Genomic DNA, 144,179 nt, shown 5'->3' with positions numbered 1-144,179 from the left:
AATTTTAATTTTAAATGTTTGATATTAATTATATTCTCTTACGAATTCGAAACTAAGAAATTTGGATTCATATTTCACATATTTGATTAATTTAGTGAAAGCTCAATACTACAAAGAACTGACGGATTATTTTACATATACATATCTGTATATAAACTTATATACAGTCATTTAAAAAATAATAGGAACACTTGCTTGAAAATAGGTAAACAATAAAATTAAAAATAAAATAAAACAAGTAAGGAAGGACTAAGTTCGGGTGTAACCGAACATTTCATACTCTCGCAATTTATTTATTTAACTTAATTAATATTATATAATACACAATTTTACCCACATATTCGTCATATATATTGTATAAAGTCCATTGAAAGTTGGAAACCCTAATATTAGGTTAGAAGCACCGAGGTCCTCCTGTTCGATATATGGGGCCTTGAAAACCTATGGTCCGATTTTGGCGATTTTTAGAGTGGGGCTGCCACACTATAAACGTAGTATTTGTGCAAAATTCTGCACCGATATCTTCACTAGTGCTTACTTTATATATTGTAAAGTAAATGATTCAGATCGTCTTCAAAGTTCTGGTATATAGGAAGTAGGCGTGGTTGTGAAGCGATTTGGCCAATTTTCACAACATATTATTGGGAGGTAAGGAAACTATTAAAACCCAAATTTCATTGAAATCGGTCGAGTAGTTCCTGAGATATGGTTTTTGACCCATAAGTGGGCGACGCCACGCCCATTTTCCATTTTGTAAAAAAATCTGAGTGAAGCTTCCATCTGCCATTTCGTATGTGAAATTTAGTGTTTCTGACGTTTTTTGTTAGTGAGTTAACCCACTTTTAGTAATTTTCAAGCTAACCTTTGTATGGGAGGTGGGCGTGGTTTTTATCCGATTTCAACTATTTTCATGGTGTGGTGGGTACGTAAGAGAATCGACTACAGAAAGTTTGGTTTATATAGCTTTATTGGTTTGCGATCTATATACAAAAAACCTATTTGGGGGTGGGGTGACGCCCACTTAAAAAAAAAAATTACATCCAAATGTGCCCCTTCCTAATGCGATCCTACGTTCCAAATTTTATTTTCATAACTTTATTTATGGCTTAGTTATGACACTGTATAGGTTTTCGGTTTTCGCCATTTTGTGGGCGTGGCAGTGGTCCGATTTGCCCATTTTTGAAAGCAACCTTTTCAGGGTGCCAAGGAATGTGTGTTCCAAGTTTCATTAAGATATCTTAATTTTTACTCAAGTTATCGCTTGCACGGACGGACAGACATCCGGATTTTAAATCCACTCCTGATCATTTATATATATATAACCCCATATCTAACTCTTTTATTTCTTGGTGACACAAACAACCGTTATGTGAACAAAACTATAATACTCTGTGCAACAGGTTGCGAGAGTATAAAAATTATCAAAAATGTAACATGCAATTGTTCGCTGGGATGTCAGTGAAGTAAAGAACCGTTATCAAAGAAAAAATGTTGATCATTTTGTGAAGTAAGATCGTTTTTGAGTGTGCGAAATAATAGGGACATGTGTCATGTGTCCCTATTATTTTTCACATGACTGTATATCTATTCCTATACTATTACATATGCATATATTTGTTTTATACGATTTTGTCTCGCCAAACAAACACCCCCTACGGGCATTGAATAATTACAATTTAATCAGTGTTTGATAAAGGAGGCGGCAACACTTTGAAGCATCAATAAAAACAATCAACTCCATAGCTGCTGCGACATATGTACCTACATACAGCTATCCAGCAGTAGCTGCACACATAAGCATGCGAGCATAATGATAAAGCACGCCTTAATTGTTCCGTTACCTCGACTAATGCGATGATGAAGGAATGCTCATCAACGCATTATCACTGCCACTTGTTAACAGAACTACGCATTATTAATAGACAAACATGGCTCGCTACGCTTACGATGCTGGCAGGGTGCATATATGGAGACCAAAGAGAAGAAGAAGTGTTTAAGGTAAGGAGCAATGTGACAGCGCCAACGAAAGTGGCGCTTAAAACATTTAAGGAAAATTAAAAGCGTTTCAAAGTGACTACGTGTATGCGTGAGTCTGTGTGTATAAGCACCCGCCTTTGTTGGTTTTAAATAATTTTTTATGTGCATTGATTTTGAAATGTTTCACCAACGGCACAGGTCCACCGTTCGCTGTGGTGTCATTTGGAGTTAGTTAACAACCTGCTGCGTCTGACATGTAAGCGAGCGGCTGCAGCCGAAAAAATGTCAAATGACTAGTGGCTGGTGGCAATAGTCGCATCAGTGGATCACAACAGGCACAAGCTCAACAGCAACAGCAACATAAAATCGCTAATTGACAGTATTACTGGAGGACGTTATTGTTGTCTTTTTTGTATATTGTTGTTATTGTTCTTGCATTTACGTTTGTTACCACTTTAGGCAGTTTGTCAGCCTACCTGTCTGATTGTTTGTTTATTTGTTCGCCTCTTGTTAGACATTTAGTCTTTGGGGCTAGTCTGGAAGGCAACACCAATCCACACACACACACACTCACGTACACTCATGTACATACAAACATATCACGAGTTAATTGTAAAGTGGTGACAACACGTTGTGTTGCATTGCAATTATAAGGAACAGCGCAGGAGGCGTAACCTGTCACAGTGTGACGCTACTGCCTTTCCAATCGGTGTCTTTAGTACAAAGCTTTTCTTCTAAACTAACTAGCTACAAGTGTGGCTTTGTGGCAATGCGCATGCGTATAGCAGCCGAAATCAATAATGAAACAACAAGCTTTAAATGCATTCATAATAGATTCGTAATTAGAAATCGTTTTGGTATATTGTTGTTATTGTCACAGACGCCATTTGTAGCCGTCGTTGTTGAACCGCTGTTGAAGTTGTTGCGGCGACGGCGTTGCTGTTTTCAAAATGTAATTTAAATACCGTTAATCCTCTGTTAATGAGCTTGCCAATGTGAGGCGTGCCGTTCATTTACGCTCGCCGATTCGCTTGTCATTCAAACGAGCATAGCACGAATGTGGTCTTCATTTCTATGCTACGCTCATAATTCTTTTTCGTTACACAAATTTGTTGTTTTATACCCTGTGACTATGTTAGTTGGTGTATATTTTATAAATCAGAGACACCACTTCGTTTCGAATGGTAGTTATGTATATGTTCGCTAAACGAAGTTATTTACTCTTTTACATGATCGCTGCAACCTTGTTTTCGGTTCGTCAACTGTTAGAGAGTGGCCAATCGAACAAGCTATATCAGATGCTCAAACTCTTGTACAAATTCAGCTCGATAACAGTGTTGCGGCTTTTACATAAAAATTGTTAATTAAGAGACCAGCGCTTTCAGACAAATTTCGAATCGAAGACAGCTTTTGTAATGTAGATATTAACCTGCCGGTCTTCGAACAATTTTCACGAATGATTAACAAGTTAGGATAATGATTGCATTCTCCAAGACCTGGAAAAATTTGAGCTATCGCATAAAGTGACTGTAAAATTTCATTATCTATCCGGTTATGAAGTTTTGGTGCTCATTCGAATGTCTCTTAATGTAAGATATTCTAGTTATTAAGTGGAAGACTAAGCAACAATTCAATGTATAAATACACCGTCTTGAGTTTAGCCATTTCATTTCTAGTCCAGCTAGTTAGTTAGTGTCAACAATTGAATGTGATCTTAGCTAATAGATGTCGAAAACGCGAAAATGGGCTTCAGATGCCATCCACCCTATTTTACGACTCCAACGGCTTTCGTACCTCAAGAGATTGCTCGCTGGAAATAAATTTCATGACACCGAAGAGATAATTGAATAAACTAGGAACAATTTTGAAAAACCCTTGACAGTTAAACATACTCTGGGTATAAAAAGTTGAGTGCGACTCAAGCGCGAGATTCTTTTTTCCTTTATTTTGATTTGGTTATAGGATTTTGTGAACAACGGTAAGAACATTCGTTTAAACGATGTACAACATATCGTCGACACTAACAAATATCTGTTCTATTGTCTTACAGAAACAAAAATTACTAGCTGTTGTTGTTATTAGCAATATGATTGTTGTTCTTGCTTGTGTTTCGTTTTTTTTTTCTTATTTGTTGCTTGTAATGAGTTGTTGGCGCATGTTGTACGACATATACGAATATATTCAAATAAATAAAAGTCTGATTAAACAATATGTGTATGTATTTACTTGTTGTTATGTATTTAGATGAATTTATAGTTATAACGGTAATAAAGTATTCAATTTACCTATGTAATTTTTGTGTTTTGCGTCGCCACCAACAGCGCTCGTTCCGCCTCCTGTTCAATCTCACCGCTTAAATTTCTCATACGAATATTTTACATATGTAAACATGTATTTGGCATATACATACATACATACATATATGAGCTTAGCTATGCCACGTTCGACACACAAATTAAATTTCTAAGTTAATTAAAATTTCAAATAAATACTTTGACTAGTTCACTTGGCGCCTGCCTCGCAGCTACACTTTGGACAGTTTGACATGTGTAGAAAATATATTTCATATTTACATACACATGTAGACAGACTTAAATATGCGCATACATGCACTAAATTTGAGTTTGAAATCCTCTACACCCTTCGCTTTCCGCCATATCTAGACTTTAGCGCTAGCAATTGTATATTCAATGAATTGGGGGCTTACTTGTTTAACTGGAGCTACTGTACAAAAATATATTTGAGTTTTTCACAGCTTCCGAAATATTTGTACGTTTGTCAACACCTGCGGCCTGCAGGTGTATTGTGTTAATAAATTCTGCCTTTTGACTTTGGAGGATCTCGCTTAATTGCTTGTACTAACAGAAATTTAATTGAAAACAACTGGTATAAAGTGAATAGTGGTAAGCAAATATTAAGTTGTCCTCCCTTCCGCTTTTTTTGCTCTTTATTCATTGCTTTATAAAAAAGTGCTACAGTGATCGGATTTAGTTCAAATATGAGCCGTTTCGTTCGACAATCTGTTTCCATATAGATGGCAAATTCATAATATCCTCCTCGTAGAAGCCGCCTCCTTATTTGCGAAGAACTCGGACAGCCACTTTTCACAAGCCTCTTTTAAGCTCAACTTTACATCACCAAAGGCGTTCGCCATGGACAGGAACAGGTAGTGATTGGCGCTAAGGCCGTGCTATATGGTGGATGCGATAAAACCTCCCATCCGAGCTCCCGTTGCTTCTGACGAGTCATCAACGAAGTGTGTGCTCTGGCGTTGTCATGGTTGAACACTTCACCCTTCCGGTTGGCCAATTCTGGACGCTTCTGGTCGATCGCCTGTTTCAAGCGGTCCAGTTGTTTGCAGTAGATGGTAGAATTAAGCGTCTGGCTATATATGAGCAGCTCATAGTGGATATTCCCTTCCAATCCCACCAAACACACAGCAAAACCTTTTTGGTCGCCAAATCCGGCTTGGCCACTGTATGGGATGATTCACCGGCATCGACCACTACCGTTTTCGCTTGATATTGTCGTATGTGATCCATTTTTCGTCGCCAGTCACCAACCGCTTCAAAAATGGGTCGAGTTCGTTCCGTTTCAGCAGCATAGAGCAGGCGTTGATTCGGAAGTGTTTTTTGCGTCAAATCATGCGGCACCCAAACATCAAGCTTTTTTGTGTATCCAGCCTTCTGCAGATGGTTTAAAATGGTTTGGTGACTAACTCCCAGCTCCTGGGCGATGTCACGAGATACCACATGCCGGTCTAACTCGATGTTTTCCATGATTTGATCGGTATTCGTCGTCACAGGTCTTCCGCCGGCTGGCTTACCCATGGTGTCGTTTTCACCCGCTCTGAATCGTCGAAATCAATCCTCTGCTGTTCGAACTGATTAGTACCATCCCCCAAAACACCATTAATCTCACGGAACGTTTCTAGCGGATTTGCCTTTAACGAAGGAAAACTTTAAAATAGCGCGAATTTCGGCGTTAGTGAACTCCATATTTACACGTCTATAACTGTTGAACGCAATATCCAAACTAATCATGCATAGCGTCGTTTTGTAGGTTATGTATTAGCCGCGAAATTCAAAAGACAAAAAGGAAGATATTTCACAACCTTATATATTTTTTCGAAAATCAGTGTTTGTCTTTTTGCAGCTTTCATTTCCAATTCGAAGCATATCACGACGATAATTATCGTGATTATAATCAGCCTTCATATATATTTCTAACAATTTAATCTGACATATTTAGTACAGGTCGTTGAACAGTATTATATCGTAATTTGCGAGTAGTCGAGTATCAATCGCTATCGCGGCACCATTTTGCATCATTGTTTTTATAAAACACTCGGGATTGTACTATATGTGCATGTTGCTACTTCAACTTGTAGTTAGATTTCTAGACTACTGCCAAGATGAAAGTTTTTTATCGAACAAATATTCGACCATTCTGTTCACATAGACAAAACTGTTTTGAAATTTGGTTATGGTTATTATCTCCACAGCAATCTAACGTTGGTGGAGATGTTGTCTAAGAGCCATTGAAGAGACTGGTTTCGTTCGCTAGAACTCAAGTCTGCTACTCTAGAGAGTCGAGTCCTTTATGTTTTATAGTTAGACCTAACCTTCATATGTACCAGGCACCGAAGACTATACACCTAGTTTATGATCCCAAAGGCTGTTACGTAAAATCCATAAAATTATCATTACTATTGCTAAACAGTCATCCAGCAACATTTAAAGATGAACAAAGTGAGAAAAGTGATCATTATGTAAAATTGCTTCTTGCATAAGCCAGTGCTAATATTTGTCATGAATGATTTACTACCTATAACCACCAATTTTAACCGAACACAATTTCTCAGATACCGTCAAATCTCCCAAACGCATACAAAAATATGTAAATGAAAATGAAGTTGTTCATTTCCAGTAATGAAACCATATTCTGCAAGCATGCTGATAACGTTCGATTTAGTTTGACATTAAAAATTAAATAGTTTGCTTTATTGTGTCAATCGGCAGTGATCAACATGTAACACTAGCGGCAGGACGCAACGTGTGCGCGCCAGAGCGCGACGGCAGTAACGCTTGGATGAGGAAGCAATTAAAAAATACCCGCTAATAGCGCCATCAAAATGCATATGTACGAAAATGTATAATTATAATAAATTCAAATTCTAAGATAGACACTCGTGCACCACAACTTGCGACGGACAATGTCGAGGCACCAACGCATGCGCACACACACCAGCGTCGAATGCGGCGTGTCTGCGCAAACTAGTTCAAATGTTGCTTACAACTTGGACAGGCGGCCAAACAACTGGCTTCTAAGCGTGATTGTGGCAGACGCGGTAGATTAGAAATTTTACGAGCCTGACGCGGCCAGGTTGCCATCGGCAGACAAGCTAAGCGGCTGGTGGAAAGGGCGCGGAGCGGCACGAAGCCCGTTGAGGCTGCGTGCAACTCGCAATATTCATGTATTCTCATACATATACTTATATAGATGAGTGTAAGAGTATGTGTGCGAATGCAAATGACTTGGCGCGTCACTGCGGGTGCAACTTCGTATGCGGGTGGCGAGCACGAGGCGATCGGTTGGCGTGAGTGAGTGGCGTGCGGATGCGTGCGCGGGTAAATATTTGCTGCATGCGGTGACTCTGATGTGACTTCGCATTTTCCAATCGCCAATATTGACAAGCGTAACATCAACAATAACAACAACAACATCCAGCAAGAACAACGAAAATGGACAAAACTGGTATAACAATATATGGAGCACGCTTACGCTGTTTGTATAAATATGCATATTGTTTTTGTTGCTGTTGTTTATATTTGCTTGGCGTGGATGGCAGCGTTGCTCACTGAGACACATTTCAAATATTTCCTATGACTTCCTTCTGGAGTTGTTGTGTTTAGTTTGGAGTCAAATTGACTGGCGCTGACTTATGCCTGTTGTGCGTGCCTTGCTGAAGTTCTTAGTTCTTCTTCCTCCTCTTCTTGTTCTTGCTTGGGCAACGTGTTGTTCTGCGCATTGCCAACAATATTTCATAAATTGAGCGCATAAATCAAAATTAACGAGTGCCGGCTATGAAGCTACAAGTGAGCGTACGCCAAGCGGCCTCCTAACAACAAGCCGACGAGGCGGGGGTAATCGTAACTTCACTCGTAGTAAAATATTAAAGATATATATAATATATGTGTATACGTAAGCATAAAAAAGTAAATGCAACAACAATACAGTTAGTGTAGTGCCAAACGGCGTATTACTTTTACCGGTTATAGTAAAAGTCGGCATTTGAATGAGCAATGAAATGCTGGGCCGATTCTGCGAAAGCAGCTCCCAGCTGCGTTGGAGCGGCGCGAGGACACGTTCCAATATAAAACAATCGCATGTAACGCAGTACCCTACACAAACGTAGTAACAACCTGCCTTCTTCACTCACAATGCTTCGTAGACGGACATCTCAAGCATATCCCTGACGGTTGGCCATGCAACAGACCGAACTGATATCGATCGTACGTGATTGATAAAATGGTGTGTCAAAGTTGTTGACACTTCGCGGTCAGTTTGACTGTGTCTTCGCTGCACCAAATGTAATGAAGATCTTACTAAAATGCAAATTTATAGCTTTTATAGTTAGTAAAGTTGCTCATAAAGACAATATACTCGTATATATAATATAAGCAAGCGATCAAGTATTAGTAGTGGGTGTGGTTAGGAATTTCTGAGGCATGCATATATATAAGTAAATATAGCTTAAAAGCTTAAACTGGTAAACATTTTACAGTTTTTTGTGCACCTCAAATTTATACGTTTGTGACAGAACTGTATATAAAATACCTTATTCTTACGTGTGATGCAAAAATGCTGATAAATCCGGTAACGTAATATTACTCCATTTTGAAATAATGAAACATTTGTATATACGAATTTTTAAGTTCCTAGGGAGTTCCTTGAGAATTTATCGCAGTTATCAGCGGATTGAATTCCATTTCCCTTATGGCAAACTGCAAATACAGGGTACGACATCATTTCATAATTCATTTTAATCTTCAGGTTTTGCATATAAAGTCAAGAATATAAATCTAACATGAGTCTATCCAATTATAAAACAAAAGTTTATGAATTCTTGACAAGTGACAAAAATTTCAACACAATTTTCGAAATGACTTTTAAAAATAGCTATAGAACATATTTAGATAAAATATGTTAAAAGACCTTAGACAACTTCCAAGATGTCGAATAGACAATGGGCAGGAATAGTAGCTATACTCGACTTATTATTACTAAAAAAATATACTCGTATATATTTTGAATCTCGTCTATTATTTGGGACTAATACATCTTTATTGGAGGATGGGATCATGTGTAGAAGTTCACGTAAGTGAGAAAAGTTTTTGATTGTCATTCACTTGGGAGTGGCCAGAAACGACCAAGTATTCTCTGGGTAGCTAACAAACATCCGTTTGAAGGCGAGCTAAAGTGAGAAGGCGAACCTGCTCCTGCAGTTGTGCGTAGGGTTTGGGACCCACCACATAAGAACGAAGTACCAATGAAAAATCGAAAGCCTCTGATGAGACACCCCCCTTTTGATGACGACACCTTCAAACGTTTTAAGGATAATGATTTAAGGACATGCACCAGGAATGTCCGGACCCTTAATTGGGAAGGTGCCTCTGCCCAGCTGGTTGATGTCCTCATACGACTAAAGGCTGACATCACCAGGACAAGGACGGAAGAAGGTGGGTTCTTGTGACATCTACTACAGCGACCATATAAAGGAGCGCAAATTTGGTGTTGGATTTGTGGTGGGAGAGAGACTCCGTCGCCGAGTCCTGGCATTTACCCCGGTGGATGAACGTCTAGCCACAATCCGCATTAAAGCGAGGTTCTTCAACATATCGCTGATTTGCGCCCACGCCCCAACGGAAGAGAAGGACGATGTGACCAAAGATGCTTTCTATGAGCGCCTAGAACGCACCTATGAGCGCTGCCCCCGCCACGATGTCAAAATCGTGCTTGGCGATTTTAACGCCAGGGTGGGTAAAGAAGGTGTCTTTGGCACAACAGTCGGAAAATTCAGCCTGACGAAACATCGCCAAACGGCCTGAGGCTGATCGACTTCGCTGGGGCCCGAAATATGGTCGGCTGTAGTACCAGATTCCAGCATAAGAAAATACACCAAGGTACTTGGCTGTCTCCTGATCGAAACACGCGTAACCAAATCGATCATGTTGTGATAGACGGAAGACATGTCTCCAGGGTTTAAGACGTGCGTACGCTCCGAGGACCAAATATAGACTCGGACCATTATCTGGTTGCAGCGAAGATACGCACCCGCCTCTGTGCAGCAAAACGCGACCGTCAACAAACACAAGGAAGGTTCGACGTCGAAAAGCTGTAATCGCAACAGACAGCCACGAAATACTCTACTCGACTTGCACTCCTGCTCACTGAGAGCACTCATCAGCAGCTCGGTATAAGGGAACTGTGGGACGGCATCTCAAACTCACTGCGTACCGAAACAATTGGATTTCGGCAACGACAAAAAACAAGCTGGTACGATGAGGAATGCCGTCTCGCAGCGGAGAGAAAACAGACTGCCTACCTCGCAACGTTTCAAACAACCACAACACGTGCGGGATGGGATAGATACCGAGAGCTGAAGAGGGAAGCGAGACGCATCTGCAGACAAAAAAAGAAAGAGGCCGAAATGCGTGAGTACGAAGAGCTTGAGAAACTGGCAGACAGAGGTAATGCTCGAAAATTTTACGAAAAAATGAAGCGACTTAACGAAGGTTTCAAGACCAGAGCATCCTCATGTAGAGACCAAGATGGTAATCTGGTAACCGATGTCCATGGCATACTGGGATTATGGATGGAACACTTCTCCGACCTGCTGAATGGCAGTGAAAGTACAACACCAGGAGATGGCGAACCCGATTCCCCAATCGATGACGATGGAATAGATATTCCATTACCCGACCATGAAGAAATTCGAATAGCAATTACCCGCCTGAAGAACAACAAAGCGGCCCAATCCATAAAAAGGGAGATCCCACAAACTGTGCTAATTACCGTGGGATAAGCCTCCTAAATATCGCATACAAGGTTCTATCGAGCGTACTGTGTGAAAGACTTAAGCCCACCGTCAACAAACTGATTGGACCTTATCAGTGTGGCTTTAGACCTGGAAAATCCACCATGGACCAGATATTCACCATGCGCCAAATCTGGGAGAAGACCCGTGAAAATAGGATCGACACACACCACCTTTTTGTCGATTTTAAATCTGCTTTCGACAGCACAAAAAGAGCTGCCTTTATGCCGCGATGTCTGAATTTGGTATCCCCGCAATACTAATACGGCTGTGTAAGTTGACGTTGAGCAACACCAAAAGCTCCGTCATAATTGGGAAGGACCTCTCCGAGCCGTTCGATACCAAACGAGGTTTCAGACAAGGTGACTCACTCTCGTGTGATTTCTTTAATCTGTTGCTGGAGAAAATAATACGAGCTGCAGAGCTAAATAGAGAAGGTACAATCTTCTATAAGAGTGTACAGCTGCTGGCGTACGCCGATGATATTGATATCATTAGAAACAACACCCGCGCCGTTAGTTCTGCTTTTTCCCGCATGGATAAGGAGGCGAAGCGAATGGGTCTGGAGGTGAATGAGGACAAGACGAAATATCTCCTGTCATCAAGCAGCGCGTGTGGCTCCCACGCGTCTTGGCTCCCACGTCACTGTTGACAGTCATAACTTCGAAGTCGTAGATAATTTCGTATACCTGGGAACCAGTATCAACAACACCAACAATGTCAGCCTCGAAATCCAGCGCAGAATCACTCTTGCCAACAGGTGCTACTTTGGACTGAGTAGGCAATTGAACAGTAAAGTCCTCTCTCGACGAACCAAAATCAAACTCTACAAGTCGCTTCTCATACCCGTCCTGCTTTATGGTGCAGAAGCTTGGACGATGTCAACATCAGATGAGACGACACTAGGAGTTTTCGAGAGGAAAATTTTGCGCAAGATTTATGGTCCTCAGAACATTGGCTACGGCGAATACCGCGGACGATGGGACGATGAGCTGTACGAGTTATACGACGACATTGACATAGTTCAGCGAAAAAAAAGACAGCGGCTACCCGCCGGAGGAAGCCGAGGAAGGGGAAGGCCTCCACTCTGGCGCCGAATTGCGAAGGAAAGAGAAGAGTGGCGCGCTCTCATCGATTCGGCTATAACCGGTTAAACGGTTGAACGCCAATAACATACATAGAATACATCTTTATATACACATGTAACCAAAGTCGTAGTTTCATCTTGAACATAACATCACTATATCTACATACATATATAACACCAATTTGGTGCCATTGAAGAAGTGAGTGGTAACCACAATTCTAAATGCAATAGTTCTCACTATTTAGAACTAACTAAATGCACATTAAAAGAATTTGCGCAAATATTATTTACATACATATATAGATGACTGTGTATGTCATACATGCAAATATCAGACGAGGAATGTAATAAAATGGCAAACAACAATAACACACTAGAGCTACATAAAAGTACGTACTCGTATAATAAAAACTTTCGTTGAGGAGTCGCAATCGAACGGAGCGTGGAGTGGTAGAAAAAAACTAACATATAACACTGTAAATATATTTATATTCATTTGAACATATGCATGTATGTGTTTGCCACAACCGCTAGTTTGGCCGGTAGGTAGGCTGCCAAGTCACCTGCGCACGCGCAGAAGCGATGCAAAAATTATGAATGCAATTCGCTCGTAAAAAATCTTTATTTTCAACGAGCGAAATCAGGAAGCCACAGTCAGTGGAACTCCTTCGGCACTCGAGCAATGTGATTCATATATAACATCACCTAAGTATGTGTGTGTGTGTGAGCACTTTGCATGGCACGTTCCACCGTTGCACTGACCATTTCAGCCGCAGTGACGGCGAAGCGGCAATTTCATTGCTGTCAATTCGAGCACTTCTTGTTTTCAGTTTATTACTGTTGTTGCCGCTGGTGACTTCTTATGTCATTGTTGTTGGTTTTGGCATGGATCGCCGGTGTTATGACATGCGCAAACCAAGTTATTTGATACAAACCAAGCATGCGCTCAATCCAAGTTAGTCACTGTGACGTTGCAGAATATTCTAGGAATTTTATTAACTTTCCTGCATTTGTAGCTGGGACGATGTTGTATCATGGAGGGAATTTTGAAAAAAGTAGATAATTACAATGACTTTTGTAAGGAAGGTTTCATTTTCTTGAACGCAAGCACTCCATACGTTTCAGAAGATGGACCTAATGTAGTAAAGGAACCTCTTTAAGGTCTATCTAAAGGATCCTTTTAAGGAGTACCCGCATCGTGACCATATAAATCAAAGAAAAAGTCAGTTCCTTTAAATATGAGTGCATAAGAAAAAATTATGTTGTTAAAGAGAGAAGAGACTTGAAGGGTTTTCTGTCGAGTCCTGCTAAGAAGTATCCGCATCATGTCTTCCATTTCAAAGTCTTCCATCGAGGAAAAGACCATATAAGTCAAAGGAAAGAATTAGTTCCTTTAAAAGTGACTGGATAGGAAAGAATATACAAAACGTGCCTACGCGTCTTTTAGAACGTTGTTTAAATTTAAATAGTTTTTTATTTCCTAATTTTATTTCTTTCTACTACCAAATTCAAAGCTAACAATGGTTGGTTGTACACACTCCTAATCCTCTTCTGTCATGCACTTTTGCTTGCCGTGCATCAAACTCAGTTATGGTTTTTAATGTTTGGCTTTAATCAATTTCTTAAGTGCTTGCACATTCACTTATATTGTGAGTTTAAGTGTTCCTGTTTGTCATTTTCAAGCGCACCGATGAAGGCTGATAAGATTTTATAGTAGAATGTTTTCAAGATCGTGAGATTCGATTGCGCTTTCAATTGCAAACACGATCTAGAAATGGCACTAAATACTCGATGAATAAATGTATGAGTGTAGTGTCAACCAACGGAAACTTGTTTTTAAAAAGTCTAATTAAATTATCGACTGAAGCAAACATCTTAGAAAATTTTAAATTTTGTTTTCATACGTGGTTAATATATATATAAAATTATATAATTATCGTAGGAACCGCTTTAAGCGATTATAGCCGAATCCACCAGAGTGCGTACAACATGACCTAGCCAGCGTAGCCGCTGTCTTTTTATTCGCTGAACTATGTCAATGTCGTCGTATAAATCGTACAGCTCATCGTTCCATCGTCTGCGGTATTCGCCGTTGCCAATGTTTAGAGGACCATAAATCTTGCGCAAAACCTTTCTCTCGAAAACCCCAAGAGTCGTCACATCGGATGTTGTCATCGTCCACGCTTCAGCGCCATACATCAGGACGATGATTTTGGTTCGTCGAGAGAGGACTTTACTTTTCAATTGCCTACTCAGTCCATTGTAGCACCTGTTGGCAAGAGTGATTCTGCGTTGGATTTCAAGGCTGACATTGTTGGTGTTGTTAATGCTGGTTCCCAGATAAACGAAATTATCTACAACTTCAAAGTTATGACTGTCAACAGTGACGTGGGAGCCAAGACGCGAGTGCGCTGACTGTTTGTTTGATGACAGGAGATATTTCGTCTTGTCCTCATTCATCACCAGACCCATACGCTTCTCTTCTTTATCTGGTCTGGAAAACGCAGAACAAACGGCGCGGTTGTTGCTTCCGATGATATCAATATCATCGGCATACACCAGGAGATGTACACTCTTGTAGAAGATTGTACCCTCTCTATTTAGCTGTGCAGCTCGTATTATTTTCTCCAGTAATAGATTGAAGAAGTCGCACGATAGTGAGTCACCCTGTCTGAACCCTCGTTTGGTATCGAACGGCTCGGAGAGGTCCTTCCCGATCATGACGGAGCTTTTGGTGTTGCTCAACGTCAGCTTACATAGCCGTATTAGTTTTGCAGGGATACCAAATTCAGACATCGCGGCATAAAGGCAGCTCCTTTTCGTGCTATCGAAGGCAGCTTTAAAATCGATAAAAGATGGTGAGTATCGATTCTTCTCTCTCGGGTCTTTTCCAGGATTTGGCGCATGGTGAATATCTGGTCCATTTTAGATTTTCCAGGTCTAAAGCCAGACTGATAAGGTCCAATCAGTTCGTTGACGGTTAGTCTTTCACACAATACGCTCGACAAAACCTTATATGCGATATCGAGGAGACTTATACCACGGTAGTTGGCGCAGGTTGTGGGGTCTCCCTTCTTATGGATTGGGCAGAGCACAGTAAGATTCCAATCGTCAGGCATGCTTTCTTCCGACCATATTCTACAAAGAAGCTGATGCATGCACCTTATCAGCTCTTCGCCGCCGTATTTGAATAGCTCGGCCGGTAATCCATCTGCCCCCTCCGCTTTGTTATTCTTCAAGCGGGTAATTGCTATTCGAATTTCTTCATGGTCGGGTAATGGAACATCTATTCCATCGCCATCGATTGGGTAATCGGGTTCACCATCTCCTGGTGTTCTACTTTCACTGCCATTGAGCAGGTCGGAGAAGTGTTCCCTCCATAATCTCAGTATGCTCTGGAAAACCGTTTCCAGATTACCTCCTCGGTCCCTACATGATAATGCTCCGGTCTTAAAATCTTCTGTTAATCGCCTCATCTTTTCATAAAATTTTCGAGCATTACCCATGTCGGCCAGCTTTTCAAGCTTTTCATACTCACGCATTTCGGCCTCTTTCTTTTTACGTCTGCAAATGCGTCTCGCTTCCCTCTTCAGTTCTCGATATCTATCCCACCCCGAACGTGTTGTGGTCGATCGCAACATTGCGAGGTAGGCAGTCTGTTTTCTCTCCACTGCGGAACGACAATTCTCATCGTACCAACTGGTTTTTTGGCGTTGCCGGAGACCAATTGTTTCGGCTGCAGCGGTATGCAATGAGTTTGAGATGCCGTTCCACAGCTCCCTTATATCGAGATGCTGATGAGTGCTCTCAGAGAGCAAGTCGAGTAGAAAATCGTTCGGCTGTCGGTTGTGATTGCAGCTTTTCGACGTCGAACCTTCCTTGTGTTTGTTGACGGGCGTTCTTTGCTGCACAGAGGCGAGTGCGTATCTTTGCTGCTACTAGATAATGGTCCGAGTCAATGTTTGGTCCTCGGAGCGTACGCACGTCTAAAACACTGGAGACATTTTTTCCGTCTATCACAACGTGATCGATTTGATTGCGCGTGTTTCGATCAGGGGACAGCCACGTTGCTTGATGAATTTTTTATGATGGAATCTGGTACTACAGACAACCATATTTCGGGCCCCAGCGAAGTCGATCAGCCTCAGGCCGTTTGGCGATGTTTCGTCATGGAAGCTGAATTTTCCGACTGTTGTGCCAAAGACTCCTTCTTTACCCACCCTGGCGTTAAAATCGCCAAGCACAATTTTGACATCGTGGCGGGGGCAGCGCTCATAGGTGCATTCTAGGCGCTCATAGAAAGCATCTTTGGTCACATCGTCCTTCTCTTCCGTTGGGGCGTGGGCGCAAATCAGCGATATGTTGAAGAACCTCGCTTTGATGCGGATTGTGGCAAGACGTTCATCCACCGGGGTGAATGCCAGGACTCGGCGACTTAGTCTCTCTCCCACCACAAATCCAACACCAAATTTGCGCTCCTTTATATGGCCGCTGTAGTAGATGTCACAAGGACCCACATTCTTCCGTCCTTGTCCCGTCCATCGCACTTCTTGGACGGCGGTGATGTCAGCCTTTAGTTGTATGAGGACATCAACCAGTTGGCAGAGGCACCTTCCCAATTAAGGGACGCCCGTGTCCGTACGTGGTTAATGCTGCACCAAAATGAACACTCCAAAATTAATTGATGATAGTTTTTAGATGACAAAAAACCTTAAGATTGGGACTTCTTTATTTGAACGTACCTTATAATAAAAAATATAAAAATTTGGCCTTGCAATCGATTTCCAAGAATCTGGCTGTTTTGACGGGGATGGAATGGCGTAATTTTGTCGAAAACCGATTTTACCGTATCGGAAAGGATTAGGCGATCTAACATTGCCTGGATCGGTCAGTCTTGAAAGTAAAATTTTCATAACTACGTCTGTGATAAGTGTACATCAGAGTTCATTCAGATAGGAAGACCCCAACTGTAACAAAATAAATTTAGCTCATTTTCCATTCGATAATGGTTAGACCATCGTTCATATTGACAGACGTTAAAACCTATGTATTGGTAAAATTCCCAGAATAAACATAATCTAACTCGTTCTTAAGTCCTATATTTTTTTACTATTCCAGAAAAGCAATGAATGTTATATTTTCCGGTCCCTCCTGTTTCATAAAGCACTAAAAGCATATATGGACCCCAACACTTGCATTTCAAAACCGCAATCATCATATATACTTATGTATTGTGTGAATGCTACTCTGATATATGTATATGTGTATGTAAATCTATTCTCGTGATTAGCGTGTTTAACTCGCCGAGACTGTATACGAAACCGAAACTGATCCATTTCTTCGCACTCGCAATTGCATTAAAGAGAGGCTTCTGTTTACCAAATGGGGCCAACACTTACGATGAAATATTGTGCAACTGATACTGGAGCTCGTTTGATGGTCAGCAGCAGTTGTTGTCAACATCAACACTACCATTGTAGTAGCGGCCGAGGCAATCCATTTGTGTTACATTAGTTAAACGCATTGCACGTGAATTTTCGTGTCATCTAGTGTAAGTATTTCCTACATGCTATAATGAAAAGACAGCCGGCAACTGCCCTACGTTAATATACACAAATACAGGGTGCTCCACATTCATCCAGGTGGATATTTAAATTTTGAAGATATCGGTAGTAGTTTCTTGCTCTAGATCCAAAAGTACATTCCTAATATTAGCTTTCATCCTTTGGAAAAGTCTTGAAACTTCGATCTTCAAACTACTACGAGGTAACCTATTAACAATATGAAGAGAGCTAATTTCGCGACTACGTTTCTCAAAGGAGATCGAATGTGGAAAGGGATGGAATTTAAATCGTCATTCTACGAAAATCGCTCTCATTGCGCTCTCATACTTTTCTTAAAGACGTTTCTACATGAAATGTAATACCGACTTCATATACAAATTTACAAACGAAAAATTACAATTACAAACGAAAAAGAACTGTCACCCAGTATTTATGAAAAAAAACGATAATTTCGAAGATGTGCTTTTAAAATTCGTTCTTCCAGTTTGTGTTGCTCATTCTTCCAGTATGTAGTAGAACAGGGAGCGTGTGGTTGGTGTTGAGTGATGAATTGTTTTTGATTAGAATTAGTGGCTGAGGATGTCTGAGCGGAAAGGCGCAACAGCACAGCTGCAGTCGGTTTTGGTCAAGTCAGTCAGTGTACAAATGGTTGTAGCAACTGGCAAGAGTAACACAAATACAAAACTGTTCCTTCTCATTTTTCAAAGCCATGATTTTAGGGAGAAAATTTTTTGTGCTTTTTTTGCATCACTCCAAGCTTTGTGTACTCTGAGTGATAGACACATATGTGTTGCTCTTCATCGACTTTTTCGCGCAATCAGCAGCTTTCAATTAGTCAAATGTCATAGGACTTGATAATGCTTTTATTAATAGTTTAGTGTTTTTTTACAATCTGCGCTCTTTTCTTGCTTTTTCGCTTTTCTTGTGGAAATGTATTTTTACTTATAGACTATACAACAAGCTGCCAGAAATGTTACAAAAAATATGTGTCTGCTATTCGTTGTATGCTTTAAATGAAAATAAAAATCTACATAAATAACAACAAACAATTCTTAAGTCCGAAACAAACAATGCAAAGGTGTGACAAGACTTTTCAGCATCCCAAATGACATGTACCAAATGAAGTAGTTCAATTTATTTGGAAAATAAATCAACTCTGGTCACTCATTAACACATGAAGCCTCATGCCACTCGCTACATGCCACGCGACATCATTCGCTCATTGCAGCACCACTAGACAGCGAGCGTATCGAATTGCTTTGCATGCCAAGCGTGTCAAACTCGACGTCAGTCTGGTACTGAGCGACCGATTGTCCGTGAAACTAAAGCAAAACATTTGTCGGATTGGTTGTTGATCACTTGATTAGTTGTCGACTTTTACCATAGTGCCATAGAGATATGTACTTACAGAGGATACAGAGGAGACATGTGTTGAATCACTGGCGTCAGTACATCCTTTCGTTTAACTACTTAGAGGTTCTAGTAACTTGGTTAATGACACTCTGCGGTTTCTTAGCAGTTTTATTATCTTAATTACGCCCCAACGGCTTTTAATATATTTTAAAACGGCCTATTAGAATATCAGACAACATCCGAGACATTTCCATGATTGTATTTTGAAGATCCTGTAATAAACTGTACACGTTTATAATGGATTTTGGTTAGTCCTGCCTGTCTATGGATACATATGCTATACATGGAGGCTATTTTTCCATTGTGAAAATGCAGAAATAGTAAATTTTCTGTCGATGATAAAAGACAAACCTAATTTTCCTTCAAAATAATAAAAAAATTGCGAAAAAATTCGTTTTCATATTTTATTGTGATTTATAATCATTTGATATTTTTAAATATTTAATAATAATATTTATGAAAATACTGACAAAAAATTTGCTATAAATTATTTTAGTGAATTACATAATTTAAATATAAGAAAATGTAGTGGGTGCATAAGTGAAACGCAATAAAGTGAGAAGTACGATGAAAAGATTTCAATCAAGCTTTCATCATATGCATGAAGCTTTTCGTAAGCTTTTGAGTATCTTTGTGAATAAAAGCACCAAAGATGTATTACATACATGTTATTGTAATTGAATCTGGTTGTTAATTACAAAATCGAAAAAATCTAAATATTTTTCTTAGTTACACTTATTGCGCCATACTTAGTAACCCACAATTAAATGCTATAATTTTAAAATACCATCACAATTATAGATAAATGTAAAAATACTAAAAATGTCATACAAGTAAAAATACAAATATATATGTATATATAATTAGTAAATAGTGATATAGGTACACAAACAACTTAGTAACATATTCATTTGTATTTGTATATTAATTATAATAATTACTATGTGATAACTAACAAAAAATTCTTTTAACAAATTTTGCCAATTTTGTATTTTCATTTCTTCTTAAATTTCTTAATAAATAAATTTACATTTAGTTGAAGTCAATGTTTGTTTTATTCTTACTTTTCACCAATACGTTTACAACATAAAGACAGTCTTTTCGAATGAGGGGGAGTGGGTGAAATTCAAGAGCAGCATTTCAATATGCTTATATGAGTGAGTTTACACACTCGCATATTTATAACTAACATGTATTCATACAATTTTGGGGAAACAATTTGGATTGAAAAATTTTTGAGATTCATTTTATTACAGTACATTTGTGTACAATGTTGATAAATATATATAAGAGACATGTCTTATTTGGCTTAAAAATGAAAAAATGTCTTCATCTTTGCTTTGAGTTGTGTAAATTTGACCACAGCTTCTTTGTTAGTGTGTATATATGTATATGTTTGTTACTCAATTGAAAGTCTTTAAATTCATATATAAGTAATGCTTCATTTAATTTCCATTTTTTAATTTGAAATTGTAATACATACATTGAAATATTTTGTTAGTAAGCTCTGCTTGTAGTTTTTAAATTTTTTTTATTATTTAAATTTTGTTTTAACTTTGTATTATATACTTTATTATTTATTTTTTTTTATATATTTTTGAATGTATTTGATTTCAATTTATTTTTATTTTGAAATTTTTAATATTTTTAATTAATTTATTGTTTGATTATTTCATTTTTTGTCAATTCTTATGCAAATTATTATTCTTTATTTTCGTTTTTTATATTTTTTGTGTCTATTTAGATTTATTTCATTTTTCATTTTTGTTAAAATTATATTTTTATTTCCATTTTTTTTTTAATATTTTTTAAATTTCAAATTCTGGTTTTGAATTTTGTATATATTTTTTTAATTTATGTTTAATATTTTTCTTTAAATATTTTTGTTGTTTAAGGTATTTAATATTATATTTTTAATTCTGTGATTTGTTTAATTATTTGATTATATATAATTTTAAGTATTTGTTTATATAATCTTTGTTTGTTTAAATTGATTCATTCTATTTTTTTTAAATTTATTTTTGTTTAATTTTCCGAAATTATTTTGTAAACAATATAATATTATTATTCTGGAATAATATTTGCACATTTTCACTTTCTTATTATATTAACACTCAAAACAGCGAAAAAATTTGCTTCAAATGATTGTTAGTGGAATGTATATTCATGTATGCATATAACTATGAAAAAATATTAATATTTTTCATTGATTTAAAATTTAATTTCAAATTTATTCGTGCATGATATTTCACTTGCTTTATTGACTAAATACTTATGTACATGTGCGTACATACGTTTTACTGAGTGTGCGTTTTAATGTAAATTATGCCTTACTATTTTTAACATTTTTTTTTCGAAATAATTTTTTATTAACATTTAAGACAAATACAATTAAACGGCGTAAACGTGAGAATATTTATTGATCTTTTAGTTTATTCATTTGGAAAGAAATATTTTCAATGTTCATTTTATTTATTTTTAAAATGTTAAATATATTTATTTAAAAAACATATTATTTGTAGTATTTTTCAAATTATTTTTAATACTTTTTTGAAATATATTTTGAAATATTTTTTTTTTTTATATTTTTTTTTAATTTTTTTTTGAAATATTTTTTTATATTTAAATATATTGATTTATAATTTTGCAAATCCAAATATTTTTAATAATTAATATTTTATTTATTGGAATCATTACAATCATTCAATAATTATTTTTAATTTTTTATTTTTATATGTATTACATACATAAAGACATATTATATTTTGCCACAAATATGGAAGAAAAACAATCCACAATTTAGCATTCATAATATATATATAAGATATCTCAATACATATATTTCATTGAATGTTTTTCTAATAACTATAAATTAATTCAAAGAGCATATATGTAATGCAAAAATGTGATAAATGAAAATCTCACAACACCTTACAGATAACTGCAGCTATCTATGGATATATAATACTTTTATGCATGCAAGTATATAAGTATGTATGTATATAAACTTGCATATATGGGTCACATTTATATCTGTTTTGATTTCCCATATTAAGAAACTTTATTGGTTTACAACACTACGCTTATATACATAAATATATATGTATGTATTAATATTTATTAAATTTTTTTTTATATTTTTATTTTTTTTTTCAATACTGTTTTGTTATAAATATCCATCGAAAAATTCTTAAAAATCATTTATTTTACTAATTGTTCAAGAACTGCAATTCGCAACACTTCAACGTACTATCTTCTCACGCTATATAAATTCACTACGATTTATGATAAATTTCTACTGTTAATGGCACATGCTGTTCCAAATTATTTTCACTTATATTGTTTGTAAATATGTAAATATGTATGTTGAAGGCCATGTAAAACCTGTTCGTTTTGTTGGCTCAAATTTTCGAGTTCTTCAAGTTCTTTATTAGTTTGGGAAAATAGCACATTTTTTGAAGCAACAAAAAAACACACATAAAACGTTAGACATATATCTAATATATGATCAAAGGACACTAAGTAAACATACATAAATTAGCATGCATTTTCCAAAACTTTCATTATTGGATATATGTATGTATATGTATATGCACGCATTAAGCCACTCTGAAAAAGAACGCACTTCTAAGTTGCTTTTCGTTGAATTTGCCAGTTTCAATTTTCATATGATATTTTTGTTTTCTTTTTGTTTTTAATTTTGTTGCATACCTTACTTATCTAGTTGTGTTTGATTTTAGCGGCTATGCTAAGTAATGATTTTGTTAATTCAAAAATTACAATTTCAATTAACAAAATCATTATTTTGCTAAAAGTATTAGGGTTGTAATAGAAAAAAACACACACTTAACACTCAAAAGATCACACTGTTTTACAAAAAAAAAACGCTTATCTCTGCTCGTATACATTTCTTAACGCCTACTTATAATTATTTGCTACCAAAACTTACCCGAGCATAGACTGCATTTGTTTAAGCTTACTACTGAGTCTGTCCTTTCGATCAGCTTAACTTTACAGTTATGCACTTCTTTAACCTAACTTAATGTATACCTACATTTATTGACAATACAAAATCGTTTTTACTAACTACGCATACACTTTTACAACTACAAATTCTTTGCTTTATTCCTTATCGCCTAGCTCTGATATCTAACCTAGAAACCATCTTTACAAACTTTCAGTTTTTCAAGCACAGCATTGTATTCACGTGTGAGTACGAAGCGATCTTCCACTTCGTAAAGGCATTCGGAAATTAAAAGAAAATTTAAACAGTGTAAATTGTTTTTCTTTTTTCAAGAAAATTTTCTAATTTCGTTCTGTTACCTTACATACCATCTACATACAGATCTTGCAATAATATTAAGTAAAAAAGGAATACATAAATTTCTTAGTCTTCAAAAAAGTGCTGAGAAAAATTTTGTGGATAAGCAACAAATGAAATCATTTAATGAGAATAAACCATATGACTGATGGTACAATATGCAATAGTTTTATTCATCTTGAAAAACTAGACATTTTTTTGTTCAATATTAGTTATACAAGCTCTTTAGAACTGTGTCCCAAGATTTAGTATAAAAATATTGACTTTGTTACGATTGTCCCTGTTTTTTAAGTATGTGTAGCTAAGCTAGTCTCTAATAAATCTACTTTATCCGGCACAAAATTATTTAAGTATTCTAGATGATTCAGTGCGGATTGTGGGATGCTATTTAGAAAACTTCGACACTGATATCATGAAGTGAACGAAACTATTCTCGAAACTGATCTACCTAGCATAAAGGTGCCAGGAGAGCCAATTTTTCATGTAAAAGTTAAGGGATCAGATCAGAATTAATGGCGAACGAGTAAAGCTTGTAATAGAGCTATATGGAGAAAAATGTCAAGGCCGGACAGATTTGCCTATAAATCCCAACAGAATTTCCAAATACAGGGTATTTTCGAAATTTAAGGAGTATTTGAAATTTCATTACTAAAATCGTTTGCGAATTGTTAATGCCTCAGCAAGTTTTTTCTATAAATAATTAACGTTCAACTATATAACCATTAACTGCTGATATTTTACAAATCTGAACCTTTTCTAATATATTGGGGTACAGAAGTAAGCAAAAGATTATCTAAATTAAGAATATGTATATGATAGAAGTTTGGTTTCCAAATTTTTTAGTTAAAAAATTTAACTATAATAAAAAAAAGGCAAATAATGCTTGCATTTGATTAAGAAATTTTTGGTGCTGAAATAAAAATAATATTATAAAAAAATATAATATTTTTAAATAAAAAAATATAAAAAATATAATATTTTTAAATAAAAAAATATAACATTTTTAAATAAAAAACAAAAATATTTTTTTTTTTTACATAATATTTGTATTTGTTTTTATTTATATTTATTTTGCATTTTTTAGCATTTTCATGCTTTCAATGGACGTAGAAAAAATTAAATATATAGTAATTACAAACAGTTTGAATAGAGAAAACATAAATTTTTAACAAAATAAGCGAAAACAAATACGAGCTGCTAGGCACATCCACAGGTATTTATAATAAGGTTTTCGTTTACAAATTATATTGATTACATCAAATAAGAAACAACAGAAATTTACACATACACAACGAGTTAAGCGCATGCTTAGTTTAAGAACTCTCGAAGACAATAAACAAAAAAAAAAACAATTTCAGTGGAAAACAATTAAAAGGTAAAATGGCTGTGCGTATATGTATGTATGTATGTAGCTTACAAATACAAATTTACAAACGAAACTATTTGCTTATATTTAACTTATGCTTACATAATTTCACTGGTGCAACTATTGTACGATATGCTAAACGCAGCTAAACAACTGCACTTAAACAGCTAAAACTTAAAATGCTAATTAAAACTTAGGAATTTAATATGCGTAACGCGCATAACCATATATGTATGTATGTCTGTGTAAGTATGTATGTATGCATACTAAGTAGAATTAAAAATTTATGTTTACTGTTTTTCTTTTGTTTTTGTTGTGCAAACATTTAACACGAAACAGTTATGAAAATTCAAATACATATAATTTTTGGACGTTTTTGTTGTTTTTTAGTTTTGGATTTTCAAAATATTTTTTTTTTTTGCAATTTTGACATTTATAAATAAATAAATTAGTATAGAAATTTAGTACTTGAGGTTATTGAGTTTAGTTGCTAAAAGACCATATGCTAAAGTAATACTAATTTTTACAAAAAAATAAAAATAAAAAACAAAAAATTTATAATAAGTTATGCGAAAAAATTAGCTAATAATGAGGCGTTCTTTCATTTTAAATTATTTTAATTATTTTTTTAAATTAATTTTAGTTTAAATGTTAGGTTTTTCGTTTTTAATTCATTTTTTAATTGAAGTTTAAAATTAAAATTAATTTATTACAAATGAGATCACAGTATTAGAGATATAAGTTAATTTAAGTTATTCTTTGTGCTAAATCTGCTGCAATTAATGCTTTAAACAGCAAGCGCTTAATGAGTTTTAATTTTTTAAAATATATATTTTTTTTACACAAATTATGCGCTGGTTATTTGTTACTCGGCTTTGTTATTGTTTTTTAGTAAACAGTTATTATTTTCTATATTGTAACACCGAAAAACGTATTTGTAGTACCTTGGTGAGATTAGTGGATACTCATTTAAACTGTCTCTGCTTTGCATGTAACGATTTGTTAATGTTTTTGTTTTTTGTTTATGATTTTTTTAAATTTCTTAATAACATCGTAAACTTTATTTTAAATTATAGTTTTATTATAAGCTAAACTATGGTAAATGTCTTGTAACTGCAGCTTGTTTTATAAGTTCTTTGTAGATTTGTTGGTTTTTGTTTTTGTATTGTACAGCAATATTTGATAGCAACAGTTTCGATTTGTTAAACTTTTGAAGTTAACAATATAACAACCTATGAAAGCGATTTGTAGTTTTTATAAATTTTTATTACTATTTTTTTTTTTGATATTTGAATTTTTCATCAATTTCCGGTGATTTTTTGTTTTTGTGTTTCGTGGTTTTTAATTTTCTAAACTATGTTTTTTTGTATATTTGTTTACTTTAACATATCTAAATTTAAATATTTGTTGCTTTTTTGATTTGTTCGTAGTATGTTTTTTTGAATAATTTCATTTTTAATCATCATCGAGTGTTTCCTACGCAAGTGATTTTGTAGTAGCGATGATTTAGATTTTGTTTGCAACATTTTATTGTAGTTTTGCTTTAATTAAAGTGATAAATCAGAGTAGTGTGTGTTTTGGAGACATTAATATTTTTAAATTTTGTGCGTAGAACGTATATATTGGCAATTGACAGCAGAAGTGACACTAATAATTTACTTCGAAAGCTTTTAATACAAAACTTTAAAGATTTTCAACACTAACTTGTTAACTGCCAAGTGTCAATATACACATTACATTAATTAAAATATACTATTTCACCACACTTTAACATACATATATGTTTATAGTTTTTGAAAATATTAATCTACTGTGTAAGAAAAACTATTACCATATCTTGGTTGTTGTCAGCCGATGAACCGCGCGTAGTTAGACCACGTAATATGGCTACTGGTATATTGCCAATAGTTTCATTGTCATTAACACTGTCAAATTGCCGCACCGATAGCGTGCTTGAGTTTTTCATATGCAACATTGGCGTTGTGTTTGTAGCCGCTTCGGCAGTACTGATGACAGTGTTGTTGCCGACTGCGTCACACTCATTGCGCGCATTCAACTCATTATCTAGTTCGGATTCGGTTTCTTCGTATTCTTCCATATCGTAATCTTCACTACCCAACAAAGCATCATCTTCGGTTAGCTCGCTATCTTCGGGTGTCTCAGTATATTCGCCAAACATGTCTAAGGGGAAGGGGAAAGCCGTAGACGGTATTTCATTGCAAATGCCGCGTAATGAAAGCTCTGCTGTGGGCATTACGTCCAGCGGTGTATTTGGTGAGAAAGGCGATGAAAGCTCCGCATGCCAATCCTCCGCGAATAGCGGTGGCGTTGGCAACGATGGCGGAGTTGTTCGTGAGATGGAATCATTCGATGATGAATTAGTTTCGGCCTACAAACTGGTAGCGCTACTCGTCACAATGGGTAGATCGCCGGAATGAAGCATGTGATGAGCTGAGTGGTGATGATGATGTTGTTGTTGTTGTTGTGCAGCTGCTGCCGCCGCTGCTGCGGCTTGTTGTTGTTGCTGCTGCTGTTGTTGTTGACTCAACTTGGATTCTTTCTTAATACGTTGTTTGAGATGCACCTTGGCGTGACGCTTCTTCTCGTCGGAACGCGCAAACTTGCGACCGCAGATATCACAGGAGAAAGGTTTCTCACCGGTGTGCGTGCGTATGTGCGTTGTAAGGTGATCGGAGCGGCTGAAGGAACGCATGCAAATACGACACTGGAAGGGTTTTTGACCGGTATGTATGCGTATGTGGCGTGTAAGTTCATCGGATCGCGAAAAGCGACGGTCGCAATTCTCCACGGGGCAGGCGTATGGGCGCTCGTGTACAGGTGTTTTACTTGGCCGATTCGGATACTTGCGTGGCTTTACTGGCACCAGTTTGAGCGGCATGGTGCTCTGCTGATACACTTGTGACAAAATTTCGTGACCCTTGCTTGTCGACGGACTGTATTCAGCTAGTTGCACAACGGAATAGCCAGATTGGCCTTGCGATGCTGGCGGTTGCATATGGTGTGGCGGCGTGGGATCCGAGTAAGCCTCTTGCTTTGGAATGATACCACCAATTACGGATGCTGCGGCTGCCGAAGAGGTTGCGGATGATGGACCGGGTACTACCAAGGACTGTTGCGCGCCACCGTATTCGGCTGGCGAATCTAGCCACTGGTACTTAGTCGCGGCGACAGATATTTGTTGACGGTATTGTTGCAACTCATGATTGGCTTGCGCCTGTTGCATATCCGCTAGGCTGGTGAAGCTGCTGGTGCTGCTATAGCTTGGTGGCGGTTGTTTTAATATAATCGGTGAGCAATCCATGTTGAGACCGAGTAGTTCAACATGCTGAGCTGCCGCGCGGCCGTCATCATAACCGCCAGCGTGCATGTGATGCGAGGGTGAGGGTGTCGACGATGGTTGCGCTACAGTTTGTTGGGCGGCATAATGTGCTTGTGCTGTACTCTGTGGACCAGGTCCGAGTAAGCTGAATATGGGTGGCTGGAAGAGTGTCTTATCAGGGCTGGGTAGACCCCAGCTATTGCCAAGACCAGCGGACGGTGGAGACATTTGTCCAGGCAACACGCTCAATTGTGGCGAACCAATCTGTTGTTGCGCAGCCTGCTGCTGATGCTGATGTTGCTGTTGTTGCTGCTGTTGTTGTTGCTGAGTTGCGGCAGCGGCGGCGGCAGCTGCGGAATGCAGACCGCTCATCGCTGTATTACCTGTAGTGGTGAAAATGCCACGATATGATATTTTGCCGCTATTGCTATTGCTAGTTGCATGCGTTTGTTGTTGTTGTTGCTGCTGTTGTTGGTGTTGTTGCGCATGCTGTTGTTGTTGTTGATGTTGTTGGTGATGGTGTTGTTGATGGGCGTGTGGTTGATGAAGGCTATGCACCGTATGCTGATATTGTGTATGGTGTTGTTGTTGTTGTTGTTGTTGATGATGCTGTGTATGATGACTATTGTGTTGCAGGTGTTGTTGTTGATGTTGGTTTTGGTGTAAGGAGTTGTGGTGTGTTATTTGGTTTTGTTGTTGTTGTAAGTGATGTTGTTGCTGTTGTGGATGTTGATACGGGTGATGGCGGTGTGGTGAATGTTGGCCGGCATGTTGTTGATGGTGTTGTGTATGTTGTGTCTGCTGTTGATGGTGTTGTTGGCTTTGATGGTGTTGTTGTTGCTGTTGTTGTGTATTATTTTGAGTACTTGTATTGACAGTATTATTACATAATGTCGTGCTTGTTGCTGTTGTTGTAGATGTTGTTGTCTGATTCTGACTTAGATGTGTAGGGTACATGGTACAACTATTATTACTTGTTTCTTCCTTGACAATGGCCAAAGTTGGCGGTGTGCTGCGCTCCTCCTTCAATGGACTGCACAGCACCGGACTGGATGTGGGCTGGGGTTCGAGGGACAAATCCTCTGATTCGATGGAACCTGCAAAAAAAAGATGTGAAATTATGATTATTAATGTCGGAATTATAGGAAAATGTGAGGTTAGGAGTAGCAATTAATTAAGATACTCAGGTAATTAAATTTTGGACAGTCTATTTTCGCTTGGGAAGAATATATGTGTTTGCTTTAGATTTTACACCCATCCATACAAAACAAAACATCTTCGCAACGTGTCAACTTACATGCTGCAACATCCAGCTGCACGCTCTCAATTAATTGCATGCAACAAAATCATTCAGCATTCTTCAAGCGCTTCCACAAAAAAGATATCCATGGCAAAGTGATTTCCGCGAATGCCGCCCAGTAGTTGCCGACGCAAAGACGTTCGACGAACTTGACTGCTCGAATTGACCAAAATCAAAATGCCAAAAGGCAGCAAGCAATGCCAGTGGCAGCCAACCAGCCAGCCAGCGAGCCAGTCAGCTGGACGCTCCTTCGCGTTTCGCGAGAAATCGACACGGGAGGTCGGTCGGCTGCAGTAGCTTGAATTGCGACACAAGAAAAACATCGACATTGGACGGCAACAATAACAGCAACAAGTGTGTTGGCTATAATGTTGATTGCAACGAAAGCATCAGAAGCATCAAATGGCGAGCAAAAAAAAGTGCGAATAAAGCACAACATTACTGGTGCACAGAAGACTAATTACATTCCGAACACCGATGCATGGACACTCTCTCGCCTCTGTTGTTTTGTGCTCTGTTTTTTGTGTTGTGTTGCATTTTCTACAATGCGATTCTTCAGTTGCGAATTGATTGAGTTGCAATGTGTCTTTAATGTGACTTAACATCAATCCTGCGTTCGCGCGCTGTCGCAGCAGCACCATGTGAACACTTGTTGTAATGGTTATGAGCAGTGGTGCCGCAAACAAATGTATGGACTTCGATATACATAAGCTACTAGTGATCAAAACATAAATATGTGTAGTATGCTCAAAAGAATTCTTTAATACGGCGGTCAAGCCAGCAGTGTTATTGTCGCAGTGTGAAGTATTCACAAATGGTACTTTATCGCGCTTTTACGTAGATTTGTTTTTGTTGGTTTTGTTATAATTTTTTATTTTTTGTTTTTGCTTTGATTACCGCCTTGTATTTGTGGCGATTATTATTTTTGTTTAGTTTCATATATCGTTGTTTTTGTGTTTAATTAAGGCGGTGATATGTCGATTTTTTTTTTGTTTTAACTACACATTTTTTGCTTGATGAAAGTGTATATGATAGCTAGTGATTTAATAAAAATGCAGAAAGTTGGAATGAGATACATATGTGAATAGATTTCAGTTGCCAAACAAAGCCCGATAGACTCGGCTTCTAACGAATTCTATTTTCCTTACTATAGTAATTTAATTGTAATCAGAATTATAATTAGAAGAACATTTTATTTGTATTGCTTTAATTCAAGGTCAAAACATACGCTACTTGAGTGTAATTCACATAAAACTGTGCATACAAGTGATAAGGCCTTGAGAACCACCCAAGTCGATTCAATATTTTTTGCACCGAAAAATATGTTTGTACCGCTATCAGTTTGAACTTGGTACACTTTTCGCCCTCTAATGAACATGAACTTTGAAATTACTCATTAGCTCGAGCACTTACTCAGAACTGATAGTGTTATTTTGAGCGCCACTCAAATTTGCGGAAAAATAATTATCAAACTTTTAACAGGCACACTAAACGGAACTTCGTGGAAATTGCCTGAACTTTGCACCTCAACCGGATAATACACACATGTTGAATCATTTTCGCATGGTAATCGATGGGAATTACCATTTGATGAGGAATTGTTACAGTGAAGCCATATTGTTTAAGAGTTTTCGAAATTAAAATTTTAGCGCCGGTAGGCGTCATGCATGCGCCTCAGTTCCTTTTGAGAGAGGAGGCAAAATATTATAATGAAATATTCTCACAATTTGAGTGCACTACTTTGAATCACTTTCGCCTTTTTCTCGATGGGAATTACCGTTTAACGAGTAGTTATTGGATTATTTATAGTGTTACGAGGAACTTTTAACGCAGCCATAATGCTGAAGAGCTTTCAACTTACAATTTCTTACTTTGGCATCATATGTAGGCTCAGCTGCGTTATATTCGAGAGAAGAGAGATCAGGGTATTAATTATGAAATAAGACTCATTGCCACAATTTGAGTGCACCACCTTGAATCATTTTCTCGTTGGTAAATTGCATTTTTATTAGAATTTCCTGGAATACAGAAGATTACGAAGAAGTTTTAATGAGCCCATAATGCTTAAGCGCTTGCAATATAAGAATTCTAGCGCCGACAGAGGTTTCAGTGCAAATACATATATTAGAGTGGGGAGAGAGTGAAAGAAAGAACTAATGTAGACTCACTGAGTGCACTTCCTTCGGCAGTTATTATTGTCGCACATATACTTATGTACTCATACAAACTTGTATTTAAATCTTTTCGCATTGCTAATAAATTATTATGAATTGCCAAAATTTTATGGCTTATTTTCGGCTAATAAATATGTGTCGTGAAAGTACATACATATATGTATATGTTTGATGTATTGTGCTGAGTTCATTGCGTTCGGACGAGTTAATATTATTTTATTGTTCTTAATGCACTTTGAAATTTGTTGGGGATTCTGCCAGTTTGTGACATGAAAAATGCGTTCGGCGTTGCCAAGTTTAGCGATTAAAAGCGACTACATCATTGTCAAACAAAAAATATTATATGCAATTTGAAGGAGAAGAAGCTTCAGAAAATGCCTCAGATACATGCATACTTATGAAATACTTGCAATTCTTAAAATGGAAATGCATGAAGATTTGGAAATGCGTTGCAGAAAAAGTAAAAAAAAAAAATTATTAAAGAAATTAAAAAAAAGAGAGAAAAATACAAAAATCAGCGAAGCACAGTTAAATGTGACAAACAGCAGCACTGCTATGTATATTTTGGTCACTTAGTGTACACACGCATACTTGCCAACATTTTTTGACAATATTCTTTTTTTGTTTTTCTTTTTCTGCTCTGCATAACTTTTCCAAAAACAATACAACATTTTCTATTTGCGTGGGCAAACCGAAAATTTTCTTTTGCTACTTGTATGCTGGTTGTTGTGGCCATTGCTGCTGTTCGTACAACGCGCTGACTTTCGAAATTAAATGTTTTGTAAAATTTATGGTGACAGCAACTTTTTATGTATTCATAGCTAATAAATGTATTTTATTTGATTTTTTCTTTTCGCTTTTTTGTTTTGTTTCAAATTTTTGTTGTTGTTGCAGAAACGTTTTCTTCGTCTACGAAATTGTTTTTAGACTTTTACCCGCAAATGTATAGATCATAAAAAATATAATTAAGAAATATTAAGTAATTAATTGCCGCTGAATGCAGGCATTTTCTGTTCTTTTGTTTTTAAATAAAAGAATTACACTGTAGCTAATTTTATATTTAAGTGCCAATAGAAAAGCATGATGAAGAAACGTGTTGAAGAGCGCTTATACGAGTATAAGAAAATATAATATTTATTATTTGGTTTATTGCTGCTAAAAATAAAATAATTTAATGTTTTCAATTAACTGCACTGATTTTGAAGTACAAATGTATGTATGCCTCTATGGATATTTTTTTGTGATAAAATGAAAAAAATATTATAAATTTTCAATATTTATTCGTTGTGTTCTAGAAAAAATACCTTTAACTATTTAGACTTTTAAACACTTCAGAGTGGATTTTTTTTGCAGTTGGAATATATTTTGACCATTTTGGGCACTTAACTATGATAAATTGCTACACGCGCCTAATTGTAGGCAACGTTTTTTTAGTTTTCTTTTTGTACTGTAATTAATAATGAGTGGGCGTGTAATATCGAATGATAAGTCAACTATTTACTTTAATAAAATATAATCAATTTTAGACAATAAATAAAATAAATATAATAATAATAAATAAAAAAATAAATAAATAAATAATTCGTAAAGTTTAACAAACTCATCGCTGCCTTTTTCTACTTTTCATAAGAAAAAATGGAATTGCATTCGAAAATCTTTCACACACATATCACATGCATACCCACATAAATACAAAATCTAAAACGTCTACAATTCATTAGTCCAGTCTTGTCGCCATTTGCGTGCAATGGGAAAAGTTTATGAAATTTGTATTTCCTTTCTGAAATTACTATATCAATTAAATTCAATTTGTTGCGCTTTTTTATTTACATTTTCGACGTATCTTAGCATTCAAACTGCTTTGTTTTCCAACGAAATTATGTGAAAAAAAGTGTAATCAAACTGAGCAAGTATGTAGTGGTAGCGAGGGGGTTGCTGCATTAAGCAAATTCACATTTAAGCGCGCTTTACGAGATCACAGATGTCCGTATCAAATACATTCTTTAATTCAATTAGAATGAGCATATTTAGCACGAGATCAGCGCTACGAAAGTCTGTGCGACTAAGAAGCGCAAACGCTAGGCCGCCAGTGATAACGACTCAGTAGTCATGGCATAAGGCCTGGGGGAAACATTGACACTGAACGGAAATGTTTAATAGTATATACGACACGATTAATTAATACCGTAACTACTATAATGTGCCTGATAAACAGTTATCGTTGATGTATAGAGTGTCTTTGTAATTTTATAGGTATGTATGCTGGTCTCATATGGAGTTGTCTTTGTGTGCTTTAGTAGCAATTTAATCGAGGAAAATGCTGCTCTTTTAAAAGAAAGTTAGTAATAAATTTTGTATAAGATAAATACTGGAGATATTGAGGGTTCTGAAATACTAAAGAATAATTTGAATAAAATATTTTTAATGTTCTGCTCATTTTTTCCAAATAAAACAACAACTCTCAACAAAAATATAATAAATAATAAAAATATTATTTTTTTTTTAATGACTCGCTAATTTTGTATAACCTCCAAGTATGATCACTCAACAAGCAGACAAATTACTCAACTTCAAGCCAAAATAAATAGCCGCAAATGTTGTAAAAATTAACTAATAATTTTTATAAATAATTTTTAAAAATATCACTACAATGTGATTATTGTTTTCTGAATATTAACAAAAAAAAACAAAAAACGAAAAAAATAACAAAAACAATTTAAAAGTGAAAACATGAAAAACAACATGTTTTAACAAGATCTTAAGTGCCCTTAACACAACACTCGAGAGTCCGAAGTGTCTTTTCAGCAGTGCGCCAAAACATACACACAGACAGACATGAAATAAACAACGGATATAAAAATAAAAATTGGAAGAAAAATATGAAAACACACAAGACATAGAGAAATAAGAGAAGAAAAAAACATTAACTTAAACACTCAGCAGTATCAAGGCATGATCAGTCAAAAATGGAACGCAACTTAGCCAAGATAAATTTATTATATGTACGACACAATACTAAAGCACAGGGTCTATGAAACAAGGAATTTCGCAAGCGAGTACCAGCGAGTGTCTGTAAGTATGTCTTTTACGATATTTCATTGTCTGCAAGATTATTCGTTTAATATTTGTAAGAAAATATATAATTGCCCACTTGTGCGCAATGGTCAGTTGTTGTTGCTGCAATATACGAAATATTGCTTAAGAGGTTAGGTAGAAGTTGGGAGAGTAACAAAAAAGAATAACATAGGTTTTGAAGATAAGTTCTTTTTTCATTCTGAATATAACTAAGGTCTGATAGTGTGTTCTTTTTAAAAGCCTCTGAAATTAATATTATTGCACTTTACTTTGTACTGGTCCTTAAACAACAGTTTTATGAAACTTACAGATCTTTAGAAGCCTTGATATTCAAAGTGGAGTTCCATGAAAATGAAATATTTACAAATTTGATTATACTTTATGGTTCTCTTCGTTCTCTTCGAGCGATTCCAGCCACCGCAACACTATTTGAAAGTATTTTAATAACGATTTCGAATTTTTGGTTGTCCCCAGTGTTGTGACTAATTCTCTGAGCCATTCTTTAAGTCAATAAATCAATTGTAACTTAAGACCAATATACGGCACAATATCCAAGACAATCGTTGCGCACACACAATCACTATTAGCATTAATTAAATGCCAAAATTATAACAAAAACTCTTTTGAGCCAAAACAAACAGTTCGTGCAAAAATATCGCATGAAATGGAACCTGTCCGTAGTGATCGAAATGATTATTCAATGTTAATCAGCAGTGAAATGTGTCAGCGTTTTGTAAGCTTTCGAAGTAGATCAGGTTTCGCGCATCATAATTTATAAGAAACCGATTTAAGGTTGATATAAAAATACTTTGTCAGCGCAGACTCGGCACGACTTTGAGACTCAATAAATACATATGTACATATATACAATAAATATTTAGAAAGAATATAATTTGCTAACATATACTCGTATTTCGCAAGCATTCCTTACCTGTAATGGGTGGCGGCTCAACAATGGTTGATGGTCCGAAGAATGATGGAATATCGTTGGATGTGGTGACGGGCGTATTGAGATCGCCCGTCTGCGTATCACCGCACTGCGCGTCCGACGGCAATGACTGCTGATGCGATTGCTTGACAACGCTGCTTGCGATATCTACGCCGTTGGGAGTGGCGCCGACGCCACCTAAACTGGCTGCCGCGTGACTGCCCGGACTATGTTGTGCGGTATTGAGCAGACTCAAATGTGTCGCGGAATTGCGTCCACTATTATTATTACTGTTGTTGTTGGCTGCAGTGACTGCGGCGCTTGCCGCTAGCGTTGGCGATGTTAGCGCCGCGTTTGCTTGCTGTACTGCGGTCGCTACTGTATTACAACTTGTATTACTGCTGTTGCTGTTGCTACTACTGTTGTTGGTGGCAACACCGATACGTGTGAAATTTGTACGTGAAATGGCAGCGCTCAACGCTGAATTTGTGCCTGCTGCCGCGGATGTGACAATATTATTGGTTGTCGCTGTATTACACGCGCTGCTGCTGCCGCTGCTGCTGCACGCTAGGGCGGTCTGATGATTGTTATTCGCCGTCGAGAGATTGTAGTGGAGTAACGTTTGGGCGGCGCCCAAATGGCCACCGCCAAATGTATGTGATGGGGTGCTGAGATAGGTGGCCGCCGATGTGGCCGCGGTCGAGGGACTAGTCTGTGCGGTGGTCTTGAAGAGACACGTATCGAAGCTCAGCACATTGAAGTGTGCGGCGGCGGCGGATTCGGTTAGTAGGAATGCGTGATGCGATGGCGCCACAAGGGTTTCAAGCCCTTCCATGATCATGGCCGCTGATGGGGTTCCAGGGGCTACGCCACCTAAGAGAAGAAAGAGGAAGCATAATTGTATGATTAGTTTAGTGGTTTTAAGTTTAATATATAAGCTAGAGATTTCAAAATCTAATATATTGTGCAGTAAAAAAGATTAAGCTACTTATTTTGATCCCATATTAGAATTCAAGCAAACAGCTGTATTTCAAAATATGATATAAAAACTCCAGAAAATAGAACTAGAAGGTTTCTAAAAATGAGAACTAGAAGAAATTGAAAAATATAATAAAATAAATATACAATGTGCTCTCAAATAAATAATTTAATTCATTTTATTTAGGGCAATTAAATGTTGATTAATTTTAAGAGTTTTTTTTTAATTTTTGATTCTCATTTCGCTCGTTTACACATGAACAAATGTCAAAATCTTGTGTGGCAATCATTGATTGGTTTGATTTGACAGCAATTAGATTTTTCGACTCCCTAACAGGGTTGTCCGAATGTAATTACTAATTACAAGTCTACAATATTTCGACTAACAAACATTTATGGCTACAATTCAATGAAAATAGCATTTCATTCATTGGCGCAATCATTCTCTTATACATATAGACTCATTACATATTTATTTGATTATTTACTACGATAGCTAATACAACAATATCATAAAATATCAGCCACCAAATGGACATAACATTAACCAACTGACATCGTGCACCCACACACGACACGCACCGTTCAAGCTACCATCAATGCTCTCACACTCAATCGAGCCATCATTGGCGCTGACAACTCAACGCCACGCCAACAATTACAACGTGTCGCCCGCAGCAACAGCAGCAACAATCGTGTTTAGAACAACAACTTGTTGTATACAATTAAATTGAAATCGATTAAGCACTTAAAGCACAAATGGCAGCAGCGAAGAAGCAGTCTACCAAATGAAGAAGCACATGTGTGAACTCAAGGTAGGGAAGTGTATGCTCAGTAAGCTGACTGGCTAAAGTGTTCCAGTTCCCACAATGCTTTTTGGCAAGCTCTGTGCTAGGCGTTTCATATTGCTTTTCGTTAAGCACTGACCCACTTTTGACAGCACAAACTGTCAGCTAGCTTCATTTATGTGCAAGTTTATCAGTGTGCGTGTATAAACTAGTCATACATTGTGAAAATTCGCCAAAAGTATGCGCGCATGCGCATCAATTATCTCACAAAAATGTCTAAAATGCATGTAAGTAGGTATATACTATACTATTTTGAGTATATTACTTCATAAGTGCGTATGTATATGGTCAATATTGGTATAGCGCAGCATTTTTTGTCTATTAAAAAGTCATAAAAAATATCACTTGACAATTTACTTGGCAATTCGACATTAATTTGCCATTATTTACATAAGAAAGGTGTGTATAGACGTATATGAATACCTAAATACAGAGCTAGGTGCTCATGCGCATACTCAGCTTAACTTCAGCAGTGTTTGTGCGGGTGTTTCATGTATCTAAACATTCACACATACATACACATGCATACATATGAATATATGCATCATCGCCACTCACTGATGTCACTAATTTAATTCCATGCGTTTAATTGAATTTCACTTGAGAGTGTAGAAAATGTCGAAATTGATTATTTTATGGTTTTCTATTGTCTTTTAAATGTGTCATAAATTAGACGGGTGATGTTTTGTTATGGTTCAACGTTTAGCGGTTAGACGTTGACATTATTTCGTAAAAATTACAACAAAATTAACGCTTTGGCAAGTCGTAATAATTTAGTGAGAAAAAAATGCATGACCCAAAAGGCGTCCAAACACATTACTGATTATCATAAATATCAACGAAAATTTAAAAATCACAAAAAATTAAAAAAAAAAATTACAAAAAATATAAATAAATAACCCAAAAACATCACAGCAGCTCGCAAATTTTGGTGTACACTTGAACTGCTTGGCGCTTGAAGAAACATCACTTGAGCAGCTCGCCAATTTTAAGCGTTGGTGACTTATAAGCGAGCAGTATCCAGTCTCATATCAAGCTCGTACAGACGCAGCAGTCGAAACCTCAGCGTCGACCTCACGGCAACTCATTTCATTTGACTTTTTTCTACTTTAATAAATTTTTAGCGCCTCCATATATGCGCAAAAATATATATATTTATATATATGTAGCTCTGTAAATATATTCATTATTTATTTAGAGGAAGCTCTTTTCAACCATTTGCTCTTCGCTTGAAGTGCACTTAATGTCAGAATCTCTGCGCTAAAATAACTACTGTGCGCATTTATTTATTTAAATAAATAAAAAAACAAACTATTTCAACGTCAACGTTGCTCTTCTTTGTTTATTAAGCTTTTGCAAATTGTACGAGTTATTCATTGACGGAATTGCGGTGAAGTGTGTACGAGCACTTATGTTTTATCAACGGACAAAAGTGAAACCGAAGTGTGCACGCTCTTCTCTGCATTATTTTTTGAAAATGATGTGGCAATATGTTTTTTTGCTATTTAGTATGCACAAAAAAGTGGCAAATATGTGGAATTAAAAATACCATTTAAATAGTTTTGCTCACTTTTGGAATATTTTTGTAAAATATTTACATTTTATGGCGCCTTTTACTATGATATTTAATGAGTTTAAGTTGTAAATTATATTAATATATTATACCATTGCTACTATCAGTAAAACGTTGCCTACCTTTAGGAGAACTACCATTTAAAGTAAAATGTTGCCTATTTTTAGGAGTTTCACTAGTATTTTTAACCATAACGAATTATTTAAATCAGTAATATTATTGAATTTAATATAAAATACAGTAGTATTATACTGGATCGGAATTCATTTTTCAATAATATCAAATATGAATACCTTGAGCTTATTCTAATGATTGCGCCACAATATAGACTAATTTTTACTATTTCTTCTGCTATATCATATGCTACATAAAAAACAAATATTTGCAAATACGCGGTGCTTTGAAATATTGAAACTTTTTTACCTAAAAATGTCAATTAATAATTGCGCTGAAATATATACTACATTTTTTAAATAATTTATACTATTTGCTGTAAAATAAATAATATGTCGACTATGTACCGGGAACTTGCAAATAAATAAAATTTCATTTATTTGAAAATCACTTTTTTTAGAAACTTTCAACTACAAAACTCGTTTCATAACAGTTCTAAATTTTAAAATGTATTATATTTGGTTTTAGCTCGAGCGCTTTCAACCACTCATGAAGATTTAACTTTTTAAGCACTGTTCTATGATCTCTTTGCCAAGATTAACTGATAAGCATTGCAAAAAATTAAAATTATTTGTTTCACTGTGTGCTGTAGATATGTACGATTTTATAAAAAAAATATAATACTTAACACATTCAAAAGATATAAAAAAGCTATAAAAACGGAATTAGAATCACTACCAATAGCAACAATACAACAACAATACAACAGTGCACTTGATATTGATTTGAAATAATTCATTCATATTTGTGACTAAACCAGCAAAGATTGCTCGTAGCTGCATACATATATACAAACACACACACAAACTCATTGATATTAGCACAGAGTTATTGAAAAAACAGAATATTATTCAAGAAAAAAATTTGCATTGCTATAAAAAATGGCAAGTACACGTAAAATACCAACAACTGTCAAGCTACAACAATGAATCACTTGCCAAACACACACACCCTCAAACAGCCAAATGTGTGTTTAAGCATCTTTTGAGAATCGCGAGCGAATGCTTCGCTACAGTGTATAGCCAGCAAAGTCGCGTTTAAGCTCAGCTCAGCCGTGCTCTACTAAATAGCTAGTAGCGTCGGCGTCTTCATTGGCAGCGCTGCTCGTATGGCGCTGTGTAACTGGTGAATGGCTGGGCTGCTGTCTTATTGTCTTTGTGGGTGTGTGTATACACCTATGATCGGTAGACATCATTGACACTCCTCTAAAATGATGCAGCAGTTCCGAAGTTTTTGTTGCTTTTATTTTGATTTCTTTATACTTTTGCTAGATTTTAGAAGTGGTTTTCGTCAGAGCTTGTTGCTTTGCTACAACTCTGATTTCGTGTTTGTTGGTGTTCTTTACTTCGATACGGTTGTCAGTAGTGCTCGTATTTTGGCTTATGAGGAGCGGGTGTACGTTTAGCTATACTATATATATATATGTACATGTATTTGTTTATAAGCAGTACGGATAATCTGTTTGAGTTCTGTAGCATACTAGAAATCGTATAAAAAGCAGAACATTCTTTAATGTTCTAAGCGATATTAAATGAATATCAAATGAAACAAGGCCAAAAACAAAATCAAAATCTCAAAAACATATAATTCAAACAAAATGAATATTTTCGTTAAATTTTAACCCGAAAAATTCAAATTATGTACTTTAAAATTCAATAATTTGAATTATAATTTTTTAAAATTCAAAAAAAATTTTGAAAACCAACAGAGCTAAGCCTAATAGGAGAAGAAATTGGAGCATTGTTATATTTCAGCGCTTAGCTACGTTGTTCCAGAAGCTCTCATTTATGGTAATTTAAGAAATAAATGAAATTTAATTAAAAATAAAAACAACAATAAAGAACTGTTAGCATTATTTTTGCAAAAATTGCAACAATTTTCCTAAAAAAAAAAAAAAAATCGCCAATTGTAACACCGCTTCCAGCACAAAATCAACTTCCTGTAGACACACATAGATACCCACACTCCTCATTCGATCAAAATCACGCTCAAGCCGCACACAATATTTCATTAGCAGTTCGTTAACTATGAATGACAATATTAAAGCTGGCTAATATACAGCTAAATGGGCATTTCTATCGGCTTTTATAAATACAAACACATATACAGACACATATCTACTCTTTGTGTGAGACTCCACATTTAGCAGTAAATGAAATTTTAGTTTAAACGCGCAAAAATATTTAAGAATGGAATAAGTTAATAACAATAATGCAAAGTTATCTGGCAATATTATTTTAATTAAGTATTCAACCGGTTTCAAGATGAGAAGCTGCTGCTGGGAGCTTGAACTGTGACTGTTGCGACTGTAGTCGGCAATCGCTGTTGACGACTTTTGGCTTACGGTCACTAGCTGCGGACTGACGGTGTTCTGTTCTGCTGTGCTGTGCTCTTAGGCTCTGGTGAGTTCATGAAAATATGCTCTGGCACAACCGCTGCTCATAGACGAACCTTTTACGTGGCTGTGTCGTCGACAGCGCTGCCGTTGGAGGCGGTGGTGGCTGCCTTGTACACGTTTGTGGTGGCTCGTCGTCTGTCGCATTTACCTTGCAACGATTGTCTTGATGTTTTAAGCCGATGTTGTGATTTTTTCCATGGCTTTTAAACGATATTTATTTTGAATGCTTTTATTATTTTTGCGTTTTCTTCATTTCAGCTGCGTGTTTTTGTTACTTAGACCAATGGATTCTTGTAGCAAAAGCCAGCTACATGTTTGCTTGTATTTAAGCCGCTGTGTGTGTGAGTGTGGGATATTAAACAACGCTTTTTATATTAATGTTTATTTATTTTTTATATTTTTGTTTTGTATTTTTTATTGTTTTTGCCTTTGGCTGTATGTTGCTTTTGGCTGTCTGAATGGGATTAAAAGAGCGCGCCACAAGTTGCTGCAAAGCGTATAGCGGCTTGTGGAGAAGTGAATTGTTGTGGTCCAGCCGCCTGTTTGGACTTTTGCATATTGGCTACTTAACGGCTCCATAAAGAGTGATATGCTGCTGTTTTTATTGTATTTGTGTTATTATTACTATTATTATTGTTATTATTGTGGCTAGTGCCGGGTATTGAATGTGTGGTTGGCGCATTTTTGTTATTTTTGCTTTTATTGCTGTTGGCAAATTTTACATTATGCTGGCGGTTTAATGTAGAAAATATTTTCCTTATTTTTATTTAAAGTAAAAATTATGTATTTTTTTGGCGCTTGCGTAAAATATGCACAAAATTTTGCTAATTAATGGAAAAATTAACTAAAAAATAATAAAATAAAGGAAAGAGAACAAGATAATAAAAATAATAATAATAACTGAAATGGTAATTATTAAATAAAAAAATTAAAACGAAAAATATTACTTATCATTAAATAAAAATAAATTTTACAAAACAAAAAAAAAACAGAAATATAAAAAATTAAAAATTAATAAATTACTAAAAAAAATTTAAAAATTTAAAACAACAAATATTAATTACACTGTGATAGTCAAAAAAAAAAAGACAAGACCAAATTCGACGGTTTCCCCCTATTTCGGGTCCTACGAATCGAACTGCATCATTACTTTTTTGAGTTACAATCATGGTTTCATACAAAATTTTTTTTTTGAAGTTTTTCATCAAAGTGGCCCATTGTAAGAGAAAGGCACTTTTTCTTCGGTCTCTAACTTTTTTAATGTTGACTTTTTTGGTAAACTTTCTTTGGCAAAGCTTCTCAGAATAAGTCCGTCTTTAAGTTCTTAGATGACTGTAAACCCCAAAATCAATGTTTTTTGTGTCCTTATAGCCAATATGTAAAAAAAACTGAAATTTAATCCATTTTTTTAATGTTTTTGCACTCACGTTTCGTCAATATTTTAATTTACCCTTTGATACTTATACATTAAGTGACACCCCATCACATTATAAACCATTGCTTAGGAATGCACCGGTCTGAAGATTGGAAAAAATATGTATATGACATGGTAGACGCTTTTGAAGAAATAGGTGTGAATATGTCCTTAAAAATTTATTTCTTTCACCATCACAAGGACCATTTTGAGCAGCAAGTTCCGACTGAATCCGATGAGCATGGAGAAAGATTTCATCAAGTCGCCGCCCCCTTGAACATTGGTACAGCGGAAAAAAGCTTGACTCGTTGCTTGCTGATTTGTGTTAGACATTGATAGATGTCTTATTAAATTTAATTTAAATATTGTGTACAAATTTATGATACTTATTGATAACACTTATAAGATACAAAAAAAATAAAATAGCACACAAACATAGTTAGTGTAGCTTTTTTAAAAAATACAAATTTTGTTAAGTTTTTTTTTCTAATGGTTAGTTTTCTCAGAACGTTGTCTTTGCTTAAGTTTCTTACTATTACAAGATGTCACTTAATGTATAAGTATCAAAGGGTAAATTAAAATATTGCCGAAACCTGAGGGCAAAAACATTAAAAAAATGGATTAAATTTCAGTTTTTTCGACATATTGGCTATAAGGACACAAAAAACATTGATTTTGGGGTTTACAGTCCTCTAAGAACTTAAAGACAGACTTATTCTGAGAAGCTTTGCCAAAGAAAGTTTACCAAAAAAGTCAACATTAAAAAAGTTAGAGACCGAAGAAAAAAGTGCCTTTCTCTTACAATGGGCCACTTTGATGAAAAACTTCAAAAAAAAATTTTGTATGAAACCATGATTGTAACTCAAAAAAGTAATGATGCAGTTCGATTCGTAGGACCCGAAATAGAGGGAAACCGTCGAATTTGGTCTTGTCTTATTTTTTTTTTTGGAAAAAAACTATCACAGTGTTATTATTAAATAAAAATAATTTTGCAAAATACAAAACAGTCTACAGAAATGGAAAAAAAACAAAAAAATAAAATTAAATAATATTATTAAAAATTAAAAACAATAAATTTTACTTATTAAATAAAAATAGTTTTGCTGCTTTGTTTCGCTTACTTATTTTTGTAATTTTTTTTTGCTTTTTTTTCTTAATTTCGACCTTGACGTAATTGGTTGTAGCTTTAAGGTCAGCTTTTCAACACACTCGGTACCATAAGTGGTCAGTTTGCCTGTTTTTGGTTGTTCCGAAATCAACTATTTGCAATTTGAAATAGTGCTTGTCAGATTAAACAAAATATTTTTGCAATACTCATTTGAATTCGGTTTTTCATACAACAAAAAAAGAAAAAACACACTCAATGTCAAAAAATAATATATTTTTATCAAAAAAAATATATTTTTTATTGTCATTATAATTATTATAAAACATCAAACATTTGCAGTCATAATTCTACCTGTTCGCTTGATTTGGCCACAATCAATTTGATAACAATCTGTCTCATACACAAATATATTTCGCACATGAAATGCATTAACATTTTTATTGAGACTGATTTGAAATGCATAGCAAAGCGTACGTTAACATCTTGACGCTGAACACAGGCGTTCAAAATTTACTTTTGAAAAATACAAAAAAAAATATTTTCACACACACATGCATGATCATTTTGATATGTGCACCGTTGTGTTATGTGCAGTTTTTATGACATGAACAATAAAAAGTAAAAATTCACATTAAATTGCAGAACATTTTCCACAAACATAGTTGAGGTTAAATATACATATTATATAGTTTACTTGCAATATTTCTGATGAGCTCTAGAAAATAACATGTTTCGAAGCAATAGCACGCAGGAAGCTTAAAACCTTGGAACTTCGGACCTTGGATTCTGTTTTAACAGGTTATATGGGATTAATTGGACAAAAAGAGAACGAGGTCCTCAGCTTATAAGTACATCTTCGACATTTTTAAGACTTTTACAACTTCACTTTTTTTAATTGAGTTGTGTTAAGAAGCTTCATCTTTGGTAGGGATTTTTTTAGAATAACCAATTGGAAAAGTGATCATATGGTATTATATTAGAAATAATAGTACATTCAGCTTATTATCACACATATTACATATAAATAAATAAAAATAAAATATATAAATAACATTTTCTGCTACATGCCAACAACTACAAACAACTCTGTGCAACTTCTAAGGTGTGACAATGCATAACATAACACTTTTCTTTTACTACTTTTTCAAACGCAGCAGTGCTTCAGGCAATTTTCTTGTATTCGATCGGACGCAACAGCTCTGTTTTTTGTATTTTCCAACTCATGGATATACAACAATGCACAAATTGTGCGTTTTGTAGAATTTAATAAAACAAACAACTGCATTCACATGCCGGTGTGACAGCGCGGCAGCTGCCGGCGGTGGCGACAAGTGGCGGCCACTGAGCACTACGTTGCATGAAATGCGGGTGTATGTATGTGTGTTTTCATAAAAAATTAGAAACGAAAATATTTGCTTGCGGCCACACGAGAGACGTGTGATGTGTCAAAAGTTTATTTTTACTTTTTTTCTATTTTTTTCTATTATTTTAATTTTTTTTGTACTTTTTCTAAATTTAAATGCGCGGCGTTCGAGTGAAGCGCTAACTAAACAGGCTACTGTTGGCTAATACAATAGCTGCGTGCATGTAAATCTTGCATACGCGCTGAAAGTGACGTGAGAAGCTGTGTTTTGTGTTTTGCGTCAGCAATGTTTGCCGTTATTATTGAGCGCTTAAACAAATAACGGTGAGTTCTGAGCAACACATGTTGCTGGCTGGCTGGCTAATTGTGTAATAATTAATTTGTTGAGTTGTTAGGGCAACACAAGTTGTTGTTGTTGTTTTTGTGGTCAAAGACAATAAGCGTGCATTCAAGCTCAGCACAAGCTCAGCGCAATCACACAGCACATTATGGGAAACGCAGCGATAAATGATTGAGCTTACTGCTGAGCTGCTTTACACAAACAAACATAGTTTTACAGGGCACTAATAGCACGCAAACCGTTAACATGGGAATATGAGTTGCAACAACAAGTGCAACAACAACACCGAAATCACCTCATTTGACCGTTCCGTTTTTGGCTTTTGTTGCCGCCGTTAATCGGCCAGAGTGGTCATGTGGATTGATTGTGCATTTATTGCCGCATTGTTGTTGTCGGTATAAATTTGTAAATTTGTCGTTGGAGAATGTGTTGGAAGAGTGCTTGTTGTTGTTGCTGTGTGCACATAAAGAAAATCTCCGCATATTTAAGCCGCCGATAAACAAACTATAAATATTTTTACGGCTGACTATTTTCATATTTTCCGTCGCTAATGTCGCAGACAAGCCAACAATGTTGCAACATTGTAAAAACATATGTACATATGTGTAGATATAAAATTTTGTTCAAGCATCATTTCTAGGCATATAGATATTAGAAAATTTGTGAATATTACAAAAAAATTATGGAAAAAAATAATTTTCTCATCACTTGCCGCTGCTAAGTGAGCAAACATTTTCAAATGTTATTGTTGGCCATTCGGCGTGTTGCAGTTTATTAGTGGTAAATGTACATTTTTATTTGCATATAGGCGCGGGTGTGTTGGCGTTGCAGCTCGGTAATTGACTACAAAGTCACACGCGCGGCAGTTAGCCATACTGGCGGTCCACATATATACTATAAGCACATATTTATATACATATATACATACTTATTTGTTGGTATTTTTGTAATTTTATGTAGTTTTTTACTTTTAAGTGAATTTGTTTTTTCTTGTTTTGTTGTTTTTTTTTGCGCTGCTAAGAATTTGTCCGCTATTTTGTTTTCATAGCACGCGAATTTTTATTGAGCGTTAAATGAATTTACATACATACAAGCACATATTTCGTGTGTTTGCAAATTATTTTCGTGTTGCATGTGTGTATATATGTAGTCGGTAAGTTTTTAACAAATTTTCGCTACTTCAAATTAAGCTATATATTTTTTGTTTTGATTTTTGTGTGTGTATATTAATTTCATCCATGAATGCCGGCAATTAAATTTTTGCATCATTTAGCCAAAGTGACCAGACACTACTTACACCCGTCATTTACGAAAATTTCGAAATTTTGCGCGCAACATTTAGATAAAACTAAAAATATACTTATGAAAGCAGCATTTACTGTGGTGGCTGAGATATTGAAAATTTTTTAATTAAAACTTATTATTATAAGAAAAATTTTAGGAAAAAAGCAATTATAAATATTAAAATAAAAAATTTTAAAAATAATAAAAAAAAAAAATTTTAAATAATAAAAAAAATTAACTATAATGTATAAAATTTTAAATATATATTTTTTTTATTTAAAAAATGTATTAAAAAAAATACTTCACAAAAATTAATTATTATTTAAGTGTATCATAGAGAAATTCAATGATACACTTAAATTAAAATTTTTAATGCTAATTATTTGGCCAACACTGTATACTTATATACCAAATTTTTACATATAAACCTGAGTCTGTCGCCATATAATACTTAAGATTTAATGCAACATTCCGAAATAGTGCAACAAGTGCTAATCAAATTGTAACTAAACAAAAAAAAAATTGGAATAAGCTTTAGTTTTACAGTTAGAGCCAGATTTAGTACATAGCTATATGTATATATAATATATGTATGTATAGTATATAACAAAATACAATATACAGTTATTTTGCATATGGCGCAACTAATAAATATTTGAAGTGTTTATGTGCGCGCCTGAGTGTATGTACATATATGTGTGTGTGTGTGCGCAACGCCCCGTTAAGAGTCTGTGAAACGATTAAATTATTTCTATTATTTATTATTTGTTATTAAAAACTATAATTACAGTCGAATAGACGCTGCGTTACGATCGTCAAATTGCGCCCCGCAGGCAGCCAGGCAGGCAGGCAGGAGTCGGAGCAATCGCCGCCAAGCTGCAAGAAATCGCTAACTGCTTATTTCTGCGATCAACACAGCTGAGCCGCAGATCCAGCAAGCGAGCTCCATAATTTTTTAAGCCACACACACACCTCTGTGTGGTTACTGCCATAATTTAGATGGTGTATCGTTCAATATGGCTGACGCTTTCAATTATCTCAGGTGTAAAATATGCAAAATATCTCAAAGTAAAGCTGCACACATATACATATGGGTATGTATATGTATGTGTGGTTTTACATTAAAATAAATGTCTTTCTAAATAAATTCTAAATAAACAATAAAATATTTAAATTTGCCGCATTGTGTCCTGCTGCGCTCGCAATGAGCCATTGAAAGTTTTCCATTAAGTATGAATTATTTGCATCGTAAAGGCTAAATGAGATTTATTTTTTGAGATTGGAGCGTTCATAAATCATAGGTTGAAATATATGAGGCAAGCGCTTTAAAAATATTCGATTACGAGCGGATTTTTTTATGTGAATGTAGATTATTAAATGATACAATGAAATATAAATAATAGAGAATAGAAAATAAAATGAAAAACCCAAATTCAAAAATATTAAAATAATGAAAAATATTTAAAAAACCTAATTTGCGTAAAATTAAAAAACAAAATAATTGAAGATAACAATATTATTCTTTTGCATACATAATAAAAATAAAATTTAAATTAAATATTGTAATTATAGAACAATTATACTGTTTATTAGAAAATCAATAAAAAGAATTTACATTCATTATTATTTTAAAAGAAAAAATAATAAAAAATTAATTAAAAATATATATAATAAAATAATAAATATTTGAAAGATTAAAAAAAATATTTTTATTAAATATTCAAATGTAATTTGAAACTAATTATTATTAAAAAAATATGATTTTATCTTTAATTTCCTGCTATTTTTCTATTTAGATGCAATAAAAATGTCATTAATTTTTTTTATTATTAACAAAACTTCAACACTTTCTATTTAAAGAATTTTATTTATTTAAAATATTTAGTAATAAAATATGTTCATATGTTCATATGTACATATTTTATATATATTATTTTGTCGACCGAACATCCGATTAACAATAAATTTAGATGATAACGAAGCTGGAAAGCTATATTGGTTCGAACAATAAAAATTATTATTTTTAATTAAACATAAATAAAGTAAATTTAAGCTAAACAAACAAATAAACTTATATATAAATAAATAATATTTGAAAAACGAACTGCTTAAACTCGTATATATGTACTCTTTCGACCGACAATGCTTAAAAAATAAAATATTATTTTGAAATATGTGTTTGTTTATGCAACTATATTTAGCACATGGCCAATTTGAACAAATTAGTTGTCTAGCGCAGGAGATTTATAAAAAAATAATAGTTTTGAAGAAAACAATATTTTTGGATTATTTATAAATAAACAATAAGCGCATACATACATATTAAAATATATAAATATGTATGAAAACGGTATATTAATATTTTGTGCTGTAGTTTTTGAAGGCAGTGTATGTAAATTTGTATCAGCATGCGCTTATTTATGAGCTGACACTTGTGGTTTTTATGAATTTTTCTTAACCATTTGCTCATAAATAAGTATTGTCAAATATTTAATATATTGTATGAATTTAAAATTTTTGCCTACAATGTATAGTTTATAAGCGTAATTAAAATATGCTTATAAAATTTGTAAAAGCTATAAAAATAAAATCGTTTGGATATTATATTTTAAAGGCAGGCATTTTATAATGCAGCAAATTGTAGCGAAAATAGTTTTATAGCATATTCAGATTAATACTTTATAAATATTTTCTATTTTTAATTTTTTGCACAATAAATGTGGAAAGAAAGGCCAATTTGTACTTAAAACCTAGTTTAAAGCTTGTGAGTACAAATGTAAAGCAAAAAGAATTTTACGGGGTTTTACTAGCACCACACATATTTTCCAAACACTATTTTAAAAATAAAAAATGACCACTTTCTACTAACTTTCTTACAAAAATATCAAAATATTGTAAAATTTTCGAAGGCATGCAAATTAAATATTGGTAACAATATATATATTTTTTAAGGATGAATATTTAATGATATTTTTGGGTATGTTGCAAAAGGATTAATATTTTTTTTTTCATATCCATAAATAATTGCTTAAAAATATAAAAAAAAAATGTTGTTCTTTAATTATTTGAGTTACTACTGATTTTATTTATTTTAATAATTTTTTTTTAATTGAGCATCTGTAGCCAGCGCTTCAAATTTAGTGGAGTAATTCTTTATAGTTATATCTCTTGTAAAAAATAAAAAAATTAAATAAAATAAAAATAAAAATATAAAATAAAAACAAAAAATAATATTTTTTTAAATTATTTTTTATATTATAAATTTTAAATTAAAAAATTGTGACTTAAATATAATTTAAAAATAATTATTTTTTTATATATTTTTACTATTTAATTTATAATTTAAAAATTATCAGTTTTTTTAATGTCATTTTTATTTTTTTAGCATATATTATTATTTGAAATTATAAAAAAAAAAAATATTTTTGAATTTTGGTGAAATTTGATAATATTTACCGCCATGTTTTTTATTTAGGCACATTATATTCTGCGTGGCATACCCAACAATCAACTGCATACACACTACATACAATAACACTACGGTATTTTAGTCACTGTACACCATGAAATAAAACTACATACTTTTTAAGGCATATGTATGAATGTATGCATTAATTAATTTATTTGCAACAACTTTCTTCCAACTACAAATGCTGTTATTTACAATATATTCATAATTTTAATATGTATATAACTAAGGAAATATTTGAGGCGCGTACTTCCACACACTTTAGAACTCACCTGGATATGAATGACACTAATAGAAGAATTCAACGAACTTCACAGTTGTTGCTGTTGTTTCGTGGTTGTGCACCACAGTTGCAGGACCTTTAAGCTGTTAAATTGATTTTTACTTTTTATTTGTTAGAAAAAAAAATATGTTTTCTAACTCTTTTGTTTTTGTTATTTTTGTTTTGCGTTTTGTTCTTTGCACTTTTAACTTTCACAAATGAAATTGTGTGACACTAAAATTTCAACACGAACGGCAACTTTCACGATTTACTGGCGCTACTACACTTGGCGTTTAGGATAACGGTATAGCAAGCCGGCAAAGTATATGACGTACATTTGACGTGAGTTATTCGTATGAAATTCACAGCCAGTAAATTCAACTCTTATAAGTATATGTGGCAGCTCTTATCGCCTATGCTGTATAACGTGTGTGTGAGTGTGTGCGTTTGCTGCTGTTGCGCGCAAAAAATCGATAACAAATTTGCTCGACGTACACGCGTAGTGACGCTGGAGCAGTAACCAGTGCTTAGTGTCAAGAAAAACAAATCAAATAAATACATATGCAGAAAAGCAACCGGGCGGCTGATATCAACGTTTGAGTACAAATACGTCACTAAAAGTTGCTATCTTAACGGCACATATGTACGAGTACACTGCCGAGTATGTGTGTTGGTATGTGCAGCAATTTTCATTTAACTGTATATCAGTATATAGTTATATGTGGCAATTCATTCATGCATTCATTCAACACAATTTTGCAGGTTTTGCTATGCGATTAGTATTGTTGTTGCTGCTGCTGCGACTAATAGACGGCGTTCACGCGTTGTGGGGGTGTAGGCGGCATTCGTATGAACGATTCGGCAAATTAACAAATATTTACATACAGACAGGCACTATACTTGTATGTGTGTATATAGAGTTTAGTAAATTTTTGCACACACACACAAATAAAACATATACAAACATATGTACATACAAATATGTTTGACGTGTAAAGTTGTATGAAACAACAATTGTTTGTTTGTTTGTCTAATAGTCGGATGGCTTCGCAAGGCTGCCGGTGTAACACAGTTATTTGGATCAATAAAAAATCCTTTCACTTTTTAACAAAGCAACGCGCACACACATACATACAACAATATGTACATATGAAAGCCGAAAAAACGTCAATTGTTGTTGTTATTTATTTGTGGGGGTGTGTATGTGGAGGTAAACACTTTCTTTTTCACGCTTCTCACCTGCAGTTTTCGTTAATTGTAGCGAATTCACTTTGCTCCGCACACTTTATGGCACAGTGGTGTAGTCCTGCTCGGCGCTACACTTGCTGTTCTACGATTATTGTTTTGTGAGTTTCAATAACCACCAATGAGTAGTTGTAAATTTATATTTCCTTAATGCTGTTTTTGTTCACATTTATTTGCTGTGTTGCTCAATCGCTGTGGCAGGAGACGCCACGCAAACAATTTCAATTATTTTTGTCAAACTTAACGGTAGCTTAAAGTCACTTTTTGCCGTTACAGATTTTTCGCACACGATTTTCACGAAATTTTCATTTCTTGTCTATCTCGGCGTTTTTGTTTTAGCCAATTTACGCTCACACTTTTTTACGCAAATATTACAATTTAATTAATTATTATTTTTTAAATACTTTTATTATGTTTTATTATTTGTTAACTGCAATTAATTGCTTATACATATATGTGTATGTATGCAGATTAAACAGTTGCTGACTGGTTTGCTTGGCGCAATTGGAGAACTAACCGACGCGCTTGTTCGAACACAACTGAAGCACGCGAAGAGCACACATTTGGTTTTTATGAATGAAAATTCAACCAGCAGCTAGCTAGCCAGCCAGTTAGCCAGTCACTAGCAATGCCGCTGTATAGCGCTACACACAAACACACGCGCGCGATTTGCTTGTGTGCATTTAGCCGGCTTGCGTGCTCCCCAACCACAGCACAGCGGCATGTTTGCTTACGTAGTTACATATACGTACACAGACGCGGTTGGTTGCGCCTGTGTATGAGGGGCCGGTGCGCTCTGGGCTGGCGTTTGGGAGCGTCGCGAGAGCCACACGAACGTTTCCCCTGTGCGGTGAGCTGCCGCTTTTCGAACTTCGAAAAACACGCTATACACGCTTGGCACTTGTGCAGCCTGAGTATGTTAGTTAGTTGTGAGTTGATTGGTGTGTGTGTTGTTTTTTTTGTTTTTGTATGCTGTGCGAGGGGTACGGCGGCGTGTCGCTCCAATCGCAGTGTGGGTCTCCTCCCTGTTTTGCAGCCATTTTCGTGCAGACGGGGCTGGCGCAAGCGCACAACAGCCAATCAACAGTTTGTTTCTGCTTGTGTAAACAACAAAAACAATAACAACAACAGCAATAGCAGAAATAAGCAACAGCGCAAGCAAAGAGTTTACAAAAATGCCAATACATACACAGGTTGCTGTGGCAAATTTCGTTGAAGACATGCATATACGTATATACATACGAAAGACAAATACAAACATATATATGTATATGTATGTATATACATAATTTTTGTGCTTTAATAATTTGTTGTTTCTCTCAAGCATTTTGGGCAATTTCGGCTATACTGATTAGCGCGCTGCGTTTAGTTATATTAAATGCAAACATACAAACCTATATATGTATATATACAAACAGTATATTTCATATGTTCATATCCATTGCTCATTAACGTAATTATATTTCTGTTTACATTCGACTCTCATATGTTGTTCTACAATCTTATCTAATGTTCCTCAAATAGCTTGGCATGCAAACACACACACACACATATATCAATAATTTGTGCTACGAGTACACTACCCCAAAAGCCGCTTCTTTTGTTTATTTGAAATATCTCTCTGTTTGTATATACATATATCTATAGTCAGTTGTAGTTATTTGGCTTTTAGCCTTCACCGACGTCATCAATGAAAATTTATTTGCGAATTTCGCGTGAATATTTGTTTATTGTTTGCCGGCATTGTGGCTGAATCACTGCTGGTTGTTTTGGTGGAAAACGAAATCTAGAAGGCCATATAAGGCGAGGCATGAGCAGTGTGACTTGTTGTTGCCGAATTTTTGTAATATTTTCCTATTTATGCACTGATTTGATTATATCTAATAGTTGTGTTTATTTTAGTTTTTGGCGGCAAAATATTAATGAATATAGATGTAATGTAAGTTTCGATAAGTATTAAGGCGGGCACATAAGGTGTTTCTAACCTGAAAATAATTTCAATAGGCTACTTAGGCGTTACAATCGATGATCGATGCAAGCAGCAAATAAATCGTTCGCATCTCTTATAAAACTCTTTAAGTCCGAACTAATCAACAGACCATGTAAACTAGCACTGTATAAAACCATAGTACGACCAGTGTTGTGCTATGAAGCTGAAATAATAAGCGCAAAAGACTATACGAAATTGATGACCTTCGAAAGAAAAACTCTCCGAAAAATGTTTGGCGCAGTCAGAATCGGAACTGATGAATGTAGAATAAGATGGAAGAGCGAACTTGGCCAACAAATTCAAGGCGAAAACGTGGTGCGATTTATTAAAACACAACGAATAAGATGGCTATTACATATTACAAGAATGGATGAATCAATAGGCCAAAGAAGGTAATGGACGCGAAACCATTCATCGGCAGAGCAAGAATCAAGGAAGACCAAGTTCAAGATGGAAGGACGAATTAAACAAATATCTGAAGAAACTCCGACTGGAAAACAGAAGAGAGACTGCAAAAGAGAAGAAGAATAGCTTGGAGGCGTATTGTTCAGCAGATCAAATCTCACAGAGAGCTGTAGAACTAAATGATGAATAAAATGCGCATGTTAATTATTTTAATAATAATTAAAATATACCTCATAATGGTATTCAGTTACTTTAGTGCCTTCCAGTGAATATTTTGAGGTTAGGTTAGAGAACAGGCTGGGAAACCAAGACCAAGAGCTAAATCCGACAAATAGCTGTCTGCGTGCTGATTTTTGATTTTAAGAAAATCCTTTATTTTGATTCGACAGCTCATCATTCTTTTCGGAAGAATATGCATATAAGTAAAATATCTAACAGTACAATTTTGTAAATTTTTTATGATTCTCACCTACAAAATATTTGAACATTTTTTGAATACTTTTCAAGATTGTAAATATAATTATTTTAAGAAGATTTCTTTTAAATATGATAATGTATAACTCTGTATCCTAAAAATCTTGCCTATTTTTGTGAATCGTTAAAAGCTAGTTGAATTCCAATTGCCGGCTGAATGTTCCAAAAAAAAAAACGAAAACAAAATTGTCGATTAACGTTTTATGGACACATATTTCTAACTTTTCAATGTTCTTCTTTAAAAAACTTCTCATTTTTTAAGTATAATAATGTAGAAATTCTACGAAATTTTCCTTATCTGAAGCTTATTATTTCGTTTTATAGATTAATTTAAATTTCACTTCTTAAAAAAAAATGTTAATTTTGAGAAAAAAATAATTTTATTTTTTTTTACTTTACATTTACATTATTAGTGGATTGAGTAAAATTAAAAAAAAAAAAATTATTTACTACATAATTTGCTCTGCAGTCATTCTAATGTTGACATTGCAGCCAGTTGTACAGCCATTACGTCATCACTACCGTTTGCTCCTGTGTGTCTGAGTGTGATGCTACCTTGCCACTCTAAATCGCTTTCCCACTAAAAGGCTTGAAGAACACCAATGCTAATCTCACACATACACTCAAAAACACACTCTGCTATCGGTCGTAGCCCCACCACAGTTCTTTGCAAATTATTTTTAAACACGTTTAAGCAAAAAAATAAAAAAAAAACAAATAGATAATTGCAATGTGGGCAAGTTGATCTGCTGCTGCGGCCATGACAAACGTGCAGCACTAAAAATAATTGTGAAGTGTGCGGCAAGTGCAGCTAAAATTAAAAATAATTTGTTTAAAGAAAAATTTTCTAGCGCTAATTGCACTATTTGCAGATTATCGAGTGCTCTTGCAGCCAAAGTGCTTAACCATGTGTGTTGCATATGTATAAACGCTTAGTCGCTATTATTTACTAATAATAAATTAATGCAAGCACTTTGTTACGCTTCATTCGTTGGGGCGTATGTGAGTGTGAGTGTCAGTGTGCCTTTAACGCGCGCTAACACTAACCACAATAACGCTGTGCCTGTGTGTGTGTATGTGTATATATATACGCGAATGGCTCACAACATAATGACGTAACAACTGACGACGTCACTTATTACTGCCACTGGGGGTGGGTGGGTACTTGTTGGCATATGCCAATTGGCTGCTAACTGAGCCTGAGCTTTTCTCTATATAAAAACACCGATGCTCTGCTCTCCGCTCCGAAAGCACTTCTTGTAGAAACTATGTTTATTTTATTAACGTAATAACGGCTACGTAAGAATACATACACAGCGGACTACAAGTGATGACGTGACCAAGTGTAGCGCTAACATTTAGATGCAATTGGCATACACACGTGTAGATTTGTATGCCAGTGTGTACGGCTGACCATTAAGGCAAACCTTGCTACTCACCTTCACCTTAGCTCGCAATTCTCATGCCGGTGAGCGTTCATTGCTGGCGCGCGCTGAGTAAAAAACTAAAAATAACTTTCTTACAAAAACAGCGAGAAAAAGAAGAATACTCACTTTGGGCTAAATATTAGGCGAAACGCGCGCACAATTGAATGTTTGAATTTACCTTCGTGGCTAATGCGAAATTGTTCACAGTATGCAAAGGCACACACACACATACATATGCAAGCGGACGCAGTTAAACATTGCAAATTATTTTATTTGCTTTTTCATGCGTTCGCCGGTGATCATAAACAGCTCATGAGTTCAATATCAGCCAACTAGCCAGGCAGGCGAGCAGCCGCTGCACATACACACACATATATACATATGTGTATCTAAATTCGCGGTCGGCTATCGTTCGACGTCAGGGATTCCTCAAATATTTCGTGTGCGTTTATTCTTGGCCAAATGTCTAATTGGTGCGCACTGCCGAAATATGTGCTCGTAAATGCGGAAAACATTCAGCGCCGTGTGCTTGCCTATATACCGTTATGTGTTGCTCACATATACGAATTTTGCGCATAAATACAATGTTTATCTTGCGCAAACTATGCCAAGTTGCTAATAAAAAAATATTATGCCAAATGAGTTCATGCGTTACGCTGTGGCTTATGATTTCATGGGTGTATAAAATTTCGGGCATTCGTGCGTTAAATGAGACAGACATCCATACCTATGTATATGTAGGTACATGCAATAAACAAATTAGCATGGTCACACATTGCCTAGACGAAAAGGTGGCATGTGGCGCGTGGTTTGCGCGTGCCAATTGTTTATGTCTGAGCATCGCTAAATCAAATATTGTGGTACTGTAGCTCCGCAATATTTGTAGATTTTCGAAAACTTTTTAGATTTGATTTTTTAGAAAGTATGCCAATAAAACAAATATAATAGCACGAATATTTATTGAGCATACTGTTCAAAAGACAGAGAAGACAAAAAGAATTATAACATATTTATATAACGAGGACTGATATTGATACTATAACGGCATTGATATTGATTTTTCAACAAAGTTCCTAATGATGTAGACAGAAAGAAATTTTAAGTGAAAGAAATGCGGTACAATTGGATCACAGAAAAAAGAAAAAAATTCCCTCTGAATTGAATTAAAATATTTGGGAGATTTACCGATAGTTTCGGTAATAAATTACCCTTAGGCACTGAGTTCTTCATGTTCGACATCGGGGGTCTTGAAAATATAGTTCGATTTTGACAATTTTTCCATAATTGATGCCATACCTCCATAATACAATATTCGTTTAAAGTTTTATTCCAATATCTTCATTGCTTCCGGATGTATATATTATAAAGGGAACGAATCAGATGAATCCTTTTAGTTCAATCGGTAATATCAGGATGTCAAAAAAAATATCACTTAACGAATTCCATTGAAATCGGTGGAGTAGTTTCTATGATATGGGTTTTGATCCGTATGTGGGCCCATTTTCCATTTTTGTTAGTGTGGGATGGGGGGTACTAAAAGGAAATGCGACCAGTAAGTTTGGTTTAACTAGCTGTTGTAGTTTGTGAGATACATATATACAAAAAACCTATTTGGGGTCGGAAATTACATCAGAAGTTATTAATACTCAGTATGACTTTAGATCTGCATGATTGGCGAAGTATTTTTGTAAAAGAGAAGAGCGCATGGGAATCTACCAGTTACTTTTTGGACCTGAAGCTGTTGCAAAAACACCTATTGTTTAATAAAAATGCATACAACAATGTAAAATGCAGCGATTTTCAAGGGAAATCTACTAAAAGGCTGATATCACCGCCATCCAATAAGTGCGATGGACGGGACAAGGATGGCAGAAGGTGGGTCCTTGTGACATCTACTACAGCGGCCATATAAAGGAGCGCAAATTTGGTGTTAGATTTGTGGTGGGAGAGAGGCTCCGTCGCCGAGTCCTGGCATTCACCCCTGTGGATGAACGTCTAGCCACAATCCGCATCAAAGCGAGGTTCTTCAACATATCGCTTATTTCCGCCCACGCCCCAACGGAAGAGAAGGACGATGTGACCAAAGATACTTTCTATGAGCGCCTAGAACGCACCTATGAGCGCGATGTCACGATGTCAAAATCGTGCTTGGCGATTTCAACGCTAGGGTGGGTAAAGAAGGTGTCTTTGGCACAACAGTCGGAAAATTCAGCCTCCATGACAAAACATCGCCAAACGACCTGAGGCTGATCGACTTCGCTGGGGCCCGAAATATGGTCGTCTGTAATACCAGATTACAGCATAAGAAAATACATCAAGTTACTTGGCTACTTGGCATCTCAACACTGCTTACCGCTGCAGCCGAAACAATTGGATTTTGGCAACGACAAAAAACAAGCTGGTACGATGACTACAACACGTGCGGGATGGGATAGATACCGAGAGCTGAAGAGGGAAGCGAGACGCATCTGCAGACAAAAAAAGAAAGAGGCCGAAATGCGTGAGTACGAAGAGCTTAAGAAGCTGGCAGACAGAGGTAATGCTCGAAAATTTAATGAAAAAATGAAGCGACTTAATGAAGGTTTCAAGACCGGACCATCCTCATGTAGAGACCAAGGTGGTAATCTGGTAACCGATGTCCAGGGCATACTGGGATTATGGAAGGAACACTTCTCCGAACCCGATTCCTCAATCGATGACGATGGAACATATTTTTCATTACCCGACCATGAAGAAATTCGAATAGCAATTACCCCCTTAAAGAACAACAAAGCGGCGGGGGCCGATAGATTACGGGCCGAGCCATTCAAATACGGCGGCGAAGAACTGATAAGGTGCATGCATCAGCTTCTTTGCAGAATATGGTCGGAAAAAAGCATGACTGCCGATTGGAATCTCAGTGTGCTCTGCCCAATCCATAAAAAGGGAGACTCCACAATCTGCGCCAATTACCGTGGTATAAGTCTCCTCAATATCGCATATAAGGTTCGAGCGTATTGTGTGAAAGACTAAAGCCCACCGTCAATGAACTGTTTGGACCTTATCAGTATGGCTTTAGACCTGGAAAATCGACAATGGACCAGATATTCACCATGCGCCAAATCTTGGAAAAGACCCGAGAGAGAAAAATCGATACTCACCATCTTTTCATCGATTTTAAAGCTGCCTTCGATAGCACGAAAAGGATGAGACGACTCTTGAGGTTTTCGAGAGAAAGGTTTTGCGCAAGATTTATGGTCCTCTAAACATTGGCAACGGCGAATACCGCAGACGATGGAACGATGAGCTGTACGATTTATACGACGACATTGACATAGTTCAGCGAATAAAAAGACAGCGGCTACGCTGGCTAGGTCATGTTGTCCGAATGGACGAAAACACTCAAGCTCTGAAAGTGCTCGACGCAGTACCCGCCGGAGGAAGCCGATGAGGGGGAAGTCCTCCACTCCGTTGGAGGGACCAGGTGGAGAGCGACCTGGTTACACTTGGGATTTCCAACTGGCGCCGAACTGCGAAGGAAATAGACGAGTGGTGCGCTCTCATCGATTCGGCTATAACCGGCTAAACGGTTCAACGCTAATCACATACATACATACTAAAGAGAAATATAAACTACATGGTACTGTTCTCATCAGGATATCTTGAGAGTGCAGCATCGTAATGAGATCTGCTAAGAATGCTTTTGGACACTACGGCAGAAAAAATCTGCGTAAGTATACTTTTAGTTATTGAGCTCTCGGAATAAATATTACCTCTACGAAAAGAATGTCAAAGTGACAGTAAGTAATATGTACTTACATACTCAGGGTTATTTTCGAAATATCATTATAGAGATACTTTTGATTGTATGGTGAAAATAAAAAATATGTTTTGAATATAATTCCTGAATCAAAGAGCTTTGGTATTTAAAAAAAGTCTCTGTATATAGTTATTCCATAAAGCCAATATACGATCACATTTATTTGAATATTTACGCTTTTAAAATATTCATATCGTCTTCAAATTAATCAGTCGGAAATTATTTAGGCGAATTTAAGGCTGGAGTGATATTTGAAGCTATAAAAGTGTCTCAATTAGAATATATTAATTTTCAGCATTAACCCACTGTGCACTTATGTGTATATTTTCACAAAATTGATCACTAAGTAAACGAAATCTTACTAGCCTCATGCAACTGTCAATAGTGTGTAAAATTGCATCTATCTATATACATATGTCTCATTATAAATTCGTAATGTCGCAATACTACGCATAAATATGTTGCCTAATGCCGTCAATTGAATTGAGTGCAAATCGATTTTTATGAATGAATTTCATATTTATTGCAACAATCCTATTTGTCACTGAATTCTTTGATTAAAAAATATACGAGACTTGTTAACTGTATGTATCATATGTATGTATGTCTTCCAAGCCCACACAAAGCTAACAGCGTAAACAAGCATATACTTATATACTTATTATGCCGTATAGATATGTATAGATGCAATATATAAGCTTAAATAAACAAATTTATGTATGTACATACACACTTTATGGTTAGCCAACTATAAAGTAATGAAATCGAAGACAATTGAATTATTGAAATGAGCTTTGAACGCCTACTATTAAAGCGCGACATCAAGGCAGGGCCAACAGGCTATGTCATAGCGGCAAGTAGGGGCAGATATAGAGAGTAAGCAACGGTAGGCAATCGCTGCTGGTTGGTTTGCTTATGGTTGTGCCAGTGTGTGTATGTGTGTGACTGAAATTTAAGCATGTTCCAGCAGCGAGCAAACGGCTTGAAATGCAAAATTTACGTAATTTGTCTTTTCCGGTAGTAAATCGTGTTGACTTCAAATTTATCGCAATACAAATAGATATATAAAACACAAGGAGACATAAAGCAGTTATTTGAAGCAAGAAAAACAAAAAACAGTGGATTTTTTTAAAAATCTAATATAAAAAAATAATATTAAAAAAAAATAAATTTAAAATTTTAATACAAATGAAATTGTTGTTGTGGCTTTTTCTTTTCCTTAAAAAAACGTGGCACGTCCGATGTGCTCAATTGGACACATGAATAGTTGAAGCTCAAAGGAAAGTAAGCGTAAAGCATAATCAACAACAGTCAACCGACAAACATACAGAGTGAGAGCCTGAGCGCAGCTATAACAACGTTATCAACACTGTTGTTGCACAACAATTCAAAAGCAGTAGCCATGGTTATTAAGATTGAATGGCGATTCAAAGAAGCAAAATATGTAATTATTTTTTTTAAGTGACAATATGTACGTATGTATTTGAATTGCATGTAATGGAAAGCAATAACAATACTGTATCTATGTATGCATAAATATTTATATACTCGTAAATGAAGCACTTTATTTCCTCAACTCAACTCGACTAAATGCAAATACTTAATCACAAAAAAAAAAAAAATTAAAAGCTCAAGTGTTTTCAATATGTGCTTGCATACATACATACGTACATATACTAAGCATACAAACGTACTTTCATAATCATCTATGACCAGGTAAACCTTGTAAATTAGAGGTGGAGTTAAAATGTTAGAAAAGGCCATGCATATATTGTCATCACATTCACACTAAAATGCTGACTTTGCTTGCGTTTCTCTTTTGCTTGATTTCTTTAATTGTTGTTTTTATTTTTCCCTATTCATTTTCAGCGGAAAAGTTGCTTTCAGTCGTACCATGATAGACTATTATTGGCATTGCAACTATAAGAGTAGTTAAAGTTGTTGTTGTTGTTGCTCCATAATGCGACTGAATAGGAAGCTAACTGAAATCACGATATGATTTACTTAGAACTAAACAGAGCGAGCGATAATAACCGGGTTGATTATTTATCTTTGTTGAGACTAACAAAAAGTCTCGGTGGCTAATATAAATTTTAACTCTTGGTTTTGCTATTAAATATTTAGAGATATTAAAGCGGCATACAAGTGTTAAATGCGATGAATCGTTATACATAAAAGTTTCAAACTACGAGAGACAACAACATTTTTTTCAAGCATTACGTCGCCTTCATCGGTCACATGTACCACGGACATAATAATAAGTAAGTGATGTCACAACAACAATAAATTGCAATCGATGATTCGGAGTTAGATGTTTTTAACCATTCTGATTATCGTCAATTTGTGGGACACCTCACTGTCAGTCTTTCAGAGTAGTACTCAGGATGTGTAAGTTCTAAGATAATAAAAGTTTAACGAAGACTCTCAACTGATAGTTTTTCCGTTCAGTTTTTGGAGCGAAAATATGAAATAAATTTTGTTAAACGAACTTCGAATTCTATTTAAATATGTCGTGTGAAGTTCATTGTATGATTAAAGTTAATATTCGGTCTCAAATACATATTAGGTTGGCAAATATCGCCCTTCTGTTTTTGTGCTCTTTATCCAATGCTTTATAAAAAGTGTTACAGTGATCGGATTTAGTTCAAATATACGCCGTTTCGTTCGATAAACTGTCTCCATCTAGACGGCAATTTCATTATACCCCCTTCCTTATATGCGAATAACTCGGACAGCCAATTTTCACAAGCCACTTTTGAGTTCAACTTTACACCAACAAGGGCGTTCGCCATGGACAGGACCAAGTGGTAATCACTTGGCGCTATGTCCGGGCTATATGGTGGATGCGATAAAACCTTCCAGCCGAGCTTCCGTAGCTTCTGACGAATGTTTGGTCTGGCGTTGTCCTGGTGGAACACTACACCCTTCCTGTTGGCCAATTCTGGACGCTTCTGGTCGATCGCCTGCTTCAAGCGGTCCAGTTGTTCGCAGTAGATGGTAGAATTAAGCGTCTGGCCATATGGGAGCTGCTATAGTGGATGATTCCCTTCCAATCCCACCAAACACACAGCAAAACCTTCCTGGCCGTCACTCCCGGCTTGGCCACTGTTTGGAACGATTCACCGGCCTTCGGCTATTACCGTTTTCGCTTGATATTGTCGTATGTGATCCATTTTTCGTTGTCAGTCACCATTCGCTACAAAAATGGGTCGAGTTCGTTCCGTTTTAACAGCATATCGCAGGCGTTGATTCGGTCCAGAAGGTTTTTTGCGTGAAATCATGCGGCAACATCAAGTTTTTTTGTGTATCCAGCCATCTGCAGATGGTTTAAAATGGTTTGGTGACTAAGTCCCATCTCCTGGGCGATGTCACGAGATGACATATGTCGGTCTAACTCCCACTTCACCCGCTCTGAATAGTCGAAACCATTCCTCCGCAGTTCGAAGTGATAGAGTACCATCCCCCAAAACACCATTAATCTCACGGAACGTTTCTCTAGCATATTTGCCTTCAACGAAGGAAAACTTTAAAATATCATGAATTTCGGCATGAGTGAACTCCATGTTTACACGTTTATAACTGTTGAACGCAATATCCAAACTAATCATGCATAGCGTCGTTTTGTAGGTTATGTCAAGACCTTTCAAAGATGTATAGTATTTCCAGATACGAGCTCTGTAGCGCTTTTTACATAGCCGCGAAATTCAAAAGACAAAAAGGCGGAAGGGAGATATTTGCCAATCTAATATTATCACCGTGAGGGTTAACAGACTCAGCAGATTGATTCAGTCTAAGTTAAAAAACTAAACTGAATAACGTTTCTGCTCTTTTTAGGGCGAGCATTGATATTTTGACTCAATATAATCAACGCTCCCATCTCCAAAGTTCTGAATATAAAAGTCGTTTGTGGAAATATATTATTTTATTAGAATACTACGTGGTCTGTTCATAATATAAAGGGAATTTTCCTTCCACATTATTGTTGTCGCCTTTAAAATAGACTTCATTTGATACTATGCACTTATGTCAGCGCCTGTTCCGATCGTCGAACAACTTTTTAAACTAGATTTTTGTGATACCTTTGGTTCTTTCAGTGATTTCTCTGTTGTTTGTAAAACAACTGCTCTTTAAGGTTCTCTTTTTGGAAATTGGAAAAAATCACACCTAGACATGTCTGGCAAATATGGAGGCTAATGAGTCGTTACAGTATTTTTTTTGGCCAAGAATTCACGAAATTGTAACCGGCCGAGGACTGTCAACTCTATAATATTTAAAAAATTTTTATTTAACCTTCAGTGAGTGAGTGTATCTTGCTTAAAAATTCAATAATGTTGTATCAGTGGTATGCCTGGATGGTTACATTTATATTTTAGTATATACGCCCTTATGCACAGATTAAGAACAAAAGTATTTAATTGTTATTTCTTTGCAATGGTTGTCATTGGTGCTGAGCTTGAGTTGTTTGTTTTGCAAAAGTCACTTCAATTCAATACCAATGCCATCCCACTGATATTCAGGTAAACGTGTAAGTTCACCAACACACACATAGATCGAATGGATATAAACTGATTTATAGACGCTGGGCTGTATTTTCACCATTTAAGGCAGGCCGGTTTTGTACATTCGCTTGTGTGGGTAAGCTCGTCTGCGCGCACTGCCTGCGACCGCACTAACCATCAAACACATCGGTTTTAGTTTAATGATTATCACTTTGCTGCTTTGCTAATTTTCGAATGTATTTGGTGTGTCTCGGTTGTGTGGCTGCGTCACTCCATTTCAGGTGAATCTGTGTTCGCATTTACTTTTCCAACCACTCATTTGCACTATGAGGCGCGTGCCAAGTGTCAGTTTCTGTTGTTGTTATCATATTTATCGAACAGGCATGGCGTTGTGTGTGTTTGTGTGAGACTTAGACTCGTCTCCCCACGCTCGTAATTTTCATTTTCTCATTTAATTTGCCGTGCTGATACTGAAGCGTGCCTTGAATGCCCACGCTTGACATTATTCATACAATGAATACATCTTACAATAGCAACAATACTCCTAATATCATTTACAATAGGTGTAAATTTGAATTTATTTTAGCGATTGCATTATTTTTGTTTTTGTAATGGAGACATTTAATTTACTAAATAATATATATAACAAAAAAATATATGTATTTGTGGAATCTTTATTTAAATTACAGTCAAAGGTATAAAGCTGAGCCTAAGGTAAACCGCATCCAGAATATACCACGAATTTTGTTTCGTTATGTCTTCGACACTCAGTTATCTCCATTATACCCCAATGTCGTTGTGATTTGAGTCCAGAAAACCCACTAATCACAGTAGCTGAAGACGAAACAGATGGATTTCGGCAAGTCCAAAAAACGAGCTGATACGAAGACTCTGTGCCGTTATGTCTAAATTTGGTGTCTCTGCGAAACTAATACGGCTGTGTAAACTGATGTTAAGCAACACCAAACGCTCCGTCAAGAGCTGGAGGGACTTCTCTGAGCCGTTCGATACCAAACTAGGTTTCACAAAGGGTGACTCACTATGGTGCCACTTCTTCAATCTATTACTGGATAAAATAATAAGAGCTGAAGAGCTAAGTATAGAAAGTACAAAAATCTATAAAAGTATAAAGCTGCTGGCGTACGCCGATGATATCGATATCAGTGGAAACAACAGTTCTGCTTTTTCCAGACTAGATAAGGAAGCGAAGCGAATGGGTCCGGTTGTGAATGAGGACAAAGCGAAATATGTCCTGTCATCAAAAAAAAAGCAATCGGCGCATTCGCGTCTTGGTACTCACCTCACTGTTGACAGTCATAATTTTGAAGTTATAGATAGTTTCGTCTACATTGGAACCAGCATCATCAACAACACCAACAATGTCAGCCTGGAAATTCGACGCAAAATCACTCTTGCCAACAGGTGCTACATTGGACTGAGTGGGCAATTGGAAAGTAAAGTCCACTCGACGACGAACCAAAATCAAACTCTACAAGTTCCTCATAATTCTCGTTCTACTTTATGGTGTAGAAGCGTGGACGATGTCGACAACCGATGAGACGGCACTAGGAGTTTTCGAGAGAAAGGTTTTGCCGTCTATATATAATATATGTAAGTACAATAGTCGACATTTGGAAATCACTTCACTTTCGACGAATTTAGGAGGTCTATTATTTCTCAAGATGTAGCCCGCATTATAGTAACAAAAGTTTTAGGAACTTTATTTTATGCTACGAATATTAAAACATAGGCTGTTAGAGAGATAGAGTAGATATTTCCGATGTAATTGAACATCGAATTTCGAGAACTCGGAGAAAAAGATCTGATTATTCTCTCCATTGCACGCAGAAAAGAAATATTTTGGTATCAAATAAAATGATGAAAGCTTTCACGATTTTCTCTTCTCTCACTGGTCGCTCTCACTCACTCCACTCTCCAACTAATAGTTATGCCCACTATCGCGCCTTAGTTTCACATATATGTATATAATATTTGCCAAAAATTGTTTTTGAATTTTGGCGGCTATGATGTGTACCAGCTATTTTCGTCATTGTTTATTGAAAGAGAAAATTCTTTGACGTAATTTTCCGCTAATCGTTTTGTTTTCACAAATTCGGAAATGCCAGCAAATCCTCGCCGTCAGGGTTTCACCGGCGCACTGAGGTGTAAGGTGGCGTTTCGAACGCGCATACCACACAAATAGACCTTTGTAAATTGGCGCTCATGAGGCTGGTGGGGTGTGCAGATCATTTGTGTGGCGATCACATGTTTTGACAAGTGATGACGAGGCACGACTAATTCGGGCAAAACTATATGCAAACGCGGCACTTTCGGCGATTATTGATATGTGTATATAGAAATTCGTTATTGTATCTGACTGGTGACGTCAGCGGCGCGCACAAGGGAGATGCTACAATTGTGTGTTGTTGGCAGCGTGGCAGCGTTGCTGATGCGAGCGCGCTTTAAAATTAGACAAGATGAATTTGGATATTGTTAGCACAGAATTTTTGCACGAATATGGCATTTTTGTATGCCTGAGCGCGCGTGTGTTTGTGTGTGGCGCGGCTGTGGGCACGACTGGGGCAGACGCTGTTCAATAGATCAGTCAAGCAGTGCAATATATGAGCATTGACGTAACAGCCGTCAAATGTAATTAGACATTGTTTTGGTGTCGTCGTCACTGCCCCTGTGTACGGTTGTGTGTATGTGTGTGCGGCTATTTGTTTACAATTTAATGTTCCGCACGCCGCGACGTGTTGCATGAGGCACGCGAGTTAAATTTGGAAATTATGTGAAAATTCGATAATATTTTTAGTCGCCGGCGATGTGGTGATTTTTGGTAAAACATTTATTTTTAAACATAAAAGCTATTTAGTTTGCCTATGTACACACTGCAAATGTGCCTGTTTGCTATTTTTAAAAGCTAGATAATAGCGGACATAGCGCTACAGTGTGTTGTTCGGACTATTAAACTTTTTATACTCTCGCAACAAATGTTGCTAAAGAGAGTATTATAGTTTTGTTCACATAACGGTTGTTTGTCACACCCAAAACTAAACGAGTTAGATATAGAGTTATATATACCAAAGTGATCAGGGTGAAGAGTGGAGTTCAAATCCGAATGTCTGTCTGTCCGTCCGTCCGTCCGTCCGTCCGTCCGTCTGTGCAAACTGTAAATTGAGTAAAAATTAAGATATCTTGATGAAACTTGGCACACTTATTTCTTGGCACCATAGGAAGGTTGCTTTCGAAAATGAGCAAAATCGGACCACTGCCACGCCTACAAAATGGCGAGAACCGAAAACACATAGAGTGCCATAACTAAGCCATAAATAAAGCTATGGAAATAAAATTTGGTATGAAGGATCGCACTATGAAGGGGCATACTTGGATGTAATTTTTTGGGGAAGTGGGCGTGGCCCCGCCCCCTACTAAGTTTTTTGTACATATCTCGCAAACCAATAAAGCTATATAAACCAAACTTTCTGCAGTCGTTTTTTTTAATACAGTCCAAAAATGAAAAAAAATCGGATAATAACCACACCCACCTCCCATACAAAAGTTAGGTTGAAAATTACTAAAAGTAAGTTAACTAACTAACGAAAAACGTCAGAAACACTAAATTTTACATAAGAAATGGCAGATGAAAGCTGCACTCAGATTTTTTTTACAAAATTGAAAATGGGCGTGGCGTCGCCCACTTATGGGTCAAAAAACATATCTCAGGAACTACTCGAGCGATTTTAATGAAACTTGGTTTGTAATAGTTTCCTTACCTCCCAATAATATGTTGTGAAAATTGGCCAAATCGTTTCATAGCCACGCCTACTTCCTATATACCAGAACTTTGAAGACGATCTGGATCGTTTACTTTACAATATATAAAATAAGCACTAGTGAAGATATCGGTGCAGAACTTTGCACAAATACTATGTTCATAGTGTGGCAGCTCCATTCTAAAAATCGCCAAAATCGGACCATAGGTTTTCAAGGCCCCACATATCGAACATGAGGACCTCGGTGCTTCTAACCTAATATTATAGTTTCCAACTTTCAATAAACTTTATACAATATATATGACGAATATATGTATGGGTCAAATTGTGTATTATATAATATAAATAAAGTTAAATAAATAAATTGCGAGAGTATAAAATGTTCGGTTACACCCGAACTTAGCCCTTCCTTACTTGTTTTTAAATATTTTTTTTTATTTTTGTTTTATTTTTATTTTTAATATTTTTTTAATAATTTTTTTTTAATAATTTCGAATAGTAAACTAGTTGTTTTTTATGTCGCGCTTAGCTATAACTAGTTCGCCTTTTAAGCATACATATGTATATGTTTGTTTGTTTCGCAGTGTTTTTCCTGCTGTCTGGCAGCCAGTAACGTGTCAACTCTATTTACGCGTCCGCACTTGAATGCTTTATAATTCTTGAAACTTAACAAGTTGACAACTTAAAAATTTGCATATTCCATTTACATACATACATTCTCAATGGATGACTATTTGACTGCCTGCATGCTTAGTGCGTTTGCAACATAAATCGCTATAGTTGCACCACATACAACAACAATAAGAAGCAAACATTTTAAAAGGCTCTGATGGCAATGGAAATGCTGAAGTTTTGGTGCTTCTATTATAACTTCTGCAATATTTACATATTTTTACACTTAGTTACAAACGTATATACATATTAATAAGAACGTGCGATATATACATATAGTAGATACATATCTACATACACGAATGTTGAGATATTTAATTTTTGTCTGCACTGTCATAGCATGTTCTTCATATGGCTGTGTCTTAAAGCACATGTTTATGTATGCATAAGTGCACGGGAAAATGTGCTCAAAGAATGGAAAATGCAGCTCTTATATTGTACACACTACAAAATTTAAAATGACAACATAATTCGCCAGTTTATCATAATCAAAATACGCCCACAACACATCGTACACAGCATTAACATTTCGTTGTACACTGAGAGAAATAATTGAACTATGTTAAATGGATTTGAGCTAAAAGTAGTTTATTAAAATATTAAAAATAAAAATATTAAACGTTTTCGAAGTCAAGTTGTTAGTATGAGTTCCATCTTAGAAGAAATTGAGAAAAATTATATGTGAAAAAGTTCATAGACCGCATTTGAATCCAACATAACCTACTTCCACTTATGCCAAGTAGGTCTATAATTTTTTGGGTCGTCTGTTTACATATATCTTGATGATGAATATTTGTTGGTAATGATAGAAGCTTAAAATTGATTGTTCAATCATTTTTTTCTTTATAAACCCAAACAATTACCCTCCTCCAGCCTAACCGACGCGTGGGGCGTAATCCGAAAACGAGCGGAATTTGCCGAGTCAGGAAAAGCAAGCGATTTTTAAGCGTCGAGATCTCAAATTGCCATTTACAGAAAGAAAAATGTCAACAGCTAAGATTTAAAAATTACAAAAAAAAGGTTAAAAAATTCTAATTGTTACTTATTAAGTGAAATTAAAAAAAATTTTTTTTTTTTGGTTTTTAGTTTTTGTTGTTAAAAATGCTGTATAAAATTAATTATTATTTTGCTCAGTGTATGCATTAAACATTCTTATTCGAAAATACTTGCAGAAATTATAAAATAGCAGTACGTTTATATTATGTAAGTATATGCCTGTGTGTCTTAGGTGATTGTCCCGTAAAAAATGTATAAGAATAGAAATACATTTCTCTTCAGTATAAAAATATAAGAAATTTTGCATTTTATTGGTATGAATAAATATTAACGGCATTTTAAAGGATAAGTGAAACGAAACAAAACGTATGAATTCTGTATACATAACGTAATTCATACGTTCTGTGCGAAAGAAAATTTCACTTTCCGTTAGAGCCAAATTCAATTAGTTAATTCCTTCCGAGAGAGCGAAAATGCGAAAGATTTGAAATAAAATCGTGTAATAACCTTTTCGCACAACCAAATTAATTTAATATATTAAGATTGTATTTGAGAAACCAGTTTTTGACTTTCGCACTGCCGGCTACTCGATTAACGATCAGCTGTTATACATTTTTGTTTTTGCAGTTTATAAGAAGTTGCTAAGTTTCATCAGCTGATTGCTATTTTATATCATTAATAACCACAACCAAACTTTCAACGTAGAAAACAAATCGCAGAGCTACATTTCAGTTTCAACTCGATTTGTATTCGATTAAAAATTAATGTAGTAAAATACGATTTTTCTTTTTTATGGTAAATCGTTCTAAATCAGCGCTTTAATCGACAAAGGCCGGTTAATTTAACAATTAACTCCTGTGCGAAAAGACTATTACAAACATAAACTAATTGAATGTGTCTGAACACTTTAATTAACTAGACCATTAACATTTTTTAAAGGCATTTTAATTAATTAATACTTTTGTTAATTTCAAATTAGAGGTCAAATTAAGAACTAATGCAGTCCTTAAAGTAACAATGACATTTCAGCAGAGTTCTGTTAAGCGTGAGTCATATCGTTTTAATAAAATAAATTGTGTTATAGGAATACCTTATAGGAATACCTTTCAACTCGAGCAAATTTTAGTTCTCAAATTCAGTGATTTTTGAAATAAATTGAAGAATGAGATTGAATATCAAGTTGAGATTCCCCACAAATAAAAAAAATTTAAATTTGTAATTCTTCAAAATTTAACTTTATATAATAGTTTTTTTATTTTTGATTTATAATTTTAATATTTCATAATTATTTCGTCAAGAGAAAAAAACCAAAAATCACAAAATAGGACAGCTACTTTAGTTCAAAATCCTTGACGTTAATGCTGATCTCAAAAACTACTTAAGCCGTTAAGTAAGCCACGAAAATACTTCCAGATCTTTCATATACATATGTATGTACATATATATGGTTTTTATGCAACATCCTAACCAATGCAACTAAGACACAAAAACACAAAACGACAATGGGAAATAACGTTGTTGTTGCTGTTGTTTTGTTTTAGTGTTCGGCGGCTATTTTTGAAAAATCCGTGACACACTTCCGCTTGACACTTTTCCATTTCATTAATTGTTATTGTTGTTTTTCTCATACCTACAAGTATACATATGTATACTAACTTGTTATTGTTGTTTTCCTTTTGTTGTCATTATGTTTTCATTATTGATGCCTTCATCTTTGGCATGTTTTTGTTGCTATTGTTGATGTTTTCGGTACTTTGTCTCTTTTAATTTCTATTTAGCTATTTGCTTTGATTGGTTTTGTTTTTGTTGTTGTATTTTTTTCGTTCATATCTGTTGTTGTTGGTAATGGATGCTTGGCCGCTTTGTCTTCGCGCTGCCGTGTCTCAGCGGTAATTCTGGCGCGCGATCTGGTCATTTGCAGTAACGCACCACGCGCTGGACTCTGCAACAGACTGATGAACTGACTAACTGGCTGACTGTCGGTCTGCTTCCTTGTTGGTGAGGCGCCGCCCATCATTATTTCGGCGCGAACTGCAGTAAAAAGCCATCAACAACAGCAGCAACAGCCAATGTGTCAACCATAGCAATAACAACAACAATTTCATGCATGCATCGCCCGCTTGTGCTTTGGTGGTGCAACGTCGCAGCCGAGTGACGGCGATTTGTTGTCTAACAAATTAGCTGTGATTTTTTTGAGTGTTGCCATCAATTTCCGTTTTGTTGCCACTTTTTAACAATAAAAACTTTTAATGTCTTTTAATGTGCGTACGCGTGTTGCATGCTGACAACTATACACACACAGAACAAGAAGGAGTACGCTACACACATACACACTCAAACAGTCGCACAAATTCGCCGTAATTTAAAAATGTAGAAAATTAGAAAAATCTACTTTTAAACGAGCGGGCCTACCTTGCATGGCGTTGTCTGCCGTGGCAAACTTTTACGAGTCGCTTGGGAGGCATGCTTGCAACGTTGCTGCTGCTATTGGAATTGGTTTCATTGCTGTTGTTGTTCGTTTTGCTGCTGCTGCTCTTTTAGTTTGAAAGCGTTTTTCGTGTACGCCGAGAATAGAAGATTTTTATTGATTGCCGCGAAGTGTCAACGATACATTTGCAGCAATGCGCTTTTTGTTGTTGCATGTTGCTAGGCAAATTACAAAGCAACGGCGAAATTGAAAGGAACCGAAAAACAGCTGTGAGTACGAGTTTATTTGGCCGAGCGCATAAAATGATGTCAATTCATGCTGTCTAAAGTGTCTCACACATTTGTTTGAAGTTGCCAGAGAACTGCCCACCCGGCAGGCAAAATTGGTGCAAGTGCCAAGATTTGCCTTTCCGGGGTTTAAAAAAATGTATTACATTTGCTCCTGAGTATCAAATTCCATTCAGTTAAATTTGAATTAGATAGAATCTTTTGCGTTTTAATATAGAGTTCTGGATTCTGGATTGGTATATAGAAAAATCGGACCAAAATGTTCTTTTTTTCTATCAGTATAGGTAGGCATAGTCGAGTACAACCCGTATTCCAAGTAGGGTTAGGAAACTGCAGCAGATCTTTGTTCTATATAGAGTAAAAACTTAATTATGATCCGATTAAACTAACTTCTTCTAGGGATCACTGAAACATAGGACTTGAATGAGTAGCTATTTATGAAGCACTGAACTCTTAACTCTTGTCTTCAGATCAAATTTTTGATTTACGAAAATACACTTTAACTAAAAGCATTTCAATTAATACTGCCGACATACAATTTGGAACTCGTGGACATCTCTGCAGAGTATCCTTTTGGAACGTGAGGCTTACAGCGCAGTTCTTGTGCTTTTAATTGCTTGCATATGTACATACTACCTACATATGTATATGTATCTGTAAATTTAGTGTAAGTAAATATGTGCAAATACCAGACATTAAAGTAAAGTGTTTACGACCGACGTAGCGCCGCTTCAATTTCAACAAAATGTTGTACGCAGTCAAATTTTAAGGAAAATAAATTTTTTATTGAGTGAAAAAGTCATAGCGAAAGTACATAAAGCGCTTGAAGTGACATTAGTAAGTACTTTTCAGCATTTTATGAATGTAAGCAGTATGTGGACCCAGTGGTATGTTATGTATGTTCTTTTCATTCCATGGTTATATGTACTTCTTATAAAAAATTTAGTTCACAAAGAAATTCTTAAATTATCTTAAGAAATGAACACATTGCTTCTAAATTGAAATTTTATACTACATTCAGTTTATCACAAATGAGTTAATATTATATTGATATGAATATATTATTTTTAAATATTATACGACAGTTAAACCAACGTAACTTGAAGTACTATAAGCCCTCGAAATTCCCCAAAATTATTTGGACAATCTAACGTCAATACAATTCCGTGTCGCCAGAGTCTATTTTACGAGTACATATATCGACAATAAGATATGATTTACAACTGTTCAGTCCCAGCCGCTTTATTAATATAAACCATTGTCTTGACGCATTTCTGTTAAAAAAAAATATTCTAATGGACTTCATTCACACGAACTAGATTGCCAAATCACAGCCGCATTTCCTGATATGATTCTGATAACAAAAATTCTTTCCAATAATCGTGTTGATATTGACGCTAGGAACCAAATAGTCGGGATTCATTTGACTGCAGCGCTCACGGTTATCAACCGTGTTTAAAGTTGGGTTTATCTTCAGTTAAAAAAATGGACCAATAATGTTTTTTAACAACTGATTTGTCAACTGGCTTGATAGTTATCTCTCAAAGTATTTATGTATTATATCATTCTTGTATTTTGGACCACTAAATTCTAGATTACATAATTCCACTGAGTGACTTCGGAAGATTTTTAGTTTTAATCTTGAAAAAGCGTTACTGTGCAAATGAAAGTACTGGCATTAGTAATTGCACTAGTTTAATATTAAAGAAATTCTAGCAGGGGCGAACGCAGGGGGGGGGGGGGTTTGGGGTGTTAAAACCCCCCCCAAAGTAATTGAATTTTTAAATAATAGAATTTAATTCTACATAGTCATTTGAAAAATTGTAATTTGTTGTTTTCAAAGCAATCTTTCTGCCGACGATGTATGGATATGTAAAATAAATGAATACATTAGTCACTAACAGCGTTGCCGTTTTGATACAATTGTATCTTCTAAATTTTGTGATTTGATACTTTTTTGTTCACAAACGGCCTATTTTGATACTTTTCTGCTGATAAAATTTAATTTTTTGAAACTATGAAAATGTTAAACTAAAAACAAACCTATTGTATCTGGATAGTATTAAAAAGTTGTGGGAATGTAGGCCAATTAAAAAACCCAGAAAAATATAATCTGGACTTTGCCTTATAACTCTGTGGCTGCTGAACTGGATTTTTTTAGATTTAAGGGGAATTGTGAGTCGAAAATGGACTTCTTTTGAAAATTAGTTCTGAACTGAAAAGTCACCAATAAGGTTTCTATTATTTTTTTTAGAGTTTATTGTTAATCATAATACAGGAAAAATTTAAAAAATTTTTATTATGACTTTCAGTTTTCGTTCCATGAGCAAACTGTTGTGAAATAAATTTAAATTAAAAAAAATTATGCTATTTGCAAAAAAATACTTGAGTGTCTTAACTTAACCGCTGGTGTAGAAGATCCCGATGATTTCGTTGCTGAATTTAGAATGTGGAAAAGGTTAAAAATCTTCTCTTCAGATTATATTTTCTAACTAAAATTTCGAATATATTTTCAGGAACTGGTTAAATCAGACAAAGAGATCCAAAACTTTTTTTAGACGCGTTGAATTGTTGCAATGCAAAATTTTTCAAAACAGTGCATCGTTTTTTAAAGATTGGAGCAATAATCCCTATATCTGTAGCTTCAAGTGAACGCTCGTGTTCCTCACTTCGCAGGCTTAAAACATATTTAAGAAATAAAACTAGAGAAGCACGCCTGAACGGAATGGCTCTCTTGAATATCCATAGAGATATAGACGTGATGGAGGAAGAGATATTAAATGTTATGGCCCAAATTAAAATAAGATTAGACTTCAATTTCTGAATAAAATAATGAAACATTGTCTTTTTTCCTAAAACCCCTACCCAAATTTTTTTCCTGCGTTCGCCACTGACTTCGAGTGTGAGTTATAATTGTAAAAAAAAACTCTTATTGATTATTATAGCATTATATTAACGAATTTGTATTACACTAATTTCTATATATTATATATATAAGTAGCGATAATTTCCTTGAACAGTCACTAGCTGTCGTTTATTTAAGTACAAAGCATTAATTGTATTTATTATATTTACGTGTAATTATTTTACGCCATATTAGGCGCATACAAACGCCATGCGTACTTTCACGCCCCAATCACGTTAGCGATGTGGGAAATCATTATTTACGAATTACGCTTTGCATGCATATGACTGCGTGACGCCGTCAAGTCTTCAGCTATAAATCAGGAAAAACACAAGCACTAGACATAATGGAGAGAAACACGCCAATTTTAATTGAATTAATAAATGATATGCGTGACTATGAACAACGCGCCGGTTATGGGCCACGATTTTTCTGTCTAAAAATTCGAGACTGATTTATAGAAGGATTCTTAAATTTTTTTGTGAATTTCTTATGAAATTTCTATGCAGTTTTAAGTCTTTATTTTACAAAAAATGTTGCAATATTTTCTAGTTTTAAAAATATCTTGCTGTAAACGTTCACAACCCACCGCCTAACAGCCACCGCGTTACACACAAAAACAACGGCGCAGCGCTACCGCAACACCCCAGCGCTAAACCTTTTAATACACTACGTAAATACACCGTTATGTGCGTGTACATGTGTAACATTTAGCTTGTTGATATTACGTCGAAGGTGTACTCAACGCAATCGACCATAAATACGTATATTTCAATTGCGCCAATATCGGTCACTCATACGCCACAGATGTCAACTTGCCGACGCATGTATGGGAGATACGCACATACAATTGTATATATGTATGTGTATGTGCGTAAATGGCGTGCGCTCAGGTGAAAGCTTCTCTTTATGTACATATATATATATATATAATTTCATTGATTTCCTTGCATATGGAGTTCTACTATATTTATTAGACTCAATTAATATTCGTTTTCATCCTTTTTTGGTATTTTTTGCTAGTTTTTGTTGTTTTTTTTTTTTGCTTAGCTTCCGTTGTCTAGCGTGTTTGTGTACAAATTCCGCTTATCAGCAATGACGCATGGTTGCTGCATATGAATGATAGGCCAGTTAGTGAAATTGTCGTGGAAAGTTGCGCGTCATATGATGGTCGGTTATCAGCAGCGGAAGAGTAATTCTGTCACGTATATTCATATACATATATAAGTAGATATATGTACATATGTAAGTAGCGGCTATGAAGGTATTCTAACACGCTGCCTGGGAATGCATGGTAGGTTCGTAACTAGTATATTTATTATTTTCTGTTTGCCGGTATCTAAGTGATATTGTATTTTTATTTACATGTCATCACAGTAATTCTCATCAATGAAGCGGCGGATGTGCGCACTGCTCGTGCGGTGGCAGAGCATGTGATTGCTGAATGATTGAATTGTGAGTATGAGTACTTAGGAGTGCTTCAATCGTATGGCCATTTGAGGAAATGCGAAATGATGATGTTTTGATATGTGCAAATTACATAATAATATTTTCATTGTGATAATATTTTCATGCAGCGATCAGGCTTTTAGTTTCACTTTAATCGCGGGTATTTGGTACTACAACTTCTCACTGACTTTGTTTTTAAGCGCTTTCTACTGTTTTTATTGACATTAATTATATTCTTTTTGAGGTTGATTATGTAAAATCAACACTAACTCTTATTCTCGAAAAAATGTACTCAAATAATCCACAACGATTCTCAACTAAACTCCATTTAACAATACACTGAATTTCTTAAATTTTCTGACTGACCTAGACATCCCTTCTCAACCGACTGCAGGAAGGGCGTTGGCCGAGTTGATGTAATAAAGTTCCATCATCCACATGCTATGCATTCTGCCGTTTCGAACTCACCAAGTTACAGAAACAAGTTCGTCCACTAATATGAGAGTCCAAAACTTAAATAAGGAGAACTCATAATGTATGATAGATATAACCGTGATCTGAAGTTGTGTTGAAAAGGTTCGCCAAATTGCTCTCTTGTAGGTTTTATTAAAATGGAAACTTACTACATTTGTAAAGTATTGAGGCTATCTGAAATCAGTTCAAATAACGATAAAAATGTTCGTATGAAAAGACAAGCTAGAAAAATAATGTTCCACAAGTTCACTGAAATATAATAGTATAGAAAGATGATGATTCTATCAGTTAAATCCATCGTATCACAAAAGAAATATCCAATGTTCACATTTACCAACAATTTAAGCAGTTCATTTTAATATGTAATAGAAAGAATTATAATTAAAAAGTTGTAAATTTCCTTGTTCCTTGAATAATTATGCATTATAGATAATAATCTGTACTTTTTTATATAATAGTCGAATGACCTTTCATTTTTCACAAGAACCATTTTTTTGCCTTATTCTAAGCTCCACCTATATTAAGTCTGTAATAAAGTCATCTTAATTGTTTCACAGAATCAAATAGATTACAGTTAATGTGCAATAAAAACAAACACAAAACTCGCAACCATTAGCAACTGTCAGAAATTAATGAATAAATCTTTTAAAAATAGTTTAATGCGCGAATAAACAACCAGCGCTAATGACTAACTCAGCGACCAATCGCATTCGCTCAATTCCCGATTGACAAGTACAATTAAGCGGCAGAGTAGTATAAGCTCAGCTCGCAGACGCTGCCCATTTATGGCCAACAAAGGTGAGGTTGAAGATTTCACTGCTCGATTGCTCGTTGAGCAAGCGTTTTTAATTTGAAACACTTACGAAAATATATAATAATCGACGCATTTGCCCCAAACAAAGCGATTCAAATGAGAAATTCAGGACAGACAGAGCAAAGAGCAAAACCAATTGTTAACCAATTTTGGCTACACAGCCAACAAGTGTTTCCTTTTTTGGGAAAGGAAAGAAATTTTGGCCATTTTGACCTGTTTCTGTTTCCTCAGCGACACCATTTGTATGTATGTATGGAAAGCAGCAGCGCAAAGGCAAATGTGGAGAGTAGGCAAAGTGTTATTGTGGCCATATTTGGTTAACGGTGTGCCATTAAAATGGGAAACCGCAAAAGCTGAGATGAAGCAGTGATTTCACAACAAAAAATCTATATATAAATACATATATACATATATATATTTATACTTAAAAGCCACTTCTTTGGTTAACCACGAATAGATTAATTAACTTGTGAGCTTCTTTGCTCTTTTAATTTTATAGTTCTTACCACTTATGAACTGTCGAAGACCCTGTGTTATTGTTTCAATTTGGTTTAGAGGTCTGTGAAAAGGCGTGGGCTATTGGAGCCAGTATACTAACGGCTTGTAGTGGCTGGTTGTCTACTAAACGCCAGTAGCAGTTTACTGATATGCTTAGCTCTCGACTCAGCTATTAATTTCTCAAATCAGAGCGTTGAAGCTGAATATGCTAATTCATATTTAATCATCTGAATCTTTTCTATCTCTAATATAGTTTATTGAGTTAGCTTTTTAAGTTTGAATGATTTCGTAATAATAAAACTTGATAGCTATATGAAGACCATATTATTTTTAAGAGAGACATTAAGTGACACGATCTGGTTTAAAGAAGTTTCACTTGCGGACCGTTGAGAACAATAAGAGGACTTTAATATGGTGACTGGTTTAGTCAATTTGTTAACCCTCTAGCTTAAAAAATCGGGCAAACAGTTGAGCAGAATGACACCTTAGATCTAATGAAATAGTACTAATATAGAAGAATAGATCAGGCCTCCATACCAAATGAGCACCGATCACTTACACATTTTGACAAAAAGAAATATTTTTTTAGATGCGTTTCAGTATCTCATCTTGCGCTATATTCATAAAAATGTTCCAATGTCTTTATACTCGTATTTGTACTTAAGCACGGCATACTCTGACTGTAACAGACAATCATAAAAGCTAAATATATCGCGTCTACACCCTATGTTAAAGAATTTATGACCTCACATAGCCCCGTTATACTAATCCTGTCAAATCGGCCAATATGTTATATTAGCTGTCATCGATTGGCTAACTGCTATAGACAAGCCAATCGAACAAAATTTCCAAATTTCCATACAAACTGGCAGCACTGAAATCGAATTGTATACACTTGGTCGCACTGAACTCTTCAACCACCGTCTATGTCTAACGTTTTCTGCAACAAATTTAATTTTTATTAAAGTTTTTTATTCAATAAATTCAATAAAAATATACTAACGATTTATCTTCGCCTGCCCTTTTCAATTTCAAATATGTGTATAACAATTTTTATTATTTTGACAGTAATTTGTTCTTAAAGCCGTTCACAATAGTAACATGATTCTAAAATGAGTAAAACAAAACTTGGTAGCACTCATCAAGCGACTATTGAAATTTTAATGAGGTATTCGCATACTCTCCAGCACGAATTCAACTAGATATCTTTGTTGTTGCTTTCACATGTAAAATTTTTGACAGGTGAGCAGCGCCAAAAGATAGCGAGCAGAGAAGTAACCAATCGATGGCAGCTATTATTAGACTGACAAAAAATGTTGCGATTGTTTTTCGCATTTGCATTCTTCAGGATTTAATGATTTTAAGGCGTTTAAAATTTTTTTTTTATTATTTTCCGATGTATCATGCTTACTTCATGCCTGTTAAAAAATTAAACACAGGAAGAGCAAAGCAAGAGATTATTGAATCAACTGCTTTATAAGAGACCGCACTTCTTACTTTGCGTATAGATGAAAGAGAGAAAGTAATGTCACGAGCCTGACGGAGAGATTCTTGCAGTTTATTTTTCATAATTTTGATCTGTATTTTCTCCGCTTCCTAAAAACCTCTTGTCACATTCATATCTTCAGCATTCTTTAAAAATTCAGTATTTTATTTCAAGAGTTTGATATATGTAAGAAATTTGTGTGTTGTAACATGTGGGCTAATTGAATATCTGCTATGTACATACATATATGAAAATATAGAAGAAACTCAGCATCGATAGACCTTCTACAAATGTAAGCTCTACAATATTATAGCAAAATTTGCAGCTATGTTTATTATTATTATTATTAACCCAAACGATTACCCTCCTCCCGCCCAACCGACGCGTGGGGCGCAGTCCGCATACGAGCGGAATTTGCCGAGTCTAGAAAGGCAAGAGATTTTTAAGCGTCCGGTTCTCAAACTGCTCAGCTACAGAAAGAAACATTTCAACAGCTGAGATTTAAAAATATATAAAAACAAAAAGTTAAAAATTTCTGAATATTATTTATTAAGAGAAGACAAAATAGTTTTTTTGATGCTAAATATTGAGTCAGATGGATCAAATGTGCTGGAATGCGAATTAAAATCATGGCATATTCGGCAGAATGGTTCATTTAACTCAAAATTTGTTCTAGAAGATTTTAGAAATAATGGTCTAAACTGCCTGGATGAACGCAATGGGACATTAAACTTAATATCAGACAAAAGGAATGAACTACAAACTAAACCATTCAGAAGTTTTACTAGAAAAATTATACCTAGCATTTCTCTGCGACTAGTGAGTGTGGGAAGACTTATAAGTTTTAAACGACTAGTATACGGGGGAAGATTCAATCTTGAATCCCAATGTAAGTGGCCTAAAGCAAAAAGTAAAAATTGTTTTTGAACGGACTCAAGCTTATCAGAATGGGATTGATAGCTAGGATTCCATACCACAGAACCATACTCCAATATAGGCCTTACCAATGTTGTAAAAAGAATTTTAGTAATATACGGATCACTAAATTCTTTAGACCAACGTTTAACAAAGCTAAGAGCACCTTTAGCTTTTAAGACAATTGAATTTACATGAGAATTAAAATTTAGTTTAGGGTCCATATTAACTCCTAAATCAACAAAGCTAAACACTTGCTCTAAACTGAAGTTATTTATTACATAGGGGGAAAGATCAACAGTTCTACACATAAAAAAGCACATCGTTTTACATTTTTTAAGATTCAGTGGCATATCATTTTTGTGACACCCAGTAACTAAATTATTTAAATCCGATTGCAACTCAGTCCTTTCGTTATGAGAAGTATATGATTTAAAAAGTTTTACATCATCCGCATATAATAAAATTTCTGAAAACTTAATTACTGAAGGTATATCATTGATGAACAACAAGAACAGAATCGGGCCGAGATGACTACCCTGTGGAACCCCTGAAGTGACACTAATTGAATCGGATAATGTATTATTAAATAAAACTTGTTGTTTTCTGTTAGTAAGATATGAGGATACCCATTCAAGAAGTCTTGGTTGAAAACCAAGAAGATTCAGTTTTTGCAAAAGAATTGAGTGGTTTACTCTATCGAATGCTTTACTAAAGTCTGTATATATAACATCAGTATTCTTATTATCCCTAAAACCCATTGACACATGGTTTACAAATTCAAGCAAGTTAGTTACTGTAGATTTCCCTTTACAAAATCCATGCTGAGAGAATGAAATTAAAGGAGAGATTAAGAAAGTTATTTGGTCAGTGACAATAGCTTCAAAAAGTGACAAAGCTAAAATGTCAGCTATACCCCTATAGTTCTCAACAGATGATCTAACTTCACTTTTATGCAAAGGTAATATAAAAGAGTTATTCCACATTGACGGAAAAATACCTTGTTTAAGAGATAGGTTAAAAAGCTTAGTTAAGGGCAGATAGATATATTTTGCGCAATTTTTAAGAAAGCTTGAGGGAGTCATATCAGGGCCATATTTAAACGAATTTTTTAACGTAACTAAATAATTTAAGACATCTGTTTCAGAAATAATTGGTGTATTAATTACAGTACTCGGACATAACACTTGATGATATGGCACATTCATAGGGTAGTTTGAACAATAATTGGATTTGAAGAATTCTGCAAACATATTAGAAATAATATAATTGTCACATGACATTGTTGATTTATATTTCATCGCGGACGGAAAATTTGAAATCCTGCGTTTGGAGTTAACGAAACCATAAAACAATTTCGGATTACGAATAATATTATTTTTTACTTTGATTATGTAGTTTTTATAACATTTTTTGTTAAGTTCCTCAAACTGACGACGCAATTTAGAATATTTTAAATAGTCAACAAGAGCTCCAGTTCTTTTATAAAGTTTAAAAGCACGAGCTTTTTTATTTTTTAATTTACATAGCTCATTCGAATACCACAAATTTGAACTTTTTCTTTTGATAATAAAACATTTCGGAACAAATCTTTCAAAAATATTATAAATTGTTTCATTAAAATGTGATACATTTAATTCAATATTACCACTATAATCAGGCCAAGTCAATTTAGAAAGTTCACAATTAATCTTTTTGAAGTTAGCTTTCGCAAAGTTGAACCGAGAACAAAGGTCCTGTTTGTTGCATACAAGTAATTCGTCTATGATTTCGATATTAATTTCCAAGGCAGGGTGATAAGAGTCCTCTGGCAAAACTAAAGGATCAGATCGGACCACAGAAACTGTTGAAGAATTATCAACATAGACCAAATCTAAGAATTTACCAAACTTGTTCGGAATTAAGTTAATTTGGTTAAGACCCATCCCAGACATTTCTTCCAAAAACTCATTAAAGCTTAAACGAGTGCAAAAAGGGGTAATGCAATCGTCAACAGATTTCCAAGATACACACGGTAAATTGAAATCGCCTAGAACAATTATGTAATCAGTATTCTTAGCAATTGAAAAAACATTATTTATTAAAGAAGCATGCTGCGTATATACAGATAAGTCCGATTGAATATAAGATAAAGTTAGATAAATAGAACATTCATTAATACAAATTCGTATGCACTTAAATTCAATAAAGTCCGCATGAGGAACTTCTACTTCTTCAGATGGAATTGAAGAATGCACAGCAAATAGTACACCCCCCCCATTGACCTCATTGACGCACGAATATATTATCCTAGGAGCCACAAAAGAGTACGGTTGTTATTCTTAAGAAATTCTCACGATATCCAAACAGCCATTGTACGCTTATCAACTTTTTGCTTGACCCTATTTACTCAAAACGCAAATGTTATATTCAGCTCACCCTGATTGAATACTGTTTATTCCAGTAAATCGCTATCTGATTACTTTGTGCTTTTCGAAGTAAGTGAGGTTATATTGCCTTTCCGTTCAAGCAAATTTATTTGATAGCTATCTGCATTGAAAGGAGCAGAAATCCTTTGGTTGATAACACCAATAAAGTGAGCTTTTAAAATTAATTTCACATTTTTGTGTCTTTGGACGTTAAACTCACACGTTAAATATGTTTAGATATCAGATTTTTTTGGAACTAGGCTAATTGTTGCAGTCAGTAAAGAGAGCATCAATTTTCAACTTTTTCTTCTTTATTAGTTGTTATGCAGAACGGTATGCTTTGTAAGGTGCTTATTAATACTATTACTCGTACTGTTAGACCTTTTTACAATTAGCCATTAGTCTTTGTTCTAATACCGACCAAGCAACTCAGTAGACACGAAAAAGTGAACAGTGTATTAATCCTATTGCTTTGTTAATACTATAAAGATTCTTAAAAAGCGAAGAAAAATTTATTCAAATTCGAAAAACGAAATGAAATAATTTTATGACGACACGTGCTGAGTTAAACAACAACTTTAGTGGAATCAATTATTTATTCAGTAAATACTTTTTCATTAAACTTTTTTACCTTGTGTATTACTACAATTCTATACCGTACTTTCATGTTTGATATATTATGAGTAGATACAAACAATTTCGTGGCATAAACAGGTACCTACCGCATTTATAAATAACTTTCGGAGAGACGGAAATGAAGTTTATCTTAACCAAAACAATACTTAAATAAATGATAGGCATTTTAGTTGCGTGTCCTCACAGCAAACTAAATGTAATGTCAACAGTACGGAAAATACCAAAAATTATGTATACCAGCGAGAGAGTACGATACAAATAATATTAGCAATTATACTCCAAATGTCAACAGCAAATGACAACGTCAACCGCAAAGCCTTGTCATGGTTGTTGTGGTGAGGACGTCATCATTTTTGTGATTCCAAAAATAATAAGCAAGATAATATTTCTACACGCATATTTATATGGCCCGAAGACAATGCAAAGCTTTCGTTCCATACATAACTATGTTGAATTTGTACTCGAAATAGTATGTAGTAGCCCAAGTTGAAATTTAATGCAATTATATTAATGTTTAAAAAATTAAATTAGTGTTTTAGAAACATATCAAAGCCAGAGAGACTTAAACATTTTTTATAAAATTTTAAATGAAGTTAAAATTTATTTTTAAAAATATTTCCTAGAGGATATTTAGGTATTTATGATTTAGGAAATAATGTTACGGAAGTGTGCTGAGGGTAGCGATAATACTTTGTCGATGCTATAATTTTTTTACTTAATAATAAATATGTATACCAGCACTCAATCAAATTTCCACTACGCTTCGTACCACTGGACGCCCTTATTTTCGCTTACACGTGTCAAGCTAACTACCTTACTCTAACCCCATCAAATATCTCTCGCAAGTACCCAGCGTGTATACATACATTTATGAGTACACCTGTTTGAGAGTCTTCAAATACTTACATACATTTGTGCAAGCACATATAGAGCTGTAATGTATGTCTACTTGAACAACAGCTACAAAGCTTTAGTATTTGTTGGGAGTATACTCAAACATCGCAGTGCCAATGGCGGTGGTGGTGACGGTAGTAATATGGCTGCTTTCGTCATTACTTTCTACCCGGAACCTATGCCAAGCCAAATTACGCCTTTGTGACCCCAGTCAAATCACACTGCCGGTAGATTTTCATTCATGCATTCATATGCATGTATATGTGCAGATAGAAATTTATGAATGAAATTTTACGTAAGCACCGGGACCGATACAATCGTTCATTTTTATGGCATTTAAGGGTAGCAGGTCACTACACATTGTTGTTGTTAATATTGTGGTTGGTGTATTTGGGGTAATGCATGTATGAGTGAGTGAGCTCACAACGTATATCAGTAGCGTTGGAGGTGATAACGATGACGTATGCATTAAAAATAGGTAGCAGGGTAATATAAATTGATTTGTGTTGCGCCTCCTTTCACAATACCATATATGGAATTCTGCAACTGCTGCTTAGCTTGAGTAAAAAGTAAACTAAGTTTGCATGTGTTGAGAGATAGAAGGGTATGTATACAGGTTTATAATGTTCTAAAATATATACATCAGTTATGTGCCATCAACTAAAAATAACATAAACTAAGTGTTAATAAATAAAATATTATTTTTATTATTGTCAAACCCTTATTAAGTACATATAGTACATAATTACTCACCAAAATTTAAAAATTTTCTTGAAGGAATAATCGATTTATAGTTCTTACCTGCAAGAAAATAAAGAGCGGGGAAAATTGTTGATTAATTTAAATTGCATATTTTTGCGTAGCATAGTTATAAGTCATAATAGTCATATAGTTCCCTAAAAAGGCAAAAATAGTAAACAATGAGGTCTGGGAAGGAAATGCTGAGATTATGTATAATACAATGTATACAGTGCTCATATAAGACTTAGCTATCAAATTTTGAACTAAAAGATAAGGAAACTAGCACGCGCTCGCGGTTCTTTGTTAAAAAAGAGTATTCAGGAAACCACATGAGTCTGAGGTGAAACCGATGGTTATGGTAAAGGATCGCTAACTTTATTAGTTTCCAGGACATAGCCGGTGAATCTCGTACCTCTTTCTAGTACCTCTACAAAAGAGAATACAATTCAAAACAACAGAAGTATTGCTATCTTAAAGACAGCTACTTTTGTTTGTAGTGACTTGGAAGCATGAAATTAGAATTCCGTGTGAGTTTGCAACTGTATATTTGCTACAACAATGCTCCCCACAGCCTCGAGTCAGCCATGAAGGATTCACCAGCACGAGGTATGATTTCAGCGACGCTGTTTTGTGAAAAACCAGAAATGGAGTGGACATTTCCAAGTATTTCGTAGTGTCTAGGTCTAGAATTGAGGTGGAGGGGGCAAAGTTCGTTCACGTGTGTAGTGAAAGAAACACAACATAGTCAGAATAAGGCGAAATAGAGGAGCTACTAAAGCGTGGCAAATAAGAGTTCGAATTTCGAAGAACGCGATATGAACTTTCAAAATAATAATTGGACCCTTTTATTTCCTAAGTAATTAGGGGAGTGGATTGATGATATGAAATAAAATTAAAAGTAATGATAAAATCTATCTCTATGTTGTGCATATACTGAAATAAAAGATCTGTTTTTAAAGAAACCAAAGAACTAAAAGAATCAAGTAGCATATATATATATGCAACATGTATATGTATGGACAAAAATATGAAATCGAACTCAAAGGCAAATTAAGCGCCAGTCAAACCGCCTCTTCGTTCGCTGCTGTGGAACGTGCTGCACCGCGCTGAAAGAACTGCTTCATAAACAATGTACTAGTAAGTCTCTCCACATGGTCCAGAAAACAAAGAGGCGTTGAAAATTAAAAGTGTTGCGATTGTAATGGCAAGATTATTAAAAATTAAAGATAACTGCCAATAAAAATATTTTTACATACCAACCAAAAAGGAAAACACAACTGTTTCAAGCTTATAAATATCGCATTAATAAGTCAGCAAAGCCAATTGCAAAGGCCTGATTATTGTTATTATTATTTGTATGCCGTGCAGTTGGAACACGTTACTGCTGCATGGTAAGTAGACGGCCATGACGACAAAGGCGGTTGTAGTGGCCACCGTCCGACCACCATATCAAAAGGAGTCTGGCAAACATGGCGCTGGCATAAATGCGAGTATGTAAAGTGTACGTGTCTTATTATTAACTTGTCTTTGTGCTTGTTAATACACTTACGCACATGGGCGCATATACATATATATATATGTACATATATGGATATAGAGCATATGCTTGACTTGCATTTCGTCAGCCCCATCGAAATCCACGCTCTTATTTAAATGTATTTTTTATTTTATTCCTTTTTTTACTCAACGAAGATAAATGTAAATTATTATGTCGTAAATTTGTCGACTGCCATGTTGAATTTCTGTTGGCGCTGCGTATTGAAACACTCGCAGACTTTTGACATTTTTCTGATTTTGTTTGCGACGATTGCTGTTGTTTATCCTTTTCGTTGCCAGTTGCTAGTTGCAATTTGCATGCACTTGTGTTTGTGGCGACTACCGTCATTTGTTGCTGTTATTATGTACGTACATACATACAAAGTTATTTATTCATTGAAGTTGTCAGTAGAAATGTGGCAAGTAGTCGGTTTAACAACGAGTGGGTTAACGCAATTGTATGCTCATATATAGTGATCTCATCCACGGGCATTCCACATATAAATATATGTATGTATTTTACTTAGCTATATATGAATGATTATGCTTTCACATGTGTTAATTAAAATTTTTTAATTTATTATACTTGTATATGGATCCATAAATATGTGTATCGATATCTATATATGTACATACATATGTATGTATATGTATGTATATGTATGTGACAAGTATAAAAAAAAATATTTCTAGTTTCATTTTATTGAGTGCATTTTAACAAATTTGAAATAATATCCCATTCTATTGTTGAATTTATTTCAAGGTCCAAATGGCATGCTATTTACACCTTGTAGTTTGACCAAGTTCTCCGCATATGATCCCGAACTCCCGCCGTAACTAAACATTTGGTGTTTTTAGCCCGGATTTCCCTTCGTAACATTATTTTGTGGATGAGCCAATAGATTCTATGGTCTTGGGATGCAGACAAAATAATCTAGTCACTAAATTCACTTAGAAACACTCTTCAATGGCAAGGATAATTGGTTTAAAAGCATATGAAAATGCGTATATAGAGAAAGCATTTATATGAACAGGATCATGTTTCCTAAACAAGCAGATTCTATAAATTTTGAATAAAAGCCCCGTTTCAAAAGATAGTCTTAGATACACAAATTTATAAACACCCAAGCCAAAAGCAAAAAAAAAATTAAGTTTTCGATCTATCGGCGGAGCGTTCATTTCATACTCCCAGATAAGACCGTTGCCAAATTTTTCATCAGAATGTAGGACCCGTTATCGTGATCAGGGATTTGAACTAGGGCTATGCTCTCAGCTAAGGCCGTTTTAATACAAACAATGGTTTAGTAGAATACGGATTCTTTACTTAAAACACAAGCCAGAGCTAACCGCGTCGAGCTTTTAATACAACACGAGATCTTCCGACTAATTGAGCCTCTCTTCTTTTACTTATACAATTAATGTTCTAAAAAATATTTAAATATTTATTTTTCTTATTGAAGAATCGTATGTACATATGTAAAAAAAAATAATAATATAAAATTTCTCACACCTCCACTATTTGCATCAAACAATTCATATTAAAATGTATACATTTTATAAGCACGCGAGTTGCCAAAACTTCCGACAGTCTAAACGACTAAGTTCTCGCCTCATCTGATTATTTCAAGTGTCCAATTAGCGGCGCAACGCCAATGCCATGATAACTGTACATATGTTTATGTGAGCGTTTAAGTGTCTGCTTAAAAAGCACAAATTAAATAATATGAATACTTCTTGATATTCGCGAATGCACCCACTTTCATTTCAATTTTGGAACGCTACACGCGCCAAACCAGCCGCCACACGCACCAACGCGTCTACGGCTAGCGCTTTTGTCCGGACACACGTCGCGACCACGCCACGACCACGTCCTCCTACCAGCGGCGGTGACGTCGATGAGCGCACGTGTGTTGTATGTAAACAAACGCCTAAGTTCTGTCGTGCAATCCGTCTAGAGTAACGGTATCGGATGAGACGTCACTACCGCATTTTTGACCGACTGCCCTAGTGATCCGTACTAAGTAATCGTATTGGTCGCGCGATCGTGCCAACTTGCTTTCATTCAGAAGCATACATACATAGACACTGAATGTCTCACCCCCACACTTTTGTGACGCCGTTTTGTGCGCGGGCGATCCATGGACATTGTGGCAGCAACCTGATCGAATTGGCAAGTGGTTGTGAACGCGGTAGGGCAGTGGCAGTGATCGCGAAAAGGCGGGGGTTGATCTGTCGTGCCTTTTTCGCTGCTGCGCGTCTATATACTATATGCGTGTGTGAGTATTAAGTGGTTTGCATTCTACTAAAATAATTAGTCGTGAGAAGTGGTAGCCAGAAAGAGCCACCCACTTATTGTTTGTTACACATACATACAGTAATCTGCAAGCAGTTGCCTCGTTGGCGAATGTTGCAATAAACGGAATTTGCTTGCGATCAGTAGTCAAGTTTATGCCAATCGAAAGTAAAAAAACACCTTAAATAAATGACAAGTTCAGGGTCACGAGATCCGTTGTGATCAGCTGAAAAGAAAAATCAAAGCCAAGAACAAGTTAATACATCATCTACCATACATCCGTGGGTGAGTGCAGCCAGTTGAGTGCATGCCTGACGTACGAGTATATTGGTTCAGTTTGGTGGGTGGCAGCTGCGATATCGCCACCATATGGCGCTAAATAGTATTATTTTTATCCTTAAGATAAGCAATATTTTTTGGCTGTGAATGCTGAGACTAAAATCATGTGTCAATGCAGACTTCACTTGTCAATAATTTAGTTTCTCATTCACCACCTATTCCTCCATATTTGCTGGTTATAAATGCCATTACTGAGATATCTACCTCAATTATCTATTTTATTCAAAGAAAATAAAAAATTAAAATAAAAATTAAATGCAAAGCGTTTGCAAGAACTGAAGCCGCTGGATCTTCCCAAGCGACATCGCTTCGCGCTATGAGCTCTTGAAAAGTGCCAAGAAAACCCGACGTTTTCGAGCCAAATCCTGTTCAGCGATGAGCCTCATATCTGGCTCAATGGGTATGTAAACAATCAGAATTGCCGCAGTTGGGACGAGGAGTAACCTGAAGAGATTCAAAAGCTGACATTTCATCCAGAAAAAACAACCGTTTGGTATCGTTTGTGGGCTGGTGGAATCCTCGAACCACGATAATTGTTGATGGCTGAAATTTTAGCACGTGATCTCGGGAACATTTGGTTTCAACAAGACGGTACCACTTCCCACATATCGCATCTCTCAATGGATTTATTGAGAGAACACTTCGGTGAACAGATAATTTCACGTTTTAGGCCAGTCGATTGGTCACCAAGATCATGTGATATCACACCGTTAGACTTTTCCCTGTGTGGATATGTAAAGTCTAAAGTCTATGCGGACAATCCCGCTTCGTTTAAGACCTTGGATCAAAACATCACGCGTGTCATTATTCGCCAGTTACTAGTCGAAATACTCGAACGTGCCATCGAAAATTGAGCTCAACGGTTGGACCATCTGAGACGTAGCCGCGGCCAACATTTGAAAGCGATATTCTTTAAAAAATAAATGCCTAAGAATGTGTTTTCGAATAATAATAAATACTCCTCATTAGATTTGAAATTTCTGTGTTTTTGTCTTAAAAAAGTTGGAAACCTCTAAATGGATTATCATTTAAATACGGCATCATAAATAGTTATAATATCAACTGCTACTTTCTTCAAATATCCGCTTTTATACGCCCAATTAACCACCTGTGTAAAAAGTACTAAGTAAATAAAGTCCCCACAATTTTCAAGTACATGGTCCGTAAATTTTTACTATGGTAATCAAGTAGAAAATATTAATGCAGCGCTGTTTGAAAGCCAATCACAAGTAATTTAAATTTTTGCTTTTACCTGACCTTTTTTTGTTTTGAGTTTCTCAGTTACGCAATTGTGATTGTAAAAGGATTAGTATTTGTTTACAAGTAAACAGACTTATCACTAACAGTTGAAGACTAAAAGAGTTCTCATTGAATATGAAATGAGTAGTTGTTTATTTGCACCTGCTTTTGTCCCCTGTGTCCCAAGTAAAAGCTACTAAAGACTTTGAAATTGATAGCATCTCAACCCGCTCTTTCAGCCCTTTATGAAAACAATTCTTTTGAGTAAACGCTAGAAAGACTTTTTGCAGGAACTGCAGGCTAAACGCAAAAATCTGTGAGGGTGTTAAAGGGCAAAAAAACTTGCTTTAGAAAGTTTAATGTCTTTTGCGCCTAGATTAATAAACATATAAATATAAATCAAGATATACCGCCAACATGTAATTTAGACATTCTTAACCATACCTGTCATGTGGTGACAAATATGATTGTCAAAAGTATTGTATTTCATTGGACCGTCAAACTTCCGGAATAATTAGGTTGCCAGCGCTGATGGCACGAAATGTTTGACACATATCACCGAATGCAATATACGAAGCAATTTTTCTGAAAGATAAGCTTTCGTGAATCGAAATATACCAACAAACACGCACATACTTTTAAAAAATTGTATGAATCCCGCAATGTGATCGAATTTTTCACACCCAGAAAAGTAGGAAGTAACTAATAATAAAAAGCTTGACAACACAATAATCTTGTGAAATTGGAGAAAATTTGAATGCCAGACAATGGCATGCAGATCGTTGAAATGTCGCGTGTCTAACTGTGTTGCGGTGCTGCGCATACAGATTTCCGGTAACCACATAAAGACATATGTAAGCTATGCTTAGCTAGTAGTTGGAGCAGTGTAACTGTTGCGCAGACGCCGGTTTTCGGGCATTTATCGCCTATCACAAACAAAAGCGTTAACAAAGCCCCGAAGAAATATTAAATGCACACAATCATGAAATATGATATCGCAAGTGATCGCTCAGCATCGTGTAGAGGTGCAGTGTTGCTCGTATAGTAGGTAGGTATGGGTATAGGTATTGCAATTGTGCACAGTGGTAAGATACTGACTTTTCCGCTTGAAGAAGCTTATACTTTTTTTAATTTTTTTTTAACTGACGACAGTCGCATACTTTTAGATTTAGGGAACAATAGGATTAGGTGTGCTTTGCAAAGGGATCTCCAGTGTTTGGTAGAATAGAGCTCTAAGAGGTTACATGGGTTTCGTGGGTTCAAAAAAAAAAACGATTTTTTGTTTTTGTCTTATTAATTTCTACAAAATCTCAAAAATATTATCCTAATTTTTCATATTCGGAGATACTGCCTTTGGAAGGTGAGCGCTCCATGTTAGGTATTATTATTACTCAAAACTTTGAACGCGTTTTTCTCGGAACCTTGTTTTCAAATTCGGTTGTCAAATTTTCTCGAAAACTACTCAACTCGATCTTGATGAAATTTTACACAATTTACTCGTGCTTGAACGAAGGATTTTATTTTTTTTTTCAATTGTAACTATTTCTTCTTCTTCTTTTTGTGTCTTTCCTTCGTTCCAGCTAATTTTTGTATTTTTATTCAATAAATTAATTTTTTTTAGACTAAAATCTTCTTTAAATATTTGTTGGCTAGATTCAAGCCATATTTTTGGATATTTTAGTGGTAAGGTTTGTATTGCAGAAGTAGAAAAGAATACTTACGAAAAAGTTAAGCTCTTCACCAAACTTTTTTTCAAAAAATATTCAACACCCCACCACTGTGCAGCTGTTGCGCTAAAAATGCAGCTTATGCATATGTAAATAAGTAAGTGGATAAATGCTTAATTTCATTCACAAAACTTGGCTTCTTTAATGAACGAAATGAGTGTCTATGTGCATACATGAATGAATTAATGGACTAATGAATGAGGCGGTGAACAAACTGAATGGTTAAATGTAAAGCTTATATATGGTTGCTTTTGTTGTAAATTCACGCTGAACAAAGCTTAACAATGGCCAAATATTTGACAGTCAATTTGTTAGCATTTCAAATGCTCCAACTGGTATTAGTTGTTGTTGTGTGTCTATGTTACTTAGATGCCTACGCTGCATTGCTGTTGTTGCTATGACAACAACAATCATCAGTTTGATTTTTGTTTCTGAAAATAGTCAAGTTAATAAATGTAGACATTTTCCGGTTTGTTGCTGTCGCAGTTCCGTTGCCATATCGGAACTAATTTTTTAAAAGAAAAAATCAGATTATAAAATCACCACTAAGCCCTCAACAACAAAAAATTGTAGCTTTTAATAGCTGTGATGTTATGCCTCATGTCAGCCAAGTTGCTAGCCATCTTGGTGCTTGCCTTTGGCCCTGCCTGCACGTAGCGCGTAGGTGCTCAGCCGATATCTCTTCAATGCAGTTTCTTCAATTCATTATGAAACTGTCAGTCAGTCAGACAGTCAATTTTACTACTTCATTGATAAAGTTTTGCTACACACAGCCGTAGTCACCTTAACAACATATGTATGTACGGCTGTGTGGTGTTTATTGTAACGGCCATGTTAAGAGGAGTTGAGCAGTACTTTGCGCCGTCGCAGCGGTTGTCTGCGATAATTGCATTCACTGATAATGTAATTTAATATTTGTGATTCGCTTGATTATTGAAGATGAGTTTTCATTCATTATTTATCTTCTTAAACATATATATGTATGCATGTCTGCATATGTGTCTGTGTGTAGGCCTTGTGTGGGTTATTAAACAATTGTTATTTCTTACCTTAACATCTTAAGTTGCTTTATTTATCGCTATCGAACTTTCTAGTATCTTCTGAGCGTGGTATTTGTCAGCTCATTAGAGGCGCGTGAATCAGTTTAACGACATTGTGTGATTTAACAGTACATAACACGTGTTGAATAATGATGGCTATTCTTCATTTAATCACATCATGTTTGCTATGAGTCATTTGTCTCTCAGATAAAAGCTTGTATACACATTCACGAACATGTTACTATCTCTTAGCTTACTAGGTTGTATGTAAGCTAACCGGAAGTGTCTTTCTAGAAATTACTGTTTATATATATTATCGTCATTCGTTGATTTCTATTTTTTTCAGTAAGTTAGATATTGTTCCAACTAAACTTTGAGAATCCATTTCCATTACTTTCCTCCTCCGATTCCTTAGTAGGTTGTTAAGTCACACAAGCGTTACTTTTCTAACTTAACCAGCTCCCTATTACATCTGCCAATTCTTGCATGATTTGACATATGTATGTATATTTTTTCTCTGTCCCCGATTATTATCAAAAAATTTTGACGACATAATCTTTTGGTTAGGTTATGTTAGTCTGAGCCACACATAGACTAGTTTTGGTCTTTTGCGATACCAGATGGTGTGCCGTCACGTAGTCAATGAGAAGTAGTCATCCTCCAAAAGATGAAACCGTCGCCTTGACACTGCAAGATAAGCACACAAGGGATGTTCCATTCTCTGGTGCCTTGCTTTTGACATTTTCTGTAGTCTTTGCGATCTGCCAGCCCCATCTTGTAGGCGTGCGCCGCCACTAAATTGTTACCAGTAAGTATGCTGATCATGTTCCTGCATTTCCTTCTATCGAGCGTCAGTAGGATTTTTGTATACTTCTGATCTACCGCTTAACACATAAATTTTGCAGTTTTGCAACCCGGTAGATCCCTCCAGCGCGCTTTGAACTTTCTTACCAAGTTCCTGACTAGATCATCATATAGGCAGTGCATGGACTAACCTACATCGATCACGCTTTCAGATGACAGTTTTACACCTCTCTTAGCAATCTCGTCCACAACCTCGTTAGGCCCTGTGTCTTGGCACCCAGCAGAAGTGAAGTCGCTTATTTCTGGCGACATCCTCCACTGTTACTCTGACACACAAGAATTTTTTGCCGATATGCAGAAAGAGGATATTGCCTTGATCGCCGCTTGAATGTCTTTCTACATGTTCAGATAACACTTAAGCTACACATTAATTCAATTTTTTATTTATTATTTTTTTTTATTTATTATTTTCAGTCCGCAGCACATTTGAACTTTGTGGAACGTGGCTCTATCCCTACTATCGTAGAGACAAACATTGAAAAATAATAACTATTTAGTAAAAATGGCCTCAGAGTCGAGCTTTCAATTTCAAAATACTTTAATAGTTATTATATACCACATAAAGGATAACTCGGATGCTTTTAGTACAGCTTCGTTAATAAATTTTTATTGGTCTGAAAGATAGAATTATTCAATCATTTTTCGTAAAACTACTTTAAAACCATGGAGAGTTGCTGGATAGTATTGCACTAACTTTTAGTGTAACTTTTTAATATAAAATGTAATTTTACTAATTTTTAAGTCAAACACTATACATTCGCTTGAAGTTTCACTTAAAAAAATATAAATATAAATATTTTTCATCATTAAAACTGCAATCAAATGAGGCATATGATTTTTGCACAACAATTACAGCGAATTCCGCCATACAAATCAAATTACTTGACACCCACTTCGGCACATGTGCAACTCTGTGAAATGCATGCAAATTGGCTACAAAAATATATATTTTTTTAATAAATCTGTTTTTACATATTTGCATGTGTATTTTTTTATAATTATGAATGAAAACAAGTGATTTAATTTGTTGGGCTTGACTTGAATTCACAATGAGCCATGCCTGCCAACCCCATTTATTTCAAAGCTTTTACCATAATAGGAGAGAAATCTTTTTATAGAAACTATATTTTGTTTTTGTTATTTCATATTTTGCTAATGCATTTGTGCGCTTTTTCATACATTTGCGGATTTCATTAAGTCAAACGCCTACAAAAGTATTGACTATGACTGAAATTAATTATTAATCTGTGGCAAGACAGAAATAATAAATATCGCATGAGAGAGCAGAAAATTATGAAAACGCGTAGATTTTAAATACGATAGACAGTTGCCTACTGGGATATATGTATAAAAACAAGAGCGAGGAAAGGAGTTGTGATTAATGACAAAATATTGATGCTTTATTTGATGTGTTGAAGTTTAGCGATAGTAGATGGGAGTAGATAACGAAAAACTATTTCTGTGTGAATAGAACACGCTTTAAAATCGTTTACTGAAACACATAGTGTTGTTGCTTTTGAACTTTTCAGTAAGTTAAATACACCAGGAAAATGCACAGATCATTCTAAACGGTAAAGTAAATATATATGTAATTAAATATGTCTGCAAATTGAACCCTTGCCAGCCGCATTGATCATGACAGTAGCAATGGCTTTTAGCCATGCTTTCGACACGCCTATCAATGTTAACTATCTGCATGTAGGCCTTAGATACATTGCTAAATGCACATATACATATATATATTTTCACATATGTCTGCCGTATGCATATATGCCCACACTTATGTATATATGTATATATGTATCTGTAATATTTACGTTGGTCTAACGAAAATGCGTGGTTGTCTTTGGCTGCTGTTGCGACAATAGCAACGAATTGCTATTGCAACAACAATAACCACAACAGCAGCAAGGCGAAACACGGCAGCCACGCGTTGATGAATTTTGCGTAGGTAGCACCCTGTATTGCCAGCCGCATATACACATATGTTTGAATATATCTAATAAAATTTAACAATTTATTGCATTTTGCTATTTAATTTGTTGACGATTGTTTTTTTGTTGTTGCTAATGCTATTCATATATTAGTCTGTATTTTGTTGTATTGTTGTAGGTTAGCTTATATTTTAGCTTAGCGGCCGTCAGTCGCCAAAAAAAAAAAACAAGATTTCATTCATAAAAATTTCAACTGTACGCATGCAATTGTTGTTGCTGTAGTAGCTGTACGGCATGCAAAGGTTACGCGCATTGTTATCGTTTATAAATATCTCGTATATGCTGCTGATGGCTGCAGCGGTTGGCATTGTCAAATTTGTTGTAAATGTTGTTGTTGTTATTCACGCTGTTGGCAATCGTTCATTGCATTTGGAGCGACGTGCGCAGCGTTTTTGGCACACTTGCTGCTATCGCCGATCGTGCGCTGAAAGGTGACGTCGCAGTTGACGCCAACGCTAACACCTCAGCTGCGCCCCATTTATAATCAAGCAGTGACTTGTGATCTTGCTTTGCATACATAACAAGTTAATAGTTTCCGAAAGCAACAAATGCAAATGCAAATGCAACAACAACAACAACTTGCAATATGCAATAATAATAACAACGCGTTTGTTAGTGACAGCCACATTAATGCACAAGAAAAAATTTGTTAAGTGGGCAGTGAACTGCCACACATTCCAATAAACAAATGAGCAGATTAAAACAATAACAGCAACAGCAATCTGTTTGCAAAGTGTTGTCAACAGCAATTGCAGGGACGGCGCTCAACTTTTGGGTACACGGGGCGTTGTCGGTGTTATTGATTGCTACATTCTGCCTCTGAATTAATACTACTTTGCTCTAAGAATATTAACTCCGCAATCAAATTTAAATATTTAGTATGGGATCAGATCAGATATAAATATAAAACACATTTCTGACCGTCTTATGTGTCTATATCCCATTTTCCAGATCACTATTTCCTTACATACATACATATATGCATAAAGATCTTATTAGAAAACATAGCTTCATCAGCCAATCGTATGTGGTTTAAGATTTAAAAATTACATAACCTCAAATTTATTAGGAAATATTATTATCGATCTAAACTCTCACTTAAAAATTCTTAATGATTAATTCTAGACTAAAACCCGAATTGTTAAGAGCTAGTCTGCGCACAGAACCTGTTACTTTGTCCAAATTTTTGCAGCTGACTAAAATACCCCATCAATTTACTCTGCCACGCCTATGAGCCACTGTCCAAGAAATGGCAAAACATTCAACTGCATCAATAATAACGTAATTGAAATTTACAAATTGTGTCATGTCGCCGCTGACAGTGTCTCCACGAACTGCTGCTGCCACTTCTACTGCCTCGACACTGAGATATAGAATATATAATATACATACATGTATGTACCCATATAGTATATGCATATGTCCACGCGTTTGTGGAATACTACTTTGCAGCCAGATTCAGTTAGTCGATCGGTCTTTTCTGCAACATTACGACGCACTTACTTCATACTATGTAGTTAGATAGCATGCGACTATTAAAGCAACGCTACGCAGCACAGCGGCGCGCTGCGCGAAAATGTGCAACACATTTGACTTGTCAGATGACACTTAATTAGCAAATTTGGGTTAGATTTTATTTTGGGCTAATGGAGTGGCGCCCGCTAGCACGCATTGAAGCTCATACTTGAATGGCGAAAGATTTATGCGACCATACAGTGGTGGCGAACAAAAGAGTTACGCTGGATTTTGAATTCGTCCGATATACTTTGGCCAGAAGGTAATTACAGTTACTCGAATCACTATAATCCACCAAAAAACTTCGAGTTATGGAGAACTTCGAGTTATAGAAGTTCGAGTTATGGAAGTTCCAACCTATTTTGTTTTGGATTAAAAAATCTTATTATTTTTTAAGAATAGAAATTATAGAAAAGAGTTTTAATGATTCATGCTTTTATAGCATGGCGAATACCACAGCCAAATTGTTCAGTATTTTTTGGTTCCTCACGACATGTATTATATATGCGACATGGTTACAGTAGAATTTTATAGACTTACAGTGTCTGACACCTTCAGTTTACTTGGACAAACTTTTGCAACCACCATCAACAAGTAATGGATTGCTTTGTTAATCTAATTTCACTCGGTCAAACTACTATTTTAAATAGTAGTAGATCGCCAGTAGTAGATCAAAATTAGTATAATACCAACCATAGAAAATCTAATCAACAGGGTGGTCTTCCTAAGCCACAGTCGTAGTATATCCAAAATCTTGTTCAATTACAACCATCATAAAGCCTTCGAAAGCTAAAAGATCTAATGAGAAGATTTTTCTAGATAAAAATATACTTGTCGACTTGAAGAGCGGTTAACATTTTGGATTCAAACCTAAAACTTCTACGGTGGTGGTATGCGCCTGTAACGACTACGCTACGAATACCGATTAACCTAATCTAACCTCTATATCTTTCAGAAAACGCTGAACCCAATTCGCAACTAATAGGAAATACCAAATATGACTACATTGCAGCCTCTTAGTTGATAGTCCAATGAAATACAGTATTTATTGTATTTTTTCAACTATCTATCCTATTTACGAGTGCGCTATTATCGTCCACTTCCGCTGCAACGTAATTTCGACAATCAGAAGGATCTCAGCACAACTGGCTTCAAAACCAATTACGTATTTCAGAAAGTCGCTCTCGTCAATGGGTTTTGTTGGCACAGTGACGAACGTAAATCAAATCGCTCACAACTCATATGGCACCAGATGGTCGATGTTGTTGCCGTTGTCGCAGCTGCGCTGCGGCAGACAATGATGCAGAAGTGCCATGCAGATACACGTCGAAGAAAATTTCATCAATGAAAAATGACGTCGATGTAAATGACTGAAAATTTAAAGGTAAAACAAAAAAGGTAAGGTAGACACTACGAAATCGGCGTTTGAGGGCAAAGCACACTTACAACTAAGCCTGTAACGCGTTTATTATTAGACTTTTTGTACACACATGCATGGCACTACGTGATGTAGCCGCGCAGACGGCGACAGGAGCTGCACACGGCGCAAACGAATTGTCTGCCGCCCCCGCATTTATTTAAGCAAAGTTCAACTAAGTTTCGGGTTTAACGCTTTGGCTTGGTTTTGCTTGGCGTTTCGGCGGTTTGGCGAGTGTACGCGATTTTTTGTTTTTGTGTGTCACTTTGTTTGTGGTGTTTTTGTGTTTGCGTTGTTGCCGTCATTTACATTTTGGCAACATGCTTCGCTTCGCTGCACTGCCACACGGCTAACTGGTCTATTGGAAGCTTGACTAACTATCGTAATCGTGTAACTTCCTCGGAAGTCTCGTTTCAACCAAAGCGCTTAGCGGCAAATATGGTTGTGTATCTGTGTGTGTCAGCTCAATGTAGCAGCGACAATAATTGAGACTGACTACTTGAAATGTTGTTGGTACTTTAGTATAAGTGTTCGTTGAATGCAGACGCTGTTTTTCGGCTGACTACGGCTTAAAATAGGAGGGAGGTGTTTTTAATCACAAAAAATACTTGCTTTAATTTTTAAAATACAGTTTTCAATATTTTTCTAAAATTGTTAAGCTCTTCTGAATTTTCATTTATTTCGCCAGAGCGTCCCTTCAATGCTTTCCAATACACTTTTATTGGATATTTTACAGTTTGAAAAACATACAATTTTTGAATTTGAAGCAACTACAAATGTTTCGAATTCCAAATTAAGAGTTTAGGAAAACACACAATTTAATATAAATTTAGTTTTCGCGAAAAATATACATCGGTGGAATTTTCGGCGACTTTCCCTTGTAATCTAACCTCAAAAGAATGCTCGCTAAAAGGAAGCTTAGTGACAATAAAAAACCGAGACACAGACCTCGACTTTCGAAACAAAAAACTGTTCCAAAATTAATGGTATTGTAAATTATATCGAAAGATCAGAAGCAAGATCGCAATAATTGGTGTGTCTGATATGGCTTTATATATAAAATTCTTCTGTTCGTCTGTATTTCATTGAAGTTCTCCTAAACGACTGGACCGATTTGAATGAACTTTTCTGTGTGTTTTCAGGTGGATTTGAGAATGATTTCTAGTCACTATTCGGTCCAATTTAAAAAGTGTATTTTATTAATTTTAAATTTATAATTTTTTTTTGTTTCATCCTAATAGGTTGAAATATCATGTATGACAACGTCTGTCGGGTCCCCTAGTAATTTATAATTTTGGTAAAAAATAAGTTTCTCATTAATGCGAAATGAATTATTCATCCTGCGTGGCAAATATTACAATATAATTAATAAATTTTGATGGCTCGGGTTCCCACCGAGGTGGAAATAAAGAAATCCTACGCATTAACGAACCCACACTATCACATTACTAAATGGTCAAAACCGAGAAATAAATGTTCAAACATTTGCTATATATTTATTGCATGAAACCAGAAAAGAACACCCGTTAATTTGCAAAAACAAAATTGCAAACCATGCAAATCAAACATTAAATGCAAGTGGTGGATAATACTTTTGTACCGTTATCCGGATTAAGTACGGGCTACATATAAACATATGCATCGCACACATGCAAAGCTCATTCATAAATTTAACTGTTTCCAAAGCTATAATAACAGCGCAGCTGACAGCCATGGCGAAAACGAATTTCAGAAGAAACTACAAAAAGATAAAAAAAAATTAAAAATCAACAACAAAAAACGTCGAGAATTATGAATGAAGCTGCCCACGCACGCGTATGCGCCTAAAAGCGTTGTCGCTGCACCGGGCCCAGGTGTGCGGGAGGTGGCAGGCAACTGAAAAGCGACTTGGCACTTAACGTCAACTAATGCATTGCACTGCATGACATGACGGCTGTTGTTGTTGTAGTTGCCAATGACTACAGTGCACAAACTGAGCCGCGTTTTGCTCGGCGAAAAACGATCGGGCGCTCCTATTCATTAACTGCGTTGCTGCAGCGCGGTCGCCTTTCTGTGTCACAGTCAACGGCAGTCATAAGCTGATATGTATAGGCACAAATAAATTAATATATTCGCATACATACATACATATATTGCTTGCGAGTGCATCGTGTATGATGTCGGTCGATCGACTGGAAGCGGGTGTGTGAGTCGCGCTTGCCTTTGGCCGCATGCGCGCCCGCCATTGCACCGTTTCAATGGCAAACTTTGCAATTCATTCATTACTAACCCATTCATACTGGCAGTGCATATACTTATATATAAGTATTTGCATGTTTTATTTGCATTAGTTTTATTTTCTTTTACAGCTAATCATTGCCATACTGTTAGACTACTATAGTAAATGCGCAAAGTAAGCAAGTACAGGTCTTCAAGTCGTCAGCGTTAAGCCGTCTTCGAGCCGTCTTCGAGCTCCCATAGACTTTTGTGGAATCCATTTTAAGTCTCATTATATACTCAAGATATTCGAAGAACAGGCATTGTTTGATACAAAGCTTTTATATAGTTTAAAATCGTATTTTGGTCAAACATTTATTGTAATTAGCGAACTTACAAATAGGTTCTTTCTTCAGATTAAGCGACGAAATTTGATTTCACGATTCAACTTGTTAAACATACTATACATTTTTGAAAAGTCTTGATATAACCTACAAAACGACGCTGTGCATGATTAGTTTGGATATTGCGTTTAACAGTTATAGACGTGTAAACATGGAGTTCACTAACGCCGAAATTCGCGCTGTTTTAAAGTTTTCCTTCGTTAAAGGCAAATCCGCTAAAGAAACATTCCTTGAGATTAATGATGTTTTGGGGGATAGTACTTTATCACTTCAAACTGTGGAGGAATGGTTTCGACGATTCAGAGCGGATGATTTGACGCAAGGAAATCTTTTGAACCGAATCAACGCCTGCGATATGCTGCTGAAACGGAACGAACTCGACCCATTTTTGAAGCGGATGGTGACTGGCGACGAAAAATGGATCACATACGACAATATTAACCAAAAACGTTCGTGGTCGAAGGCCGGTGAATCGTCCCAAACAGTGGTCAAGTCGGGATTGACGGCCAGGAAGGTTTTGCTGTGTGTTTGGTGGGATTGGAAGGGAATCATCCACTATGAGCTGCTCCCATATGGCCAGACGCTTAATTCTAAAATCTACTGCGAACAACTGGACTGAAGCACGCGGAACTCGGAAGGGAGATATTTACCAACCTAATATTATAAACGAATGGAGCAATCTTGATGAGAACATCGGTGTTCACGAAGAATTACACGTTTTTTGTTCTATAGTAATCTTTAAAATAACTATAATGTGGTATAACTATCTAACGAACAATGATAATATCTAATGGGGAGTGAGGTATTTTGTGAAAGTAATATGATACTTACTGAACATTATTTTCTCACCAAAAATGCTATATCTCCCGAATATATATCATTGGATTGGTCGTTCTATTCCTAATAGTTGGATATATATGAATATTTCTCAATTATTACATTCTTGAAATTTGTTTTTGTTGTCAGTTACGCTCCAAATTAGTGCTTCCTTATATATATTTTGGTTTATTTAGAAAATTCCAGTTTTTTACTATTTTTATTGCTTATAAACTAAAAAAAAATGATATACTATGTGCGTCGCATTGTCAAATATTCAACATGTATAAGTATAAAAAATCGCAGCCTGTCGCTGTCCATCTCGTACACGCCGGCAGCTGTAAATCAAGTCTATACATCCCGTATAGCCGCCAGCATCCACTGTTCCGGTGCTCAAATAGAGCGACGCGCTTCATTTCATTTCAGCGACTCAAATCAAACATTTCAATAACTTGCCAAGTGCGAAGAAAACATACGCAGATCTATATGGAACGGTGTATATATCTATATATATATGTATGTATATTTATATAGTAATGGTATAAATAAATATATAAATGTGATGGCTAAAAAACATGATCACAAAAATTGGTTGAATATCATTCGCCAAAGCAGTGCTCGGCCAGAAAGAAAACTTCGAAACTTGGCATCATTTACCCGGCATCCGCATTAAATTATGTCCCCAAAGTGTTTGCACTCTACCTCCCCCATTAAGCGCAGAGAAGAAGATGCATAAATATCTCGGTGGAAATTCATTAGCAGTGGAACCATTAAATTTTAACTCGGTGAATGAGTGTATGTATGTACATATATTTATTTATGAAAATATATGTGTAGAGTGGACTACACGTATATAAATATCGTATAACATATATAAATATATTTATGTACAGGAGTCTAAGTAAATATATTGATCTTGTACTGTATGTGGACATGCTCATTAGTTAGTAGATGTGTTTGTAAGGTATGTTCTATTAACAGTTATGAAGAATTGTGTTCGCGAGAGGTGTTGTTTAGCCGGCTCCAGCACCCCCTTCTAGATATTAATAATAGCAATACCCCTTCTTAATTTCTTTAGAGACACTTTGGTGTACAAATTTCCACACTCGAATTAGTACATACAAACATATGTGTGTATATATATAAGCATGTCCGCCAAGCGGGCTGCCAACAGATCAACGATGAAAGATTGCGGGACAATAAGCGCGACAGACAGACGTCGACAAGATTTGTGATTTTGAAAAAGATTCACACATTTGTACGCATTTAATGTGCTACATATACAAATACAATACATAGATATTTTCGATTTCCAATTTTCAAAATTGTTGCTTTCTGCTTTCCACTTTCCTTTGAACACGCTAATTTGTTGCGGCGCAACGCGTTTTGAGTTCTTAAATGAATTTGTGTAACTGTGTCAATGGAGATGTGGAGCACACTTGGGCGCACATAAATTTTCTGGGATCGTAAAATATGGCACAGTGTAGCGCCAAAATGCCGCCTATAATTTTAATAAGGTTTTTGAAAATCACTTCGCGTTGCTATTAAATTGAATATAAATTTTTGGAATATGTCAAATTAAAAAAAAAAAAAAAACTACAACAAAAATATAGCGTAAAAAAGAAATAATTATAATTTTGTAAGGACTTGGCATTTTAATTGTTACATTGTAAAAAATTATAAAAAGAATTTCGAAAATCTTAAACTAATTTGAAATGTATTTAATCCATCAGTTACGAAAATTATGATTCATAATTTTTAATTGTGCTGTAAATACATAAATAAGGAATCATAAAGCGATACTGATTACCACTTGTTCCTGTCCATGGCGAACACCCTTGGTGGTGTAAAGTTGAACTCAAAAGAGGCTTGTGAAAAGTGGCTGTCGAAGCTCTTCGCAGATAAGGAAGGAGGGGAGCTTCTACGAGGAGGGTATTATGAAGTTGCCGTCTAGATGGAAACAGATTATCGAACGAAACGGCGCACTAAATCCGATCAGTGTAACACTTTTTATAAAGCATTGAATAAAGAGTAAAAAAGAATGATATTTGACAAACTAATATTTTGGGATATCCCGTCCGGGAAAATGTTTATGTAATTTAGAGGATGCTGTAGAATACATATTACGACGGACTCCAACAGGAGAAACCTGCGATTGAGTGCGACGAGGGTGCTACGTTGTGGAAAGTAGAATAATGAGGCATATGTTTGTATTTGTCGAAAGAGGAACAAAAATGTATTAATAATTCTTAGTTTTATGTTCTTAACTAACGGATAGATTCGTATAGAAACTAAATTGGTCAAATAAAAGAGATCAATCGAGGACAACAAAGAGAAAGGATGTAGTGCCTAATTTTAAACTCAAGAAAAGGCTCATTACATAGATTAACAATCTATTGTAAACACTGTATAATAGTACTATACATAGTGTCATTGGTTTTCAATATTTCAAATCAACTAAAACATTGAGAAACTGTAAGCAACGATTGTAGTGACTGGCAAAAACAATAGACACATGACGAAATGTCAAAAATGACATGCTTTGAACGCACAGACTTGGTAAAGAGCAACAGGTTGTAATGAAATATCAAGCACGATACAGTTTACTGTTACATTTGCTTACTTGGCGATTCTCGTCATGTTAGACCTTTAAACCTAACTTGATTTTTACAACTTGTATAACTTGGCTAGCTTTTCGAAGATCTTGAAAACTATGTGGGCTGTATATGACATAGAAATCACAAGATTTCATGCTAAATATGGCAGCAAATGAATTGCCTAAAAATAAAAAGAAAAACAAAAAGACATCAAACGTCTTCTACTTTGGAGTGTTTTGTGAGAGCACTAAGCGGTGCGCGTCGTGAAGTAGTGAGTTGCTACTACATTACAGATTTTTCCAACAGATTGATATTTTCAAAACCGTTTTTGTTTTTGTATGTTTTTTCAAATTTTTATGTTTTTTTTGTTGCTTACGACCTAACAGTTGCTAAGCTTACTTTTTTAACCTTTTCATTAAGCTTTGCGCTTTTGTGGCGGCAACAAGTAAGGAGGCGTTTGTACGTTCGCTCGTTCATTCGCTGAGCCCACACGCTTTTTAGCATTTACCATTTTTAGAAACACTGAATGGTACCGCTCTCCAGTTGGCAGTTGCCTATTCGCTGGCTGATGATTTACAAGTTTCAAGATTCGCGGCCACTTTTCATGGTGGTTGCGCATTTCAAATGGAGATCTGTCAGCCACAAACCATTGTTTCAATGCTGCACGTTCACGCACACACACACTTAGATGTAAATATGTATAAGAAATCAAGTGGCACTGCTAAGCGTTAACGCTAAAGCGGCAGCCACTTCTGGTATGTTTGTTTCCCATAGTAATAGCAATTGTACATTTGTCGAAAGTACATACATACATATGTATTTCACATACATACATATGTATTTCACATACATTCACATTGACATAGTTGGGGCCATTACACGCGTTTGATTTATCATCCGTCACTTTTACTCGGATTTTGATTGGTTGCTGGAAATGCCACTGTAGGCGGCTGAGTAGATTTGTACTTAAACATTTTTTAATTTCTATGTACTTAAAAGTACATATGTATATAAATGATATAAGTACATAGTTATGCATATAAAGTCTGTAAATGTTTTTTTAATTTATTCCGTAGTACATACATATATACTATTAAAAGCTATTGCAACATCCGACAGTAATTATGAGAAAAAATCAAAAATAACTAGACCTTCAAGTTTAATTTTTTACATAATGAAGTGCATTCAAGAGCCTTTGTCAATTCGGAAAAAAAAAAATCGAAAAACCGGGTTAAGTCTCAAACTTTTTAAGACTTTTTATTTGATCGCAGTTACAACGCCTGACCTCCCAGAGTAGTTGAGGACACCATAATTTTGTAGTTCGTGTCTTTACATGCTGTTAATGGCAAAACCTTAAGACTTAAAGTTCTTTTCGAAATCCAGTCATCTCTTGACATACTTTTTAAATGATCCGAAAAAATATTTCTAACCCGAAAAATTAGCAATCGGCGAAGATCAATAGTTTGAAGCTCAATTCTATATTTTAAATGAAGTATCTGTGTAACCAAACTCTCGTAAACTAAGTTGTTCAAATGATTTTATCACTGTATTAAGTAGTTTCCAAAGTTCTTAAGTTTAAATTTCCTTGACATTAATTCGGATACTCTTGCTCTAGGGTATCTTTCGAAAATTTTAAGAATACTTTTTTAATAATATACTGTATATTTTATTAGTTTATTCTTCCTTTTTTAAGCTGCTAACACTTCATACCGTTCTCTAAAATTTGATACGATTCAATTACGTAGATCCGACATGATAACGATAGATGGGATAGTTTCGCTTCTAGTAGCGACGAGCAAAATACTATACGCACCTCTCCGGCTGATGGCGCAACTATCGGAAAAGAAATTTACTACCTGTATTTTTTTAGACGACTTGGAAACAGATTCACAGATTGGAAAAGATTCAATATCGACAACTAAACTTCGTCAATAAATACATGTGGTTTTAATATTTTTAATGGATTGTATTCCACGTAGGTTCTTAAGTTCTCTCGTCAAGTATACTGGAATCGAGTGAAGTAAACGCGTTTGGCAAATTTTCAATTTCTAAATAAATATACCGCTTTATAAATATTATCCCATTATAAACAGCTAATTATGGTTTTGGAGAGTATATTTCTTATAATAAATAATGTGTAAAAAATTTTGAAATTTGGACCTCTACATACCGACCTCTTAAAATGCTTTCCATGTCTCTTCGGAAATCTGGATATTATTTGAAAGAGTGCTTTAATGCTATTAATTATTATTCATATGAAGAGCCTACAGAACCTACAGTTTCTCAGAGAACTTCAGTGAAGTATTTTCCAAATTTTAAGGAGCTTCGAAAGTAACTTTGTTATCAAAATCAGAAAATTCTTCAAAATTTGGCAGAAAAATTAGTTTTTTTAAGAGCATAAGAAGTTCATCTAAGCAGTTAACGTTTTGTGAGGTACAGTTACAGTGTATATGCTTGTTTCTGTGATGCATCTACAACTAATTTTTGAATAAAATCAAAAATCAGTAATCCCAAAAAAAAGGTTTGAAAACAACCTAAAAACACTACACAACAGCAACGCCAACATAAAATTGTTGAACAAGCAAACCAACAAAAAAAGTTTGAATGAAAACCACGCTACATGCGGAGTGGCACGCGTCTGTGGCTTCGCGGAGCTACGGCGGGTCGCCATGATCAGCGATCGTGTTTGTTGTTTTTTTTTTACAATTTTCGGTTTTTTGCTGGTGAATGCAATCAAGTGAGCGCAAAAGCAGTAGGTGTCGGAAGACAACAACCACAACCGAGACGAAAAACCAAAAGAAGTAAAAAATAGAGTTAAACAGACGCTGAATGAACGCAAAAAAAACTAACAAAATTAAATTAAACTTTTTTTTGCGCTGCAGCATCATAAGCTAGTAACTACCGCTGCAGCGGCACTATGGCTGCCGTTACGCCGCGCACAGCTGGAGTGGATGTCCTCAGTGATCTCCGGTCGCCGAAAAGTTTTATGAATGAATGAAATCAATGTAGATATAAGCAGCGGCACTCGTATATCAACAAGGTATTGCATGCATAAACACAAAAATAAAACAACAACAGCAACAACAATGACAAGCAACTACAAAAATCGGGCGGCGGCGGCGGTGTTAGCAAATTTACAAATTTATGAATGAAATCAACAAATTCGATACAAGTTTCACTTTGGCGCATTATTTATATGTTACTGTTATTGTTGTTGTTGTATTTCATTTCTTATGTGTAGTCTGCGACACGAGCAAGAGGACCACAGCTGCGGTTGTAGATACGCATGAACTCATATGCGTTTTTTGTTGTTGTTGTTTTTGCACACACGCCCAACATTTATTTCAATAAGTTATGCAAATTTCAGCAAAAAGACGAAGTCACCCACCCAGCCGGTCTGGCAGCCGTGCAATTTTCGTCCAAAGCCACCGGCCGAAATCGCTGCCACAAACTGAAATGTTCAACGGTTAAACTATTTCATAAACTAAACCAGCGCCACTTTGGACCATACACATGACACTTTGCGGTTTTTCCACGAAAATCACCGAAAGTCTCTATGCAGATTTTGTGGTTTCTCATTCAACGACAACAACAACATTTTTTTTTTATTTTTGTTATTTTTGCTGGTTGTCATTGATTTGAAAAGCAAAATAGCGTGGGTCGTAGGGGCTTCCACCGGCTGTGCGTTGTTGCTGAACAACAAAAACAAAAATGAAATAGAAAAAAAAACGGCGCATTTGAGCAATAAAACTTTGGAACTGACCACAAAGCCCAAATATAGAGTAGGCTGTTATTGACATGAAGACCGGTGGCCAAGTTCCAGTTCCGCCACACGGCTTGTCGCACCAAAAATAGTGGCAGGTTGTAGAGCAAATTGCAACAACAACACTCTGAATAATATTTAAATGCGGTTAGAAAGATATGAGCGCGCCATGTATTTTCGCCTAAGTGATGTAATGCATTTCGGAACCAACCAATAACGAAATAAATAAAACATTTAAACATTCGCTCGCTGTGGTCCATTGATTAACACAACCAAATGCAAAACTTTAACCACAAGTTTTTTTTTTTTCAAATAAACCTTAGTGCGTAGGTTTTCCAGCGGCGCCGCTAAGACCTGCATATATTTTTCTTTAATGAACTGACTTGTGTGTATATTTAGTTAAGTGTAACGACTTTTAACGTTTTTCGTTATAGTAATTTTGGCTTATGGCACAAGCTGACAATAAAAATAATTTTTAGATAGCTGTGTTTTCAGAAAATGCTTAGCTTTGGCACGCTTTGTTGTTAATTAAACTCGCTTTTAACCCACACACCGTTTATTTATTTATTTACTATTAAATCCGTGTATTTAAATATTCATTGTTTGTAATGAACTAGTTAATGAATGAAGTTTGCGTTCAAGGATAACTAATGCAAGTAGCTATATATAATTTTTGAGGCAACACCAACAAATTTTATTATGTGTGCTTCCTATGGTTGAACAGATTAAAATATATCTTACCTTTCACCCTACTTCGTCCAAATATTTGACAAAGAAGGAGGCTGAAATCACTAAACACAGTTTCCCAAAAAGGAATATAAATTGATTTAAGACTACAGTTATAAAGGGTTATCCATTTCGAGGTTCCCCATATTAAAAAAAAAACATAAATAATTCAAATTTAATGGGGGAATGTTTATTATCATTCGAAAGAACATTATTTGGCATTTTAAAGATTATTTCTGCAAAATCTCAGATGGTCCATACGTTGAGTCCAAATTTCGACGACTCGTTTGAGCATTTCGATTAGTAACTGGCGAATCACCTGAGTGATATTTTGCTCCAAGGCCTGAATCGAAGCGGTATTTTCCGTATAAACTTTAGACTTTACATATCCCCACACGAAAAAGTCTAATGGTGTGATATCACACGATATTGGTAGCTAATCGACCGGCTCATCGAGGTGTTCTCTCAATAAATCCATTAATTGATGCGATGTGCGGGAAGTGGTACCGTATTGCTGAAACTAATTGTCGCCGATATCACGAGCTTTAATTTCATGCATCAAATAGGCGGTTATCATCCCATACGTCAGTCCGAGTCGTTGCGAACGGCGCTGAATCGTCTCTCATTTCATTCTCATTCTCAGCTATTTCTGCTATATTTTCTGCACTGCGTGCTGGACGTGGTCCAATAATGAATGTTGAGTCTCAAGATGGGTGATGGTGTTGCGAATAGTAGGCTCAGTAGGCTGATTAAGTTGACCATAAGTTGAGAGAAGCGCGCGAAACATATCCTTTAATAACGTGAATTTTTGTAATAGAGTTGATCAATTTGTAAACGTTGTTTAAGGCTACTTGGATCATCCGATATAAGCTTAAAGATGAAAGCTTATGAAAGCTCTTAAGGCTAGCCGACCTAAAAACTTGTTGGATTAAATCGCCGACATAAATAACTATAGTCGAATGAGGTCTTGGTAAATTTTGATAAAATAGAAACTGCTTTTGTAGAAATTGTGAAAGCTGCGCCTGAGTTAAGACAATAACAAAAAACAACAACTTTGATTAGCTCATCAATATGATCGCTTTACAGACAATTCTTTTTCCCGTAAATGCCTCCGAATTTTCCTTACATTGTTATAACCCTAAACTTGAGAGGACATAATCTCAGCTGTCACTGTCATAAGAACCTTTAACCAAAAACTACTCTGAGGCCAAAATCTCAACCCAAATAAGCCATGGTTCAAGTAAGCCGACACACCTTAACTTCCGCTCTCCTGCCTTCAGAGATACCTCTAACATATGATATTTTTATGTTATTACAACTTTTAAGAAAAAAACTATGTTGCTGTGGTTCTGTCCGCTGATAAATAAATAAAGAAAGCTCCGTGAGTGCGATGTTCTCGACGACGTGTGTCGCCCTTGGCTGTCATTTTGGCAAAATGCAACAATTCGTTTATCACCTTTCAATTGCCACAATGCGTGTAAGAGCGATATTCCAATAATACACAGCGACATGCAGCAGACGTCATTCTCCTGATGCAGATATAGATACAATTTAAGTATCGAAGGAATAAAACCCAATAAAACAACAAAAAAATATTGACGACACAACAGGGCCTTATTCGCTGGTGGATTCGGTGCTCCTTTCACTGCTCGGCCCTTGGCGTCGTCTTGTTGGCGAACTGTGTTCGCTGTCAAATGGCAAACGCATTAAAAATACTTAAAGTGTTGCCAAACATTGCTGCCAACCACAATTGTCAACTGGACAAAAACACATTGTTGTGGTACTTATAGATATCGAACCGAAACAATAACAACAACAATATTGCGACTAATAACAACAAGTCCACTAAAATACAGTCAAATCGGTGCAGAAAGCAAACAATACAACTGCATATTGGGTCGGACAGTCGCGACAAATTCGCCGAACGCCGCAGCTCGTCAACAACAATGTGCCTTGACTTGCGTCTACGATAATAGTTTATGGCTTTGCGACGTTTCATACACCATTCATAGACGGACGAATTGGTTGAAGTGGAACACAGCTAGTCTGGACGGCCTAGCCGCCAGATCTAGCGATTGAGATTGAAGTAACGACAAGGCGCGATCACTGTGGCTGGCAATGACGATGTTATTTAGCGATTATTTTGACAACGATGAAACAACCTTGCAAACTGGGCGGTCGACGCTCGATCGATACGTGAGCGATCACCAGATAGGCTATGGTGTTGGTCAACGGTTATTGGAGAGTTTATATATGCATGTATGTTACGATTATTTGCATTGTAATGTAATAGAAGTGATTCAGGACGCGTTTTATTGGGGGATTTCCAGTTAATTTGAGTAAGTGACTCAGTCTTTGTAGGTTCATATATGTGTCTCTATGAAGTTAAACGAGATGAAATTATATTAATAGAGGAAATATGGTTCCAGCATTTGGATTTTAGTAATCCGTGTTCAATTCCCTTTTCAGTACGCTTGCCTTTAAATGCACCCAAGTGTCATATTTTTGCATATTTCAGAATCAATATGGCAACACATTATTTGCATACTCACTTATACTTAAATATTTTTTTATTATGCCGTTCATATTTACAACAATCGATTTCTGCTTTATATACACACAGTTATTTGCGACTTTTTCTCACGCAAGCAGCTCAACTACCACAAAATCGTTAATGAACTTAATTCTCATAAAAATGCATTTTAAAAATCTGAATGTATACTAAGAAAAATAAATATGCGACTTATGGCATTTAATGTTCATAACTCAGGGGCAACGATGAATATTGCGCGTACAATAAGTAATTAGTCAGGAAATGACCCCAGTCATCAAAATGTTGTTAACAGCCAGATGAATGTGAGCGGTATAAGCTAAAATATTCACATATGTGTGAGTGTGTGCGTGTCGAGCGTGTGACCCCAATGAGCCGGAAACTGGCACAGAGCGCCAACGGCTAATTTTTGCGAAGCAGAATTTGCGTATCGACGAATTCGACTTCATTTATGTCATTTAATTAGCGGTTGCAAAGATTTGTGCAATTTTCAATTCCCACAAATGGAAGGCTTGTTTGTAAGTTTGTGTGTATATGCATGTTTATGTGCGTATTTATATATACATACAAAGAAGCTGCCATAAAACGACTGACAATCACATGAAAATGAATTTCGTTTAACTTGTCCGCAGCGATTTTTACAGCTGACTACTATAATCGACAACTCGGTATACTCGTGCAGGAATACAAGCTAAGTATTTTCCAAAAGTGTCACAATCTACATTAACTATCACTTGGTTAAATATAGTTATGTAGTTCTAACACCTAACTTAGACTTAAATGTTTGCCAAAAGAGTTTCTCAATAGGAATATTTTGCAGAATTGAATATTAGTAATTAATTATTTCTAACAATTCTTCCCTTTCACGAAAATCTTCAGCGAATGACACGCGTGATATTTTGCTCCAATGCCTGAATCGAAGCGGGATTGTTCGCATAGACTTTAAACTTTACATATCCACTCAGAAAAAAGTCTAAAAGTGTGATATCACACGATATTGGTAGCCAATCGACTGGGCCAACAATCTGTTCATCGAAGTGTTCTCTCAATAAATCCATTGTTTGATGCGATGGGTGGGAAGTGGAGCCGTCTTATTGAAACAAAATGTTGCCGAGATCACGAGCTTTAATTATAGGCATCAATTAGTCGGTTATCATGACGTGACTGTTACGTCATTGACTATTATCGCCGTGCTGAACGTCTATTCGGTCGAATATTATCCAATAATGAATGCTGGGTCTTAAGATAGGTGATAGTGTTGCGAATAGTACGCTCAGTAGACCGATTATGTTTACAGAACGTGAATTTTCCTAATAAAGTTGAACAATTTGTAAACATTGTTTAGGCGTAAGTCTTTCCATGATGATATTCCAAACAATACTGAACAAAAATGTCATGACAGCTTGATACAACTCACCCGTTATTTCGAGTATTTTTCAGAGTTCAGTAATCTATAGCCGAGCAATTATTATACCAAATATTTTACAACGATCTCTGTCAAATGATAAGGCTAAAGGCAATTATTGGGAATATTGAGAATCTCGGTGACCTCCGAGTCGTAATACCAGAATGGAATTGTAGGAAAACGGCGTTCACATTTATTGTTATGTCTAAACTGAATCTAATCGGGCTCTAAAGCTATTTTAAATTTTCGCAAGATATGAGAAATTACTGAAACTATTTACATACATTTAGGAATCATGAAGCTTACACCGTCTCCAAGCTGCTGAAGGACCGTATTAGATGTATTTTCATTCCACACAAGCACTTAATAGCTTAACATTACGTACTGAGGAACATCCGCTTTCAGATAAAATAATGTTTTGTTTTATTTGTTGGAATCGACCATAGATCCTATGCCGTCGCAATTATCACCATTCAACCCTGTTCCCAAGATTTTTTTAGGTATCATAGATGAAATATTCAAAACGTTTTTTAAACATTTCATTACATTTTACAAATATCTATTTTCTGATAGTGATGCTATATTCTAACGACATACATAACAGCTTTATTTGACATCCTTTGTAAACAAAAAACAATAGCTCTTAGCCAAACACAGTAAACTATTATTAGTTACTACAGCTACATGCATGTGCATTTATTTATAACGTATGCAACTTTCACAAATCTGTTAACAAACAACATATTGCTGTACTGTTTACCTAGGAGGTATCGCTTAAAAGCATTTATGACTGCGCATCTGAATGTAGGACTAGCACTTCATCAACACCAATGGTGATTGGATTAAATAAAATACAACAACAGTGTCGACAAAAATACACGACAATCACCAGTAATCATGTTGTTGTCAGGCGTTATGCCAGCTTAATGAATTCACTATGGGGAACGTATATATACGAAAGCCGATCAAGCTTCATGGCGGTCCTCTTAAGTGGAGGCGGTGGTAAGCTTTTGGGTGCAAGTGGCCAATGTGACAATAGACAATCACTTCGGCAACAAATGTAGTAAACAATACAGCTCAATTGAAGGGAGATCAATTGGTATGTTTTAATTACTGTGAATTGGAAGTGAGTGGAAAAAATGATACAAGGCTGCATATATCTACATGTTTTAGGAAATTGATTTCGGCGATTGCAGTTAATAAATAAAATATCTAAATGAAAACACAAAGACAAAAATGTGGGGGTTTTAAAGGCCAAATAGCGGTATTACCGATTACTAGTCTGGCCCAAAATAATTATATTTATAACTAGTAAGGAATGTCCTATTCAAATACAAAAAATAGTAGCTTCACAAGGGACTCTGTTCTCTAAATCCTCTTTTGTATAACACCAGTCTCAGAAAATAAGATAACATTGTTTCAAAGCACATATGGAGAGCCCATCCGTCACGTTTCGTTTGAAATTTTAGAATTTCACCTTCGAAATTCTCACATCTCAATTAGTCGATTTTCTAAGGACTTTTTTAAATCACATAAGCGCACGCGTAATTACCGTACTTGATTTTTTCGCTCAAAGTTCAATTACAAATATGAAAGCAAGTTATGTTGTTGTATTTATTGTGCTTGTGTTTTTTAACTACATAGTTTTCAGCAGTGTCACTCAATTGCTTAACAACAAAATCAACGCCACAAATAATGACAGCAACAACAAAAAATACAATAATAAATTTGCGAAAAGTGTTTGCAAAATCAAACAAAATACAGACATGTAAGGCATTAAACTACGAACTAGCGAACCACCAATCAAGCAGAGCGACAACAAATAGCCAAACACCAAGCAAACCAACAATTTTCCAACCCAACTGAGACCACACCAGCCACCAGCTATCGCACCTAAGCATACAGCTGATCAATCTGCTGTCCAGCTTGGCTACCAGACCAAGCAGCCGGGCAGGCCGTGTCAGTACGTAGTATAACCAGCAATCAGCTTAATTAAACACTACCAACCTTAGCATTAGTGTTGATGGCACGCCGACTGTGGTTGCAACAAAACCGAACAGAAAAAAAAACGAGAAATAACAGCAATGAAATTTCAGCGCGGTGGTCTACATGTCAACAATTTCCGTTCTTCGAGGTGCAAAAAGGTTGTTGTGGCATTCACTGGAATCTTGGCGATTTTCTTTTTTTGCCTCACGCCTCGACGGCATTTCACCAGCATTGGCAATGACCGTGGCAAATTCTGTGACAGCAATATCAAGTGTGAAGCAGCTACAATAGCAACAACAAACAAAAAAACGACAACGATCCATTAACCATTAAATTGTTATTGATGCCACTGTGCGCGGCTTAAAAGTAGCGCAGAACACCCAAGTTGCAACACCAATTGCGCGTTCACCGTCAATGAGGTGAAGTTCATTGTGGAGTAGCTTAATTATATCGCTTAGCTCGCCATTTATGCATTATTATTTGATAAATTAGTCGTATGCATAAGCGTGTATGTAACGGAATAAGGGCGTTAAGGCTAACTGGTCCCTTATGCGCTCTAGATCGTAATATCTCGGTGAAAAAAGTCTTTGGCATTTGGTCTACTGTGTCCTCCCTTATTCACATAACCTCATTCTAAACCAGACGGCTATGTATAAATCGCTACAGAGTTCGTATGTGGCAATACTATACATCTTTGAAAGGTCTTGACATAACCTCCAAAACGACGCTATGCATGATTAGTTTGGATATAGCGTTCAACAGTTATAAAGGTATAAACATGGAGTTCATTACCGCCGAAATTCGCGCTATTTTAAAGTTTTCCTTCGTTAAAGGCAAAAACCGCTGGAAAAACGTTTCGTGAGATTAATGGTGTTTTGGGGGATGGTACTCTATCACTTAGAACTGCGGAGGAATGGTCGATTCAGAGTGGGTGAAAACGACATCATAATGCCGCATGATTTGACGCAAAAAAAAACTCCTGGATCGAATCAACGTCTGCGATATGTTGTTGAAACGGAACGAACTCGACCCATTTTTGTAGCGGATGGTGACTGGCGACGAAAAATGGATCACATACGACAATATCAAGCGAAAACGGTCGTGGTCGACGGTCGGTGAATCGTCCCAAACAGTGGCCAAGCCGTGATTGACGGCCAGGAAGGTTTTGCTGTGTGTTTGGTGGGATTGGAAGGGAATCATCCACTATGAGCTGCTCCCATATGGCCAGACGCATAATTCTACCATTTACTGCGAACAACTGAACCGCTTGAAGCAGGCGATCCACCAGAAGCGTCCAGAATTGGCCAACAAGAAGTGTGTAGTGTTCCACCAGGACAACGCCAGACCACACACTTTGTTGATGACTCGTCAGAATCTACGGGAGCTCGGATGAGAGGTTTTATCGCATCCACCCTATAGCCCGACCATAGCGCCAAGTGATTACCACCTGTTCCTGTCCATGGCGAACGCCCTTGGTAGTGTAAAGTTGAACTCAAAATAGGCTTGTGAAAATTGGCTGTCCGAGTTCTTCACAAATAAAGAGGTGGGCTCTTATGACCGAACGGAAAGGCGCATATTTGCATTTAATCCGATCGCTGTAACACTTTTTATAAAGCATTGAATAAAGAACAAAAAGGCGGAAGGGAGATATTTGCCAACCAATATTTTCTTCAAGAACTGTATGGTAGGGTTCTTCTCCATTTTCGATGCGTATTTATAAGGATGCCCGAGATATGGTTTCCGGACTCTGAAAGAAAATTTGACCACGACAATTTTAACATCCCTTAGTTTAGATTTTTGATATAATTTCCAAACATAAATTACTACATATAAATTACCATTCAGTTTCCCTCTTATACATTTCTGAACGCCCGAAACAAAAGTAATGTCGCACGAAAAGTTCCAGCATTGACTACAGTGATAAGACATTATGAATTTCATTAAGTTATTAACTATTTTGGCACTTATGCTCCATTTTCTCGCTGCTGAATTATGGCCCATCACCAACGCTTACGAGCTAACTATTATTTTCGTTTTGCTGGTTTCATGAATTGGAAAATACACTTAAAAGGCGTAAAGTGACCGCTCGAATGATATTTGCGCGAGCTGTCAGACGTTCGTACATTTGATAGGATTCAAATGCTTTTTGAACGATTTATTAGCGGCGATATGTTGGAAGTGGAGCAGGCATGTGGCGGAGGTTGCCACACGCCATGACTGCAGAAATTTATGCGCACCGTGCAACATTGGGTAGTGTGGACGCGTGGCGTGGCATACACCATGGCATTAGAATGGCCAAACGGCAGAGTAACATTATGAAATCCGAATGCGCTGACGCCTTATTTTTGGGTGACAAAAATGCGCGAACGTGCCAAAAATCGGCCCGAACACTATCCACTGGCGGCCGGCTGACGCGATACAATTATTAATTTACCTTTCAGTTTTTGGCGCTTGCCATGATAAATGTTCACACTTGAGTTGTTGCAATTATTAATTAATCGTCGCATTTTATGCATTTAATCTGGCTGTCGTTGACGTAGTATAGAGCGCGCTGTGATCAGTGGTGTGCTAACAAAGTCACTCGTCACAAAGTTCACACAATCTCATGAAAAATACATCTGTACTAGCGCTAAGTAAATGCTCGCGCTTTGTATGCCCTGTGTTTGTAGACAGGCTTGCTAGAACCAGCTTATGAAATTTATTTCATAATTGGAGACATTTTTATCACGGCTTCCCCACTCACTAACTAAAATATTAATCCACTTATTTATTAGTCCACATATTAATTGAGTCCACAACATGCAGGTGCCTACACACACTCTTGCGCATGCGACTGCATTAATAGGACGCTCACTTGACTGGCGTCTAGACGGCGCTCATGCCACACACTTGCATTTCCATTTCTAACTATCAGTTGCGGAATTGGCCGACGCGTGTCTCTTTCCATTATGAATGAGTCTAGGCGAGGTGTTCGAACAGCTGTTTTGCAAAAAAAGTAGTATCTACTTATAATTTTTTACTGATACTCTTGCTAATATCTTAGAAATTTGTTTGGATTTTATAAGCAAAGGAAATAATAAGTGTTGTGTTGTTGGCTTCGAATGTATGACCAAACTTAAAATAAAGTAGCTTCTTACAGCAACTGCATTACAGGTCAGTCATTTTCACTTTCTGAGCTGTATTCCGCTATCCTACCCCTAAGACCCTTAAGCTGAATAACAGAGAAATGGAAGAGTCTCTGCATTAATCAGAGATGCAGTAAGTTTTCCAAAAGTGATTTATATCGGAATTACCTAGTATATCTAGAATATAACATAGCGAAAGAGTATGCTGTATAGAAGGATATATAGTTTCAACTCCATAGAAAGCCTTCTCAGCAGTTTTTTCATTCAGCGCTCTATTCAGTTCTTGTTTTCTCATGCTGGTTTTATTCAGCCCTCATTCTCTCTTGTTGAAATTGTTGAATAAATGCAGCAAGCGAAGAGGACTGAATATGTTTCATTGGTTTCCCAGTTTAGGTTAAATTATGTTTTCAACTATTACTCTCTCTTAAGCTGTATAAGTGGTAAAAGCAAAAAGGCCTAAAAATAATGGTTTGAAGTTACAGAAATATTATTCTGATGAGATAGAAACGACATTCATCGGTTGTAACAATTAATTATTGATATAACATTCAATATCTGAGTTAAAAACTTAGAAATGTCAATGATCTAACACAGTACATATGTATGTACACAAGATATAAGAGAATATCTTTGTTTCCAAACTCACCTGTTCCATTGCTGCCGAACCAGAGGGCAACGAGGTCCTCATTGGGCGACGAGTGATAATGATTTCCGTATAAATATGGACTGGGATAATCGAGTAGCATGCGACGAGATGATGGAGACTCCGCTGAAATGAAATGATGACATATTGATTACTATAAATCAATATTTTATCACTACTTTGTAGGTAAGTGTCGAAAAGAAGACAGAAAAGAGGAAGTTTACCAAAAGATGCAGCATAAAAGATGCACTAGTTTTTATTTGAGCTATGGTATTATAAACTGGAGCTGGGATACCTCTTATCTCACCGCTCGACCCGAAGTCACCAGACAACTAGTCCAAGTCAATAGCTAAATATTTACCAATAAGCTTTGTATAAGTAATGGCTCCGTAACTTTCTAATTCGATATTAAATATCAGTAATCTCACTACTGTATCATAGACTTACTTTAAAATGTAATATCATGTAATCTCTTTGTTTCCTTTTTTAAGAAATGACTACTGAAGGCAAATCGGTGTATGGATATAAGGTGAAGCCGACGGCATGGCATGGTTGGAAACAGAAAAAAGGACTGAATTTTGGATTACTGAATGCTGGGACGGAACGATTATTTTGCAATGCAAAGATATAACTTGCTTAGTTATCGTATAACTGATGTAAATTGAAAAACATTTTCTAAACTCACCTTGCACTTGAGCAGCGTATTCTGAAGCTTTCTGCAGATTCAAGCGCGGCCGTGGTTTGGGCAAACTTTGTTGTGAGCTCGTCGTCGAGGTTGTGCCATTAGTACTCGTATTACCACCATTAGCTGCGGCCAAAGCTTGCTGCTGACTAGCAGACGCTGATGAGTCCAACAATAGTTGCTGTACTTGTAAGATGTCAACGTATTCGTCTAATTCCGTCGACTGGGCTGAGCTGGAACGCGGCGCACCATTCGCCAAAGAGGCGCTTCCGGTGTTGACTGGCACCAGTGAAGTGCTAACTGACGTCGGTACACCAGAGGACAGTGGATAATGCGGATGCAGGTAAGTGGCTGCACCCGTGCTAGGTGTATAGAAGCCGAATTGTGGCCCCGCTTGCACTTGTACGGGTGGCGGTGGAGGCGGAGGAAATTGCAAAGGACTACGACCTATGTTCAGCAATGGTGTTGTGGGTGTATTTAATGAGTCCGCTTGTTGTTGTTGCAAATGTTGTGCGTGTTGTTGAAGTTCTTGCTGTTGCTGTTGCAGTTGTTGTTGCTGCAACAGATGATGGTGTTGTAAGGTGCAAGACGTTGCGTTTGCTGCGACACTCAAGTTAGGTGACAGCTGAAGTGCTGTACTAACACAGGGCACTACTAGACCATTCGTGGTGGCCGACACACTGACTGGCGTTGACTCTGTGGTAGCGGCGTTGCCGTTCGCGGTGGCTGCTGTGACGGTTGACGGTACTGTTGCTATGACTGCGGCGTGGTGGTGTTCACGCTCGCGACGCATTGCTAACAACATTTTCACGCGTAAAATCAAACAAAAGTGCACACGAAAAGAAAACACACTGAGAAGGAGAACTCAAATGAAACGAAAATAGAACTGAAAATAAAACGATAAAATCGATCGCTGGTTTGTACTCCATTTGGTAGTTTCACTGACACAAAGCACCTAAGGATTCCATGATTGAATTATAATTGCAGTTGGTTATTTCCTTCAATTGATTGGCTCTCGCGCATTTTCGCTGTTGTTGTCGTTTTGAATATAGTTTTTTATTTTTGTTTGTTTTGCTTTTACATTAAATTACAAAATCAGTCTTTAAAAGGACGTTACCGTAAAAGTATTGATATCAAATGCTGCAAAGAGAAAGGAAGAAAAGCGTATGGTTATTTTTGGAATTTAGTATGAAATGTTATTTATAAAAAAAGGCTAATAAAATGCCTATAAATAGCCGTAATTTACGGAATGCACGATACGTTAGACAATGTTATTTTTATCTCCATGTATGTATTGAAAAAAAAAAATACATTATTTTTTTTTGAAAATAACCAAAAATAAAATATGAATCAAGAGTATTGTATGGAGAATATTAGTAAAAGTGAATATGTGAAAGGAATCAATTTAATTAAAACTGATTGCCTCACTTGGCTTAGATTTCCAAATCAGGTATATAAGGACTTCATAAAAAATGTATTCATGTATGTTATAAAATAAAATCTCGGTCCAGGGTTTGCTATTCTTTATGAACTGTTTCAAGGTTTTTTGAAAAGTTACTTGTGTAAACAGTTCACTGGAAGCCAAAACTAAGCCCTTCCATCCATTATAAAATGGATTTAATACTGATTTCTTTAGGTTGTCTACATTTTTATATGACATTTTGCAAGAGTTAATAGTTCTTGTGCAAATAACAATCTCTAAACTATTTTGAAAATTGAATGATGAAACATTTCACATAAGATTTACTTCGGATGAATGTACTAAACGAGCCATTCCTTCAATTTTCAGGGGATCAGGACATGTGCATCACTTGGGTTCTTATATTAGACGCAAGTAGCGATTAAGAAAGTGCCATTGAAAGATATTTTGTTATTTGTTTGAACATAAACTAAATCTTCAGTTATAGAAATAACTGAAAAAAGTTGGAAAGTATATATGTATTAAAGCGCTGCCTCTTCTAGTATTAAAAAATATACTAATTTCATTTAAACAACTTAAACTCGAGTTTACGGGCTCCAGCCTTCCAACTATGGGCTAAAAATCTTAACCTATAACTTGTACTTTGACGATCCCCACTTTGATCTGTAATGGCATATTGAGAGGCTGAATTATATGTGACAATAGGTTCTTATAAATTTAAGCCTCTTAAGATTTTTTAAAAGTTAAAGTGGTTTCAGCAATTTCATGAAAAAAATTTAAATTTATAGCAAAACGCTGATGATTTTATATTGTAAATGCCATAGGTTCCTATATATTGGTAGTCGACTTTCGTTCATGTAAGAAAAATCACGATCACGATCAAAATTTCATTTAGAAGAGTTATTCAGCTCGTATAACAGTTACGGTGATTAATTTAAATTAAGGAATAAACAACTTAAACTCGAGTTTACGGGCTAAAGCCTTCCAACTATGGGCTAAAAATCTTAACCAATAACTTGTACTTCGACGATCCCCACTTTGACCGGTAATGACATATGGAGAGGCTGAATTATATGTAACAATAGGTTTTTATATATTTAAGCCTCTTAAGATTTGACGATGGTTTTAAAAGTTAACGTGGCTTCAGCAAGTTGGACTGGAAGGTGAAGTCTGCGTGCGAAAAGTGCTACAATCATTACTGGCGATTGGAGGATATAGGCAGAAACAAGTAAGGAAATGCTACGTTCGAGTGCAACATAACATTTTATACTCTCGCAATTTGTTGCTATATTTTTATTAAGATAACACACAATTTGACCCATATATTCGGCATAAAGTCCAATAGAAAAACGAAAATCATTATATTTAGTATATAGGCTGAGGTAATTCCTGAACCGATTTCACACTTTTTCACCACCAACACACATTATATCTAAGATTATATGCTTATTTAATTTGGCTGAGATATTACATATTAACCGATTTATAAGCTATTACGCCCATCGTATATTTGAAAATCCTATAATTGACCCGATTTTAACCATTTCTGGTACAAAGACACACTATTAGAAGAAAAATATTTCCCCTGAATTAAGTTAAGATATCTGAGAGATTTACCGAAATTTTCGGTGAAAAATTACCATGGGGCACTGAGTTCTTCATATTCGATATCCGGGGCTTTGAAAGATTATAGTCCGATTTCGACAATTTTTTCACAAGTGATGCCGCAGATCATATACAGTATTTGTGTAAAGTTTTATTTCGCTTTTTATTCGCTTATGTACATATTATAAAGTGAAGGAATGAGATGGAATCAAAATTGAGTTATATGGGAAGTTGTTGTGGTTATGAACCGATTCCATCCATTTTACACACGTGTCATCAGGGTGTCAAGAAAATATTATATGCCGAATTTCATTGAAAACGGTCGAGTAATTCCTGAGATATGGTTTTTGACCCATAAGTGGGCGACGCCACTTCCATTTTCCATTTTGTAAAAAAAATCGGAGCGCAGCTTCTTTCTGCTATTTCTTCTGTAAAATTTAGTGTTTCAGACGGTTCTCGTTAGTGAGTTAATGCACTTTTGGTAATTTCAACCTAACCTTTGTATGGGAGGTGGGCGTGGTTATTATTCGATTTCAACTATTTTCACGGTGTGTGGTGGGGTATGTAAGGGAACCGATTGCAGAAAGTTTGGTTTATATATCTTTATTGGTTTGCGCGATATTTACAAAAAACTTAATTGGGGGGCGGACAGACAGACATTCCAATTTTGATTTTGATTTTGACTCGTCTCGTCACCCTGATCGTTTTGATGTATATAACTCTATATCTAACTCGTTTAGTTTTGGGTGTTTCAAACAACCGTTATGTGAACTAAACTATAATACTCTCTTAGCAACTTTTGTTGCGAGAGTATAAAAATTTAGAAGTATCTAAACTCAAACTCGACCGGGATCCGACAATTACATCATATAAATTTATGATACAGATACCAAACAATTCATAAATATTTACCTAAATTTTGACTTCGTTCAAAAATTTTGTTTTCAATTTTATTTAAAAAATTCCATTTATTTAAATACACAGCAACGACTTTATCTTCGGTATAATGTATATTTTTTATCAAATGGGAACTTTGTGTAATATTTGCTCTCTTTGGTTTAAAAAAATTCCAAAAATTCACGATAAAAGCACTTTGTCACTAAATAGTACGCATATTAGCAAAATATTCTACTGCATTTGTATGGAATTCGGTTTGAACCGTTTCGTAACTACCACATATTTCATATGTGTTTAGTTAATAAAATTTACCATCAAAAATTCATGTTTATAATTTGTATATAATTTATAAAAATTTACTATTTTAATGTGCTTTCATATTGTACATAAATGCACCGGCGGCAAACGAAAGCCCGCAACTTACACACTACCCGCGACGGTCACTTGGGCACTTCTTTACGTTTTCGTAGCATTCGTACGACGGAATTCTCGCACCGATTATTTTTATATTTTGACAAATTATTTCAACAACTTATTTCAACGTAAAACAAAAAAAAAATAAAAAATAATAATCCGTTATTTTTCGCTTATTTCCTAACTGTTGCTCCGTTGCGGAAACAAACGATTAAACAGCAATTGCCACATTTTGGCGTAAAAATATATACTACGTTTTTATAAGTTTTTGCACGTTAATAATGATGCTCGAGCGCAACGACTTTCGCTGACGCGATACGAAATGAAACAAATGTCGTAAAGTTCTTAACACACTAGACAAACTACCGGGAGAGACGCGCTGTCGAGCTGTCGAGCCACCGAGTCGCTACTATCGGCTAGCAGCCGGTAAAAGTGAATTTGGAAAATCAACGCTGATACTAAAGTGAGCAGCAGCAGCAGCGAAATGGCAATAGCAACATCAACAGCGCCGATTGTTTGTGTAGCGTCAGCCTTTACAGTGGCTGTTGGCGTCGCTGCCAACAATGAAACAATGTGAAAAATAAAGCTAACAACGCAACAGGCGACAACTAGCAACAGCAAAACAGAACGAACGTGCGAACGAGCGGGTGGCGAGCAAAGATTGGGTGGAAAAGCGCGTGGGGACATACTGCCGTCGACGGGTGGCGCGCTCTGCATGGTGGGCAGCCAACTGTGGGAGATTCAAACGAAAGCGAAATGTATGAATGAGTGCAAAGGTGCAAACGAAATTAAAAGCGTCGGAAAGCGCAAGAGGAATGTGCTTTTCACAAAAACAGCCAAAAAACAACAAACGGAAAATAAATAAACGCGGCAAACAAGCGCACAGGCAAAAGAGCGGGAGATCTAACGAACGCTCATTGATGGCCAAAGGAAAGCTAAGCGAACGAAAGTGCGCGGAAAAGTGCGTGCGCAAGTGCGTGCAAGTGTGTGTGTGTTGAAGTTTGTAAATGTGTAAGCACATTTAGTTGAGTGCGTATTTGCAGTAAGCCTGTGCGCGAGTGTGAGTGGTCTAAAACACCGCGCCTGACAGTGGCAAACGACAAAGGTGAAAGCACAGCAAAGTAAGTGCTAAAAGGAAGTCGTAAGCAATTCCAAAGGAGCGCAACAAGTGGAGCGTGTGGTGGCTGGCGAGCAATTCGTGAGGTTTTTGTGAGGTCAAATGCGGTCGACACTATAACGCACAAAGTGAATGTTTCATGACGCCAGTAACAGCGTTGATAGACAACACGCCGTTGGCATTCGAATAGAACGCGTCAACGCAATATGCGTGAAAACGGCATATTAATGTCACTGTCAGTCAGCCAGGACACGCAATGCTGTCGTCGGCACTCTTAACAACTGATAGTTGTCTATAATATCAATTATTGTCTCACTTTTATTGACTGCGGAAGTGGACATATTGTGCGCGTCGTCGCCACCTACAAGCCGACCGAGTGGACGAGTCATTTTGTAAACAATTGCCTACGCGCTCACTTGCGTAGCATCCATGGAAGCCTTACTTGTTGTGTTGGTGTTGAGCGTTAACTACAAATCAAATGTTGTAAACTGTATATTTATGTTTCATTATTATTGGGTGCACTTATGTGGACTTCCGAAAGTTGGGGTTGGGTTGGCAGTTAGTACTAATAAGGATATAACAAAAAGGCTTTGAACTGCGTAAGAACAACCAACTTAGGTATTTATAAAGATAATACGATTAATTGGAGGTATTTTTAGTTCTCTTAACGAAAATTTAAAAATTCCGAGTAGGCATATTAAACTAAAAAAACACAATGGAAATTAAAGTTCTGGATTAATTAGGCATTTGAAGCTTCGTAATTAATTTCATTTAATTAAAAATAATAATAACTGAATTTCATAGGAACTACTTTGTTTAAATGTTGTTATACTCATAGAAATTAATAAAATAGAAATATATGAGTAAGTAAGCAATCAACTGCAATGTGGGCCAAGTGAAGTTGAATTCATAAATTTACAAGCTCACAGGCTCACCAACTTCTTTAGACAGCATACACACAGTGTTGCGTTGGCTGTGCAGCTGAGTATGTGTTACATTGCCTATCAACCGCATACTCGTTAATGATGACGTTGCTTTGTCTATCTAGCTCTATGTCTAACTGTATGTATGCCTATTTATTGACTGCTAAATGTTGTGATAACGGTACGCAGTGAGAGCGCGTGCCGCCAGAAGCACTCATAGCTCATAAAAATATATTGTCCATATGTATTGCTTACGCACAGCTGAGAGCAAGTGACGACATTTAACATGGACACACACACGCATACATATAGTATATTGTAAGTAAGTTGTAAAATATGCAAATGAATAAATTGCTTTATTGAAAGTCTTCTTTACTAAAACATTGAATTTGCAGGTATTTAATATATACGTATATCAATTAGAGCGTCTTTTGAGTTAATTTTTTTATGATTTCCAGTAAAATAAATACCTGATCACAATTACTACATTTATCCATAAGATATACATATATATTTAACTTAGTCATAATTCTTTGAAGGATAATTCAATAACACTTGTCTTCAAAGTGAACATTTTATTTGCCACCAGCAAGAGTTTGGTAGTGATTCGTATTAAATAGTAGATCTCACGATAAACTTTCGGTACTTTTCATCGGACTTTTTATGCGCAAGATTTCAACTTCTGGTCCCAATTTAAAGCCAGAAACATGCATAAAGCGAAACGGAAATAAATAGACTTTGGTCGTCATTGTAACTATAAATCCTCTTTGGAGAAATGTCTCCGTTGAAACTCTCTATCTCTCTAATAGATTGTAGCATCTATACTACGAATACACGGCTTTGACAACGAAGTGCCAACGGAAAATTGAGCTAAATTCTGCAAATATTTTAGGAGTGGACGAAAAAGAGCGACAAACATTCGAAATCGAATCATAGGTTAGTCATAGTCCTGAGTTTAATCAAATATGTGAAAGAAGTGATACATGAATGAGGTTTCACCGTCGTTGATGAATCCTTATAAATATCTATGCCTTGGTTGGTTGGTTGAAAAGCAAAGCGAAGAGGGCCTGACCGCAAGCGGCCGCACTTACGCCACTATTAGGCCCATTGTGCTCCCCGAAGGTACCTTGATAAGCATCACCTGATCAACTCGGTCGATTTAACGAAGCTTCTGAGTTTTTTCCATCCCAGCTGCCCAATTTCTCTCAGATTAGAGTAATTGGAGCCATGGAAGGTATCTCTTCTTAACCGACAGAAGGCTGGGCATTCGCAGAGATAATGTTCTAGTGTCTCGTCAATTTCCGCTCACGCCCTGCATTCTGCCGATTGCACTATACCAAGTCTCTGCAGGTGGCCTCTTAGAGGTAGGTGCCTCGTGATAACCCCTTTGATACAGCTTAGTTCTCTTTTGCTTAAAGTAAGAAGTTTTTTGGTCTGTCCAGTGTCAACAATACCTCATAGTAGTTTTGTGGTACGAGCACTGTTGCACATGTTCCAGGACCTGAGATGTTCCCCTAGCATTCCATTGCTTTAGGCAACGCTTGAGAGAACTGAAAGGTCTGATAGCCTTAATTGCGGCTTGGCTATCCACAAAAAAGTTGATGGACCTGTTTGTTTGGGCACAAGCCCACCTAGCGCCTTCCCTTAGTCCGACCATCTCAGCTTGAAATACCGAGTTGTAGTCGTTTAGTTTTAAGCCGCTTTCTGTATGCGAGTTTTTACAGAAGAAGCCTGCTCCCGTTCCTGTTTCACCTTTTGATCCTATGCCTTACTAAACACAAAAACTGCCATTATAGCGCATGTTTTTAGCCAGGAAAATTAGTTAAAAACAATGCAAAAAATGTTTTGTTGACGGTGTATTCATAATCGCCCAGACATGCTGCTCAATTATTACGAGTCTGTAATTTTTGCCAGAACTCACACACCCTCATTGATAGCTCGCCCAAAATAAATGAAACCAATTAGAATCATCTAATCATTAAGTATAATGGTAAGCAGTTTTCCTGCATTAAGCCAAACAAAACAATCCACCTTTGTTCATTATCACTTTTACTTATAATTATTGCTATCTTATTGGATTTTTTGTGCTTTCTTAGGGTACTTCACTTTTCGCCTTAACAAAATTATTATCAGCACTAGTGCTATGCTCTTTTCGACTTTGCAGCGCGTGTAGGCGCGTTACTAAGGTGAAATGGCTGTTGAGGTAGGAATCGATGGAGCATCGATGGTATGAGAGCGACGTGGAAAACTGTTGCTTTGCTATCAAAACAAATATTGAAATACATGCAAGTGCACATACATATATACTATAGATATATATATGTATATTATGTTGAAGCCGAACGAATTGAAGTATTTCAGACAGCGTTAACGAGAAAAAACGAGAGAGAAGGCGCTCCAAAAAAAAATGGAAAAATATCAATGAATGGGCGACACACGAACTTTCCCTCAATGAAAAGCTCTCACAGGAAAGCTTCGTATATATATATATATATATATATATTTTATGTTTGTACGAGGGCTGCTACATATATTTCTGGCCTATTCAACACTAAGTGTTGCCAGGTGCAATCTGACATTTCCATTGGAAAGTTTGACATTTTTTAGCATAACATCACTCAGAACGTTTTGTCATTTAATCGTGAATTGTTTTATTTACAGGGAATTAAAAAAGGCTCAAAAAAGTGGTTCGAAAATTGGTTTGAGCTCATGCAAAAGTGTATAAATTTTGATGGAGAATATTTTGAAAAACAATAAATCCATTTTCGTTGATAAATATTCCTATTTTCATTATTAGGCCAGAAATATATATGTATAGCAGCCTTCGTATTGGGTTTTCGTTTGAAAAATATACGTTAAAAAAGCTCTTTCTCCAATATTGCACATTCAAATAAATTAAGATAAAACCATTATTTAACAAAAGATGTTTTGTGTAATATGGACTGCAATCAAGCTTGACTCTGCAATTTAGTGTGAGTCAATTCCACAAGTAATAGGTATCCCAAGAGTATGCGGATTTATTCCAAGAAATTAGTCTAGAAACCTCAATACCACACTGGAGTTCTGTGTGCATCATTTGGTTCGTAATTCTCTGTTTCGAGTCAGAGTTTATACCTTTATAAACTATACAAGTCTCTTATTAGCCCCGTCCTGCTAGATGGTACAGTGACGTGAGTGGTGTCGAAATTTGATGAGACGGCACTTGTAGTTTTCGAGAGAAAGGTTTTGCGGAAGATTTATGGAACTTTGAACATTGGCAACGGCGAATACCATAGGCCATGGAACTGTGAGATGAATGAGGTATATGGCGACATTGACATAATCCAGCGAATAAAAAGACAGCGGCTACTCTGGTTAGGTCATGTTGTGCGAATGTAGCTTTCAAAGTGTTCGATGCAGTAACCACCCATGGAAGCAGAGGAAGACTTCAACTTCGTTAGAAAGATCAATCGGAGAGCGACCTGCACCTAATGAAATTATTGTTAGTATAAAGCTGGGACTGAAGATAGATCAAATTAGATGATTGAGAACCTATTTGATGTTGATGAGAGATCTCATAAAGGAGGAGAATGAGATCTGATAATTTTTTTTACTTGTAGAAAGTCGTTTATAGATAAATTGTTCTAGTTTTAAGAAGTTACAACGTTTCATATTGATAGCCCCTAAGCGTGCTTACTTGAGATCGCTTTATAGATGGAAAATACTCAAGAGTGATATCTTTTAATAATACATGCTATAATTATGAACTTAATTTAAAAGAATCCTACTCACCACGAAGCGTTTTGTGCGCGTGATTGCACGCACTAAGTACCGGAAACTGCAAACTTAAGTTCATATGCCAAAAGTTAATAAAGCTGAAATCTGCGTTGATATCGCCGCGTTGTAACCACAAATTCACTGTTGAAATGTTAGCGATTGCAACTCGATTGTCAACTTACGCGATGCAAACATAATTAATTACCAGCGCGCGCATAGATAGCTGCCGCTGGCTGGCCAAGCGGAGATGGTGGCAAAGCGATATGCTTTTGACAAACGCGAACGCGGCGGCGCGTTATACTATATACTGAGACAGTAGTTTCAATTACTAGTGTCAACTACAGTAGAGCGCACGCGCTCCCTAAACACGCCCGACCGGTGTTGTACAATGCCCGATGCTGTACGCCGATAAGGCGGTATAGAATGCAAAATGCCTAAATGGCGGAATAACACGGTGTGGCACAACGTATGATAGCGATCGCACTGGTATACTGGAGCGCATAACTTAGTTTCGCACTAGCGCTATGGCACTGAGGAAAGCACACGAGCGCGATGTGTTGTATGCAAACAAAGTGTACGAAAAAAGCCGGCGGCTCATACGATTTATGCAGTTGCGCTTGCGTTTTTTGGGTCGTGCGGTACAGCGCGCACTTATATATTGCGTTATTCACTTAGACATAGTCAACAGATGATTTCACTTAGATTTGAAACACGCAATTTGATTTTTATATGCTTAGAAAAGATGGTCACTTTTGATTTGCACTGCACTTTTGGCGACGCCACATATGACGGCTTGGCGGAGGGAGTGCGAGCAGGCGGCGCCTGCGCGTGCAACAAGACCTTAAAGCGCCTGCTAGATTCGCAAACTAGCGTGTTATTTCCTTCAATTCTTTTATTGCGTTTTCATATCCTTCTCAATACACACGCACGCGCGCGCTTTCGTTAAGTATAGATAATTGCACTTCGCAGTCAGAACCGGATGTATGCATTTACAACGCTTTTGTTGCACATTTTTTTATAAATATTAATTTTGTGTACATTTTTATTTTTATTACCATTTGGCTATCTTTTTTTGTTTTTTTTTGTTTTATTTTGCGTACGTCGCCAGTATTTTTTGTGACGCGCTCGCCACGATCACTAGATTGTAAGATCAGCACATTGATCGAGCTTTTTGCACGTTAAACTGTTGGGTTTACACTGACATACCGGCATTGGAATTGGTATTGGCACTGCCTGCTGGAAGATCACTCTCTCCGTGGCAAAGTTGCACGCGATACTCAGCGTCAGTTGTTAGCGCATTAATTCAAGTCGTCCGCTCCATGCACGGTTCATTCAACGTTTTCGGCATCAAACTTTGCTCCGGCTAAAGCTCGGCGCTGGCGTATGGCGATCGTGGGCTGATCATCGCCTTATTTCGTTGTTTTTTTGTACATTCTATATATGTGTTTGCTTGGATTTGCGCAAAGGCGCGCTAAGTTTCCATATATGTACATACCTCGCGTATGTATGTGTGTATGTGTGTGTTTGCATGTAAATGTCATATGTACGCCTATTGCATGTGCGTGTGCGTGTGTGGGTTCCTGTGTGGGTATTTGCGCCTGTTTGTATGTGTTTTTGTCACACTTCAACTAGCGTGTGTAGGCAAATATCTACAGCAGTGTTATTGTTGCCGCTCTGCACCACGTACCACCTTTCCCCGCCAACGCCTGCACCAGCAATATCATTGTTGTTGTTGTTGTCAATCCATTCCAATTCTTTGCATTGTATTTGCTTGCTTGTTAGTTTGTGTATGTATGCATTCCCCCGCAAATTTTCAACTGCTTTTATTTCAGCTTAACTCGTTCGTTGTTGTTGGCTTCTAACTCGACCTAAGCCTCTTCTATTTCCAGGGGCGTATTTGTATGCAAGCATAAACCTTTCAGTGTGTGTGTATGTGTGTGCATCGTTGTCAGCCCCCATATGTTGGTTTTGGTATTTTATTGGATATTGCCTCGTGCCTGGGGCAACACTTAGCTTGGGGTTGTGTGGGTTGTATGCTATAGCGCGCTCATTTCGCCTATTCTTCGCAGAGTTTTGTTGTTGACTTTTTCGTTTTCACTTCATTTTGTTTGACGGTGATCTTACACAACCCACTCGTTCTCGTCTGATTCTAGAGTTGTTATTGCCGCTGTCACACATTGAACACGAAATGGCGCTTTTGCTCAATAAAATCGGGTTACCACTGTCAACTATTGAGTTTTGAGTCTCCGCTATATATATAGAAATTTAACGGACTAAACCAGAAATAATCTGTCAGCTGACTAGAAATCTAGTCACAACAGTTATTATATATTATATTTGCGTATATATGTATAATCAAAGAAGAATAGTTACGAGATTTAAAATAGCTTTAAAGGCTCTTTTAAGGCACCCTGTATTAGATAATCATTGTATTGTATTGGGAAACTCACTATAGAGTGCATCACTTTTTTTGAAAGTTTCCAAAAACGAAGTTCCTAAAAGTTCTAAATTCCTCTAATACACCTTATCAATAGTTTTTTTGTGGCAAAAATATACTCGGAGATTTGACAATTTTTACCGGAGTATGACTGTTTTTTTTTTTGTGGCAAAAATATACTCGGAGATTTGACAATTTTTACCGGAGTATGACTGCTTAATGATATAAAGCTTTCCAAAGTTCTAAGATTTTAATTTTTAAGAATTCAAACAAATATTATATTATGGTCCTCAAAGTGTATTTTTATAGCTATGAATCCTTACTCGAGTTTATTTTTCAATATAAAAAATTATAATTAGCCTGATAAATAAAGCTAAAAAACCAGTCTTGCTGAAAATTTTTAAAAATATTATATATTTGATTATTAAAATTTTCATTAAGAATTCTGAGAAATATTTAAATTTGAAAGCACATAACCGTTCACCAAGAAGCTTTCACATTTGAAAATACCAAATCTTTTTGCAAACACTTCTACACGCGTCACACGCATTTCTAGCGCTGCAAAAGCATTAATAATGGGAAAAGCTTTCGGCGTAAATGAGCTTTCAGCTTTCAGCTATTCTCCTACACGATGTAGGTATTGCTTTAACAGCAGATAACGGGTACCGCAGGGAGCTGTCGCAATGCAACGACGGCAATCGATACATCGGCTGCAGATACGCTAAAGCATACGATTCATTATATACCCACCCACGTTGTAATGACATTTGGCATACGGAATTGGCTCGTTGGCTCATTCGCTACTTCGCTGATTCGTTGATTCGTTTATCTACTTGCCTTCTGGCCCAGCAGCCAGAGCCCGTGTGGCACGTGGGTGGCTCCATTGATAAATTCTCTGTTCGGCAACTTTAACCTTGTTTATTCACAAACTTACCTGTTGCTGTCGCGTTGGCTTCAACTATGTTGGCTATTGTTGCTGTAGTTACAGACAACAATTGTATTCTATCAATGGCGCAGTGCCAGTGCATGTGTATATTCATTTATGTTTGTTGTTGCAAATTTACATATGTTATTTTGAGCTGCAAGCAAATTGACACGTCGCATTTTGCAGCTGCAAAACAATTAAATTACATAATTATGCAGATATTCGATTAATTAATAATTGTATTAAGTTTTCATAATTCGTTAAGATATCTTACATAATGACCGATATATAGGGTATAAAGACGTCCAGCAGTTCGAAAACTAACTTATAGTAGGTATATCGTAGATAGGTGAAGCCTTGAACCGATTTTTGGGTGAAATTATTAGGGTAGTTCCTGAGCTGCGGGTTTGAATCAGAAGTCGGCCAGTCGTCCGCGGACATACAGATATACAGAAGTCAACACGTTTCGTAGACAACAAAAATTTATTATACGAATATTCAACATAACCTTTCTCGGACTATTATAATCTTTTAGACCCCAGTTATTTTCCTTAACCGAGTAACAAAAATGACAATTTGAAGAACGAACAAAATGATTGCCTAAATATGAACTCTATAACCTTCAACTGACATCGACAAGAAAGTATCGGTTTATTGAGATATTGCAGCGTGTAAAAATGACAAACCAGACTAAGTGAAGCTCATAAAGGTCGCAGATATGAGCGAATATATTACTTAAATACAGCTGTGTGCCTACTATACATATAACAACAGCAATAGTGTAGCTTCATTGGCCCAAATCAATGCGACATTAACGGTCGAGGAGGAGCAGCGGATCCTGTCATAAAGAAAACCGTTAATAACACATGAAAACAGACATAAATTGCATTTTGAGCATTTTTACAACACCACCATCGACCATCTGCCGCGTTCATGCGCCGGTTATTGAGTCATATCATCTTGACTTGACTTTGGGGTGGTCCAAGTGGCCACTAACAATTACATACTGACTGGCATACTGTCGAACAATTTAATATGCTTAAAATTTCCATTGAATCTATGCAGATGACATCTCAATTGCCGCGACGTGTGTGTGCGCCATTGTTGTGGCGTGTGTTGTTGTATGCCATGTTGGTGAAATGGTGACACCTTTGACTTGACGGGTCAGCGAAGTCACCGAGCAACGCTGATCACCGCTGGTATTTATTACGGTATTTCTACGTATGTATGTAAGAGTGTGTGAGAGAGCTCTACAATCGTTCGAGCATAAAAGCTCATAAAGCTATTGTGTTTGAATTACTTCTTATCTTATTGTCTTTTTATAGTTTGATTTACGATCACGAATTCAATAAAATTCTTTGAAATTTATGCTAATTTTATGTTTTCGTTTTTCTTAAATCTATTGGCAATAAAATATCTTTAGTAGACTTCGAGTTTATTATGGAGTTTTAAAACATGTAATTCGTATGGCCTGGCGTTATTAAAATTAGTTTAAGTTCATGTCAATCATGCTCAAATATAGTATTCACTATAATTATTTGAAAAATTACTACTGACATCAAATTGTTCTTGGTTTACTCCATATATGAAGAGGGTTTTTTCAAAGCTCCGGCTTCTCAAAACAAGATCTCTGCTAGTTGATCTAATGACGTTGATGAGACTGTAATTATTTTTTGTGACGACGAATTGAATGTTGTAGACCTAAACGACTTTCTGCTTAAGTTTTTATACCTATTCAAGCTACAATTTTAAGTTTATCTGTAGGATGGGATCATGTGTAGAAGTTCACGTAAGTGAGTAAAGTTGCGGAAGGAATACTTCTCCGACCTGCTGAATGGCAGTGAAAGTACAACACCAGGAGATGGCGAACCCGATTCCCCAATCGATGACGATGGAACAGATGTTCCATTATCCGACCCCGAAAAAATTCGAATAGCAATTACCCGCTTGAAGCACAGCAAAGCGGCGGGGCCGATAGATTGCCGGCCGAGCTATTCAAATACGGCGGCGAAGAACTGATAAAGTGCATACATTAGCTTATTTGCAGAATACGGTCGGAAGAAAGCATGCCTGACGATTGGAATCTCAGTGTGCTCTGTCCAATCCATAAAAAGGGAAATCCCACAATCTGTGCCAACTACCGTGGCTCTCCGAGCCGTTCGATGCCAAACGAGGTTTCAGACAAGATGACTCACTATTGTGCGACTTCTTTAACTTGATGTTGGAAAAAATAATACGAGCTGCAGACCTAAATAAAGAAGGTACAGTCTTCTATAAGAGTGCACAGCTGCTGGCGTACGCCGATGATATTGATATCATCGGAAGCAACAACCGGCGCGGTTAGTTCTGCTTTTTCCCGCTTAGATAAGGAAGCGAAGCGAATGGGTCTGGAGGTGAATGAGGACATGACGAAATATCTCCTGTCATCGAACAAACAGTCAGCGCATTCGCTCCCACGTCACTGTTGACGGTTATAACTTTGAAGTCGTAGATAATTTCGTATACCTGGGAATCAGCATCAACAACACCAACAATGTCAGCCTCGAAATCCAGCGCAGTATCACTCTTGCCAACAGGTGCGACTTTAGACCGAGTAGGCAATTGAAAAGTAAAGTCCTCTCTTGACGAACTAAAATCAAACTCCACAAGGCTCCGTTGGAGGGACCAGGTGGAGAGTGACCTGCCTACACTTGGGATTTCCAACTGGCGCCGAACTGCGAGGGAGAGAGAGGAGTGGCGCGCTATCATCGATTCGGCTATAACCGGCTAAACGGTTTCAACGCCAATCACATACATACTACTTACAACTGCTCTAGATATGAGGTACCGCTAGATGCGAATGAAGGACATATACTGTGAGGCCAGGCTACATTGGTATTTATTTTTTGTATTTATAGATAGAGAGAGAGAAAGCTGCTGAATTAGTACGAGATGCTCTCTGAAGGAAATCTCTCTCTCCTTTTCTTTACCAAATTTGGTTGTCCTCATCCAAGCTAAAAAAAGATCAACCTATCCATTGTTGTAAGATAAACAAAGATAAGATATCTATTAAAAGAATTGCATGCTAGAGAAACAGAGTAATGACAGAATTAACACTAATCATACCAAGACTTAATATATACCTATTTCTACCATAGCGGGTCAAATGACCCGACTGTATGTTTCATGCTTCAATGTTTGAAATATGGATGTTAGGAAGGAAATAAAAATACAAATTAAATTTATTATGATTAAAAAAAATAGTATGTTGAGCATTTCTATTACAAAAGCACAAAATACAAATTTTTAATTCATAGTTCATCGCACTTTTTATATATAAGTGTACATTTGTACATTTTCCGCACACATATTTTTTACATTTAGAGCAAATTTTGTTGGTTTTATTTTCTTTACAGTATCCTATTTGACATCTCATACGTTTATAAGCATCTGTAGTAGACTTAGGCAACGATCCTTTCGTATTTTTTTCTTGTTTTGGTTGTTCACGGGCTTCTCGAAAATCGGCGCCAAGTTCTTTTGATAGCTTGAGTAAAAAACTTGTCTCGAGATATTTTCTCCTGTCGTTTGCTTGTACAAAATCCAGGCATTTATGCCAGCCTTGGAGAGGCCAACTGCAGGTGTGCCACCTATTTGTATTTCTTCCCAAATAGATCCATCAATTGTAACATTTTGTTCATTATTTCTACTTCACTTTCTTCCGAACTTGAGAGTAATCTTATTTTTTTTCGACCACTACATACATTCACAATATTTTCCTCTACATCGTCAGTATCTGTAGAATCAAACGCATTTTTATTTGCAACCAACATATCTTCATTATCAGAAAATTCATCTTCACTAATTTCTGAAAACTCTTCGCTAATATTATTTATATATTCTAAGAACTTGTACTGTCTTGTTTGCTTCGACATTTTTCTGGGAAAAAATTATCAATATTACTATAGCTATCAAAATAAAATATAAGCTACGTACTTACCAAGACTTTCCATTTTTGCCACTTTTTCTTTTCTAAAAAGCTATTTTCAATCTAAAATTTGATATTTTCTTGAAATTATTCTGAGCTATTTTCGTTGAACTACTTTACGCAATAGTCTGTGGAAGAATGTGCAACTTACTGACTACAAATATGATTCGATAATCTCATAAAACAGAAAAATTCTCTCCGGGTCAAATGACCCGTTGTGGTAGATATCGGTATACAACAAGGATTACTCAGAATAAACAAAACAAAAACACAACAAAAATATTTTTATAACTGTACATTAATTACTTAGAAAAAGTCATGAAGTCAAATTTGCAAACCCAATAAAATTATACGTGCATTTTCAATGCAAAAGTTCAAAATGGGTCATTTGACCCGGCATGGTATGTTTAGTGTTAATGTTTCGATCTTGGCAAATCGGCAGCGGAGAAGATTTGAGTACCGGCTCAAAATTAATTAATATTCATTCTAAATACCTTATGGTAAACACGAATGTTTTCTGACAACAAAAATAATATATCTGGAGTACAAAAACCCCTAAAGTGATCCCAAAGCTTTCCCTTCATCCGAAATAACTCCTGTATGGAATGTCTTCTTTTGAAACTGAAGATCGAGCCAACATTATTATTAGGTAAATCAAAGAATGGCCATTTTAATTCATTGGGTAGATCATTTGCTTTCACTGCTTCATACTTCTTTTTATGGTGGCACGTCAACATTTGAGTGGCAGATTGGTCCGAAACTTTCTGTATTTTCTATAAAATAAAAGCTCTATACTTTTAAGACAACCTTTAAATCCTTTTCTAAATGTTTGCCTTTGGTTCTGACTACTTTAAATCTTAGCAACATTCATGAATAAAATGAAGAAGTATTCGAGTACATTTTAGTATCGCTCTCAAACATTTTCCACTGTAAAGATCGTCACTAGTTTGTTATAATTGACCCACCAACCATATATTGCATATGCTCTTATTATACAAGCTGTTTGTTAAACCTGCCCTGCATATTATTTTCCTCTGAGTGGGTTTAACTATAAGTTCTACACTCAAGCAATTAATTCGAATCGCTCGCTTCGCATAACACTCCATATAAACTGATCTTGTTTGCTGCTAAGCTTGGTTTATGGATTTCTATTTTACGGAAAGAATTTCATAGCTAATTTGCATCTTGTTGACATAATAGCCAACGAAGCACTTATTGTGGCCAGCAACGGCGGCGATGGCGACGAAAACGACGACACAATAACTACAACAAAGGGTATATTTAAGGTGGTAACTCAATTTATTTATTCAAATTGAAAAAGTGCGCTGTGCTCGCATGAAAAATGTGATTATTAAAAGCGGTGCAAAAGCCAAAATTGCAAAGAAATGCGCTGGAAGTGGCGTGCTGAGGGCGCAGAGTATGGAAATATTCAAATCAAATGAAATCAAATATTCATGAAGCTGCTACACTTTTGCAACAAAAACCAAAAAAAAAACACAAGATCGATGTGAGCGCATGCACATATTCGGCTCAGAATGTGGACATGGTGAGCCTGAGAGCTCCAGGCAACAACGGTTTCAGATCCTAGGATTTGTTGGTGTTGCAGCTGGAGTCTGCTCGAGTCTGGGGTCTGCCAACTATGAGTGTACTTTATGATTTATTTACTGTACCGAGAGTTGCATGAGTAACCCAAACACTGGTGTTGGCATGTGGTGCGTGACAACAACTATACAACGCACAACAACAAGCATGCATAGGGCAAAAACAACGTACATACGTGCATTGCACATTGACAACAATATCAAGTCGCTGCACAAATGGTGCACAGCAAATTTGTAGCATTTTAAATCGAGGAAGATAAATAGAATTCTTATGTAATTTTCTGTAAAGAGGAAGTGGCAATAAAAACGATTTATGGCCAAAGTTTGGGTTGGGTCATGTCTTCAGTGCGCGCCGAAGGTGAGGTGCCTAAGTTTTACTCGCAGCGCTAATTTTGCAAATATTTATAAGCATGTGTATATATAAATGTATGTAAGTATGCGAGCGGAAAGAATATTGCTTTTTAAGGCCGATCTTGCAAAACTCAATTTCATTTGCGTATTTTTTTTCAAAAGTTATATGCCTAGTACATGCATATGCAGGGGTTTCAGGTTAAATTCAGTAACACCTTTATAAATTGGTGTAAAGTATTTTAAAACAAACCCACACCTTATCGGCTGCTGATGAGTCAATAATACATATATTGTCTGTTTTATGCTGAATTTTCTCAATAATTAAATTCAAATAAACCAAATATATTAATTGTTGACTCCTTTGAGGAGAGAATTGCAGATTATCATTCCTGAATAGAGGATTTACAACTTTCTTGTGAGTACCAACAAGAAATACACTATCTTATTTTTACACGGTGTTGTAAAAGAACTCCTAGTTATCACTTTTACACGGATTTTTATACTCTCGCAACAAAAGTTGCTAAAGAGAGTATTATAGTTTTGTTCGCATAACGGTTGTTTGTAACACCCAAAACTAAACGAGTTAGATATAGGGTTATATATACCAAAGTGATCAGGGTGACGAGTAGATTTTCTGTCCGTCTGTCCGTCTGTGCAAGCTGTAACTTGAGTAAAAATTAAGATATCTTGACGAAACTTGGCACAAATATTCCTTGGCACCATAAGAAGATCAAGTTCGAAAATGGGTAGAATCGGACCATTGCCACTTCCACAAATGGCAAAAACCAAAAACACATAAAGTGTCATAACTAAGCCATAAATGAAGATATAAAAGTAAAATTTGGAATAAAGGATCGCACTAGGAGGGGGCATATTTGGATGTAATTTTTTTTATAGAAGTGGGCGTGGCCCCGCCCACAAATCGGTTATTTGTCTTTAACTCGCAAACTAATAAAGCTATATAAACCAAACTTTCTGCAGTCGGTTCTCTTACATACCCCACCACACGCCATGAAAATAGTTGAAATCAGATAATAACCACGCCCACCTCCCATACAAAGGTTAGGTTGAAAATGACTAAAAGTGGGTTAACTAACTAACGAAATCGTCAGAAATTTTACATAAGAAATGGCAGAGGGGAGCTGTACTCAGATTTTTTTACAAAATGGAAAATGGGCGTGGCATCGCCCACTTATGGGTCAAAAACCATATCTCAGGAACTACTCAACCGATTCGAATGAAATTCCGTATATAATATTTTCTTGACACCCTGATAACACGGACAAAAATGGGCGAAATCGGTTCACAACCACTACTACTTTCCTTATAACTCAATTTTGAAATCCATCTTATTCCTTCACTTTATAATGTAAACATAAGGAACCAATGAAGATAACGGAATAAAACTTTACACAATTAGTGCATATCACCTCTGGCTTCACTTGTGAAGAAATTGTCGAAAACAGACCATAACTTTTCAAGGCCCCAGATGTCGAACATCTGCGCCTAAGGATAAATTTTAACCGAGAGTATGGGTAAATCTCTCAGATATCTCAATTTAATTCAGAGGAAATTGTTTTCTTCTAATAGTGTGTCACTGTTCCAAAAATTATTAAAATCGGGTCATAACATTTCCATATACCTCATTGTAGGTTTTTCAAAGGTATCTTCTCCTTGCTCCCATATGCCTAATTATAGGTTTTTCAAAAATACGGGGAGCTTTATTCCGCATATATGTATTGGTTAAATTTCTTCAATAAATTGCGAGACTATAAAATGTTCGGTTGCACCCGAACTTAGCCTTTTCTTACTTGTTTTTAATTGATCCTAATAGTGAGTTTAATATGAAAATTTAATTTTTTGCACACTTTTTTGGAGGGATAATTTACTGTTCCAGTTAACCGTGCCAAAAAGGAGAAATTACGACGGAGGAGAAGGAAAGATGCAAATGGATAACATTAATAGGAAGCTCTAAACTGATAATTATAAATGATTTAAATTGTTAAATGAAAATCATTTTTTGAAAAATTACGCGGCAACAACGCACTTCAAATTGTTCTGGTTCTGGTTCAGGTAAACGAATCAAGATTATTTTTAATGGATTTTGAAGTTAAAGGTATTTAGGATCTAGACGTCCAATTTGGTCAACTTTTTTACTACATATTTAAGATATTTTTCTAGATTTTTGGTGAAAATTTCATACCGATATCTCAAAGGGAAGTATTTATGACCGCGCCTTCATATAAGCCAAACAACTGTGTAATGGTGCTTTTAACACTATCGGATATATTTTCTTAGTTCAGTAAATTCTCATAACATAAAGAAAATATTAAGAACAAATTTTCAGCCAACGTTGCAAGTTCCTCAATTTAGGTGTTTTACTTTAAAATAAGTTTAAGTTCTGGGTTTCCAGCATGCAGGAGCTCTGAGAATAGGAAAAGTCGCTGGAAGCACCGAAGAATACGGTGAATGCGCAAAAATTAATTTCGTCATCGGTTCCTTTGAGGAGATTGCACAAAGCATTTTCAATAATTGATGATTTTTCAGTGTAAACTAGTCAGTAAATAGATCAACTTCATTTTCCTAAATCATTTTTTCAGATGTTTTCGATATTTTAAGCCATTTTCTTGGTTCAAGCATTCTATTTTTCACCAAAAACATAGTGTTATACTATAACACTAAATTAAATTTTTTAAGTTTTGTTTTAAATACCAAAACCTGCGTAACTCAACATTTTTCATTTAACGAATTAATTATCCGACAGGTAATCGGATTCGATAGAATTCAAGCATGCTGATGCATGCTGGTTTTATACTGGAACCTACTACTACAGGTCACAGACCTTACAGAAATAGGTCAATAAAACTAAAACTGACTTTCTTGCTCAATTGATTTTGGATTTATATTTATACTTTGGTCCAAATGTAATCAATATTTAGAATTATTAGGAGAAATCCGATTTAAGAGTATATTACGAAAGTGTAAGCGTAATTTTAGTACATGGACTCGAATACAACAGTAGATATTTCTGTAATTGTATGAAAGTTGAAATATATTCCCTCTACAAAGCACTTAGCATTTTCTTGCACTCTAATATATGTGACGTTTTCTATGATGACTTTTAAAGAAAAGTTTCATGTTTCAAAATTTTCGGCTTTCGAACTGAAGAAAAGTTTTTTTTTTTGGACATCTTTTTCAAGCATCGCTTTACGTTTATTTGACTCACTTATTGTGACGTAGAATACGTGAAAACTAATTTACCTTTATGTTAGTCCCAAAATTTGCAGATTTGTTGGTTTACTTAACTTATCTTTATTAATTTTATATCATTAGAAATAAAAAAAAAATTAAAAATCGATTTAACAAGAAATCTTAAAGATAAATTGCAAAAATTTTACAAAATAAGCTTGAAAATCTCCATTTCTTTTAAATTATTTGTATTTTCTTAAATCCACTTTTTAGTAAAAAAAAATTACAAAAAACTAACAAGCACACATATTTGCAATTATATTTACACCTCTATATGATCCAACAAAATTACATACATTTCCGCGATCGCTTTCGACAGTCACATACGAGCAAGTAAAGCTGTAAAGCAGGTAAACAACCGCACGACAGTGTTGTCCAAGTAAAACCTCCTCGTTGTGAGTGGCGTGGCCGTAGCGCATGCGCACATCATGAATGAATAATGTATGAATGAAAATTGCATACACGTGCCTGCGGCCATAAAAGTTGGCACTCTTTTGCCCATCCTTTCACAGCATTATTGCCTTTCGCATTCGCGTTCCCGTTTTGTTTTAACGTTTTTCTAAACACTCGTTTAAGTTTTGTCTTTAG

At 36.0% G+C, this 144,179-nt stretch overlaps 1 protein-coding gene across 3 annotated transcripts; it reads right to left on the bottom strand.

The window, feature by feature from the left end:
• Window positions 1–26,375: 26,375 nt before the first annotated feature.
• LOC105212319 (myb-like protein Q) lies at window positions 26,376–132,385 on the bottom strand. Of its 3 annotated transcripts, XM_029040204.2 has the most exons (6): window positions 131,080–132,380; window positions 120,936–122,072; window positions 120,254–120,376; window positions 35,649–36,518; window positions 29,143–29,265; window positions 26,376–28,551 (listed from the first exon to the last, which is right to left on the bottom strand). In XM_029040204.2, exons 2-6 carry the CDS (start codon window positions 121,735–121,737, stop codon window positions 27,218–27,220), a joined length of 3,252 nt encoding a protein of 1,083 aa, XP_028896037.1. In that variant the 5' UTR covers window positions 121,738–122,072; window positions 131,080–132,380; the 3' UTR covers window positions 26,376–27,217. The 3 variants fall into 3 exon arrangements, with proteins under 3 accessions (XP_028896037.1, XP_011182517.1, XP_054087298.1); XM_011184215.3 differs by having other exon boundaries at window positions 26,376–29,265; window positions 131,080–132,385; XM_054231323.1 differs by lacking the exon at window positions 131,080–132,380 and adding an exon at window positions 124,870–125,004 and having other exon boundaries at window positions 26,376–29,265.
• Between the last annotated feature and the right edge of the window lie 11,794 nt (window positions 132,386–144,179).

This window comes from Zeugodacus cucurbitae, chromosome 2 (assembly GCF_028554725.1).
Source record: "Zeugodacus cucurbitae isolate PBARC_wt_2022May chromosome 2, idZeuCucr1.2, whole genome shotgun sequence".
NCBI classification, from domain to species: Eukaryota; Metazoa; Arthropoda; class Insecta; order Diptera; family Tephritidae; genus Zeugodacus; species Zeugodacus cucurbitae.
This window is presented reverse-complemented; position numbering and strand designations above follow the sequence as displayed.

What these genes read in the sequence shown, in the direction of transcription:
- LOC105212319 (XM_011184215.3), bottom strand. Translation starts at nt 121,737, where the DNA reads ATGTTGTTAGCAATGCGTCGCGAGCGTGAACACCACCACGCCGCAGTC. An exon ending in GTTCGGCAGCAATGGAACAG is followed by an intron (nt 36,519 to 120,253) that starts GTGAGTTTGGAA and finishes TTCTTCTCTTAG; the next exon opens with GTGGCGTAGCCCCTGGAACC. An exon ending in TGAGCCGCCACCCATTACAG is followed by an intron (nt 29,266 to 35,648) that starts GTAAGGAATGCT and finishes TTTTTTTTGCAG; the next exon opens with GTTCCATCGAATCAGAGGAT.